General features: G+C 35.6%; 15 protein-coding genes and 1 long non-coding RNA gene across 21 annotated transcripts in view; 9 read left to right on the forward strand and 7 right to left on the reverse strand.

The window, feature by feature from the left end:
- The first annotated feature begins 16564 nt into the window (after positions 1–16564).
- Positions 16565–18365, forward strand: LOC110693876. Its single transcript, XR_002505696.1, has 2 exons — positions 16565–17838; positions 17954–18365. It is a non-coding gene; the product is annotated as an uncharacterized LOC110693876 (long non-coding RNA).
- A 1277-nt stretch (positions 18366–19642) lies between these two features.
- On the reverse strand, positions 19643–20710 carry LOC110693971 (heavy metal-associated isoprenylated plant protein 39-like). The gene is made up of 3 exons (XM_021871147.1): positions 20430–20710; positions 20144–20222; positions 19643–20000 (listed from the first exon to the last, which is right to left on the reverse strand). Exons 1-3 carry the CDS (start codon positions 20433–20435, stop codon positions 19672–19674), a joined length of 414 nt encoding a protein of 137 aa, XP_021726839.1. The 5' UTR covers positions 20436–20710; the 3' UTR covers positions 19643–19671.
- A 3647-nt stretch (positions 20711–24357) lies between these two features.
- LOC110693972 (heavy metal-associated isoprenylated plant protein 39-like) lies at positions 24358–26323 on the reverse strand. Its single transcript, XM_021871148.1, has 3 exons — positions 25508–26323; positions 25052–25127; positions 24358–24852 (listed from the first exon to the last, which is right to left on the reverse strand). Exons 1-3 carry the CDS (start codon positions 25511–25513, stop codon positions 24521–24523), a joined length of 414 nt encoding a protein of 137 aa, XP_021726840.1. The 5' UTR covers positions 25514–26323; the 3' UTR covers positions 24358–24520.
- A 3092-nt stretch (positions 26324–29415) lies between these two features.
- On the forward strand, positions 29416–43300 carry LOC110693878 (protein REVEILLE 6-like). Of its 3 annotated transcripts, none has more exons than XM_021871051.1 (8): positions 29416–29897; positions 37556–37613; positions 37904–38027; positions 38282–38440; positions 38558–38680; positions 39335–39444; positions 41650–41709; positions 42704–43300. In XM_021871051.1, the coding sequence occupies exons 1-8, from the start codon at positions 29650–29652 to the stop codon at positions 42725–42727; spliced, it is 906 nt and encodes a 301-aa protein (XP_021726743.1). In that variant the 5' UTR covers positions 29416–29649; the 3' UTR covers positions 42728–43300. The 3 variants fall into 3 exon arrangements, with proteins under 3 accessions (XP_021726743.1, XP_021726744.1, XP_021726742.1); XM_021871052.1 differs by lacking the exon at positions 42704–43300 and adding an exon at positions 41908–42668 and having other exon boundaries at positions 29417–29897; XM_021871050.1 differs by having other exon boundaries at positions 29420–29897; positions 42699–43300.
- Positions 43301–43446: 146 nt separating this feature from the next.
- LOC110693879 (uncharacterized protein PAM68-like) lies at positions 43447–44231 on the reverse strand. Its single transcript, XM_021871053.1, has one exon. It carries the CDS (start codon positions 44109–44111, stop codon positions 43560–43562), a length of 552 nt encoding a protein of 183 aa, XP_021726745.1. The 5' UTR covers positions 44112–44231; the 3' UTR covers positions 43447–43559.
- Positions 44232–44776: 545 nt separating this feature from the next.
- LOC110693877 (DUF21 domain-containing protein At5g52790-like) lies at positions 44777–53038 on the reverse strand. Of its 3 annotated transcripts, XM_021871049.1 has the most exons (14): positions 52907–53038; positions 50852–51093; positions 49513–49623; positions 49324–49400; positions 49165–49248; positions 48914–49027; positions 48206–48292; positions 47909–48048; positions 47743–47830; positions 46907–46980; positions 46486–46664; positions 46140–46384; positions 45625–45671; positions 44777–45322 (listed from the first exon to the last, which is right to left on the reverse strand). In XM_021871049.1, the coding sequence occupies exons 3-14, from the start codon at positions 49604–49606 to the stop codon at positions 45028–45030; spliced, it is 1524 nt and encodes a 507-aa protein (XP_021726741.1). In that variant the 5' UTR covers positions 49607–49623; positions 50852–51093; positions 52907–53038; the 3' UTR covers positions 44777–45027. The 3 variants fall into 3 exon arrangements, with proteins under 3 accessions (XP_021726741.1, XP_021726739.1, XP_021726740.1); XM_021871047.1 differs by having other exon boundaries at positions 49513–51093; XM_021871048.1 differs by lacking the exon at positions 52907–53038 and adding an exon at positions 51324–51683 and having other exon boundaries at positions 49513–51093.
- A 5138-nt stretch (positions 53039–58176) lies between these two features.
- Positions 58177–68058, forward strand: LOC110693880 (DUF21 domain-containing protein At4g14240-like). The gene is made up of 13 exons (XM_021871054.1): positions 58177–58679; positions 58951–59027; positions 59757–59840; positions 59947–60060; positions 60689–60772; positions 60906–60977; positions 61498–61565; positions 63374–63461; positions 63816–63889; positions 63971–64340; positions 66110–66156; positions 66255–66336; positions 67498–68058. Exons 1-13 carry the CDS (start codon positions 58442–58444, stop codon positions 67570–67572), a joined length of 1473 nt encoding a protein of 490 aa, XP_021726746.1. The 5' UTR covers positions 58177–58441; the 3' UTR covers positions 67573–68058.
- Positions 68059–69053: 995 nt separating this feature from the next.
- LOC110693881 (DNA-directed primase/polymerase protein-like) lies at positions 69054–75580 on the forward strand. The gene is made up of 14 exons (XM_021871055.1): positions 69054–69196; positions 69951–70087; positions 70431–70600; positions 70732–70878; positions 70984–71035; positions 71784–71958; positions 72283–72365; positions 72641–72853; positions 73049–73165; positions 73419–73575; positions 74268–74375; positions 74477–74542; positions 74618–74841; positions 74936–75580. Exons 1-14 carry the CDS (start codon positions 69142–69144, stop codon positions 75017–75019), a joined length of 1788 nt encoding a protein of 595 aa, XP_021726747.1. The 5' UTR covers positions 69054–69141; the 3' UTR covers positions 75020–75580.
- A 101-nt stretch (positions 75581–75681) lies between these two features.
- Positions 75682–77133, reverse strand: LOC110693882 (delta(1)-pyrroline-2-carboxylate reductase-like). Its single transcript, XM_021871056.1, has one exon. It carries the CDS (start codon positions 76948–76950, stop codon positions 75931–75933), a length of 1020 nt encoding a protein of 339 aa, XP_021726748.1. The 5' UTR covers positions 76951–77133; the 3' UTR covers positions 75682–75930.
- Positions 77134–79430: 2297 nt separating this feature from the next.
- LOC110693884 (protein RTF2 homolog) lies at positions 79431–82853 on the forward strand. The gene has a single exon (XM_021871058.1). It carries the CDS (start codon positions 79618–79620, stop codon positions 80788–80790), a length of 1173 nt encoding a protein of 390 aa, XP_021726750.1. The 5' UTR covers positions 79431–79617; the 3' UTR covers positions 80791–82853.
- Positions 82854–83391: 538 nt separating this feature from the next.
- LOC110693883 (uncharacterized protein At3g49140-like) lies at positions 83392–94556 on the reverse strand. Its single transcript, XM_021871057.1, has 11 exons — positions 94211–94556; positions 94038–94095; positions 93643–93874; positions 91423–91525; positions 91254–91321; positions 89390–89551; positions 89153–89278; positions 88577–88918; positions 84900–85052; positions 84200–84295; positions 83392–84114 (listed from the first exon to the last, which is right to left on the reverse strand). The coding sequence occupies exons 1-11, from the start codon at positions 94266–94268 to the stop codon at positions 84010–84012; spliced, it is 1503 nt and encodes a 500-aa protein (XP_021726749.1). The 5' UTR covers positions 94269–94556; the 3' UTR covers positions 83392–84009.
- Positions 94557–95521: 965 nt separating this feature from the next.
- Positions 95522–98932, forward strand: LOC110693886 (pentatricopeptide repeat-containing protein At4g21190-like). Its single transcript, XM_021871060.1, has 5 exons — positions 95522–95996; positions 96095–96193; positions 97165–97308; positions 97398–97610; positions 98417–98932. Exons 1-5 carry the CDS (start codon positions 95820–95822, stop codon positions 98726–98728), a joined length of 945 nt encoding a protein of 314 aa, XP_021726752.1. The 5' UTR covers positions 95522–95819; the 3' UTR covers positions 98729–98932.
- Positions 98933–99240: 308 nt separating this feature from the next.
- Positions 99241–108364, reverse strand: LOC110693885 (dnaJ protein ERDJ2A-like). Its single transcript, XM_021871059.1, has 11 exons — positions 108205–108364; positions 107722–107947; positions 107529–107624; positions 107209–107329; positions 107002–107108; positions 106653–106870; positions 105161–105338; positions 104951–105070; positions 102258–102344; positions 101124–101234; positions 99241–100240 (listed from the first exon to the last, which is right to left on the reverse strand). Exons 2-11 carry the CDS (start codon positions 107905–107907, stop codon positions 99386–99388), a joined length of 2079 nt encoding a protein of 692 aa, XP_021726751.1. The 5' UTR covers positions 107908–107947; positions 108205–108364; the 3' UTR covers positions 99241–99385.
- An 876-nt stretch (positions 108365–109240) lies between these two features.
- On the forward strand, positions 109241–116270 carry LOC110693887. 2 transcript variants are annotated; one of them, XM_021871062.1, is made up of 9 exons: positions 109241–109845; positions 111356–111444; positions 111742–111821; positions 112107–112148; positions 112241–112365; positions 113065–113245; positions 113772–113944; positions 115176–115406; positions 115723–116270. In XM_021871062.1, exons 1-9 carry the CDS (start codon positions 109409–109411, stop codon positions 116027–116029), a joined length of 1665 nt encoding a protein of 554 aa, XP_021726754.1. In that variant the 5' UTR covers positions 109241–109408; the 3' UTR covers positions 116030–116270. The 2 variants fall into 2 exon arrangements, with proteins under 2 accessions (XP_021726754.1, XP_021726753.1); XM_021871061.1 differs by having other exon boundaries at positions 109242–109845; positions 113766–113944.
- A 16034-nt stretch (positions 116271–132304) lies between these two features.
- On the forward strand, positions 132305–134583 carry LOC110693888 (disease resistance protein RRS1-like). The gene is made up of 3 exons (XM_021871063.1): positions 132305–133180; positions 133274–133387; positions 133517–134583. The coding sequence occupies exons 1-3, from the start codon at positions 132648–132650 to the stop codon at positions 134190–134192; spliced, it is 1323 nt and encodes a 440-aa protein (XP_021726755.1). The 5' UTR covers positions 132305–132647; the 3' UTR covers positions 134193–134583.
- Positions 134584–142257: 7674 nt separating this feature from the next.
- LOC110693889 (alpha-glucosidase-like) overlaps positions 142258–142779 on the forward strand; it is a 6815-nt gene continuing 6293 nt past the window's right edge. Inside the window, exon 1 of the mRNA XM_021871064.1 lies at positions 142258–142409. The gene's annotated coding sequence lies outside the window, so the exon portion shown is untranslated. The remainder of the gene's footprint in view (positions 142410–142779) is intronic.

A 142779-nucleotide genomic window follows, 5' to 3' on the forward strand; every position in this document is an offset into this window, starting at 1 on the left:
TTGATTCCTCGACGGGTTTGGTGTAATATTATTGAACTTCATGTATGTACTTTAGTTTAGGAATTTGAGTTACAAATCATAACGGTTTTTCTTTGTAATGTGCAGGTTCTTTAGATACCGTATGGGCTCGAGTTCATAGCCACATTGGTAATCAAATCATCGCAATTCGTAATGGTTTGGAGGCTTCTATGTCGAAGATAGGTCAAAAGTACTGACAGTTGCCACTGTCACGTATAAACGGGAAGGTGTCTCAGCATTGTTTGAAGGTTCTCGATGAGGAGACAAGGAGGATGAGGGAGCTGAGTTATCAAGTGCACGAACGATGTGGATGTGCAATGCGTGTGACCCACGGGTTGCCCTGTGCATGCTAGATACATGATTCGCTAGCTGCTGGGACAGGATTGTACATAAGGCAAATTCACCCATTTTGGAGGACCTTGGTTATTGGCTCTGGAGATGTTGGGACGGTGCCTGGCAATGACTCGACCGAGGATGCCGCACATTTTCGTTCTCTAATGGAGGAGGTAATCGATAGTGATCCTGCTGTTCTTCGAAACGTGTCTCGCATCATTGAAGAGGAGCTGCATCCGGATCATTCTGATCTCAGAGAGCCTGCTGTAAACCACCGGGTTTGTGGTCGACCAAGAAACAATGATACAAGACGTGATCGTTCTTATTTTGAACATGTAAACCGCCAACACACTGAACGCGACGCACGACAAACAGGTACGATTGAGTGTTGTGTTTTTCACATAAATCAGCGTTCACTAAACTATTAACTGAAACCTACATTCGTGCAGGAGATGTAAACGACATTAGCCAAAGCTGTTATCGACACTCGCTTCCAGGGCCGATGTTGCCTTACATCACAGGATAGAAGGATGTCATTGGCGATGGGAACTGTGGGTTTTGTTGTGTGGCCGAGTTCTTCTTCGGTGATCAAGGCCGATGGTATGACGCTCGAGAGACAATAGCGAATGAGGTCCTCGGTTATCGAGCCCTATATGAGAGGATTTATGGGCTTGGAAGACTTGAGATCAATGTGCAGCGTATTCGATGGGACGGTTGGGCGGTTGATTCCCGTCATTGGATGGTTGCAATACAAGATTTATTTCCTATTGCGAGTTGGTTCAACGCAGCGGTTATTATTCTTGGTGTAGGCCAAACACCAACTTGCTACTACCCATGCCTCACGATATTGCCGTTGCGGGCAAGAAGGGGGGTCACAGCACCGGAGCGAGAGTTTGTCATCGCTACAGTTGGGGGCTCACATTTTATTTGTATTGAACTTGCACCAGATTCGCCACTTCCCCCGATTGCAGGTTGGTGGACCGAGCACCACGACCCAAGTGTTGACGGTTGGGATCAGCGTTACGAAGCTAGAAGGAACATGTGGGATGCCTTAATTAGATAGTGAACATGTTGTTGTACTTTCATTTATGTTAAACAGTTGTCGTTATGTAATTTGCAACGAATTGAACTTAATTAAACAAAATTTCTACAAAACCACCAAAACAGTTGTTCAATACTTAAAGTACATGACGAATAATAGTACATAAACGAAATGCGTACAAGGGAAATAAAAATAAAAAACAGCAAGTTCACAACCCCATCATCGCCCTCCAATCAGCTCGTAGCGCCTCAGCCATTGCTCTTGTATCACGCGATAGGCTCGGATACTCCTCCAGGGTCCTGTTGATGACCTCCATAGACCGACCCATCTACTTCAATTAAAAAAACAACATATTAAATAAATCACAAGTTTTTTTTAAAAAAAACAACATATTAAAAACAACATATTAAAAAAACAACATATTAAAAAAACAACATATTAAAAACAACATATTAAAATAACAACATATTAAAAACAACATATTAAAATAACAACATATTAAATTATACCAAAAAATACAACTACTTACGTAATCCGTGTTAGTTCTCTCTGGCAGTGTGCGACTCTCATGTGATGACGCAACTGGAGAAACACGTGGATGAGAAAATCGGTACAGCCACTGCATGTAACCAGGACCGACCGTAGGAGCACCACCACCAAGTCTGCTGAGGGCACCTACCACGACACTGAAAGACATACCAGGGACAAACCGAGTCCACATCACAGATGTCATCTCTGGTGGAAAGTCAACTCGATACATCTTCAAGTTCGTCGGTCTCTTAGCCTTCTCAGGCCTGATAATGGCTGGTGGAATGCCCTGAACGTATCCAAGTTGTCGAACCACTCGATCAGGCATGTATGGCTCAATGATGCTACGATACTGGATGCAGCCAATGAAAAGAGTAGCAGGCACGCGTCGTGCTGGATCAACTCTGTACGGTAGCCAGTTAAATTCATTGTCAGTCAAATGATCCAACCTAGCCCGAAAAGCGAGAAGGCGCTCCATGCTCTTGTTAGGGCACCCCGATCCAACATCCCAGGCGGACGCATGAGGAATAGCAAGCTCCCTGGTCAAGGTCCCCTGCTGAGGCCGGAAACACGGAAAGTACTCATAGATCCACGCCTGCAGAAGCGTAAGACAACCAGCGATAGAATCAGCATCTCTTCGTGATGCTGTACCCAACTGCCGGTACATGTATGCTAGAACAGCAGAACCCCATGAGTAGTCACTAATCTGAACATCCTCAACAAACAGCTCGTTGAGGAAGGAAGGATGAGCACGGTTTCCACTCTTGTCCAAAAACAAACAACCGCCGAGTACTAACCACAGGTACGCCCTGTAATGGAAACTGAAGGTCTCTGCGCCTCCAAGGTCGACTCCACTATCCTCTCAGTCAGGACCCCACTACCCTGCCATACGGTTTTGGTACCGCACTTCTCATTCAGCTCTTCCTCAGTCATATCCAAGGTAACCGAGCACGCGTCCCGTAAAACGTCTGTGCTAGGAGTAGTGGAAACCATGGAACCGTCGACACGAAGCCCTAGAATATGATACACATCATGCAGCATGATCGTGATCTCCCCAAAAGGCATGTGAAACGTGTTCGTGTCTGACTGCCATCTCTCAACAAAAGCAGAAATTAAGGGCCAGTCAAATCGCCGGAACATGATCCCGGGTAAGTGAGATAGACCACTGCCATCAATCGGTTCCAGGTGCTCCTGCGGAAGACGAGCGCGCCAGTTAACCAATTCAGAACACAACTGTGTCCTGCTCAAAGACCGCAGCACGTTTCGCTCCTGCCCACCCCATATGCAGGCAGACACGTGACCCCCAAAACTAGGAATAACGGTACCATCCTCAGGCCCACCTGACATCGGCTCCTGCACCACCCATGACTCTGACGAGCTGGTAGAAGCTTGACCTGGTTCACTACTACTAACATATCTCCCATGGTCACCCCTATACACAGTATGGTAATCCTGAGGGTCGTACTGTGCATCTCTAGCAGATTGACTTCCTCGATCTTCATCCTCATCTGATGAAGGCACTCCAGTAGACGAATACATGGGGGCGCTCCCCTGTGACTGGTGCTCCCCCGACCAAGCACCAGCAGTCCCATACTGCTGCTCATGCTGAAACGATGCATGTGAAGGTCCTACACCACCTAACTCCCTCCTAACAAACGCATTCAAACGTCTTGATCTTGCATGACGTGGACCAGAACCCTCAATCTGCATTAAATAAATAAGTACAGAATCATATTTCAATAATAATTCATAGTCAAAAAAATCAAATCAAAACTATAATAAATCAAATCAAATAAACAATAATAACAACATTACTAATAATAACAATAATATTATTCTTACAATACTAATACACTACTAACAATAACAACACACTAACACACTACAAATAATTTCAACACAACAACAGACCAAATCAAAACTATAATTAACCACAAAATTGCCAAAATTAAAACGCAACAACGACAACCCAATAAAAAAAACAATTACAATAACAATAACAACAATTTAAGTAAACAACCATAATACATAACAACAACAGCAGCAAAAACCAATACAAACCAAACAAAATTTACATAACAATAACAATACATAGCAACAACAAACTTATTAAAATAAAATCAAGAATTATTGCTAAACTATAATTATTGCAAAACTAAATCAACAAAAATTACATAACAATAACTATTGCAAAACTAAATCAAGAGAAAAATTATTTTAATGCCACAAATGAAGGACACAAACATTTTCAAATTAAAACATGCACCAAATCAACAAAATCGACGACAAAAAAAAAAGAAAAACATAAATTAAAAAACAAAGGAAAAACAGAAAAAAAAAAAATAGGGGCAAAAACAGAAAAACAAAAAAAAAAAAAAAAAAAAAAAAAAAGAGAAAACCTGGAAACACCACTTCCGCCTGAAATTTCCGGATGTTTCCCTCGACTTCCGGAATTTCTGGGCGGAAGTCCCCTTGTCCAGAATTTTTTTTTTTTTTCAAAATTCAAAAATTTAAAAAATAAAAAAAAAACTCACCGGCTCGCCGCCGCTAACGCCGCCACCACGACCACCAAACGTCAACCTAATTCTCCGTCGGTCTGCCATTGTCGGATTCAACGTTTGATTGCTAGATTTTCTTGAGTTTGAGTAACCTTCAACTATTTTGGTTTTTTTTTAAAAAAAAATTCTGATTTTTTTTTTTTTAAAATTTCAGATTTTTTGGAAGGTTTTAGAGAGAGAAAGTGTCAAAGAGTGATTTTGTGAGATGGGAAATGTCTCGTAAAGCCCTAACTTAGTTTATCGAGTATTTATATACGGAGGGCAATTTAGGAAATTCATGTAAAAATTGTGAGCGTCACCTAGTAAAATGCGAACGACGTTTAACAACACCCTCCTTAGTTTTTTCATCACATCTACTGGATCCATCTCCCCTGTAACAGTCAATTTCTTTTCCTTCATGTCCATTGAGATTGAATCAATCCCTACAAAAATTAAAACCCAATTTGAACTTAATTTCGAGAGAAAAAAAAAACACACACACGAAAAACACATTGTTATGAAAAGCTAGTTATCATGAACATGGAATTACCAAGAATAGAGGAGACTAGATTTATAGCCTTTTGCTTGCAATTAAAATCATTGTGGACATCCAATTGTAGCACCAATTTCTGAAGTATAACAACCAAAGAAAAAGAAAATCATAAATATAGAAAAAAAAAAGGAAAAAAAAAACTACTTTATTAGAATTATTACAATAATATTAAACAAATAGGAAAAGAGGTGAATGGTAATTACTCCTTATAATGCTAGTTACATACAATCTGTTTGAAGAGAGAAAAAAAAAGTTTTTGTTTCGGGTAAAAATAATGGGACTTTCGGCAAGGTCCTTTTCTGTGGGCTGAAGACTGATCTCGGTCCAAGTGATGATTGGGCCGAGGGTTTCCTACACAGCAGACACACGTAAACTGGCCTCGAGGATGTTACCGAAGAAGGCCCCTCCGATGCCGAAGTCAATATAGTGTTTAGAGAGAGAAAATTGTGCAAGAGTATTAATTGCTTGATACTTAATGTGTATGAATCTAGAGAGAGAGGATTGAAGGCTTTTATTCCTTTTCTCAATAGATAAGTGGGCCGTGAATCAAGTGGGCTTGGCACATTGACCGGGCCTTAACTGAGTTGACATGATTTGGAGAGTTGAACCTTATCCTTGGGTTTTGTAATTGAATCATTTATGGACCGGCCCAATTAAAGTAAATTGAACCCAAACAATTTTTATTTTAGACAAAAGACAAGGAAACAGTGTTGAAAGGTAAGAGACTTAACCTGCATTTTTGCTAAATGTTTCTGATTTTCCTAATTGGTGGATTGTGCAATTTAGAGAGAGTGATAGATGAAGGTTGTGTAGTAGGAAGTGTTGCATTGCATTTTCATGTGCATTTATTTATAGAAGAAGAGGCATAAGCCGCCGCACAACGAGGCCGCCATGTCATTTTTTATTTATTAATAAAAACTTTACGGAGTATTATATTGTTCTTTTGTCCTTACTCGTCGGGTTGTTCCCACGTCATTCACATGTCATGTGTCAATGTCCCATTGGCAGTTTCCAATGTCTCTACTCTTTTTTTTTTAGTATATGGCCATTGGGGATTGTTGTGCCTGTAACCGGGTTACGGAGTACGAACGTGATCACCAGAATCTAGAATCTAGATGAGTTTGTCAAGATAGATAGCAAAAAAGGTAATAGCGTAATTCCTATCTTTATACTTCCTCCGCTCTAGTATTATTGCAATAATTGGACTTTTTAATTATTCATCATGCTCTATTTTTTTTTGAAACACAACTGTTCATCATGCTTGTTTGACCACAAATTATGATTTATATGTAAAATAAAATTAGTCATGTGGGGTCTTGTTAGATTCGTCTCGTAAAACACTTTCACAAGATCAACTTTTTATAATTTTAACACTCATATAATTATAGATATTTAACATATAAAATGTGCTTTGAGATGCGTAATTTCATCATGTTGCAATATTTGTAGAGCAAAAGAAAAATGAATTTTAAATTCTTTTTCCCAGGTGGGATTGTCCGTGTCAATGCTAGCCAAGTATGGACTATGGAGTAGTCATGTCGTGAGTAATTCCTTTGATTCGTCATAATTGCAACACTAATACGGAATAATTACAACACTTTTGATAAGGGTCCTCTATTATTTTATTAATTCTTTCTTTCATCAACTTTACTTATATTACTTTTTTTTTTTATTATTATAAAAAATACTTTTTTGGTCCTCGCTCTCTGATTTTCCTAAATTTCTAAAACTTAGTCCATGCTCAATATTAAAATTACTACAAAACAGAGGAAGTGCTTTGCTACAATACAACGACCACGACATACTCGATCAAGAATACAAGACTCTTATAGTCTTATCCCTTTCTCTTTGTCCACTCGCCTATATTTTTGTTTCTCTTTCTAATTTTTTTTATTTATTAATATTCAAGAAAAGGTACTATGTGCAAACGAACTTACCGTAAGTCCCGTTTATAATAACCTCAGATTTTTTTTATTTTTTGTTTTCATATCAGATTTTGACTATTTTACAATAAATTTAAATATTTTTATATCATATTTTGATATTCTAATATTAAATTTTGACTTTTTTAAAATAAAAATCCTAATACGAACTATATGTTTACTTTCACAATTTTCATATGTGGCTGGCCACACGGTGTGGCTGGGGTTACTCGGTCGGTCGATCAGGAGTTACCCAATTAGATTTTATTTGCAACTTTGGAGGATTGTACAAACTTCTAAACAAAATTTGTTTATGAATTTTTAATAAAGACAGAAAAATAGAGACGCAATTGATGAGGAGAATTATATATAAAAAAAAATGACAATTTAATAGGGAAAGAAAATATTTGATGTAAGTAATTTATATGAAATACGAGTATCATTTTTGACAAATATTATAAATAATATGAAACAAATATAGTATTATTTTCTTAAATGTATTTATTGACCGTTAAATAACATAAAATTATCTCAGGTCCTCTTACTTCTGAAACAATCTATGCACCTAGAATAATTCTTAAAAATTGCATCCTCTTGTAGAATCTTCGGAAACTTTTTATTACTCGTAGAGTCGTAGCAGGGAATTAGGTATATACAGTACTTACATGCATTTGCTGACTCATTGTTGACGCTAGTTCACTTAAAAACAAACCTATAATTCTTAAAATACCAGGCTACCAGCTAAACTCATGTTGTTCCTCAGTCAATTCAAGTAAACTACTGTTATAAACACTCGTATCAATGTGACGTGATACATGACTCAATTACTCCGCACTCCCGTAGTGCCCTTTTTTTTTACTCCTTAGTTTCTTTTAAATGTCCCATTGGGATGTGTAAGTAAAAGAGTAAAATGATACTTTCTCTGTTTCTATTTAGTTAACGCGTTTAATTTTGGCACACATATTTAGGAGAGTAGACAGAATGATAAAGCATGTGGGATAGACTAGTAAATACAAAGTGTAAAACTTACCCAAAAACAAAATGTGTCAACAAAAAATAAATTGCTTAAAAGGAATACATGTCCACTAAAAAAAAAACGAAGGTAGTACTATGTACTTCCTCTATTTTTAAATACTTGCAACAATTTGACTTTTACACTATTCATTAGCTTCACTTTAACTAACATTGGTGATTTATAGCTAAGAAAGAATATAGTCATGTGGGATCTTGTTTGATTCATCTTGATTTTTACTATTTTAATATTAAATGTTTATAACATTTACATATTGGTAATTATAAATATTAGTGATTGAAATAATACATCGGTATGCGTGAAAAGAGAAGTGATGCAGGTATAAAAAAAACAAAGAAAGTATATAAGTGGATATGGTTAGGAATAAAAAATTTGGAAAAGTAAAAGAGAAAAATATAAATGGGGATAGGGTCGTCTTGAATCTTTTGGGAGTCCTGCGCTATTTAAAAATCATAATGTCGTACATTTTTTTTTCTTCATTTTATAATAGTTGTCACGTTTAAACTTAACACGCACATGTCAATATGTGAGTTTGACCATTATATATATAATTAAGCATTAATTAAAAATATTTATAAGTTTTTTAGCTTCAAAAAAAAATTATGTAGAAAATATTATTAAACTTCACATTAAAATCTATTTGAAAACATTTTAAATAATAATACTAATTGCATTTTATACATTACTCGAAATCTATAGTCAAAGTTAGTATATAAATAGACAAAGTATATCAATTATTAAGGAACGGAGGGATCGAGGGAGTATTATATACCTCGTTTTCTTTAGTCAATAATAAAAATAGATATTCGTTAGGAAGGATTTACTGTTAAATTTAAAGACATAGAAACTGTGATGAGTATGTTTGTCTTAGTCCGTTCTCGCAAAGTATATTGACTTTGGCGGAACTTGATTTATCTTAATAACATCCCCGGCGTTCAAAAAAAAAATAGAGATTAAAAAGGTGGAAATTATAGAAAGTATAAAATACGAAACTATTAATTTTACTATGTCTATAAAAATTTGGAATTTCAATAATAGTTTTTTTTAGAGAAAACTATGGTATATAATGCATCAACTTCCCCCAAAATCCTCAACCAAATTCCCCATTAGTAACCAACTCGGAACTAAGTATATCTCACCCAAAACAAACCTTAACCCAAAATAACCCACAAAATTATCAAAAATCCATAAGATTACCAACCAAAAACAAACAATGAAACCCAAATTAAGGAAAATCAATCTAAAATTAACGAAAATCAAACCCAGAATCAACAAAATTATGGAAATTAAACTGGAAGAAAAAATAAAATAAAAAAATCAAACAAAAACCCAACCCAAAATCAACAAAATTCGAAAATCAAATAAAATTTGTTTGAATATAATTAACATGTAAATTCGAACAAAAAACGAAATAAAACCACAAAAATAAAAAATAAGTAAAAACAAACAAGGTTTTCAGAAAAACCAACATACCTTTCCAAATACTTCTTCCCTTTGTGTTTATATGGTCAAATTCAACCATGAAAACTCCAGATGTGAAATTTTTATAGTCGAATTTGACCAAGAATATTTCGGGGTTTTCTGTGTCCCTCGGGAGAGTTACAATTCCTAAACTGGATTCCGGGTGCATGTACCTACAAAACAACGGAGACTCCGGTTGGGTGGAGTTCCGCCTCCGACGATCAAGTTAGAACGCGTTCGGATGATGTAAAAAGTGCAGAAAGTAAAGTATCTTCTCGGATTAAGAGATCAGGAGTATTCTCTCAGTGGAGAATTAAATACTTGCAATTAATGATTGCTCTGTTTTTCTGTGAATATTTTTCCCCTTTGGTGGGAATATCTCCCTATTTATAGGGTCTTGGGATTCGCGCCTCCTTCCTAGGTTACGGAAACCTAGGAATGGTGGGTTGTATAGGGAATTGGGCCTTGAAGGCCGTCTTTTTCCCAATGATTGGAGATGCCACGTGTCAGCTGAGAATTGGTTCATTTTGAACCTCTCATAGGGTGACACGTGTCACCGGTTGTCCCTTTTTCAGTTTCTGATGGCCCATAGGAAATGAGGTAATTCATCTGCCTATAGACCGCCAGCCCTTTCAATTTTCTTCTTAATGCCGCCTGATGAGCTTGTTAAAGGCTTCAACCTGGCCGTTTGATTGGGGACGACCGACTGATGCGAAGCAATGTGAGATCCCTTGATCTTTTAACTAGTTCTTGAGGGTAGGCGTCTCAAACTCAGGGCCATTGTCAAAGACTATAGACATAGGTACCCAAAATCGGGTGATAATATTCCTCCGAATGAAGGAGATGACATCCTTTGTCTTTATGCCCTTGACCGCCTCTACTTCTACCCATTTGGTGAAGTAGTCAAAAGCAACTAGAACATATCGCCGTTCGCTTGTAGCAGGCGTATATGGACCTTGAATGTCCATGCCCCATTTGGCGAATGGTACCGGGCTGTAAATAGTCGTCAGATTAGTAGCCGGACAGTGTATGAGTTTGCCAAATCTTTGACACTTGTCACATTTTTTCACCATTTCCATGGCGTCTACCTCAAGAATGGGCCAAAAGTAGCCTTACCGCCTGGCCCTTTTTTGCTAGGGACCTGCCGCCTATGTGTGATGCACAAAAACCCGAATGCAGATCCTCTAGTACCTCCTATCCCCCTTTCCGGGGTGACGCATTTCAATAACGGCTGCAGATAACCCTTCTTGAAAAGTTCCCATTATGAATCTCAATGTTTGTAGCACGCTTTTTCATTGCAACCGCTTTTGAGTGTGCATCCGGCAAAGACCCGTCTGCTAGATAAGCCCGGATGCCATCCATCCAGGTTGAGCTTCGGTCCAGAATTCCAATGGGATCTTGTTCAATACTTCTTTTTTCCATAACATCCCAAAAGACTGACCTAGGTGTATCGCATGAGGCGGATGATGCCAACTTAGAGAGAGCATCCACCTGGTTGTTTTCTGACCTGGGCACTTGACTTAGATGAAATTCATCAAGTGTTCGGGCCTCTTCTTTGACTGCCTGCAAATATTTTATCATAGTCGAATGGGTGGCCTCATAGTCACCATGGTATTGGTTAACGATCAATTGTGAATCAGAGCAGGCGTCAACTTTTTTTGCCCCTGCCGCCATACACATGTGGATACCGGCTAGTAGGGCTTCATATTCTGCCTCGTTATTCGAGGCTTGGAACTTAAACCGTAGTGCATATTCGTACTTGTCCTCTTCAGGGGACTGACATATAACGCCTGCACCACAGCCGTTCATTGTAGAGCTCCCGTCTAAATACACTTTCCAAACCTGGTAAAAATTCTCCGGCTCAGCCGGCCTTGTCATTTCAACAATGAAGTCGGCAAACGCCTGACCCTTCACTGCCTTCCTTGATTCGAAAGAGATTTCAAGACTTTGCATTTTAATAGCCCATTTGAGCATCCTGCCGGATGACTCCAGAGTTGTCATTGGCCGCTTGAGGGGTTGATCTGTGGAGATCACAACCGTATGTGCCAAGAAGTAAGGCTTCAACTTCTTGACTGCCATGAAAAGAGCAAGGCCAAAATTTTCAACCATGGGGTACCGTAGTCCAGCATTTCGAAGAACATGGGGATGAAATAAACCGGGAGGTGAATGTCGTCTCTCTCAGCAAGGAGAACAGCAATGAGGGCGTGGTCTAAGACGGCTAAGTACATGTAAAGCACCACCTGCGGCAAAGGGCTAACAAGCCTTGGCAACGAGTGCAAGTGTTTTTTTAATTTCAGAAAAGCCGTCTCAACATCCTCTCCCCATTCAAATCTAGTCTTCTTTTTTATTGCTTGGAAGAAATAGAGGCACTTGTCACCTGATCGGCTGAGGAATTTCCTCAAAGCCGCTAGAGAACCAGTTAATTTTTGTACTTCTTTGACAGTGCGGGGTGACTTCATGTCAATAACCGCCTGTATCTTCTCTGGGTTAGCCTTTATCCCCCTTTGATCAATCAGAAATCCGAGAAACTTCCCAGACTCAACACCAAAGACACACTTCTTGGGATTAAGCATGACCTTGTGCCGCCTGAGGGTGGTGAAGGTTTCTCGGAGGTCAACAAGGTGATCCGTCTATAGCTTGGATTTGACTATCATATCATCAATGTACGCCTCTACAATCCTCTCAATCTGATTAACGAAGACTGTATTAATCATTCGTTAGAAGGTAGCAGGCGCATTTTTCAACCCAAACGGCATCACCGTATAACGGAATAACCCCTGATTTCTCTTGATCTTTTTTCCACAAGGGTATCTGATGGAAGCCTGAGTAGGCATGACCGGCTGTAGAGTAGACCAGACTGTCGATCTTTGGAAGGTGATTACTATCCTTCAGACATACCTTGTTCAGATCTGTGTAGTTAACACACATCCGCCAGGTGTCATTCGGCTTTTTTACAAGAACAACATTTGCAACCCATTCCGGGAAGTCATCCAACAGCTTCTTTACTTCGGCGGCTGCCGCCTGACTTCTTTCCTCACCGTGGTTCCTTTTCTTTGCCTAAACGGCTTCTTCTTGGGATCCACGGCAAGTTTATGAACAGCTTAATCCGGGCTGACGCCTGCCATCTCTTCTACTTCAAAGGCAAAGATTTCTTTGAATTCTTTCAGCAGGTTGTGCAAGTCTGCACCCAACTTCGCAAAAGCAACCGTCCCAACCTTAATAGTTAGATCCGGACGTGTGTCGTCTAGAACGATATCAATGTGTTCACCAGTCAGCTGGGGACGGAGTTCGTCTGACCGTTCCCCAATCAGTGATTGCTATAGCTTCTCCTTTTTTACGGCCACCAACCGGTCGGCCTTTCTCTTTTTGCCGGCTGCTATTAGAGCAGGCGCGGCTTCTTGACCTCATCAAGGTTTATAGGATCTTCACCTTGGCCGAATGCGGCCACAGTAGGCTTGACGTCTGAGATGTAACACTCTCTTGCCGTCTTATGATCCCCATTCAAGGAACCTATTGATCCGTTATCCTTTTCAAACTTCAGAAGCATAAGGGATGGAATGATGACGGCCTTGGATTCATTCAGAGTTGGACGACCCAATATCAGATTATAGGCGGTCAACTCCTCAACGACCAAGAACTGGACTACCATGTGGCGTCCTTCTCCCTTAATCAGATGGGTAGGTCAAGCCTCCCCACCGGATGCACTACTCCACCCCCAAAACCAACTAAGGGGTGAGATACTTTGTGCATACTGCTGAGCTTGTACTTCATCTTTGCCAAGCACTTATGGCTGATCAGGTCAGACGAGCTTTCGGTGTAAATAAGGATCCGACCTACCTTCTAGTCGACCACTTTACATTCAATGACTATGGGGTCATCATGCGGCCGCCTGACCTTGCCCCTGTCCTTCTCAGTTATGATGACCTCATGAAAGGTGTCTTTTGACGCCTAGCCCTCATCAACTGAGTTGACATCCAACCGCCTGATATAGTCTTTGGTGTCTCGGATGGTTGGACCTCCTCCGACAAAGTCGCCTGCTATTGTATAGATCGGCTCTTCATCAGTGTCTGAACTATTAGCAGGTTGGGCCGCCTTTTTGGACGACTGTCCATTATTTGTCCTCGGGGTCACCTTGGACTTCAGAATGTAAGACTTCTGCACCCCTTTATCAGTCAGACGGTCCAACAACCGTTTGAGGCTATAACAGTCCTTGGTGTCATGACCTATGTCCTCATAGAATTGACAGTATTTGTTCTTGTTCCGATTTTTGACGGAACCTTTCATTGCAGCCGGTTTCTAATAGTCACCCGTTCTTTGATCTCCATGAGGATGGAGTAGTAGTCCTTGTTAAACTCTACTTAGGAACGTACAGTTTAAACTCTTTTTCCTTCTTTTTTTTTCTAGGACGGCTATTCAGAGTCATCTGCCACCCAGACTTCTTTTCTCTTCTTGCTCTCTTCTTTTTTAGCCAGCTGAGTAGGCCGACTCTCTTTTTTGTCAAACTTCTTAGGGTCCGTCTGTTTACTAATGACGCAATGTTCAATCGTCTGTATATAGGCTTCTGCCTCCATCAGAGCTTCTTGGAGGGTAACAACCCTCTTTCTGACGAGGTTGAACTTAAAGGTCGACCCGTCCTTCAGACCTTTAAAGAAGTCTGTGTAAGCCACTTCGTCAGACAACCCTTGAATCTGAATTCTCATCAGATTGAACCGCCTAACATAAGACCTAAGCCCTTCTCTATCTCCATGATGTATGGTACAAGTCAAGACTGGTTTTCTTAGTAGGGATGTTCATAGAGAAGTTAGAAGCAAACAAGTACGCAAGCGTCTTGAAGCTATTGATGTAGCCGACTGGCAGGTTGCCAAACCATCGTTGGCCAATGCCCTTCAATGTAGCCTGATGGAAGCAGCGGCACCAGGTAACATAAGACCTAAGCCCTTCTCTATCTCCATGATGGAAGCAGCGGCACCAGGTAGCACCATCCAACCCCTGTAAGTACATAAGGTTGGTGTAGGCCATCAGGTGATCTTCAGGGTTGGTGGTACTATCATAAGTACCCACCACACATTCTTAACCTTAGCCGGCTGTGCCGCCTCGGTTATCTCCTTGGAGAACGCAAAAGGTTGTTCCCCAAGTTTGAGCAGACGAAGCTGCCAGTCCAAAAGTTGGACATTCTGCGCCACCTGACCCCCAAAAAGAGCCAACTGCATATATGGTTGCCCATACGGCATGTATGGCTGCAAAGGCACATATAGAGCCGAATGGATTATTTGAGTGCTAGTGTGAACGGACATGCCGCCTGACTAACTATCTCGATTTGATTGCGAATAACTCATTAAGTTATTCTGAAAGCTGTCTGGGTAAGTCGACGTTGAAGCCGACTTAGACATTTGTTGACATTTCTTCTGCTGGATTAACATCTGGGCATCAGAATAAGTCTTCTTCGATCCATTTGGCTGAACATGCCGGATGACCTTCCTTTTTCCTATTTCAGGGAATCAGATCTTAGACAAATCAATCACGAGCCGATTCCCCTCCTTTGGTTTAGGATGCGGAGTAGGCACACGGTCCTTGATCGGTTATTTCTTTTCTAAAGGAGAAGGTTCTTGGCTGACTGATCCCTGCTGGAGCCAACCGTCTTCTTATTGATCAAGTCCTTGATTTCCCCTTTAACACTTGTCATGAATTTCATGAGTTTGTCTCTAGTAACTGGGGCTGCGCCTTCTGCCGCCTGGGGTTGTCCAAACGGCTGTCCGGCTGCCTCACTTGGACCTACTTGCTCTTTTCCCCGTTCCCTTGTTTCCATGAGACGGGTGCGCCTGGCTCTGAGTGACTCGTTTGGGGCCACAAAGGTTTCAACATCAAAGTCGTCACCACTGTCTTGGGTGGAGTTCCGCCTTCGACGATCAAGTTTGAACGCGTTCAAATGATGTAAAAAGTGCGGAAAGTAAAGTATCTTCTGGGATTCTGAGATCAGGAGTATTCTCTCAGTGGAGAATTGAATATCTGCAATTAATGATTACTCTGTTTTTCTGTGAATATTTTTCCCCTTTGGTGGGAATATCTCCCTATTTATAGGGTCTTGAATTCGCGCCTCCTTACTAGGTTACGGAAACCTAGGAATGGTGGGCTATCTAGGGAATTGGGCCTTGAAGGCCGTCTTTTTCCCAATGATTGGAGATGCCACGTGTTAGCTGAGAATTAGTTCATTTTGAACCTCTCATAAGGTGACACGTGTCACCATTGTATTGGGCCACGTTAGCCAAGTTCATCCGAGCTGAAGCACACAGTAGCATCATACCAGAAGCAGTGAAGCAGAGCTAAGCAGCAAAGAAGCTAAGCAGTGGAGGCAGCGGTAGAGGCGAATCAGCTACCTGGGAACCAAAACATGATTGAATAGAACATTTTTGTCAGAAGATTGAATGCATTTACTAAGGTTCAAGCTTGGGGGAAGAGTTGGCAGACTAGCTATATAGTCCGCACTCTAAAGACATTCAACATCATCCGGTGAGCTCGTTTCCTTGTTTCTTTCTATTTTTTTCCCTTTATTTTTCTTTATTTTTTTTTTACAGTTACACATTGAGGGTGATGTGTGAATTAAGCTTGGGGGGAATGCATTATATTCGGTCTCCTTGGTATGTCTGCTTTGCATATGAGTCAACATTAACTCTACAATGCTTAACCTCTGGCTATAGACTTGTATATATGCCAAAAAAAAAAATGAAAAATTGATTCTTTGAACAATTGCTAGCCTAGTAAAAGTCAGTCTTGTGGTGGGGTAAAAAGAAAGAAATGAGTTAGGCATCAAAATTTTTGTAACACCCCAATAATTCTCTCTTTGAAAACCTGAAAATACCTTTAACAACCTGCAAGAGAATTACTGACGTGCTACCGTCACGTGTTCAAACGTTAAGGCTAGTTTAGGAAAAACTAACTTAGTTATCAATAAGTTTCAAAACCAAAAATAAAAACCAAATTTAGTCTTACAAGTTGGAACCATTAAGACCCTTCACTAGTAGAAAAAATGAATTAGGCACCACACTTTTCGCACCGGTTCTTGAAAACCGATGGTAAAAGAAATGGGCGGGATTGGGGAAAAGACTTTTCGCACCGGTTCCTATTAAACCGGTGCGAAATCATCTTTTTCGCACCGGTTCAAATCGGTGCGAATTACAAAAGAGAAAAAAAAATAAAAAAAAAAAAGGAGAAAGGGATTTCGCACCGATCCAGTCCAAACCGGAGCGAAATTAAAAAAAAAAAAAAAAACCGGGCTATTATATCTTCTTCTTTCTTTCTTTCTTACCCCCTGCTTTTCCATCTTCTGTTTTCCCTCAGCTCGTTTTCGCCTTCTTTTCCACCACCTCCGAATTTTCACCTTCTCCATTGAAGCGGTTTATCAGCTTTCTCACTCCATTGAAGTAGCTGCACCTCCTTTTCTCTCCATATCTCTCCTCCATTGAACTCGTGTTCTTTATTCTCCATTGAAGCGGATTCTGAGCTTTCTCACCTCCATTGAAGCAGCTTCGAGGTAAGGTTTTTCTTGTGGCATTCTTAATCTATCGAATTCCTTCGCAATCTAGGGTTTGTCGTTGATTTGCTTTTCAATTTAGTAATTTTAGGGTTGTAATAATATAGGGTTTGTCTGAATTTACAAATCTTGATTCAACCCCATATTCTGACAAACCTGCAACGCTTCCGACCAACACACTGTCACCTTTAACGGCTTCCGGTACCGGCGCTTGAAAGGCTTTTTTTTTTTTTTTTTTTTTTTTTTTTTTTTTTGTTAAAGCTTACAAAACCCTAATATAAATCTCTCTTTCGCTCAATTTTTTCCCCAATTACAAGTAAGTTTCTTCTCTTTTTCGCTTAATTCATCTTTATATTCTTTTATGCTGTATTTTTTGTTGATTCTGTTATAGATTTAGTTGAAATTTGTAATATTACGTTGTTTTTTTTTTTTTTTTTAATCTGCGTTTTTTTGCTCAATTTTTTCCCCAATTTCAAGCAATGTTTTTGCTAACCTTGGCTGTGTAGAATCTGTAGATTGTGTATTGTGGGTTCTTTGATTTTGGAACTTGACTCGTTATTTTGGGTTCACTGTTTTTTTTTTAATTCCATAACTTTGCTATGAATCTAAGTTTGTTTTGATAAATAATTAGTTTAATTCATTATAATTGGCCTATGAACAAGTTGAGTTTCACTATATTCATACTGATTAAAATTTGTATGCATTAGTCAATTTTTTCAAGCATTGGATTTGAGTGTCAATTTTTGTTTGCTTCAATGTGTTTATGATGGATATTTTGTAGGGCTTCAATTTGAGAACAATTGTGAAGTGGGTGTGTTCTCTAAGTTGACTAATGCATATTGTTTATTTGGTCAGCAATCGGCAGGTCTGAGAACTTTTACAGGTTTGCTTGCTTAAGCTGCTGAGATTATTAGTGGCTTAGTGTTCCTTTGGTTTGGGTTATTTTGTGATAAGGCTAATTTTTTATAGTCACACTGTGAATTGTTGTGTGTTTTCAGTACATTAAGCGAATTGTCGTGTGAGATATCTGGAGATCTTGCTGGGCAGCGAAGTTCAGAACAGAACCAGAAGAAAAGCAGCAGCATTAAACTCGGGAGAGCATAACAGCAAGACGAAGGAACCCAGGTGGTTGTAGCTCTCGGTTTGCTATGAAACAGGCTGAAATTTCGTTAAGTTGAAAGCTGTACTTTGGGGGAAAGTTTCTGGGCTGGTTGTTCGTGGTTGTTTCGCCAATTTTCACTCAAGAAAAATTGGTATTCATTACTCTAGATTCCTTTGTTAATTTATGATTTTTGCATGCAGTATTTCAATAGTTGGTGATTTGGTACTAAGTTAATTTTGTTTTCATCATTTCAGTATTATCAGATTAAGGAGTTGTTTCAAGTATTATTAGATTCATTTACTTGTTTATATTTATTTCCTTATTTTCTTTAAGTAATATGATTTATATAGCTTCCATTGTTAAACTTTCACTTTTCAGTATGTCAGGCTAGATTAGTCGTGGATACGGAGATATAGTATACATTTGATTATTGTATTATGAGAATAAGAATGCTATGATTTGAGCTTATTATGTTTATATCTTGATTGGATTGATAATCTGTTGTATTGGTATGAATTAGTTGAGTTATATTTTAGACCGGTCATCTTTAGTATAGTTTGCTAGTTTATTTGCTAGAATATTGATTTGTGACACGTAATTGTTCGGATTAATACTTTTTAGTAGCACTTAGGTGTTTGATGGGTGACTAAAGCTTGTCCGATGCCTATGGTTATCAGCCCTTTAAGTTGCACGAATCCGAGCTCTTGAGATTTGTGGCTTAAGCTAGCTACTTCCTAGTTATTAATGCTGCTAAATTAATCGAGTCTAGAGAGCTTGTTCTAGATTGTTAGTTAGTTAGACAATATTCCAAGAGCTTGTTTGGTTTAGTTGCAATTAAGGGAAGTGTTGAATGTTTGTTTATGTTCATCGACTAACATTAAGATAAAAACATGATTTATATAATTCGATGATCAATCGATATTCCAATGCTATATTGTATCTCCCGATCCCTATTTTGTCATTCTTGATTTTTAATATTTTTTATTACTGTTAGTTTTATATCTCCGTACTAAGCTCATCTTCAAGTCCGTAGTTTTATATATTAGATTGTAATAGTCATTCTTCAAATCAGGGGTTTTTAACATATACAAGTAATAATTTGATAATCTAATTCTCTGTGGGATTGACCTTAGCTTGCCCTACTACATTTTAGGAGGTTTTAGTTAGGTTTATTTTTTGTAGACACGCGACAATCGTATCACTAACATTTTACGGTTCAATTTATCCATTGATGTAGTAAGTTGGTTGTGGACGAGGTTGGTGATTCTATCGAAATAAAAGATATGGTAAAACAATGAATAATGATTTAGGATTTAAATTATTAAAAATTTATCGTTTCACATTAAAGATTTTATATAACGGAAAAAATATCACATTTACAATTTATTTATATTTAATAAATTTATTATAAATTATAGTAAAAAAAAATGTTAAACTTTTGTAATTTTGTCTGAAATTATTAAATACAATAAATCAAATAATTAAAAATTTTAGATGAAAAAGCCGTGCATTGTACGGACTTCCATCTAGTAATGAATATATCTAACTTAGTAAAAATAGGACAAACCTGAAAAGAAAAAAAAAATATTACAAAACCGAGAGAGTACTTCACATTCAACAAATAACACATCCAACCGGATCCTCTTCTACACTTCTTACATAATAACCATTGTATCTAGAATAGTATGGATCAATGTAGTAGGTATTACTCCCGAAGTTATGGGCTTGCATTGGATGAACATATTGAATCACCGGTACTCCAGCTTTGGGCTCATCAGGTTTTTTGGGCGCTTCTTTGGGCTTTTCAGGCTCTTTTGCAGGCCCAACTGATATAATTTGAGATGAATATCTTTTCCTTAGTTTTTTCACCACAATTACTGGATCCATGTCTCCTATTATTGTCAATTTCTTTGCCTTCACGTCCATTGAGATTGAATCAATCCCTAGAAAATAAATACCCAATTTAAAAAAAATTTGTATAAAAAAAATATTTGAAAATTTGAAATTAAAAAATTAAAAAAAAAAAAAAAAAACCAAATGCCACGTTATTATGAAAAGCTAATTATTTTGGGACATATAGAATTACCATGAATAGAAGAGACTAATTTTATAGCCTTTTGTTTGCAATTCAAATCATCATGGACGTCCAATTGTAGCACCAATTTCTGAAGAAAAAAACAACATTAATATACGAAAAAATAAAAATTATTTTATTATATTGACAAAAAACATATAGGAAAAGAGGTAAGTGGTAATTATTAGTCGCATTTAATCTATTTGACAGGAAACAAAAAAATATCACCAATAGATAATCATACGCTGTCTTTAGACGACAGATAAAGCATCAAAAATTAAAAGGTAAGAGATCTAACCTGCATTTTTGCTATGTTTTTGGTTTTCTTGATCGGAGAATGTTGCACTTTAGAGAAAAAATGATGAATTGTAAGAGAGAGTAGAAAGTGTTAACAGATGAAAGTGGTGAAGTATGAAGTGTTACAAATTAAGTGGCCATGTGCAATATTTATATGAACAGGGGAAAGTGGATATAAATCAAGACTACTTACCAAGTCAACTGTCTATGAAAAAGCCAAGTCTTCTTAATTTATTGTAAGCCTTATTTTAATCTTCCTTTGTACTGTCATGGTGTAAATGCCGCGTGTCAAGTCAATCAGGTGAGCCCAATGGCAGCTTCCAATTTCTTCAATTTGTCATTTTTTTTTTTAAAAAAAAAATAGTTGTATTTTGGTGATTTAGTGATAACTAGATCATGAGTGAGATCATGTGAACTTAGACGTATACAGGTAGCTTTCTTCACCTACCTGTTTTTTTTTTTTTGTTTAAAATACAAACTTTAGAATTAATTTATAACTTATTGAGTTTGTTTACCTGCTATAAGTTGGTTTAGTTAAACAGGATCAGGCTTTAGGTTTTGATTTTTATGTGAGATTTGAGTTTTTTTAATGTCCGTAATCACTTGATTTGATATGTTAGGGGATCGATTTAAGTTACCTACTTACTTGGTTTAACATTAAGCAGTTATGCATGTTCTAATTAATAGCATACTCATCAAAAATGAATTACTTGAAGAAATAATAATCAAAGTAGGTGTTAGAGGCATAATACAAATTTGTACTTAAAAAAAAAACCTGCTTATAATGTGCTTACAAAATTGCAAATACAAATTATAAGTAATAATCAAAGTGGGTCCCACAAAAATATAGGTGATAGAGGCGTGGAAATGTGTAATGCAGAACCTAATGAAGAAAGGATGACTACAAGATTGTCAACGTCATTCGTCAACGAAATTATATGGTTAAAAGTTATCTCATTTTCTCTTTGAAGTTTCTTGCCTCTTGCTTACGTTCTAGTCGTTCCTTTTGATCAGCCATCAATATTGACCTTTTTTCTCACTCAATGATACACCATACAACTATACAAGTAATAATACAATACTTTAATAACTAAACTTTTTTGTACTTCTTTTTGGTGCAAATGAAGGACTAAAATATAGTGGTATTAAGCAAAACGTGTAAATATATATAATAATATATGTACTAGTAGTATACATACTATGATGTTCTATTGTAGAATGTTCTACGTATATCTTTTTTTTTTACAGTGACATCACTATGGCACTATGCTATCTACTTATATTCATGAATTGACTTATAATACCGATGATTCAAGCTAGTTTCCATAAGGGAAAAAAAATAGAACTAAAATTCTTTTTATCATGATGCTTCCACCAGCTGAACACCGTATTTCTCCTAAGGTAATAAGCATATATTAAAATGACCATGTATGCATAGAAAATTGAAAATCCAACATATCTTTGTTTGTATATTGTTTATACATGAACATTTACATGTGTTAATAATTAATTTAATCGGTTGTGATGAAGAAGTATGTAACTCCATATAAATGAAAGATAATATAAGGGGATTGAAAAAGATTGTACTTGATGTTACTTGTCCAATTCTCCCTCTATTTCATAACTATGGGTATTATTAAACATACATCATGTATCAAATTAGTTAATGTCATCAGACTCTTATTGACACACAGTTTAAACTTAGCTTGAATATGAATATTTTATAGTTTGGTTGTGCATCATTAAAGATAATAGTCAAAAGTCTTAAAACATGTCTTAATTAGATATAAATTTCATGCAAATTCACATATTAAGTTGATTGCGATTTGCGAAACAGAAAGATGGAATTTACTAAATAGACTAAAATCGATCATTGGCATATTTAACGGAGTACAGTAGTAAATTGTCACAATTTGTATAACAGGTGTGAACTCGGGAAAGTGAGTGGAGCATTATTTGGTAAACGTTTTGGTTGGGTTAGTTGTATACATTTACTCCAAATGCATATGCAGCCGCAGGAAGTGGTCAAGACTCAAAAAGAAACTATTTTTTTACCCTTTTTTTTTAAGAAGAGAAAGAGTACAAGAGTAAGATTAATCAACCTTGATTTTTCGCGATAATACAACCTAATTTACCAAAAAACCTGATTAGAAAATTCAATTCCAATAAAAAATTTTATTTCTAGCTTGATGGGCATTCTTCTAGCATCCAAGCGAGAAAGCATACTAACGATATAAAATTAATAAATTATGAAGTCAATAAGGTGAAATAATCGCAATGTTTGAAATTTTACACAATCCACACAATTTCTTAATGGAATATGTGGCAAATGAGCCCCAAGACTTAAGTACTATGTGCAAATTAGTCTCCTTACTATTATTTGCAGCAAATTAAACCCCCTACTTTGAAAATTATGCAATTTATTTACTAGTAACAGTTATCTAATCTAAATGAACAAATTCCACCAGAAAACAACCATCATTTTAATTAGCAATAAATACATAATACACAAATAGATTATTATGTCTCTACATATCAAAGTAGACTTGTTTTTTTAGGGGAAATAACCATCATTTTAACTAGCAATAAATTCGCTCTACTCTGCTCTGCTAATCTCTGTCCTGCTCTGCTCTGGCCAGAAGCTCAAAAGAACAGGGCCTAACTCTACTCTCTTTTTTTTTTTTTTTTTTTAAAGATTTTTGTAGAAGTATTAATCTGCCTAAGAACTTTATCATTTAATTATTTATTGTTAAAATGGATTTTTGAATTACATTTTTTAGATACTATATTTAAACTTCAATTACCATTAATTTTAAAAACTGAGCAAGGCTCGGGATCTATCTAATAGTATTGTATGCTACTAGAAATAATCCATCTACTTCTTTAGATAAAATATTCCATCAACCTTATGGCCTGGTCTTCTCAATCTCCCACCATTTTTTTCTCTCATCTCACCATCTCTGTCTCAATTCATAATAAAAATTACTTCTCCATCTTCCACCATTAAAACAAGCTCAAATTAATGTTTAATAGAAGAATAAATAAAGTAGTAGACGGAGAGATTAAAGAAGAGGGGAAGAAACCCAATTGTGTTATTGTAATTATGAGGTATTCATCTTACACAAATTAAGAGGATGAAAATCTTAGACTATAACGGTATTGCGACTGCTGCGTGGCTACTCTTGCAAAATTTTATTTTATGTCAGTATAAATTGATTTGTATTCAATGATGTTCTATATATAATGAAGTTTTACATGTATGTACTAAGTATATAAATTCTTCGTAGTTCAAATGTATAAGAGTTGTATTGTATAGTGGTAAATATGTAGTTGTATTCCGATAAAGTTGAAAACATATAATTGTAATCCGGTTGAATTAAAAAATTACAGGTTAGATGTGGCTGGAAAAATGTCTATAGGTGTTGATTGCACATATTACAAAAGATATAGGTTTAATTTGTAACAATTAATAGTAAGGATGTTAATTTGCACATGAGACTTAAGTTTTGGGGCTTATTCGCCACAAATACCTTAATAGTCTTTATTTTGTAATTTTAAACGTTTGGAAAAATACAATAATCATATGGGATCATAGCTTGCTTACTAGATTCATCTTGTTGGTAACTTTCAAATTATTAGCATTTTATAACTTTCACTGATAGATAATTAAATATATTATTATTATACATAAAAGATATGTAAATTGACAAACGTAAAACTCCACACATTACATGCGTAGCCTATATATTTTTAATCCAAAACGTATTAAATGGTATGCTGATATATACTTGTAATTCTTGGGGATGTACATGTGATTATGATATTAATCATTCTCAAATCACAACAACAATGATTCCATGTCTTTTACGTGGAATAGCTTACCTTAAATAATGGGATGTTTTTATAGTGATCATGACCCTTCGTTAACTAAAATAATTATATTTTATACAACAATTAACAAACTCTTCAATTCTTACATTATTGCTGATAACTATACATTAAGCATCTCTACTACATTCCATTTAAAATACAAGGCAAAACTCATAAAATGACTAAACATTATTAATTGTTAAGCTTTGAAAATTAAACTATTTAACAAATAACACAAGAGTTTGGATTTTCTTCCACACTGTGGTTGCTTACAGGATGATAGTGGACATAATAGGGAGGTGTGTAAAAGCCCGTTACAAACTCACCAACTTGGGCCTGGAATTTGGGCTCTTGTTTCTTGGGCTGATCTTTCTTCTTATTGTCCTCTTGGTTCTTGGGCTCATCTTTTTTCTTCTCGGGCTCTTTTGCAGGCCCAACTGAGACAATTTCTGTATGATACACTTTTCTGAGTTTCCTCACTAATGCCACCGGATCTATGTCGCCTGTTAGTGTCAATTTTTTCTCTTTCATGTCCATTGAAATTGAATCAAGCCCTACAAATTCAGTAATAGTTTGTCAACATACACTTTTCACCATTCATTTAATTAGATTATTCGGATCAAGTCCATTTAATTATATTTGGATTATAAGTCATTCAGATTGAGTCTAGTCAAATTAAGACACTTATTACTGTTACGAATGTGATATTAATTATAAAAATTAGAATTGAGGAAATAAATTAACTATTCATACCAGAAACAGAAGAGGCCATCTTCATTGCCTTTTGCTTGCACTTCTCGTCATGAACATCCAATTTCAACACCACTTTCTAAGAAAAAAAAAAAGAAAAAAAACAGCCTTAAAATGGCATACTTGCATATAGCAAAAATTGCACTAGTAATTAAGTTAAAAAACAACAATTAAAAGGTACATTAATTATTATATTGAGATTTATGAAAGGGAAATCAAAATAATGTGTTCATCATTCAATCATCACAATTCACAAAGTACTATTACCTACATTATTAATAGTCATGTTAATAGCGTAACTAGATACTATAACATGAATCTAACGATTAAATCGGGATAGAGGAAGTAATCGAGTAACAATAATACATAATACATGATGAATTGACGATGAATCGCCAAAAAAGGAAAGAAATTAAAAAAAAAAAAAAAAAAAGGAAAGGCATTTTACTTTTTACATACCTTCATTATTCTGGATTTTATAAGGAGAGTAATCCGAGATCTTCGTTGAAGTGTTGTTCAATTTGATCCTATATTAAGAGAGAAAGATGAAGACTTTGAGAAGAGAAAGAGTTACTACTATATGTGATAAATAAAAGATGGAAGTGTATTTATATTGAGATATACTCGTAGACTCGTAGTCAACCAAATGAAGGAATTTAAAGCAATGGGCTCGAGTAGTGTACTCGTACTATGCACCGTCAACACCAATAAAGTGATAACCCTTTTTCCGTGTGAATTGGAGTTTGGATGTTGTTCTTCCTTTACTTGCCTTCTTTGGGAAGTTTTGTTGGCTTCTTTCACAACTTTAAGGTCATGTTATTTTGAGTTTTTAGGCAGATGGGAGCAGATTTCAGCAAAGCAGAACATGTATCAGCAGAGCAGATTGAGTCAGCCAAGCATAGCAGTTCTAAAGGACATAGCCTAGTATTTTTTTTTTTATTTTTTTTTTTAATTTTTTTTTTGAAGATGAGGAGATTTTTAGATTTTACTCGTATTGGGTTATTCTTGAGAACTTGAGATAAGGGATCTTTAGACTCACGTACCTTTCTTAAAAAAATATGTACTAGTAGATGCAATATACAACTTGTATAGGATCATGGTACAAACATTTGACCGCATCGTTTCAATTTGGTTGTATTGTGAAGGATGATTTTCAATTGAATGGAGTGAAATCGTCCAACTTAATTAGGGGTGTTTTACAAGTTGTGTGTGATCTTGTCTGAAGCAAATAGTGTAACCTCATATTATCTGTGTTGGACTGTACTTTTGTGATTCACTAAAAATTACTCACCCCTTTGTGTATTTACTCATATTTATTACTTGTATAGTCTTGTATCGAGTAGTGTACGGTTACAACGAACTTTTGTATCGTGGCAACTGCAAGTCTGCAATCAACACATCATTTTTGTTCCCGAAACATTGTGACAACTTCGGCGATAGTGAGTAAGTGACCAATACCATACTTTCAAAACCGGAATATATCCGAGTTTATGCTAGGCTGTTGATAGAATTATAAATCTTAATCAACATTTTTACCTCACAAAATAAGTTTGCATCAATCAAAAACATTTTCAATTATTTTTTTCCCCAGTTGAATAATTTTAATCGAATTTTCACTTGTTGTGTGCTGTACTGCCGGTAGTTGCGCTCAAAATTTGTCCAGTTATGCTGGTAAGATCATGTATCACAATTATCATTCATTTACTCACTACTCAATACTCATGTGCTAAGCTTACCCTATATACAATTAAGCCTACCACGACTTTTCTGGTCGATGTTTGATCTAGTTTTAATTATTTATTTTGTAAATTTCCCAAGTTTTGGAACTTCCCCAAGAGTAATTTGTAATTTTAACCACTAATTAATGCGTGAAATACTTGGTACGGAGTAGATGTAAATAAGATTATGAAAACTAAGGAATTACGGAGTACTTCGTAAATACTAAGAATTGAACAGGCGTTGATTTTCACTAGTGTTTTGGCATAGGCAATGTTGTGAGCTAAAAATTTTCATTGCTAGAACTCGTAGCCTTATGTCATTCGTTGTAGCTTGAGTATATGCACTACGACTCTACGAGTAATGTAACAAAACTATTTAAATTGAGTTCAGCTTCTTAGAAGACTACACTTTTCTCATGGGTTAATTCTTAATACGTGGACAATAATTGTGGCATTGTGTCCTCGTCACCTCGTGTTTAATGCAAGTGTGTGAATATTATGTATTGCATTGATAAAAGCAGACAGGTTACAACAATTATCAATTGGTTTTAAGATGAAACCTCATTTTGAGCTTTATTAGTGAGTCTTTGAAAGGAGAGATCAACTTCTCTTCGATGGCATGCCTACTATCGACCACATCACCCACATGTGCATAAGTGTGTATTACTCCCTCCCTCCCATAATACTTGGGACGTTGGGTGGACATGTAGTTTAAGAAAACTACAAATGGGTCCACTTAAAACATTTGTTTATTGTATAAAAGATTCTCTTTTGTATTTCTATATTGCAAGATTACAAAAAGTGGGATGGGAGTGGGGTAGGTGAGGAGAGAGAAATGTGGGAAAATATTTTTTTTATTAGTGATGCCATTCTATATTTAGTAATGTGTCAAGTATTATGAGACGGATAAAAATAAAAACTGTGTCAAATATTATAGGACGGAAGGAGTATAAACTTACACATCCTAAGAAATGGTTACAGGAACTCCCATAATATATTAGCAGTATCAATAATTCAATATCATTCCCACGCATGGAGTCATGGATTTGGGATTGTTTCTGGGTTTATTTTTCCCTTGTAGGCTCAAGGATAAAGATTGGGCTCGAGGAGAAAGGTATCCTTTAGATCAAGTTGGGCTCAAAAAAAAAGTAAGTAAAAATTTTGTGGGCCCACAGTGGATCTACTATTCGGCCCATTAGACATCAATAAATCAGTGAGGTGAATATATTGTAACTGTGGAAGGAGTAGTTGCTCAATGCACATCATACTCTCTTCGTCCCTAAATATAATTCTCGTATTCGTTTTAAGGCGTTATGCAAAAACACATTGCTATATAACTATTTTACTTTGAATTTTAACACTAATTACGAAGCTCATTTTGATCATTTTTTAATTATTATAGAAAATAAATATAAGTGCTAAAGATTTTTGGATTTTTTACATGAATTAATATAATATTTTTATAATTTATATACTTAAAAATAATTAAATGTACGGAATATATATTAATGGTCAGAGTCGTGCGTTGTCAAACAACATGCAAACTAAAATGAAACAGCTAAACAATAAAGATAAATATGCATGGTAGGATTGTAGGAATACTACGTAATAGACTAGTAGAGCAGTAGTACTGTAGTAGTAGTAGTAATAATAATTGGTAAGAAGAAGAACGGGCAAAGAAACTTAGCTGCCTACAATGGTGGAATTAGGTAATACAACTTTACAAATACTAAATTTTCTATGAAGAGGAAAAAGAAAATCTATTGATAACTTGTAGTCTTTACTATGTAGGGGAAGATAATGGAACCTCAACCCAAAAAACCTTAAAATTCCATAGAAGAAAAAAAAAAAAAAAATTGAGATTTTAATTGGAAAACTAAAAGACCTCACAACAATACACAACTATAAAGATGGAGTTGATGAGGATTAAACTCTCGCTGTTGGAGGAGGTATATCCATCATACAAATCGTTTGAGCTAATAAGAATTAGTAATAATTATGCACATATTTCCTTTATTTTTTTTTTAATATTTAACATTACGTTGATTATACACTCAAGTATACTTGAAGGAATTTATTGAAGATGATGTGTACACAACACTTACCCTAACTTGTGTGATGTATCACATCTATATCCGTACAAAACGAACATACGACATTAAATGCTGATTACGCTCCACTTGATTAATTGTATAAACGCATAAAATATTAGTAGAATTGATGTCCACCATACATGATAAAAGAGGATAAGATATCATGTGAAAAGTGTAGGCAATTAGGCAAACTAATGTGAAGTAGACCTTACTCAATAACTCATCTTTCAATCAATGTTTAAGTGGCTTCTAATTGTATCGAGCTCAAAAAGTAGCCAAACACAAGCATACGATGGACAATGCTCCACCTTCAAGAGACCACCTAGGAAGAGAGGATATCAAAGCATAAGATATTTTTCACCCATATGTGTCACAATCTTATTAGTCAATTTTTTGCCATAAAGTATTCTCCTACCAAAAAAATTCCTAAAATTTTGTCATCTCCCAACCTTAGGCTAATATGAAATGACACATTAGATATTACTTAACAAAAAAATTAACAACAGTTTCACATTATTTTATACTAATCGATATCGTGTCGACTTTGCATTGGCTAATTAAGTAATTATACTCCCACTTAAAAACTCAAGTCATAACACCATATAAAATCATAAATAAGTATTTTTTTTAAAAAATAAAATAAATTATAAATAAGTATCCTACACTACTTTTTCAGCTGCTCATCATTTTTATTTTCTTTCAACCCTAAAAAAACACAAAAAAAAAAAAAAAAGACTTCTATCATCTTCTTCTGTTATCTTCTTGCAAATTTTCTCTCTCCTTCCCTTTAATGGTGTCGATGAACCCTAGTTCGGCGGAAGAATTCTACTTGGACGCTAATGGCGTCGCTTTGCCAGGATTGAATCCGTTCTCGGCGCCGCCACCGGAGGAATCTCCGGCGTCGGCGGCTACTGCGACGGTGTCTTCTCCGACGGACGATTCGAGTAGTAAGAAGATTAGGAAGCCGTATACGATTACGAAGTCTCGAGAGAGTTGGACTGAACCTGAGCATGATAAATTTCTTGAAGCTCTTCAGCTGTATGTTGAATTTCATGCTTTTTTGTTTACTTTTTTTTGGTAATTTTAAAATTGATTGTTATTTTTTAGGGTTTGTTAGTGATAATTACTTTATTAGTTGTTGATTATGTTGAATTGACTTAGATTGTGCTAGGAAACTCAGGAATTAGAATTAAGCCTTTTGAGTCAATTTTCTGCTATTTTTTCCAGAATTATGAGGAATTTGTGAAATTTCTGTTTAATTATTGTATGATAGTAATGATTAATGTTATTGCGCAAATTTTACTATTTGAGGAATCTCTGGTTGGATGTTTGCTTGGTTTCCCGCTCTAATTTGTGCATCTTGGGGGGGGGGGGGGCGGTGCTCTTGATTCTGGGTGGTGAGTTATCTGATCGATTAGAGTTTATTTTTCGCTTTGAGAATTCGTGAAGATGCGATTCTAACTGGGCAATCAATATTGGGGTTACTTATAAAAACATGTTTCCAGATTGATTGTGTTGGATTTGAGTGTGCACCATACTACCATTGATTGTGTTGGATTTGAGTGTGTACCATACTACCATTGATCAAGATATATAGAGTTTTACTAGGCTCGTAACCTAGTACGATAAGGATACAAAAATATATACAAATATTATCCTAATCTGCGACAAATATTATCATAACTATAATATCTATCACACCCTCGCAGTTATAGCGGGAGGAGGTCGTACGCTAAGACTGGATTTAAAATCCAAAAATAAGTCTCGTGGTAGGCCTTTTGTGAAAATGTCCGCAAACTGATATTTAGAAGGAACATGTAGAACCCATACTTGCCCCAAAACAACCTTTTCTCAAACAAAATGAATATACATCTCCACATGCTTGGTGCGTTGGTGTTATACCAGGTTGCGAGAGTGAGGTATATGCACTGACATTATCACAATAAACAATAGTAGCCCGTCGAAAAGGACAACGTAACTGAAGTAAAAGATTACAAAGCCAACACGCCTCAGAGACAACATTTGCGACGCCTCTGCTTCTGCGCTCGATTTAGATAATGTATGTTTACGCTAAGATGACCAAGAAACGAGGTTGTCCCCAAGAAAGCAACAATAACCCGTATCGGGACAACCTCCACGGTCAGCGTCCGTGTAAGTAATCAAATGATTAACGATGAGAAACAAACGGATATAAATGTAAACCAATATAACGCTGAATGCGTTTCATTGCATCATAATGAGATTCCCGGGGATCATGCATAAATAGACACACCTTTTGTACCGCATAGGCAATATCTGGCCGGTGAAAGTGAGATACTGAAGAGCACTTGATAAACTGCGATACAATGCAGGATCCCGAAAAGGTAGTCCTACATCTACACTAAGTTTGGACTTAGTGTCAACTGGAGTAGCTATAGGTTTACAAGAGCCCGTACATGCACGCTCTAAAATCTCCTCTGCAGACTTTTGCTGAGAAAGTAGCAAATAAGGAGTACGAGTTACCGCAATCCCTAAAAAATAACTTAGAGGGCCCAAATCAGACATAGAAAACTCAGTTTGCAACTGAGATATGATCCCCTCACGCAACCTGTCAGGAGAGGTAGCTAATATAAAATCATCAACATAAAGGAACAAATATGCCATGTCATCACCCTGTTGAAATGTTAAAAGGAGTTGTCACTCTTAGCAATGACAAAGCCCATTCTAATCAAGAAATTCGCAAAGCGCTGGTACCAAGCTCGAGGAGCTTGCTTTAACCCATATAAAGCCTTGCGAAGCCAACATACATAGGTGGGTGTTCTCCGATCAACAAAGCCCATAGGTTGATGCATGTAAACAGTTCCCTTCAAGTCACCATGTAAAAAGGCATTTTTGACATTTAGTTGACGAATCAACCACTTTTTAGCCAAAGCTAGACTAGAACAGTACGAATAGTGACCGATTTAACTACAAAGTTTCATCACAATCCACACCAACTTCGCGCGACCTGTCATTACATACAAGACGAGCTTTGTGTCTTTCAAGGTCACCATTAGACTTGTATTTGAGTTTAAATAGCCACATACAATTAACAATATTCACCCCCTAAGGCTTAGGTACCAAATCTCATGTCCTTGTTTTAATCAAAGCACTAAATTCATCATTCATCACCGCATTCCAATTAGTTTATATGATTTTGGAAAGGGTGATTTATGAAGAGGTGGACCCGAGGATATAAGTGTGAGACATACTTCGGCTTATAGGTTCCCCGTTGGCTACGGGTGACTCGGGGTGAGGGAGGTGGCAGTCTAGTAGGCTGAATTGAGGGGATGCCACGCTGTGGTGGAGGGGAGTATGGTGCTGGCGGGCTGGACGAAGGGGTGGGGGGTAGTAGGCTTTGCGTGCTGGTTGTGGCTGGGGTGTGTGTGCCGCGAGGGGGATGCCACGCTGTGGTGGAGGGGAGTATGGTGCTGGCGGGCTGGACGAAGGGGTGGGGGGTAGTAGGCTTTGCGTGCTGGTTGTGGCTGGGGTGTGTGTGCCGCGAGGGGGTTGCGGTGTATACTGTCTAGCCATTGGGGATTGGGGAGAGTGAAGCACAGGGATTAGGCATGTGTTTTGGGCCGAATGAGATGAGGTATGGGATTGGGTTTGTGATGTGGGCTGAGTGTAGCGCATAAGATAGTGGGTTAGAAGTGGTGAGTTATTGTCAGTCCCTAAAAAGTTGTAATCCTTTAATTGAAAATTTGCCAAGTTTTTATATGGGAAAGTTACTCATCAAAGGTTACATGACATCACAAAATATTTTGTTTGAGGAAAGATCAAGACACCTATACCCACGGTGATTTGGCGGATAACCTAAGAAGACACATGGAGAAGAACGAGGAGCTAGTTTATGTGGAGCGGTAGAAGACAAGTTAGGGAAACATAGACATCCAAACACCCTTAAATGGTTATATGATGGTTGCTTTCGAAATAAAGCATGGGTAGGGGTAATGTTCTCGAGAGCTTTTGTAGGTAAAATATTTAGAAGATATGTTGCGGTCTCAAGAGCATAGTGCCAAAAATTGGGTGGTAGGGAGGCATGGAAAAGAAGGGTGCGTTCGACATTATTTATGGTGCGGATCATGCGCTCCGCCTTTCCATTTTGTGAGGATGTGTGCGGGCAAGAGAACCTAAAAACCATTCCAATATCTAAGTATTGCTTTTTGTAAGGGTCATTATCAAATTCATGGCCATGATCACTTTGAAAGGCCTTAATGGGTCTTTCAATTTGAGTTTGCACATACTTGGAGAAGTTAACTAAAGTAGAAAAGGCTTGAGATTTATATGCAAGAGGGATGGTCCACACGAAGTGAGTAAAATCATCAATAAGAACTAAACAATATTTATGACCATTGGAACTCCAAATAGGAGATGTCCATCAATCCGCATGAATAATATCACAAGCACAATAAGTATGAGTAGTAGAAGCATAAAATGGTTGTCTAACATGTTTCCCTAATCGACAAGAATTACAAAAAGTGGAGTCAAACTCCTTATTGTAAGAAATAAAATTATTGCTCCTAAGAAAACCTAAGGAACTAGCTGCGAGGTGTCCCAAGCGACTATGCCAAGTGGTTGGAGAAGTGACCATGAGTGTTGACGCAAGACATGATGATGGTGTAGGGGTGGTGACTGGGTAAAGGTCTCCTGAACTATTGCATCTCGTTATTATCCTCCCCGTTCGTAGGTCCTTCATAGAAAAGCCATATGGGTCAAGTTCAATAGAAACTGAGTTGTCCGAAGTAAATTTACGAACTAAAATTAAGTTTTTAATGGTTCGAGGGGCTAAAAGAACATCACGAAGGGCCAATTTGTTATTAGGAGAAAGGTGTGACCATAACCCATTATTGGAATGCGATGTCCGTTACCAACTAAAATATTATTATTAGTGCTTAAATTGAACAAGGGCATGAGAATACCTAAATTATGTGTCATATGAGATGTTGCACTCGGCCACGTACCATCCGTTGTCTGTATTTGTCAAACTCATGGTTTAGAACGCCGATCCAAGCTCGGTTGGAGTGTACAATTGACCATATTGGGCCTGTTGAGGCGGGCCGGGGGACGGACTGACCACTTGGTGCAGGTTGCCACATGGGATGCCCAATTGGCCTGTTGTAGTGGGATATGGGCAGGGAGCATAGGCCCAGTTCTCGGGCCAATATTGGGCCGGCCATGGTGAGCCTTGATAAGATGGCCAAAAGTTTTGGGGAGCCCGGTGAGATTGTTGTTGTGGTTGATTCTGCTGTTGCCGGTAATTAGGGGGCTTATTGCCGTTGCTATTCCCACGACCCCGACCTTGACCTTTACCTTTTCCTCCGCCGCTTTTAACACCACCTTTACGACCCCCACGCCCACCGCCGCCTCTGAGTTACGGCTGGATTGAGATGAAGGTTGCGATTGGAAGGGTCCGAATCTTGTTGTGTGACGAAGGATGCCTGCTGCGATTGACCTTGGTCATTGGCTCGGCGTGATTCTTCTAGAAGAAGACGAGACCAGGCAGTTTTAAAGGAGGGTAATGGGTCGGTTTGCTGAATCATTGTCGCCACCGTATCAAAATCGGTGTTTGTGAAACCAAACACAAGACGAATCACCATCTTTTGCTCCGAGACGGGTTCATCAATGTTTGCTAATTGATCGGATAAGGGTTTAAGCTGTTGACAATATGTGGTGATGTTAATGAAATTACTAAGGTGAAGCATATTGAATTGATTTTCAAGATACATGGCCCTAGTGTTCTTGTTATCTTGAAAGATTTCTTTGATACGATCCCAAGTTTCTTGAGCGGTCGACTTTGGAGTCAAAATAGTTTGGAGATGGTCGGTTGAGATTATGCCTTATATCCACTGCTTTACGATTGCATCAAGGCCCTTCCACAAAGCGTTTGAAACCTGTGCCGGATGAGTAGCAGTAGAATCAATGTGATCTAACATATTGTAAGCACAAGCATGATTCTCAAAGAGCTCCACCCAATTGGTGTATTGAACTTTCTGATAACCAAGAACAAGGGGAATCACGTTTTTAATGTTGTTGACGATCCGGGTGAAAATCTGACGACGGTGGGGGCGGTGGTGGAGGTGAGGGATTCTCGTCGTCTTTGGCCATGATAAAACGTCAATAGAGTGCACTAGTGGTGCGGAAAGGTAGTGCATGGGTAGATGCAAAAAGAAGAAAAATAAAAATTTGTGCAAGCAAAACCTAGGCTGTGATACCATGTTGGATTTCGGGAAACTCCTCAATCAGTGTGTGTACCATTGATCAATATATATAGAGTTTTACAAGACTCGTAACCTAGTACGATAAGGATACAAAAATATATACAAATATTATCCTAATCTGCGACAAATATTATCATAACTATAATATCTATCAATTGGTAAGGGTGTTAGGTTATGCTTTAATAATGGTTTAATGTGCATTTTTGTGATATGGTCAATTAGTTACACAAGTAGGTTAATTAGTTGTTTTTGTTGGGAAAGGCAGTCTTTTTTGTCTTTATGCTATGAAGATGAAGCTAGCATGGTCAATTAGGAAACTTTCACGTTTCTGATTATATTGGCCCTCTTCATATCCGCTAAATAGGAGAGGTACCTACTCACCTGGGAAAAATGGCAGATGGAAAATTGTTTTTTTTTTTTTTTTTGGGGCTGATTATGCCCCAAAACACTTTCCAGTCCCCATTTGGTTTCCCAGTTGTCATTTTGCTTTGTGCTTGTTTGATGAGTGACCGTGATCCATTAAAGCTGCTTCATGGAGCAGTCTTGCAACACAAAAAATGATATATATTTAACTCCTTTCACTGGTTTTCTTGTTTGCCTGTCTTGCTTCTATATTTTCCTTTTAGGATTTTGATATATGACTTGCATAGAGCTCAAATTGTCTGATGATGGATACAGAGGGGAGGAGCTTGAGCTTTATACTTTAAGGGCTTTTTGGTTGAGGGTAATTGAGAATAGAAAAGCGAATTATGAACCTAAAATCTCTTTTTAAGTGTTTGGTGGACATTTTCATATATTCCCCTTTCCTTACTTCTCAATATATTTCTTCCCTAACCCCTCTTCATGTTTCCCCACACCCCCATGGGATTTGAATTCTTCAAGTTAGGCATTTTGTGATCTCAACCCTTTCACCATCTTTCATCTAACACCATTAGCCTTAAAATAAGTGCCATCGACAACCTTAACCTATTCACATCACCCATTACATGACCACCGCCCACCGGAAACACTTCAACATCACATCATTGCCACTAAGCCTCTTTCCCAATGCCACTACTTTTCCAAACCACTGTGAATTGTCGGCGCTATTATCAACATACCTACCACCGTGGTCACTTTGCCAAGTAGTGTTTTCGCCAAATTATAAATCCAAAGGTCTCGAGTGTTACACGACACTTCAAATTCTCTACTCTATTATGCTTGAATTTGCCCAAAAAGTAGAGTTGAAAGTCAACCATAAGAAGGCTACTTTGTGGTCTCATTGGTAGTTTTTGCGGAGAGTGGGAGGGAAGATGGTGGTGATGAAGCGTGGGTCATGGATATTGGAGGTTAGTGATAGCTTGGTGATGTTGGGTTTGTGGTAGTGCTAAGATGTCTGTGGTGGAAAAGGGACTATTAAGATACGTTGGGCTTGATGGGTGCTGGTTGTGGTTACTTTTCCTTTTTATTCTTTTTTTCCGCAAGCACTTGAAAATGGAATTCAAGCTCTTTCCCCTCTCCACCCAGACAAGATGGATGATTAAAGGAGTTTTATACTATTCCTTTCGTTTCTCTTTGTTATTTCCTTTCCTCATCTTCAAATCAAACTGCCCCTTATTGTTATTAAATTGTGATGTAAGGAGGGTCTGGCAAACGGAAAGACCAGGAAAGTGAGAAGACTGAGAACTTGGTGTGGCTGCTCATATATCAATTAATGAAGGAGGTGTATGTATCCTTGAGGCGTGTCATAGTAGAAGATATGAACAGTTTATAAGCTTGAAAAGCAGCATACTGAGCATTGCATTTCCCTCATATTTTTCTACTTAGAAGTAAAGTGTCATAAAAATTACCGAACTGAGAGATGAACTGACGAGTAACAGGTAATTGGTAATTCTAACTTTGTAATGCCATGGAAAAGGAGTAGAAGATTACTAACTGTTGTATTTATTAAAAAGGATCTGTAAGACAATAATATAAATGAAGAGATTCAGTGTAAAAGTGGTCTTTGAGGGCTCTGAGATTGATGAGATCAACTACTTGTTGGACTTGTAGTGGGACTTTTGATCATAGATAAGTATTGGTCCACCACCTGGTTACCTTTAAAGAACAGAAATTTCTTTCTTTTTTCGGTTGTTAACCTGGTGTTAAGTTGAAAGCATTGAAATCTGTGGGTTTACATTTCAGCCCAAATATAGTGGGATGAAATTTTTTCCTGGAATTGTTATGGGATTCTGAAACTAGTGAAGCTGGGTGATAACCTTACAAACTACCATAAGTGGTATGACAGGCAGTTTGTTAATTTTTTCTTTCGGTGACCTTTTATATTAGCTATCTGCCCCAAGCCCCCGAATAACATTACACTTATACTTTTTAGCTAAGCTTAAATTTCTATAATATGCGATTCTTCCATATTCACTAAAATCTCTGTTTGATGTATTAAAGTAGGTGTACTAATTCTTTTTCCTTTACTTTCTGTAGTTTTGACCGTGATTGGAAAAAGATTGAAGCTTTTATTGGGTCAAAAACTGTTATTCAGGTAAATTTATTGCAACTCTTCTGGATAATTGAAGCAATAAACGTTTTTCCCAGCAGTGATAAACGTTCATGCTGTATAACAAAAAGCTTTTGCGAAATTCATACTTCGTGTGTATGATTTGCCTTCTTCCAGTTTCTGTGTTAGGTACCTTAGAAGCTAATGGCTACTGTTTAACGCCAAACCTGTTGTCCTTTTCATGAAACACTAGTTTTTTTAAAACGGTGTCTTAGTTTTATCTAACTATGAGAATTCCATATGAGCAAGGACAATAATGATTTAAGCTTCTGCAGATACGCAGTCATGCTCAGAAGTATTTTCTGAAGGTTCAAAAGAGTGGTAGCAATGAGCATCTACCGCCTCCTAGGCCAAAACGAAAAGCTGCGCATCCATATCCACAGAAAGCTCCTAAAATAGGTTAGCATCTGTCACTTCTGAAATTCTGACAGGCAATATGGAACACCCCCCCCCCCACCCCCTGCAGCTATGTGTTTTTGAGCATCTTCCCATGTATTTCTCAAAACAACCTTTCTTTTCTGGTTCCCTTACTGGGGAGGATTTTCATGATGGAATTGCCTGGTTGATCCCTAATTTTGCATTTTGTTATCTTTGTTGCACATTTTGTTTGAAAACACTGTGTGAGCCAGCTCTTGTCTTAATCTTTGTAACAGGTCCATCAGTTTCTCAACCAACAGGTTCTTTGCAATCATCTTCTCTTTTGCTTGAACCTGGGCTTCAAAGGCCAGATTCTACTACAATACCCCAATATCCTAATAACACCACAGCTGTCTCTTCATGGGTCAATAATTCTCAGTCTAATGTGGCAAAAGGTTTCTTTCCTCTTTTTTTTTTTTTTTTTTTTTTTTTTTTTTTTTTGATATTTTACAGATCTACAAGCTGACTTTTCTGCTTTTAGTTCTTAACCTGTTTGAGTTTTGTTTGATCAGGTGAATTAAAACCCCCAGTGCCACCAATTGCAAATAACTGTTCAAGCAGTACTGAGAGCACAGCAATGGCACGCAATACCGGTGGACTGAATGAAGCAGTAAAGCATGCTCCACCATTAAGAGGTGGTTGATAAATTCTCTACTTTTTTTTTGTTTAAGAAACTGAAATTTAGTTCATAGAAAATTTCTAACTATGTCTGATTAGTTTCATCATCATCCGTATAAGTATGTGTATATTTATACCATGCATGAACCATGAGCCAAAGGAATAGCTATGTTTGGTTGTTCATGGTCCCTTGATGCAACGTTCTTCCTCTTTGTGGGTTTTAGCCGGTGGGGCTGATGCAATCACTGTCTTAAATGCAGTTGTTGTAGGGGATATGGTGCTTTAACTTATGAATTGTATACAACAAGGAATGCATGATTTTAACCCTGCTGCTATGTAATGGAATTTTGAATGTATGGCTTTATTCTTTTAATAGGACAAGCTATAGTGTCATTCATGTGTTCCATATAGATACATAACGATATTTTGTTTACTGTTTCTATTTGTGCTAGTCTGTATTATTTGGAAAAAGGTGAGTGATCTACTTACTATAAAGTCATGCCTATATCTGTTGTGAGTTAATTTTGAAAGGCTCTTCAGAGTAGTTCTGTTCTGTTTGATTTTGTTTTGTTGTTGCAAAATGATATATGGTGTTTTTTTTTTACTATGTCCTTGGCTGTTTCCTATATGCTCATTATACTTGTTCTAAGTCTGTGTTGCATTTTCTGCAGTTCTGCCTGACTTTGCTCAAGTATACGGCTTTATTGGCAGTGTCTTTGACCCAGAAGTTAGTGGTCATATGCAGAGGCTTAAGAAGATGGATCCAATTGATGTTGAAACGGTGTGTTCTCATTCAGTTATCTGTCATTGACATGTTGTTGATATGCTTTTTTCTTCTCCTTATTCACTGTAGTTAATTTTATTAACCTTTTGCTTGGTCTTTTCCAAATAATGAGTTGATTAGGTTTATCATTTTCACCCCCCCCCCCAAAAAAAAGAAAAAAAAAAAAAACACTACTTCCCCGGTCAAATCAACTTCATTTAGCTCGTAGATATTAGGATTGGGTCTATGCCTCATCGTCAAGGTATATATAACATTCCTAGTATCTATATGGACTATATCCAAAAGTCATTGATAAGCTGGGTCATCATCTAATCTCTAGACATGGCATAACCCCATCCAAACCTTAAATCAGCTATGTTTCACCCCTATTATAGGCTATGCATTGAGTACTTATGCATCTTTCCAAGGAGGTGCATGCTCCATTTGTAATGATAAGGCATGGTTGAGGCATGGGCACATGTAACATAGAGGCCCGTACCACTGTATTAGTAGACCAAGAATTTGACAAAAACCTCATTCACAGACTAAGATGTATCAAAGATTAAGGTAAGGCCAAGCAAAAGGCTCAGGGAAAGGACTGGGCCAAAGCTAGGATTACCAAGTTCACCTATCGTGCCATCCCTTTTCTTAGTGTGATCTATATCACCCTTTCACATTTGTGGCTTGCTTGAATATTTTATCTGCTACTCTGAAAGTGTAATTTAAAGCTGAAAATTTGCAAGCATGAAATGTCAGTTTTTTGGGCCCTGTTTCTGGTACATTTTTCCATTTTAGATGTCAAAATAATTATAGAAACATTCAGATTAAGCAGAAGACTTTTTATTCTGTATTTATAAAAAGAGGATTGTTTATACAGGGTATAGTAATTTGCTAGCTGGAATTTTTGCCTCAAGGTTATAGATCATACTAGATTTTAGATTGATTTCTTCTAAGTTCTTACAGGAGCCATTACACTATGTTTGGATAGAGAGAAATAGAAGGAAAGGAAGAGAAGAGAAAAGGAGAGATGCATCATCCTTTGTTTGGATATCTAATGTAAGGAGGGAAGAGGAGGGAATTGGAATGATCCATTTTCCTTCCCCTTTTTATAAACCAACTCCCTTCATTGTTGGAGAGATTTGGAAGGAGATTTGAGATTCACCATCTCCCTCCCTTCACCTCCTTCTCCCTTCCCTCTTTTTCCTTCCCCTCCCTTTCCCTTCACTATTGTTATCCAAACATAGTGTTTTTGAATCTGATGTAAGATCTTTTCAGAAATTAGAAGCAAGTCCTGCATATTTAATCTGAACCATAAATGAAAATCACTCTGTAATTCACTATTTTTTTGAAGTTACAAACACTCGTGAGATATCTGGTGTACTGACACAAAAAATTGATGAATATTGGAGTATTAATGTTCAAATTCTAATGTCTTTTAATTCATAAATGTCGCTAGATCTAAATTTAATTTCATTGGGATTTAAGTTTTCTACTTGAGTCAACATGTCTATTGGCCACCATGACTGTAGGTGATGCTTAATTCCAGGTTTTCTTGAGTTTGTTGAAGGTTATACTGAACACATATGAGTCTATGAGACCTTTCACTGGGCAAAAAAGAATTTTGTTGTGACTTGGAGCGTTAGTTGTATTGGGATTTGGGATGGCAAAATATATTAAAAGACAGTAGAAGCAATTGATAGTTTCAAGTCCCTATTAAATCATCTTTGAGCCTTGAGGCCCATGGAACTTCACTGTAATTTGGGAGAGTTTTTTGAACATTAAGCAGCCTCTGGGTCCCCATTAGGCATCAAGACCATAGATGATGCTGGAGCAGACATCAATATGCAAAGCCTATTTTATAAACCATATCTCACATCCTTTAGAAGTAATTTTTAAGTTCTGACAGGAAATCCTTGTGCAAGCTCACTGGGAACCTCCTCAACTTCAAGTCGATACTCATAGAAACTCTATAATTATCTCTTTTTTTTTTCTTTTTTTTTTCTCTGTTTTTTTACCCTTGTTCAATTTCTTTGAAATCTAACTCGTGCTTGATAGCATCTAGCATGTAAAGATGTGCGTGTCATACATTTGCTTTCACAGTTCTCATTGGGAAAATAATTGTATTTTCATAGTATCTTTCTAGTTTCTTGTCTTGATTTAGAGAATGTGGTATGTTGGACTTTTGGTATTGTGGCTTAACTTTATTTGTTTGAACTTGTCCAGGTATTATTGTTGATGAGGAATCTCTCAATCAATTTGAGGAGTCCTGATTTTGAGGATCATGTAAGTAAAAAAAATTGTGTTACAATTGAATTTCTTTGCCTAAATCACCGTTGTTGCTTTCTCTCCCTGTCTTTTGGATTGTTCTTCTTTCTGTCCCATATATGTTGCAAAACATCTGCCTTAGATTTCATATGTGGTTATGGTGTTTTATTTGTTTGTATCTGACCTAAAAACCAGCATATCATGTTCTTTCCCCAGGAAATTTATTAAGAAATACAAACCTCCTTTGACTTGGTAATTGGCCTGCCCTGAGTGAGAGTGTTAAGAGCAGTGGAAGACATCATCCTGGAACCTCAAAGCATCATTCTGGAACTTCTTTCATGCTAATCAAAACCCTTGGGATTGAGTAGGCTAGAATATAGTGGGAAGTGCAATAGGAGTTCACGAATGTTTCCACGTGTGTAAACCAAGTGGTCAAGTGGTGCAGAATGAATTTTCCTTGGAACAGAGAAGTGAGGGAACACACTCACAAGTGAGGGAAAAGAAAGCCTCTATGGGTTGAGCATGAGAACTTTTATCTTGCAGTCCTTCCTTACTGGCCTAACTCTTTTATCTGAAGCAACATGTGACTGAAACTGTATTGTTATACTGTTATACTCTTGCTGATCTAATATGAGTGCAATCGAAGATTTATTCCAGTGTTATTGCATCATGTCTAATGTCAGTGCTTTTTTAGGCTTCTTTGGGCTTAATTATTCTGGCTTTATGAACCGATACCAACTGTCTTATTTCCCTTCTCTACGAGTAAACTGCAGACTGGGATTACTGATGTTACAATGCACCAAGCCTTGTATTCCTGTATTTATATGGGTTCCTGTAAATGTTCTTTGATTTATAACAAAAAACATTCTTTTTGTTAGTTTAGTCCGACCAACTCTTATTTATTTTAAGGATTCTATTGGTTGTGGTATATCCGTATATGTATATTTGATTACTGGTATTTTTGGTATCATAAATGTTTATTTTTTTTTCCTTCTGTTTGTTGACAGAGAAGACTGCTCTCATCCTACGACATTGAATCTGACAAGGGCATTCCTGGTGGCATGAGAGATGTCGTATGTGGCAAGTGATGAGACAAGTATAGTGCTGCGGTGCTGCCATGTCCTACGCAAAAAGGGCAGAACCATGAACGACCACTTTCCCTGACCTTTTTCAGTTGATAATTGGATGTAGGATTAGCCTAGTTTTCTCAGTTTTTCTTCAGTATCCTTTCGTGTATATAGGAGAAATTCGTAGAAGTAGCTGAAATGTCGTTCTACTGGTTGTAAAGCTCTCAGTTTGCTATTGATGGTTTTCATGTATAGGAGGGAGGCTCTGTATATTTGAGGGTTTTTGGGGTCTCAGACATAAAATTCTGTAACTTCTGTGCAGTAAGTTATCTTCTGCTTCTAGATAAACTTTAGTTAAATGTAAGTTGGCTTGTAAATTTCAAAGGCTAATAAGATACCAGACAACTGATCTCCAGCATTGTACATGTTGATTGTCTTCGAGGTTGTAGTATCTTATTAACTACAGTATTAATTCATGCTAAATGTTTATAATTATGTTTATCAATGCCATAATTTTCTGTTGAATGAGGCAAATTCAAGGAGACAGGAATTTTATTTTGTAATTAAATTTCATTTTGGCTAATTTTATGTGTGTGTGTGTTTTTTTTCTTTTGGCCTGGGAGTAGTATTATTTCTATTGCAATGGGGTTGTTGATTTTCCCCAGAACTTATGACAAGACGATGTAAATTTACGTAAACCAGTAGGATGGATTTTGAACACCCTCTTATTTCGAAATACTATCATATACTTCGTGGTAAATTAAAAAAATAACATAAGAACTTCCTAACATATTATCATCATCAACTCTTATTCTCTTCCTCTTTCCACATCTCATCCCAATTCTGTTTGGCTTCTTCAAAACCAAGCAGGGAGCCTTTCTTCTCAGCATCCCAACTAGTTGATAAAGATCCATATGGAACACCAAGAACTGAGCTTCCAAAGAACACAAATGTTGTTAAAAATGATACCCAAATAGGCACATCCCACAACTGTTTTTCTTTCAATATGTCAAAGAGTTTTAGCAACAGCACCCCCATTACCATGGGCGCGCCCACTGAGGTCAAGATCCTTCTTACCATCCTATCGAAAACAACCGATGGGATTTTATCATCGTCATCTTCTTCTTCTTTGTCTTCTTGACTCAAGCCTTTTTTTGGTGCATTTGCCTTCTTCTGTATCGAGTCATTTGCACCCCCAAATCCTTTGGATTGAGCATGCAACTTCCAAGAGCTTGTGGAATGTGAATGATGGTTATTTATTGTTGTAGAGTAGAATGGTTGGCTTTTTTGATCCCATAAAGATGGTTTTGTAATGCAGACGGGTTGTTGATGAAAGGTAACCAAGGTGTTCATGCTTTCTTCTTGGTAAGCACTCTAAGTTTAGTGCTTACCATACAATGCAAGATAATGCAACATACTTGTATGTTTGGAATATTGTCAAGGTTTATCCGAAAACAAATGGGTGGTGGTGACCTCATATGGTATGTATCAAGTCGAGCTTTTAAGATATTTTCAAAGAACCTTTTTGTCTCATTGTTCTATCATCCTTTATTCAAAATTTTAAGGAATCAATTATCAATCAACCAAACAAAATAAACCAAGACAAAATTCACAAAATGTGGCTTAAGTAATTACTACTTGTATTATTTGTGCTTGGCTTTTTATCTAAATTCTCCCCAGTGCAAATTAGATGGTGCACCTAGATAAATTAAATTCTTTATACCACTCACCCCTTCTTAAATTACTAATAAGGAACCAAGAATTAAAATTTATCCAAGATACAAACCCTTAAACAGAGGGTTATATACTTATAGTCTTATATAATTATATTGTACATAAACGTAATTACATTGATACAAACATACAATGATACAATAAAAGTAAGTATTATATTTTACAAAAAATATTATTATATTATTTTAAAACATTTTTATTTCGTTACCCCCTAGCAATTTCCCAAACTTTTATTGTTTGACTAAGGTTTTTTTTTTCTTCTAATGCAAGTATAATTCATTTTGAGACTAAAAGCTTTGTTGTAAATAATTATAATCTGCAGGCATGGGGTTTCATAGTTATTCTGCTTGTAACTACATCTTCTCCTTTGACAGTCAGATTATATTCATATATCAAGTTCAGAAAGGCATCCCAAAAATACTACCATACATTGACAATATGTGGGAGTCCTTGGTTCTGTACTATACAGATACAATCAGTACATAAAAATGACGAATGATACGTGTGGGCCAGCATGTTCTCTAAAAATACATGATCAACGCCGCAGCTTCTCATATGAATTAGTTGCTACCTGCCTCAGTGGAGAAGTACGCATAGGACTACCTGAGTTTGTAGAGGGAGAAGGTAATCTAGATCTCATCGGAGAGCTTAATAGAGATGGTCTAATCAAGGGAGATGGAATAAATGCTTGAGTAGGAGACTGCAGGATTGGAGTATTATGATATGAGGAATGAGGCGATGCAACTGGACTGTGACTAAGATGAGAAACTGGTGTGGCTCCTGCAGATCTTGGGGATGATCTTATGACAGGCAACATATTGATTCGTATCCTGTAGTAGCAGCAAATTATGTTCAGAAAAGGAATAGTGACTATTCTTTCCATACTAACATAGTTTGCATCATTCACTAGATGTAAGTAGTGAAGAGTACTAAAACTTAGGTTTGTAAGAAAATCAAGATAGATTTATCGACCATCCTTGCACTATAAATCATCATTAATTACAACAAATTACTGGTCACAGTGCATAAAGTTTAGCCTCAGAAAGTTAAAAAAAATGGTACATGGGATGATATGGATGAAGAGAATGCTTCAAGTTAACAAAATAATGATACATATTAAGTAGCCTCTTACCTGTTGTGTACATCGACATAATCGTCAGTCTCGTCAAAAATTTCCTCCTGTAACACAATGTGCACAGCATTATTGAGCACATATTAGCAACGATGAAAAAAAAAAAATCAAGCAAAGAAGATGACAGCTAATGCCAAGATTGTAGGTGAGACTACTTCAGCTTCGTGCCATAAAAATGCTAAACAATACAATATTCGTTGCTATACCGGTGATACAGACATGATGAAATGCATTATTTTCTTCAGTTGGAGCCATAAAAGTGTGTTTAAAAAATGCAAGAGCTCTCAGGCTTTACAAACATATATGAAGTATATAGAATACGTGATATTTCGATGTTCATGGGAGTCTTATCATAAACTTCAAAAAGTACTTAAACCACCCAGCCACCCCCCCCCCCCCAAAAAAAAAAAAAAAAAAAAAGGTGATTTTCTGACTATGCAAAATATCATCAGCTATCTCTGCACTAGGAAGCAGTAAGAGAAGGAAAGTAAACAATACGGAGTATTTAGATTTACCTGCAGCAATTCCTCCAAAACGTCTTCCATTGTGATGATACCAATAACTTCTTCACTGGGATCTGGACAAGAATCTAGATCAGGTACCTGCAGAATAGCATCTTCATGATGCAGAATTATATTTTTTCCTAGCTCCATTGCATCAAGCATTGGAAGACTATGCGGTCCGGTTTTAGTTGAATGCACAATGGATGTGTTCCTCGATGTTTTCTTTTGTTCTTTTCTACAGTTTTGATGATTTGCCCCTGTGGAAATGTGTATAGCTTTAATGTCAAACATCTCTGCAAAATCTACTACTGCATCAGCAGGAAAGTTCGCAGATTTATGTCACCTATTCTAACCATACCTTTTCTTCCTGATTGTTCAGGTCTTGGGATTGCATTCGCCTTCTTCACAGTTATTGCAGAATTGGATGTAGCATCTGACATATCTTTCACGCCTTGTTTCCTCACAACTATACCCATATGACTATGACCCATTTGAAATAGGTTCAGTATATCGTACAGTGGCAAGTGATCATAGAATCTGTAACAGTTGGAATGCTCATTAGATAGCTAAAGAAAAAGATGACAGCATGCACATGGCTACAGAGTGAAGACAGCCACACAAGATATGCATATGGCTATAAATTAAGATAACCATTGTTGGCTTTTTGCCCCCCAAAAATGGATTCACTAGTTTACACCGATGCAGAAAGGTAGTCAAAATAATGCATATGAAATGAGCATCAAATTCAGGAACTTCTGAGCGACGTAGAAAGGTCAAACCTGGAGATCTTTCTAATAGTGAGATTTCTTATTGGAGTTTCATCTTCAGGTCGGCAAACAACCAAATTTTTTACCTGCAATTGAAAAAAAATTATTGTCAAGTGCCATGAAAATGCATGCATGAAACTACATAGTCACGTACTACATACTAATGTAAATAAGAAACGAAATGTTTTTTGAGTTGTGAATAATGATTAGGAGGAAAGTTATATAAGAGGAATCAGATAATCAATACCAAGGTACTGATTCAAGGGACAATCTTTCCCAAGCTAAGTTTGGTAAGCCGACAGAAGTAATTTTGTTTGTGTTTGGAAATGAAGGTAATTTATCAATCAACTAAGTTTCATAAGAAGTGATGATTTCTAGGGAGCTAAAATTTCCAAATGAAGTCTCCATCAAATCAAGAGGAAAATATTTCTTGAAAAAGAGAAGCTATCATTTGCAAACAGAACAGATTTAAATGGAAAAAAAAAATCTAAGAAAACTTGTAAATGTGCCACCGTGGAAGGAAGAGGGAGTATGAGAGAAAACAGAGGAGAGAAGTGAAATGTGATGATGAGTTATTGACAAGAGGAGAGAGAGTTGCTCAAATAGCTACCATAGGGTGGGCAGAGTAATGTAATACCCTTATTCAGTGGGTAAAAATTACAAGTCCAATACTTTAGCCTCAATCTAGGCATACAATTATTTTTCACCCATCCCATACTCCCCACCCCCCAAAAAAAAAAGAAAAAGAAAAAAAAAAAGAAGAAAGAAACCACCACCAATTACACCCAATCCAGGAGACTCCATAGGAAAAATTACCGAGTAATATTTTATAATCCCTACTCCCTTACCAAAATAAGGCCTATGATATTTGAAGGGCAGCCAGAGTAAATAGGCACTCGACTATGCCCCTCCCTCATTATCAGCTCCATTGTATCCCTGAAAACAACCAGTGAAGAAAATTTGAGAATGGAAAATGTGAAAAAATACAACACCAAGGCTAATGAGAAAGCTCACTTGTCAAGTTTAGCATCTATATCAAGGGAAAATACTTTAGACATGTCAGTCATAGCATCTTTAGCAGTCTTTGTTGTTAAATCCAAAGCTCCACCAATGATAGTAGTTTCATCTTGAGTCAATTCCCCACCTTTGCCTGCCTGATGTAATAAAAATATCTCTGTGTCATGACACTTGTATCAATTATTAGCATGTAGTAAATTTACAACAAAACCCCTTTCTTCTAGAACACTATACCAATCAGACCTTTACAGCAAGGAATATAATTGTATAAGAAGTAGAGGATTCACTGCATACCTCATTAGCATGCAGGTCCACAAAAGTTTTCAGCTCTGAGCGTCTTAGCAAAGCAGAATGGCCTCTGCCTAGCAACCAGTCCAACAGCTGCCATGGCATATATTTGGTACATAGGAATTTGGCATATAGGATTAAACAGGGAGACAGAAATACCCTCCACATTTTAATTACTATTCTACTATGTACTGAGTATCAAGAAGAGAGACAAAATAAATAATTCCTCCATTTCTAAATAGATGCATCATGTTGACAAGACATATTTGTCAATGAATTACTTTGACCATTAATATCTTTAATATGCTTCGATAAAATTCATAAGATAAATTATATTTTGAAACTACACAATGAGATTAACTCAACAACGATTAAAATAAATAAATTTATTTATATATATTATTAGTAATAAAAGGTGGTCAAAGTTAGTATAGGAATAGTGTCAAAACTCAAAAGTCAATAAGATGTTAATATGATGCATCTATTAAAAAATTGAGGAAGTATATATTAATAAAAAATAATAATAATCATTCTTTTCCTCTAGAGGTCATAATTATCTCAGACTATAGTATTTACCCTCCACAATTGATACTTCCTTATTTTAAGTATCTTCAACTGGTTAAGAGATTAAGTAAAGTGTTTCTCGCTTATGTTTTCCGCCCCTCCACAGTTTTCAACACACTTTCTGGTGGCTTATGAGGCAAAAATACTTACCTTGCTGATAGGATAAGAAATGGGCAGCAGTAGAATGACAAGTACACGGACCAGAACAGAAAGTTTTGCACCCACACTTAGTCCATACTGAGAGCAAATGGATTGGGGAATTATCTGAAATTTAATCATAGTGTCACTATTAAACTTTTATTACTGCAAAAGAATCCAAAACTTGGGGCAGGGGCAACAAACAACGAGAAAAGGAAACGACTTCTGAAAATTTTGCAATGATGCATATTGTTCCCAATTACCTCTCCAAACGCAAGTATAAGAGTGACTGATATCAATATGGAAGCCCACGCAGGGAGAAGCGCATCAAGGAAAATTGGCAAAGCCTGGAAGAGAAAAAAATGGTGAAGGAAGAAAATGGCAGGTAAGACAACCATCGATACATTCAGTTGCAAACATACCTCCATTGCCATGGCATTATATATGAGGAGGGTGCAGAGTAACAAGTGCTGATTTTTAACAAGAGGCAAAATCTTCTCTGTAATGATCAGGAAATGCAAAAGAAATGAGAAATTTGTTATGTTTTCAATGTTAACTGTCAAGGACTATTCTAAATAATAACCTAAGAGAAGAAATTGTTATACAGAGACCTGCATTTCTCCTGTCCTTGGGCTGGCCAGACTTTGAAAGAACCTCAAGATCAACTAGGCTGAGAGACATGAGCCCTAGGGTAAGACCTGACATAAGACCAGCAAAGCACACTAGAGCCACACATATGATCAGATAAACCCAAAACATGGTTTCACAGCAAGGCACATCATTTGCAGCCATCTTCTCTCGGAAACAAATGCAGGAAACTTCACTAGAGATGCCTTAATAAGGGAAGTTCCTCAACGAGAAAACATAAAATGAACAAGAAGCAAAAACCACTGAAGGTTCATATAGAAACGGAAAAAAAGGTTATTGGGAATATAAAAGGAATAAAAGTGAAGCACAACTTGAAGAAGATAGCATTAAAACAACTAGAGAGAATAAGGCGCAGAGTTCAACAATCTCAAAAGAAAGGGCGACAAAACAGACAAACCAAAAGAAACAAACCCACAAATTTTAAACCCTAACTGCCAAAAGTTAATAAAACAGTAACTATCACGCACTTTATACTACTTAAATTTATAAACAATAACAATCACCCTATGCAGGATATGTCAACTCTAAGGAAGTCAAATAACATAACCTAGCCTCTAACTAGTACTAACTTCATTTCACAACGATTTTAACATTTGCCATTTGGGTCCGTTTTAAAAAACTCTTAACATGGTGCTTTATTCTGTTTTTGGTAGACCTCATTCACTATCTTACCGCACAGCATTTACACCTTTTCACTCGCTCTCTATTTCTTTATCTACCTTTTTTCTTACACTCACGCACCTTTTCACTCACTCTTTTTTTTTACTAAATCCATCTTTTTCTTATACAATCAACTTTTTACACACACTCTTTCCTTTGTTTAATATTTGTGCAAATAGTATATCTTAAGATCATTGTGAAACGGAGGTAGACTAATTTTAAAAAGCAACTGTATGCAATTGGCAATTACCATGCCAATTTATACTCATAATCATTTCCCTCATCCCTCATATTAAAATGATTGGTAAACCAATCAAAAGTACGCATTCTAACTCACTGCAAAAATATGTAATAAATAATTTGTACCAGTTAGACCCTTTAATGATACACGTTTATTAAAAAAAAATTAAAAAAAAAAAAATTAATTCTTTACAAGGTTACAATTTCATAGGAAATACGGAGTACAAGAAGTTTATTGGGCTTCTTAAATCTAGTCCCCATAACCCAAAGCTATAATGTTATTAATAACTTTTGCAACTCCATATAAAATTGACAAGTATACCACAAAACTAAGGAGGCTTAATAGAAAATACAATTAACAACTACAGCGGAATTATTACAAATAAAATAGTGAACCATTACCTTAGTGGAGGTACATCAGCAATTGGTCTCAATATGCAAATCGAGTGGTCCTTCCATATCAATGATAATTATCAGTCCGAGAATAACACATCTTTCTGATGGCAGAAGCTTATAATATGTAATTATGTAAAGCTTTTCCATCTCATCATCAACTCCAAAGAGCCATGGATAATCATGAGCATATTCATCCTGCCCGGGATTAATAGCTCAAGATTTATATTAGAATGCGAACTGGTTTAAACCTGGAGGAAAGTGAATTACGTCAACACATCATTGGGAACCTGATGATGAATTGTTCAATTATTCTGGTTTCTTTGACAGAAAAATAACATAATAATCTTTGTTTATTTTCCATACATTAGAATCTACAGGTATTAATTGAAAAGTAACAGAAGTAGACTGAAAGTGAACAACTAATATGTAGCTAAGATCAACGAGTCACCAATGCAACCTGTACGGATGTACCATATACCTTCATAGTTTCGTCAGCATAGTTGTGACTTGTATACAACCACAAAATCATGAAAGGATCTAATGACAGATACAAGTTACTTGGATTGACCCCCAGAAAATGTAACTGTGAAAGTATAAACTATAAAGTATCTTTGTTTGTTACTACATGTAATCACGAACTACCCTAAATGGTGATATATGAATTTCTCCATGCCACCTAATGACTGACAAGAAGATCCATCCAAAAATGAATGTAGTGGGTTGATTAATGCCTAAAGATAATTCCAGAATGTCAATAACAAGCTATTTATAATTGCCGAAAGGCAAAAGCATCATAAAGACGCACACTTTCCTATCCATGTTGCAATCCCTCGTTAACCTACAACATACAATCAAAATGAACATAAGGTTAGGTACAATTAGCGATTAAACTATCTAGAATAGTAGTTTCCATGATATTTCCCAAGCTTGAAAAAAATGGCACGTACATGCAAAAAGGGATTGATCTTTCCATAACAGCCATTGGCATCATTTTCAACTCCCACTGTCCAAGAAAAATAATTTACCACTACCAATTTGATAAGCAATTCTTATAATAAGTCATGCCACAATAGTATTCTCTGTTTTTATATTTGTAAGTAAAGGGTACGTGTCAAACTTTTAAGACTTCTCAAGCACCTTTCAGGCTTTCACAACTAAAAACAATCTTACAAATTCACACAATATAATAGATTTGTATTTATATATGAATATGTCACATAATCACAGGTATCCAAAACCAGTACAATGTAAGCTCAGCCACTTTCATTAATTTGCAAATAATTGGAAAAAATTAAAGCATCCATTTAAATATAATCATGTTGAAGTGCCTAAGTACCCAACCTATTAATCATACAGATGAACTATCAACAATATCATCCTAAATGTCACATTAAAAAACCCATCAGGAACAACTTCTACACTAGTCTTGACTAATAATGGGTAATATCGATAAGATTAAACCTAACAGCAACAATGTCAAAGCCTTAATCCCAAAATCAAATCAATTCCAACCTTCCACTTGCAATTCCAAATTAAAAACCTTGTCAAGGCTACCACCGGTGTACCACCCTAACATCATCATAACTCGGATATCTCAAATAAAGCACAAATCTTTAAATCAAATGGTTTTGGTTTTTTTTCCATTATGGTTTCTTTAATTTTAGCAATTGAAAAAAAAAATTAAAAAATCAACCCATAAACAGCATACCAATTACAAAAATATAAATAAAAATTAAGTAACTAGTTAACTGAAAATCTAAAGAGCTAATATTATAATCTTGGATATACAAGGAGTGGGACTTGGCTCATCAAGCACCACAAAGATAAACACATTTAACTAAAGAAACCAAACTCAATTAAAATAATTAGGTTCTGAATCCAACTATACAAAGCCATAATTAACCAATAATTTATTTCTAAAGCACATAAAAACCCAAAAAAATGTAGCACCAAAAAGTTGTAATTTCTAATTAAAAATAGAGTGGAAATATAATTATGGCATACAATACATCAATGGAATTGAAAACATTAAACCAAATTAACAAGAACACTGAAGCTCACCTGTTTTTGGTGCCCTTTGGTTTAATTAAGGGTTAGGGTTGGAATCGCCAACTCTTCCACGCCAATTTAACATCAAACGACGCCATGCCAATATGGCATGCCCTCTTCATGCTTCCTTTTCTTATTGACATTTTCAGGAGTTTAAAAGGATGCAAAGGTTAATTATTTTATTTACTCCAACCTTAACCCTCAAGATTTTTTTTTTTTTTTTATCCAATATTTGCAGGTCAGACACTTGAGAGTGGGGGAGGCTAACATATCTTCACCCCCAAGTACGGCAATTAGGAAATTTTGACCACCTACGTCAAGTCTGGCATTATACTTATCAAATGCGGCCGTGTTTTAATAAGTGTTACACTTCTTTTTAAACAAAAAAAAATATTACTCCGTACATTTTAATATTTTATCTTTCTCTCACGGTCCCCATTCAAACCTCCTACTACCTTTTTTTTTTTATTATTTTCTCTCACATTCATTACTATCTTTCTTTTACAATTTTTAAATACTCCAATTACCCCTACTTACCTCTTATTTTATGTCGATTAAAGTGTAACACTTATTAAAAGACGAGGGAGTATAACACTTATCAAAACACGGAGGGAGTAGTTACTCCAACCTTTTAATTTGTCCCATTTCGGATCTTTTGTTTGAGAAGTACTTCGTTTGGTTGCATAGACGTAGCGATTAAATACGAGTGCAATCTATGGAAAGTTATACGAAGTACAGACTTAGAATGTACAAGTATTATAATCTTGTTTGTTTGACGTAAAAAAATTGTATGTAATATGACAATTTTTATTGTTTTAAGTTGGAGTGACCAAGAGGTAAGTAAATTAATTTCCATATTTTGTAGAAATTTCTCAAAGAATATCAAATTCACACATTTTTACTTTTTTATATAAACTAAACAACTATATCTATTAATGAATTTTACATTTAATTTTTTTTACGGGAATTTTACATGAATTTAATACCCCTATAATTTTAGTGCAACCTAAAAAGACATTAATTTTTTTTCCCTTGATTGACAAGACCTTAATTTTATTATATTATTGCATCATTCAATACGGTCTCTAATCATTTATAAAGTATTCCGTAATAAAGAATAATATAATAATAAAAATGGTATTTTAAAATTATCACCTAAACCGTTTTAAGGATCAAATGGTAATTGTATTAATATGTCAGAAATTAATGGAATGGAATATTTATAAACGATTGGAATTAGTATTTGACCCTAACTATTGCAATAGAAAATGGTTTTCAATGCTTTAGGTGAAGGTGAACAATACTTATTAAAGGGTTTTGTAAAATTATGATTTTATTAGTACATGCAATGGGCCCCATTACCCAGGCCCATTAAAATCTTTACTTCAACACACGACAGGTTTATATGTTGTTGGTAACACACTAACACACCGCCCTTGATTGCTGTACTTTAATACAAGTAGTTTAATGTAAAGTGCAATAATTCAATGGTTTTTCTAAAAAGATCTATAAAAATAGTACATTATTAATCAAACATCATCCTGCATACATTTTGCTCAGCTCAGATCAGAGTGTATACCAAGTAGATATTATCATTTATCATATTACCTTAAATGCAAGTACTCAACGCAAGCACAATATTTAGAAAAACGGATGGTAAAACTTAAACTTAAAACTAAATCGAAATAGAGGAAGTACGTAGTACCACTAGAACGTACTGCGTAGAATAATATATAGAGCGCTCATTAACTTTAAACTTTTATCGAGTAATAAGTGGTAAAAAATTTGAACTATAATAATAGATTCGAAATCTTATTACCATTGGGCTCAAACTTTCATACAAATCGAACTTGATTCCAAATTGCATGGGTTGGGCCCAAGGGAGTGTTTGGACGTGACTGTAATTGAGTACCAGTCTATTGTTTTTGGGCTAAATCAGGGTCATGATGCTAGCTAATTAACAACGGCCAAGTTCATATTTTTCCAAAGGGTTGGCCTGATGTCCAATGCACAAAGCATATACTTGTAATTTTATTTTTACGCGTTGCTGACTCACTGTAATAAATTTACGTAGTACTGTATTAAATAAATAAGAAAAAATAATCTCTTTAGATTGAATTATTTAATCAAAATTAAATAATAAATAAAAGGTCATGATTAATCCCCCCTTCCCCGTTGTCCTCAAATGCTCATCACACATCATCATGGTTTTTAGGGACACAAAAACTTCATGGTTTTTAGGCTATGGTTAAAAGTGTTGTACTCCATATCTCTTTTTTTTTAAGCATGTTAATTTTGTTCATGTTTTCAGAGAAGCTAATCTTATACGTCACGTGCTAACCTTAACAGGCTTAACCTCTTTGGAGTACTCTACTAGAGTGTGGGTAGGGGCTCGTCCAAGTGTGATTGAGGGGGTTGTTTCTTTTGAGACTACTATCTAAACTTTTATACAAGAACTCCGTAATAATTAGTGGCATGCGGCTGATAATTGTATACGGAGTATGTATGTATATTGAGCTAATTCAACTTTAAGACGATGTCATTGGGATGAAGATATTTGAATATTGTGACGATGATGTAGATCAGTAGATGAGCATTTGGGGATAAAGGGGAAGGGGTGATTAATCATGACCTTTTATTTATTTTTTAATTTTGGTTAAATAATTCATTTTAAAGAGATTTTTTTTCTTTATTTCATACTACGTAGATTGATTACAGTGAGTAAGCAACGCGTGAAATAAAAGTACAAGTGTATCATGGCTCTGAAGAAGGGTGAAACTGACCCCATTTCGTCTCGTTTACCTTCCTTCCTTTTCGACTGGTGGGACGTGCATAACTTATCGATTATTTATATTTTTTAATAGTTGAGAATAATTCTAAATAAACGTGTTAGCTTAATAGTTGAGATTAAAGCAGAAACGTAACAACTAACACACGCACCAAACTTCAACATTATTAATCAAACAAAAATCCCGCAAAAAGCTAGTCATCATCCTCATCGTCGTCCTGATATTCTTCCACCTTCTCTGCAGCCTCCTCAACAATATGATTAGTCCACCCAAAACTCCTGCAGCCTTCAGAAAAAAAAAAATTAATAATAATAATAAAATTGTGACCTTTATATCTTCTACAATCTCCTTACCTTTTGATCATAATTTTTTTAAAAAATCCGTGTTTTAGATTATCATAATACACGCTACTAATGCTATTTTTGTCCTTAAAACTAACAAACAACTTGATTTTTACATAAATTAATATTATCGAACCCTAAGGACGAAAATTGTATACATATTATGGAAGTAGATTCGAAAACCCAATAAAAATCCGATCTTTGGACGACTTGTTGGTCGGAATTTTGGTTTGAGTTCCGACTAGATTATACAAGATTTTGGGGGTAGCTAATTAAGATCATAAATGAAAAACAATGATGAATATTTAAAACATAAAAAAAGATTTTCAAATACAATAGTTATGTATTCTTTAACAAACACATATATTTATAATTATACATACATTATAGCACATTTTGACCTTTTAAAAGTAAAAGGAGGTCTTTTTTGGAGGAATGACACAGTGGGTAAAACATTTTTTACTCTTTTTTAAAAAGTACTTCTTCCATCCTTAGCGTTCTTTAACTTAATAACAAGAAAATTAGAATAAATAGATTAAATATAAAAAAAGTTAATTAAGGAGGTGAGGTTCATTTAGATAGTAAGCTAATAGTTAGCCATGGAGGCTCAAAGTAGTTAAAATGACAATCAACCTAATGTCATATAAAATCTTATATGACATATCAACCTAATTTGACAATTAGCTTGCTATTATAGTTGCTCTAAATCAAAGTAGAACATGTTTTTTTTATTTTTTTTTTAAGTTACTTTACAATCAACAAAACGAGAAAGCATATGTTACTTCCTAGTCCTTAAACTCCTTATTAATGTATTCTGATGGTTTTTTGCTTTGTTTGGTAATGTTCAATAATTTTGAATATCGACATCAAAAGTTATCCATAACAGTTTCAAAGTCAAATTATAGATGCCAGTCATGCCATCTGGCATATGCCTCCAGTTACCCACTACAAGTTGGACCTACAAGATCACAACGGCTCAACTTGCAATGCAGATTGTAGAATTTATCGAACCACTTTTAGCTAGACATATCAAAATTTTAATTGATTCGAAATCGTTAGTTTTGGAACATGAAACTTACATAAATGGGCCTAATTCAACACAACATGACTCCATATCAACCCAACTATTTAAGTAAATATATTTATTATTGTAAAAAAAATATTGTACTAAAATGGATAGGAGTATTACCATATAGGTTGAAATCCAATCAAATCTAAATTGAATTAGTAACTCAAATTAGCTCGAATTGTAATTTTTTGAAAATTTGGATTTTTGAATCCGAATGATTATTTATTTATTTATTTATTAAAAAAAGTTTGAATCCAAATAAATTGAACAAAACGAAATATTTTAGAAGTTTAATATTGAGTACTTTTTTTTTTGGTTTAAAAATACGTCCTTTTATTTTTTGCACTATTGAATGCAGAGTCTTGTTTCGGGGTTTTTTGTATCCCTTGGAAGAATTACATCACTAAGTCTGGATTCTGGGCGCCTGTATTTTCAAGATAACGGAGACTTCGGGTGGTAGGAGCTCCGCCTCCGACGATCAAGTTAGAACCGATCGAAGAATGTAAAAAGGTGCGAAAAAGGTAAAGTGAGATCTTCTCGGATTCCGAGATCAGGTGTTTTCTCTGATGTGAGAGAATTCAGTGTTTGCAATGAATGAACGTGCCCCTGAAATGGGGGAAATCTCCCTATTTATAGGATCATTGGAAAATGTGCCCTCTCTTAGGTCATCTTGACCTAGATTTGGTGGGCTGCGCCGTTTTACGGTTTTGTCGAAAATTGGACCCTGAAGGCCGCCTTTTTCCTTTGCTGATTGGGGGTGCCACGTGTCTGCTGGTGAGTGACCCTTATTGGACCCGTCTTGTTGGGGTGACACGTGTCCCCTTCTGATTGGGCCACGTAGCATGGGTATTTTTACCCAAATCAGGTCTAATAACACTTACTAAGGCCCTGTTTAGTTCACCTTAAAAAATAATATTTAGTAAAATAATTTCAGTTTAGCAGAATAAGTTTAGTTCAGTAAAATTAATTTCAGTTCAGTAAAAATAATTTCAGTTTAGCAAAAATCAGTAACTCTTAAAAGAAAATATATAATAGAGAATCAGTTAAATAATTTTAGTTCAGAAAAATAATGCAAATTTAGTAAAATTTATTTCAATTCAGCAAAAATAAGGTAAAGTAAATCGGGCCTAGGAATTATTAATACGGGCTACGAATAATATATACTCGTAAATCGGAATTAAAAAAAAAAACCTAAAAAATTGTACTCCTAAGAGCAATCGAGCATAATCAACATAAAAGATCAGAGAAAGTTGACTCCTACCACCATATGCGCAATTACGATCACTCCTGACCGCATTCACTGCGCCACGAACATTTCAGTGACACAGCCAACGAAACCGAGAGAGAGATGCATGCGCTAAACTCTCTAGCAATGGCGTGGTTCGCCAACACAACTGAGAGTTATTCATTAGCCTCTGAAATTGATTTCGGGACGATTTCGTGGTTCGTCTATGCCGGCTTATGTGTAGTATTGGTTCTATTTGCTGGTCTTATGTCTGGTTTAACTCTTGGTTTGATGTCTTTTAATCTTGTTGATTTGGAAATTCTTGCTCGTAGTGGTACTCCCAATGAACAACAACAGGCAGGTTAGATGATTCCTTTTGATTTATTATTAAAAGCGAATTCTAATGATTTTAATCAGAGTTTTGGCAATTTTAATATCTGGGGTTTGTGCGCGGATGTTAACTAGCTTAGTTGGTTAAGGTCGCCGGGATGGATGGTGAGTGGGTATGATTGATTTAAATGGTGTGAAATGGGGGTTGGTGTTCAATAATTTGTTCAGGTGTTTATATGATTTTACTTGAAATGGGTAATTTGTTGTAGTTGGTACTGATTAACTTGTGTTTTTTTATCCAGCTTGTATTCTTCCTGTTGTTAAAAAGCAGCACCAACTTTTAGTGACATTGCTTCTATGCAATGCAGCTGCCATGGAGGTACTTATTTGGATACTGATTTTTTGTACGCATAATTGAGCATTTAGATCACTACTTCTGTCTTACTATTTTTTTTTTCCGCCTGAATCTCGGGTTTGCTGTTGTTTCCGATCATCCTCAGTATTATTAATTATTGTTCTTGAGGTGGTTGTTGTTGTCATTGTCTTCGTCTTGTACTCTTGTTCAATTGTGAACTTAAGCAAAATATAATTTGTTGCTTAACCTCAAGGTTATAAAAAAAGTGTGAAGGAATAATGGCAACTGAACAGTATATGAATACAATAGTTTGTATGGAAGAAATGTAGACATATACTACTTTGGTCTTCCCACAAGAAAATGATTTGTACTAGGATGGCTGGATGGACATGTATATAATGGAAAATCTTCAAAAATTTTGTTCTAGTATTTTTTCATACCCCTTTGTTTGTACCTCTTCCCCATGATGTTTGGATGCTTGTTGCATACTTGCATATTTGGGCTAGTAAAAAAAGGATGTCGTGCTAGGGGATCATGTCACCAAGTTAGGGGCGGAGGGAAGATGTGTTGCTTGGATGTCTTTTATTGACTCTGCTATGTTGATCTCATTGGCATATTGCTGTACCATTATGCTATACTGTCTATACAATTTCTAGTAACTAAGAGCTTTACCTGGCTTTAAAGTATTCCGAACTGATTATGTTATCATCTTTCCCCTGAATGACTCTCTTTTGTTCTGATTTTTACCTGCAGACACTTCCTTTATACCTGGACAAGCTTTTTAATCAGTATGTAGCTATCATTTTATCTGTAACATTGGTCTTATCTTTTGGGGAGGTATGTAGCTTTGGACTCTGTTATCCTTCTGTTGTTTCTATTTTCATTCATCAACACCTTCTCAGTTCTCTCAGTAAAGGAAAGTTTGACTTCTCTGAATTTTTAGGTTATACCCCAAGCTATATGCACAAGATACGGCCTTGCTGTTGGTGCAAATTTTATATGGATTGTACGCATATTGATGATTGTAACCTATCCAATTTCTTATCCAATTGGAAAGGTGATTTTCTTGTCCAATAATGAAAGCATAAAATAAGGTTACTGTATTTGATTCAACAGGAAATGCATCAGCGGTCTGCTTCTAGGCTGGGCTGTATGAGTCGGGGAAGGAAAACCACTCATCTTAAAACTTTGAACCAGCATTGTTTGGATCAAAGAGTTGATTTTCTGGTGATCTATTCTAACTTTCTCTAGGCTGTAGGATGAGGCGTCAAATTGGGTTTTTAGCCTTGGTCATGGAACTTGAGCTCCCTCATATCTTTCCTCCCCAAGAATATGCACATATATATTTCTATGTTCCTATAGTATGTTGATGAGCAAAAACAAGAGGTCAATAAGCTATATTCATGATCATAAATGGCTGGATGGTTATTTTGTCAAGTTGAGTGAAAGCTGAAAGTCATGTGTACTTAAGCTTCTGGATATGACATTAGCATGCAGTCAAATATGTAAATAATCATTGGTGTGGGGGCTAGGAATGAGGTTCTATTGCTGCTTGTTAGACAGCATTATACCACATCCTGTCATATCTAAATTGGCAAATTACATTATACTGTAAATTTAATTTACTATGGACTCTTTGTGCTGCGTGGAACTCATTTGTCAATAAAAATATTCTGCAATTGAAGGTATTGGACTGCTTACTAGGACATAATGAAGCACTCTTCAGGAGAGCACAATTGAAAGCACTTGTCTCCATTCATGGTGAAGCGGTAACTGACTTTCTATGGAAATGCTTTTCTATATAACGAAATGCAAGAACTGATATTTTCCATGTTCTTTAGGAATTCTGAAACTGTTTAGTGGGTGCTTATGCATTATCTGACTACAAATTATATTCTTTAGGCTGGAAAGGGAGGTGAACTTACTCATGATGAGACAACAATTATTAATGGTGCATTAGATTTGACAGAGAAGGTAGCTGCTGAAATATCCTTTTAATATTTATGTTCTGTCAACTGTTTTGAGTTTTGTAATGTCTGGTTTAAGTTATGATCCACAAAAGTACCGAGAAGATTAGAAAAAGCTGCTCTCTTCTGAATACTAAAATATCCAAACTGCCTGGATACAGGATGGAATGCCAAATTTTTGGCCATGCTATTGAATTTAACATCTCTTTTTGAGCGTAAAAGAATTTGGGCATTCGACAAGAGCCTCGTTTTCTTGATTTCTGATTCTACTTGTGTTTCCGGTGGAGATATCCAGTGTTTGCAAGAGCTACTTAATCTGCTCTCCAGTATAATGCCTTATTGACACCAAACAGGGCAAACACTGATACTTTTTCAAGGCTTGCAATTTTGAGCAATCTTTCTTGTCCTCTAATCTATTTACACTTAATATGTTATGAAGATATATAATTTTCTGCAAGCCTGATATATACCTGGTTACATAAAATATTATCTAAAGCTGGTCCCTGCTTTTTTAACTTGCTGAACAGACTGCTGAGGAGGCAATGACACCGATTGAGTCAACTTTCGCCTTGGATGCCAACTCAAAACTAGATTGGTAATGATGTTTATTTATATAAAATATTTCGTATATATTACCCACCCCTGAAAAAGAGTAGGCAAGTTCAATTCATTACTGGTGTTGTTAAGCATGTTTAAGCCGTGGGATCATCGAAGAAATGTAACTGTTGAGTACTGCTGTTCTGTTATTATCGTTTCATGTCTGATTCTGTACTACTTTTTATTATGCCCAATCACATAGCTGATGAGAGCATGACCTGAGAAATGCCTATTATTGGTTAGCTGAAAATTGAAAGTACGAACGTTTACATACTGCTTGTAGATGGAACATTGGTTTGATGTTATCTAAACATACTTGTTTGAATATTTTGAATGGAGTTTTGGGATGCTTTAGTAGCCAAGATATTCTTAGTCATAAATTGTACTCACCTTGCCCATAGTTATCTGTCACCTTAGGGAAAAACCAACATTTCTTTTAGGCAAAATTACAACCATTAACACCAACTTTGAGGGGTGTTACAATCATTGACACCAACTTGTACCACTAGTTAGATTGACACCAACTTTGATTAAAAAAACATAAATAACATTAATGATGCTTGAGTGGGGTCTATTTGCCAGAAATTTATCATTTACAGTATTAAAATCTTTTTTAGTAATTCGAAATAGATTATTAAATCAGTAACTAAGTTTAATGTGTTAATTATTGTTTAAAACAAAAGGCCCAAATTAAAATAACAATACCCCGATTTTTTTTTCTCTCCTCCTTTCTTCGGCCATTTTCTTTGCTTGTGTTGCTCCTATCCCTATTTCAACCTACGAAGGCATAATTCAACACAAAATTGAAACAAAATCAAACCTAACAACACATAATAATCATTCAAACAAAACATAATTCTTAAATTAAAAAAAAAAAAAAAGAAGTAAATGGCTGTAAACTTAGTATGCTAGATTCACAATTCCACTTAAAATAACCAAACTTTCATCAATGTTTAATGGATTAAAAAATGTAAACTAAAAAGACGAAACTCAATCCTTAAAGCTTACTAGCAGAGCCTAATTATCAGCTTAAAAAAAAATTGTTTGTCTTCCAAATTTGGTAAAAATAGCAATGAAGAGGAAACAGAAGAAGAATCAACAAAGAAGATGACTGGCTGAAGAAAGGAGGAGAAAGAAAAAATTGGGGCTTTGTTATTTTAATTTGAGGCCCTTTTTTTTTTTTTTTTTAAAACAATAATTAACTCATGAAACTTTACTGTTTTTAATAATCCGTTTTAAAATACTAACAATGATTTTAATACTTTAAATGATAAATTTCTAGCAAGTGACCCCCACTCAGGTATCATTAATGTTATTTAAGTTTTTTTTTTTTTTTAATCAAAGTTGGTGTCAATCTAATTAGTGATACAAGTTGGTATCAATAATTGTAACACCCCCCAAAAGTTGGTGTCAATGATTATAATTTTGCCTTTTTTTTTATGATGTATCTCACTTCTTTTACTCAACCAAAGCATCTTAAGTACTCAGCTACGTGTCCAACAAAGGAACACAAATTATAGTGGATAATAGTTTGTTGTTGGAGTGTGTGACCAGGGAACCCTTTTTTTTTGTTTTTTGGGGGAGGGGGGCGGGGTGGAAAGCTTGTGGCAGTTCCGCCTTTGTTTCTTGTTTGAGGTGGGAATGTGGGATCTGCCCCAGTATCTCCACTTTATGGAATTTATAGGTAGATGAATATTCTGCAGTCTGCTAGTTGCCCCTTTAAGAAAAATTGTTGAGATGTTGCTCTCTCTTTCCTTTTTTTTTTTTTTTTTTGTTTTTTGATTTGGCCACGATTTCATTTTGTAGGGAAACAATGGGAAAAATACAAGCTCGTGGGCATAGTCGAGTTCCTGTTTATTCTGGAAATCCAAAAAACTTCATAGGAATGCTTTTGGTGGGTGTCAAAAAGTCCTAGTCGGCTAGTCTTGAGCTTTTGAATTATTTCCTTTTTCCCAAAATGAACCACACTTACTGTTGGCATAGACATTAAGAATGTTGTTGAATGTATAAAAATGGGGATCAGTGTAAAAAGGAAATGTGACCTTTTGGGGACATATTCATTTGGAAAGTGTGAAGTTCAAGTTATGATGGAGGGGCATCTTAAAATGGAAAGTATTTTATATGCTAGGCGTATCAAGTCTCTGAAGTTGTTTTATTTATTTATTTATTTATTTTTTTACGTAATGCTTCTTATGCTCTATAATCGGCCTTTGAAGGGAATTTGATTAAACTCTTCTTCAATCCTCAGACTAAAAGTCTTCTAACAGTACGACCCGAAACAGATACTCCTGTAAGTGCAGTTTCCATACGAAATATTCCAAGGTATGGTCTAGAATCTATATATATTGCACTCCTAGTCCATGAATCATTAGTGAGGGAGTAATATTCCTACATGTTTTCCAGGGTTCCAGCAGACATGCCTTTGTATGATATATTGAATGAATTTCAGAAAGGTCAGAGTCATATGGCAGCTGTGGTGAAGGGAAGGGCAAAGAGTATTCATAATTTGTGTATCATTGATGAAAAACCTAAGCGATCAAATGTCACTAATTTCAAGTGCGATTTAGCTACTCCTTTATTGTCCAAGCAAAGTGACAATTCTGAGAGTATTGTGGACATTGAAATAATCCCTAAAACAAGAAACAAGAACGAGCATAATTCACAACAGGATTATGCATTACCAAACTCTTCTCGAAATCCAGTAGAACATACGAGGGAGGGAGAAGTTATTGGCATTATTACCCTTGAAGATGTTTTTGAAGAGATTTTGCAGGTAGGTATTTACGAAGTATAATATAATTTTATATTGTTCTTTTGGGGCATTTTAAATATTTTAATTAATGTTAAGGAGGACCCTTACTAAACCTCAGCAATCATGGTTTCTTAGTCTGGTCTTTGTGAACCAAGAAGGTAAGCAGCCTAAGCACTTGCAGCTGGGGGGGGGCAAGGGAAGGATTCAATCTCATGACCTCTAGGTTGCGAGGTGAATCCCCAACCAAACTGCACCTAGCCTTGCTTGGTAATGAGGAAGTTAGGTCACATGAAAGTATATTAGAAACAGGAAGTGCTCTAATTCATACTTTGTGGAAGCATCTTGTCCAAGGGTGGGGCTCCTTGATGGAAGACCAGCCAAACCTAGGTGCTGAGGATATACCGTTAGGCCAAAGTACATGAAACAAGCATTTAGGACTTTGCCGATAGTAGAATCTGTGAACCAAGCTTTACGACTTTTAGTTGCTTAGAAAGGTTTCCTAGTCCAAGTTTCATGGTCAAATTTTCATACAAAGTATATGATACTCCCTCCATCCCTTGTAATTTGTCATAATTGAATTGGCATGGAGATTAAAAATATTGGAGTAGGAGAGAATAAGTTACAGAATGTGGAGGTTTGGAGAGAGGAAAAGTTAAGAGTAATCGTGTATTGGAGAGAAAAAAAAAAAACAAGAGAAACTTGCTCCAAGTATGCAAAATAATATGGGACATGGAGGTCCTTGGCTTATTATTATTATTATTATTATTATTATTATTATTATTATTATTATTATTATTATTATTATTATTTTTATTTTTTTTCCTTTCCGTGAATCAATTTCTGTTCTTATTGAAAAGAGTTCCTCAAGTGCTAGTTCCTCAAGGCAACCGAAATGGGAAACATTGTCTCCTTGCCTTAAATCTTCAACCACGTGCGGCAAAGTTCAAGTGATTTAGCTTTATGATACGCTTAAGGAATGGATGATTGATTGCCTTGAATCATAATTTCATACGGTAGTCAAGAGTCATCATTATGGATCCCAATTGTGAATTAATGGGACTAAGGCTTTGTTTTTATCACTTGAAACCCCCTTTTACCTCTCTGAACTTCTTTGAATGTATAGATCTTAACTGAGGATTGAATTTGCTAGTGCTTGCTAGAAATCGTTTGAAATTACCTAAAGTTTTGTTTCTAAAACTTTTTATTTAAGGTGAAATGGACAGTGCCCTTGCCCCTAGCCTTTAATTTCAGATTTCCTATGCTTCACTAACAAGCTGATGAAGGAATGTTTATTCTTATGTGGCAATCAATCTTGGTGTGGATCCTGGTTCCTCTCTTTCTTATGGTTCTCAATACATTTTGTGTAGCAGTATGAAGCCAATTTTGGAGTAATTGAAATTGTATGACCTGCAGCGAAGCCCCCTAGAGCTAAGAGTCAGCTGATTATTTTCGTCCCCAAATGTACACATGGTGTAACCATTTGTCTAAAATGGGTATTGGATTTTAAGACTTGGAGGCAAATATATACTGATTTACCTGAAGTAACCCAGACCTCTGTCTTTTTCTTAGATAAACAGACTTTAGCTCATGCCATAGAGGGCGTTAACTATACTGTTTAACATACTCCATTTTTGCCACTTTAAATTGAATTTCTGCTTTATGCAAAGATTCTTTGATCTTATCCCCCCCCCCCTCCTTTTTTTTAATTATTTATTTTTTCTCTTAAAATTCCATCTTTCCATACTGAAGCTATCATATTCACTCTCTTCATGTGGTCTTTGGAAATACAGGAGGAGATTGTAGATGAAACAGATGAATATGTTGATGTTCATAAGAGGTATCAGCCATTGTTTCATTGACAATACCAAGCTCAGTTGCAGGTGACTGATTTGGCTATAAAAGACTGGCACTGACAATTTTACTCGCTTCATGCAGAATACGTGTTGCTGCAGTTACAGCTGCTTCTTTGGTTGCACGTGCTCCATCTCTTCGGAGGTTAACTAGCCAAAAGAATGTTGTAAGTATATTGTTTCCCTTCCTCCTCCCCGTTCTTTCTTGTTAGCTTAGCTTTGTGTTTATTTGTGAATCATCTCTGTAACTTCAACTGTATTTATAATGTCATTGATCTGATTTCAAGAAAAGGTTTTGATGCTCTGCTTCCTGTCAAGGATATGCGGTTTTAGAACCTCTAGGATTCCTATCTCAAAGTTGATCAAAGCCATTTAAACATCCAAAAAAAAAAAAATGTCCCTTCCTAATAGATATGTTTTAACTTTTAAGTGTTGGGGTGCACCACCTAGAATTTTCCCAATTTAGGTAAAATGTATCTCAAGTCATAGGCCAAGGGTTCAGCAGAACCTTCATCATTACTCTCATGAACTGATGGAAGGTTTCTCCTATCCTGGTTGGTGTAAATGGAGGGTTAGATGTACACAGTCAAACTCTCTTTTGATATGTGGATATAGAGACAGTTTTTCATTGCAACTGCTTGAATAGATTCACTCAACATTAAGTACAATGTGATACTATTGGAACTTTGGAACCATAGTAATTTATATAAGATTGGATGTAGACAAATAAAATCAGAACAAAATAGAAAGTACTAGTACACAAAACTAGAAGAGGAAAAACTCTTGGCAAAGATATTACGGATCATACATGAGTTCATTTTCACAAGCATAATTGCACGTTTTACATTGATTTTGAAGTACTAGGACACTTTTATCGAGGGTTCTTTGACAAATTAGTCCTTGAAATGTAAAACCTCTAACAAGGTGTTTGTTTAGAGGGATAAGAGATGTAGGTAGGGATTAGTAATCCCAATGACAACTTATCCCTTGTTTGTTTAGGCTTTAGGGGTCATGTGATTACGTATTTATGTTTGGGGATTGGGATTGGGATTGGGATAGGGATCAAAACTCACTCAGTCCCAGCAATTAATACCGCGGGAGCAAGTATTAGGGTGGAATTTTCTTGCTACTCTACCCTGCTCCCCTGGGTAATACAGCTCTCAATGAAATGGGGCCACTAGTATGTTTTTTCTACATATTGTGTTTGCTGCAATAGGAAGACTAATCGATGTGCATCAGTGGTATTTGACCTATGCATGCAGACGCTACGAGTTGTAAAATTGTAAATTTAGCATAGAGGTTTAATTTCCTTGTGTGGTGTTGCTCAGGGTCAGGGAAGCCACAACAGGCTTGGAAAAGGTGCAAAGAAGCCTGGTGACGAGAGTCATGCTTCAACAAAGTGATTACTGATTATCCCTGCGCCCTTCTCAATTGAGTCAGTTTGTGAGAAGAGGCGAAATATTCTACTTTGCAGCTTTCATTTATGATTCCTATACTTGTGAATTAGATATTGAACTATGCTATGCGTGAGCATCTTGAGGAGAAGTGGTGTTGTTCACCTTTGGTTTGGTATCAATTTATGTACAAGACATGAACAATGTACACTCATGTCAGAAACACAGAATGCCAATTATTCACCCAAAACTATTATTTTTTTCCATCGTAAGTATTACAGTATATCAAAAGGGATTTTTAGTTTACAATATGCAAGCCAAGAGAAATTTAGCCTGCAAATAGGGTGATATGTTTGGTATGTTTGATATCTTTAATTATTGCATATAAATTTTGTTTTGAGATGCTGGAGTGATGGAATTTAGTTGAGATAATCGAAATTTATTCCACTTATGGGATTAAGGCTTTTATTGATTGATTGAATCGAAATTTATTGACTGATGGAGCTATGGATCTTTATAATTTGGCAATTGCATTCATTTTAAAGGGAAATTTAGCAATTTTTATTATACAATTGGTTGTACCTTGCAATGTACTAGTTAACGCTCTTGATGGTTGTTTGATTGTAATTAATAGCTTGTTAATGCTCTTGATGGTTTGATTGTAATTAATAGGTCTATGTTTGTTAGTACTCGTATGTGATATGTCTCCAACTCTCCAAGTTATTTGACATTGTTACTCATATTGAAGTTAAAAAAAGATTATACTCCCTTCGTTTTTTTTTTTAAATGCATCACTTTTCTTATATGGGTGTTTTATTTTTTTAAATGCATCACTTCTTTATTTGGTAACTTTATACTATATTTTATTATTTCTCTCTCTTACTTTAAACTCCACTTAAATTATTTTATCATTTCTCTCTCCTTCATGATCCCTACTTATATAATAAAAATATTTACTCTCCCTCACATTCCTTCTCTTTTATGATCCCATCTAACTTTAACTATAATAAATTATTCATCCGCTCACAATATTATATTACTCTCCTAAAACTCCACGCATCATCAAGTGATGCAAATAAAAAAAACGAAGGGAGTACTTACACTTTTCTTTTATCAAACTTGCCAATGCAAAACTTCAAAGATCATAACTTTAATTCTTCATAAGTAAAAATTGTAAAAGTTATACACTATGATAATACTTATTGAAAAAAATTCAAAAAGATACCATATAAATACGGGTCAGATAAAAAAGAATGGAGGAAGTACGTTGTTATCCTAATTCGACTTTAGGAATGATTTTTGTGGATGTATATTCATTTATTCCGTATACAATTTAAATCATAAGTTTTGTGTATGTAACTAACAACCATAGTCCTCGTAACAAAAATCAAAGGCACCAATTGACGAAGACGGTGTAGAAAAAATGTTGCATTTGAAAATGAGTGGTTTCCCGCCAAGAAAGAAAACACACATTCCATTTGCACTTTATTATGAAGGCCATCAGAATCCCGCGGAATTGAAAAGAGTAGCGAAAATTGCCGAGGAAGACAGCTTCTTGAAAAATAGCAGAAAATTGCCATGGACGATGTCGATCGTCTGTTTGAATGCTTCAAATGTGGCGTTACTCCTCCTGGTAATTCTTCCCCCTCTCTCTCTTGACTGCGAATCGTCATTAGTAAGCTCAATTTGATCTTCATTTTTATTTAATCATAAATTGGATTATGTTTTACGCCTGATTATCACCATTTAGCTGTAATTGATCTTCAATTCTACCAAATTATAGTATTAGTTAGTTTATCATCACTGCTAATTGCTCTTCTAGGGTTCGGATTGTTTGGAGATTGCTATGTTAGGGTTTGAAATTGATCCAAAAGTTTGATTACGAAATTTCTTGTGCAATACAGTTAGGTATTAATCTTGAGTAATTACCTATTTTTTTCCAGGATATCAAGGTGAAATTTTTTTGTTTGTCTTGCTCTTAACACAAGCTTGGGTTTTTGTGATGCCGTTGTGAGTTGAAATATTGGCAAATTTAGTCATGAATTTGCCAAAGCTTTTTTTAATTTTAGCTTTTACTAGTTCACTTAATTAATGGCAATCTCAAAATTTTGTGCCTATTTTAGTAAGCATGTCTGTGAAGTTAATTTATCTTTTCAAGTATAGGTCTCGTCCTAATTAGTAACTACGAAGGAGTTTAATGATTGATTGTGGGCTCGTTTGGTTCCTTCTGAAAATGTTCAGTCATTTGAAGTAGTTTAGAATGAAATTAGATGCCCAATTTACCATTTTAGTTGGGATATTGGGCATAACATTTCCATACATGTTACTGTCTGGTTAATGGTTATGGCTCCTTTTTTTTTCATCAAAATAACAAATGTTGTGTACAGAATCTGCAATTAGAGAGAGAAAAACAAGTGTGAGTAGACTGAAGCCAGAGAATTCAAGTTTGAAGAACAACGAGTCACCAAGTTCAGCAAGACAAGGCGAGAAGAAAACTGTGGATGAATGTGGGAAATCAGAAAGTGTATGTCGTGTGCTCTTAGTAACTCATTCTTTTAAGTGGGCTTATTACCCCCATTGCTGAAGTTTGATTATGAAACTTTCATGCTCGTTTTTGTCCCAACATCTTGTTAATTGGTGAACCATCACAAGTATAAAAATTATCAGATATGCAATTTTCAGTATCCTCTACCTATTATATATCTATGTTACTGGCTTATTTCTTCTGAAATATTGGAAAAGAAAAAAGTGCATCCATATTTTCTTCCTTTCCCTTATATTCCAACGCATATATTCATATATTTTTTTTTAGTTTATTTGTATTTTATGATGCATTGCAGCTTAGTTTTCTGATATTAATATCTCAGGGTGTGTCAGTGACAAATAAAACAAACAAACTCATTGCTGGCAGGCAGCTTTCTCCGGGTGTGTTCTATGGATCACCACATGGAGTGCCTCCAAAGAGGCCATCCAGTTTACTCCGAGTATTGCGTGAAATACACCTTGATTTTTCTGGAAGACGTAAATCCAACTTAAGGTATAATGTTTTGACTTTTTATTATCGTTTACATTCATATGAGGTGTCGATCATTTTTCAGGTAGCTGTTTACATACACTCTACTGTATCTGTCTTGTGTCTCTTGCAATCATTGTTAAATGTTTGGTCAGGAAGCAAATATGGGCTACATTTCCGAAGCAGGATGATGCTATAAAATTTGCAAAAGAAGAAACCAATGTTCGCATATTCAGCTACCAAGATCATTTCAGTGGTCAAAGAAGATTCCTTGTTTCTACCTATCAAGAGTTTTGGAGAAGGTTACTTGTCACCACTCATTATCTTCAACATTTTAGTTGTCTTTTTGCTGGCTTGTGTGTCTTGCTTACTGAAAGTTAATCCTGCAAGGCTGCAACATTATATAGGTACAAGAATATGGACTCGAAGTCACGTCATCATTATGAGGTGATTCAAGAGGTGAGTATCTGCTGTTTAATATCCTGTGCAAGGACTGTTCAATTGTTTCTTTCATGGTTTTATACTATGATTCGAATCATTCAAGATTATTTGTTGGGTTTCTACATATTATTGAGCTAAATTTGTACTGCTTGTAATTCATTTACCCTTTGTGCTAATTCCTAAAAAGTACTTACTGATCATCCGTGTATACTTACTTGTATGCCATCAGGAAGAGGCCTTTGTGTTTTGAGTAGATAAACTTCTTTTCTTTTTGCACCTGACTTACTATTATTTGTGCTTTTGCTCCTTAACCTTGCTTTTGTACAAAGTGAGCTGTTTGATAAAATTAAACTTTGGACAACATGCCATCACCTTGTGCTGGCCTAAGTCCTTAGTTGATTTGAAAAGGGCATTTATGCAACACTATATCTTCAGATTATCAAATCTTGATCTCAAATTTCAAAGTAAATATTTTTTCAAGAAAGTGGGAAGATCAAAACAGGATCATAAAAAATGTGGTACTATTTTAGGACGAATGAGGAAGAGAGTGCGGTAAGTACGAAACTATTAGAAAGGTTATTATTCAAAATCATGTTAAATCTTGTAACGATGAGTTGGATATTGGAACAAAGCAACAACTTTCCGAAGGGGGGAGCATATGAAGAATAATACGTAGTATAACTTTGCATTTTCTGTCCTTTTTTAAACTTGTTACTTGTTCAAATGAGACAAAATCTAATCTTGTTGGGTTATTCCCTATTTCCAGGGCTTCCCTTGTCATCTATACTTTGATCTAGAGTTCAATAGATTGGAGAATACAGATAGAGATGGTAATCAAATGGTCGATCTTCTTTTGCTGGTCATATTTGAGGCATTAGATGAGAAATATCATATACAAGGAGAAGAAGATTGGGTTGTAGAACTCGATTCCTCCACTGAAGGTAGGGCTGTGATTTAGGTGAGTGATTTGAATATTTGAATACATGGACTTGATATTCATAACCGATTTTTCTAAAGTTTCATCTTTGGCCTTTGTACCTTTTTATTACTGCTGCTAAGATAGTATATTATCATATATGTTTGGGCAAAGATGGATTTTGTTTCTTTATATCTCCCATTTCCAAAAGTCTTCATAAACAGCAGAGTGTGGCCTGTTCAATCCAATACATCATTGGTTCATGCAGTGATGCAGTTTGATCTATGATTTGTTTTATAATTCAGGGTTTAAAAGTCTTATCTATATGTTTATTGGTTACATATGGCAGAAAAATTCTCTCGCCATTTGGTGCTGCGTATTCCGAAAGCTGCGTTCAAGGATAATTCTCATGCTGGTGCTTTTGTTTCTGAGGTATGGCTGGTTGTTACTTGATGGATATTTCTGTTATGATTCCTATTTAAACATAAAATAGAAAGGGACAAAATATACATGGAAGCATTAGAAATATGTCAGAGCAGTTGAACATAGTATAATCCATCTTACATCTATATGTTACATCTTTACTTTAAGATTTGATTGTGTGAAACTTGTAATGACTTTTGTGCAATTGTAATATCTGCACACCATGTCCTCTCTTGTATTGTGTATCTATCTAAACATCATCCACCCTTTTCTGTCAATATCAGTTGTTCTCAAGAATTCATAAAGCGAAGGAGAAGGATGAGAGATTTCACCAACTCTTTATTTCGAAAGATTCTAGCTCTGCAGGACCTTCAATGCAACTGTTTGTGGATAATGCTGTATATTCAAGAAATCGTTGTTTCCGCTTAGCTCTATCATCAAAAGCTGGGAAGACGTCTGTGCTTCTGCCTACTGGACGTTTCAAGTGTAAGGGCATGGTATGAAACCTTTCTGTATCTTTGTCCTTATTAGAAGTTTTTTGTTTAGCCTAAGCAATTACTGCTATTTACATTTATTGATGAGCTGGAAAAATTGATACATGTTGCTTATGTGCCCATTCATATATTCATTTCCATTAGTTGTATTATTCTGAGAATGAGAAGGCTTTATCTAAACATGATGAGTGTTTACAGTATGAAGAAGACGTTTTCATGGCATCTTTGATCTGCAATATAGATAATGACTGTGAAAAGCTTTTAGTGTGCAAAATGGAGTTGGACTGTATCAAAACTCTGCAGTTTGATACCGAGGTAATATTTAGCTTAGTATTAATGGTTTACTCTCTCTCTCTTACCAACCATATTGAAGCTATCAAGAAAACTCCTTTTTTTTTTTTTTTTTTTTTTTTGTCCTTTGAGGGATCTTGAGGATTCTTTCATAGCCTTAAAGTCATGACATCATGTTGCTCTGTGTCATTCTAACTTTCATTGTTTAATTTTTTGATGCTTCAAAATATTTGTTTTCTTCTTTGATTGCAAAATTATTATTGCTTGACTTATGCAGGTTAATATTACTAGTAGGAGACCTTTGAGTGCGCTTCAAGAATTCACATCTAATGCTTTTAGAAATGATGTTTCGAGAACTTACCTAATGGGAGCTTCTCCATTTCCTGCCCTGGATGCATTCATAGAATCTGTTGCTTCTTTTGGAGCAGTGACTGGTATGTATAGAATTTAAGAGCTGTTTTTTCAGGATTGACTAGGTGAAGTGCAATCTCAGATTTTTATATTGATTTCTTGCCAGATTTACTACATTTAATCAGCATTTGAAAGGGCATCTCGTGATTTTTCTTCTGTACATTTGCAATCTATAGTCCTTCAAGACTTCAAGTTAGCTCAACTAGTCCTTTTTGCGAACTTTCTTTCATCCAATAGTGTAGTATAGTTCACATTTTGAGGTCAAAAAAACCAATCTCCAAGCTTGTAACCTGTAATTGCCTGGTTTTGTCAGTAAGTTTTTTTCTTCACAAAAATTTGTTCAATAGTTGTAATCCTGGGGAACTTTAAGAAGTATCTTTCTACTAGTATCTTCCAAAACAGCTCATACTCATTTAGTAATTTTACCCCCTCTTCAAGAATTCTTATAATACAAGAGAAAAGACAGCTGAAGAAAACATTATGTTTAGGTAGCTCTTGATGCCTATTGATTGGAGCATTTTATTTTGGTGTACACGTCTTCATAAAAACAGTTGATACCATAAGTTTGAGCTTACATAAGCTAATTAGTTCCACTTGCAGCCCCTTCAGCCATTGTAACGGTTTCATAGATTTCTAAAGGTTTCCTTCATCCATTTTACTGGTTGATTGATTAAAATTTTGACTGTTGACTATGATGACTCCCTCCAAATTCCAGGAAAGATCCGAAGCTGGTATTGGTTTTCTGAGTACGGTTTGTTGGTCTACAGTATGTCAAAGAGCAGATACTGTGGACGGATTGGTCGAGAACACAAAAGTAATCATGGTATGTTGCATTGTCCTATCTCAAATTTTACACTCGAAAATATGATTCACAAATCCTGCTTATTATCCAAGTCCACATAATGTACTAACTTTGTCCTCTAGTTATGTATGTGGCAGACCTACAGTGGGCTCTTTACTATCAGAAATGTTATGATCCTGACTGCCAAGGTTTGTCCCATTGCATGTGAGAACTTATGAGTTAAACCCTGCAGTCACTTCTCGCTAAATTTCTGTTTTGACCAGGCTATCGATCTCCCTCCCGTCCCATTCCACATGATTTAATCCCTGAAATTCCCAGTCTAGAAAACACAGGAGTTATTGATGGCTCTGATAATAATAAGGAACATATGTTACTCGGTGGTCATGAAAGCATGATAGACGGAGATAATGATGAAAGTTGGTGGCTTGAAGCAGTGAAAGCTGCTGACAATGTTGAAACTATGGGAGATTTATTTATCAGTACCACGGTTAGTTTATCTGTGCCTTCGTAACATGTGGTTGCTCCTGCAAACTTTCTTTCTCTGGTTGGTTCAAAATCTCTCCTCTTTGTATATATTGAAGGATAATGATAATAAAGATGATGGCGAATGGTGGATGGAAGTTGAGAGGACTGCATCTCAGGCTGAATTAAACTGCCACTGCTAAAGACATGATATCGTTGCATTTCTAGGTGTTCCCATGCCTGTCCTCTTGCAAAGACTACTAGTGCTCCATGCTCATCATTGGTGTGTGTTCCTGTGGATTCCTCAGAAAATAAGGTAATTATTACTCCTTTGATCCTAAATTCATTTTCAATCTCAGGATTGTCATGAAGTTTAGAAATTAATAGTTAAAAGTAGAACAAAAACAGAAAGAGAACGAAAGATTATTGGGATGGAGAGAGAAATGGGAAAATTAACTAACTTGGAACTTGAGGTGGATTGAGTAACCAAGTTCTCACATTGTAGTGTCTGGAGAGGAGTTATCCGGCACAGTTCCTCTAGAAAATAACCTGAATTCCCCTATCTTCTACAACTAATTAAGAGGGTATTCTGCAACTCTGAAGGAAATGTGTGACTAACTGCAGCTGTGGCTTCATAGTGTAACAAAAGAGCTGCAGAGTCGAAATGTCCTCGTATATTTGAAGTTGAAGCTTTTGCAGATTGTAGATGTCCTTTATTCCTGTATAGTTAGCATCTAGGAGACCTTAACTAACAGAACATTAGTCTAATGGTATATCCTCTGGTATGCGATGTATTGCAGTAAGTTTTCCCTGATCTGTAATCAAACGCTGTGATTTACTCCTGTTTGATGTATATAAATAAATCTGTAAGAAGATTATGCATTTTTCATTTAATAGATTTTCGAGTACAAAAAACTACAGAAACTTGTACTGCTAGTTTCATATACTACGTATTACATACAGTGTCAACCTTTATTCTTCCATCATTTTTACAAGGTTTTGTATTTGATACATGACAGTCATACTGCTAGTCTCAATTAACTGCATAAAACCAGGTACATTATTTTTCTCTAAGATTCATTAGTACAATATAGATAGCATCATCATAAACCAATTATTGCTGGGCAATTTGATCTGTTTTGACAGTTTCATAAACCAGTTGAGCAGTCAGAACATCAACCACACCAGAACCAACAGATTTAAACACAGTAATCTCCTTGTCATTTTTTCTCCCAAGCTTATCACCTTTAATCAATTCCACCAAAGTCCCACAAATATCATCCCTAGTTATCACCCCTCTCTCAAAAGCACCCACCAATTCCCCAGCTTCCTCTAATGCAACCTCATTGTCAACAAACACTCTCCCCCTCCTTATTGCCTCGTCGTCGCACTCCTTCATTGTTGGCTTAAACGACCCAACAAGATCAAGATGGGCTCCTTCCTTCAACTCTAACCCTCTCACCAACTCTCTCTCCGAATTCGTGGCGCAACTCACAATATCACCCAACCCAACCACCTCCTCCAAGCACCCATTACTCTCAAAACTCACCCCATCAAACCCATTCTCCCCCCTCAACCTATCCGCCAATGCGGCCGCCTTTTCGGGTGTTCGATTCCAAATGATCACCCTCTTGATGCTAGGCCTAACACCCAAATGGGCAGTGATCAAATGGGGTGATAAATTACCGGAACCAATTATAACAAGAACATGGGCATCATTTCTTGACAAATAAGAAGAGGCTAAGGCTGAAATTGAGGAAGTTCTGAAAAGGGTCAGCTCAGTAGCATCAAATAGAGCTAGGGTTTGGCCAGTGATGGAGCTGAAAAGGGTGTAGCAAGCATGAATTCCGGGTAAATTGAGGGAAGAGTTTTGAGGGTGTGAAGTTACAAGTTTGACCCCAATGTAAGGGAGAGAAGAAGAGGTTGAGAAAGAGGGCATGAGGAGAAGAGTGGAATTTGGGGAGGTAGAGAGAGAATGGCGAGGTGGGGTAGAGAGAGAAAGAGAGGCGTTTGGGAGGGTGGTTTGGAAGTGGCTGACTAATGTTTTGTGGGTCAGGATTGAGCGGAGGGTGGTGGTTGAGATGAATATTGGGGCGGTTGTGGCGGCAGCAGCGACGGCGGCAGGTGTTGCCATGGCGTAGAGACTACAGAGAGAGAGAGAGAGAGGGAGGACGAAATTGTTGACTGTAAATGTGTTTAAGCATTTGGTGTTAGGGGTTGGAGCAGTATTTTAAGGTTGCCTAGGCCCAAGCCCCAAGGACAAGACATAATGGAGAATATTGCATTTGAAACTTCAGAGAAATTGGTTCTAAGTTGAAAATTTTACTAATTATACTAGTAAAAAGTTTAGGAAATTATTAGTATCTTTTCGTTGTAGTTTCTATCACGAGTGTCAAAGACTTAGATTTGTTTGAATCCAAATTCTTGAGTACTTGTGGATTTAAAAAAAAATGCTATTAAGAGTATGTTCGGCAAAATTAGTTGTTGTAGTAGCTGTTAATCTTTTGGACATAGATGTTATTGTTGACTACGAGACTACGAGAATACTAATAATGAAAATTAAGAGGTGATTTTCAATATAATTGTGTATGATATAAGTGTTTGACACAAAATAACTATTGCAGATTTTTAGTAAAATAATTTTAGGAAATTATATGTTTTAGAGCTAAATTGATAGCTTTTGTTCTGTCAAGTTTAATCTAAAATTTAGTTTAGTGAAGCACCATTTCTAAAGCTCAAAGTTAGCATTGAATGTAATATCCTACTTTGACATGTGATTTCAAGTACTCTTTCGCTCATTTTGCTATAGGTTTTCATCATAATCTTCCATCCTAAAGAGTTGAGGATATTTTTCAAACCATGAGACAAAGTTGTTGGTATAGTTCTCAACAAATTTATATCAAAATAAAGTTCTATGTTATCAACAAATGTAATACTCGTAATTGATACTTGCTCATTTAATTTTGAAATCATAACACTTTCTATACGAAATCATTTACATTAACAAGGTAAAAATAGCTAATTTCTATGGTTTTCAACAATTTGCTTGGTTACTTGGTTAGAGGTTTCTGATGTGGTATGTCACTGCATGTCCGCATGTGACTCAGAGCTTCCAACTTCGAAGTAGTATTCTCTATTCGACTACTTTTACAGTTATGCAATGAAAAATAAAACGTAACAATATAAAAAAGAGGCTGAGATATTAATTGATTTTGATTTTTTTTTTGTAAATGGCAAGGAGGATTCCAACCTACGAAATAATCAATTTTGGTTTGGTAAGGAAGACTCCAACTGAGATACGGAGTATTAATATAAACAGCTATTTCACAAAATGCCACTGAATACTTAAAAAATTCACCAAATACCATCGCGTTTTTTGAATTCACCAAATGCCACGAGGTTTAGTATAATATCACCAAATGCCATTTTCGTTAGTTGACTCCACCACTTGTCACATGTCACCTTCTAATTGGTCCGTTTTTTAAAAAAAATATACAAAAATTTAAAAAAAAAACCAAAAAAATTTTAAAAATATACAAAAATTAAAAAAAAAACCAAAAAAATTTTAAATTTTTTTTTTAAAAAAATAATAATTAAAAAAAAAACCCAAACCCCAGCCATCCCTTGCCGCCGAAGCCAGCATCAGAAGGCGCGCCGGCAGCCAGCGGATCCCCACCCCTCCCCTTCCCCTCCCCTTTCCCCGTCGCGCCACCCACCTTAGCCTAACCCGCTAAACCCCACCCCCCTTCCTCCACCACCCGAAACCCCACCTCCTTCCTCTCCCTTTTCGATTTCCGGCCACCCCACCCAAAATACCCTTCCCCTCCCCTTTTCGTTTCCGGCCACCCACCCACACAACCCGAAACCCCTTTTCGATTTGTGGGTGCTCATTTTTTGGCTCGAATTCCGCTGTTTTCTTTGCAATCTGTGTGTAATTTCTTCTTCTCATTGCAATGTAAGTATTTCCATGTATAATCCTTGCTTCATTGTCGAATTTTATGCAAATTTGTGAAAAATTCAAAAACCCCCTTTGAAAAATCGATTTGAGGCTTTCTCGTGTGATGCTTGTTTGATGAAATTGTTTGTCCCATGTTATTGCATTCTTGATTGTGAGCATTTTGATAGTAATTTTGTAGAAAATGGTGAAGAAATGAGCATGTTGTGTTGTTGCCTTCGAGCTTGAACGTGGGTTTTAATGGTGGTGGAAAGATAACGGAAAGGGGATGAGGAAGGGGCGAGGTCACCGGCACGCTTGCTGGTGAGGGTCGCCGGCGGCAAGGACTTTGGTCTTCGGCGGCAGGGTGGGGTGGGCGGCCTGCCGATGAGGGTGGTAGGGGTGGTGGCTAGAGTTTGTTTTTTTTTTTTTTGTAAATTTTTGTATAATTATTTTATTTTTAAAAAACGGACCACTCAGAAAATGACACGTGACGAGTGGTGAGATCAACTCACGGTCAACTAACTGACAGTGACAGTCAACTAACGAAAATGACATTTTGTGATATTATACTAAACCTTAGTGGCATTTGGTGAAATTCTGAAAAACGCAATATCATTTGGTGAATTTTTTAAGTGATATTTTGTAAAATAGCCGTAATATAAACCGCCTCTTTCCTTCGGTCCTTCCACAACACAATAAAACCGAAAATATCAAAACTGGAGTAAAAAAGTAACCATCTCATCGTCTTTGTAACTCAAAACTTTCTGGGTCGCTTCAATTCTCTCTCATCTCTATCTATCCAATTAAGGTTTTTTCATCTTCATTGGAGTTGAAATTTCCCAATTTCGGCAATCAAATTATCAAATGGAATGCAGCAAACTCCAACAATTGCAGGTTTTTATCCGATCACCCGATCTTCAATTTCCAATTCGTGCCCTAACCCTAAATCCCAATCAAACATGGGCTGATCTCAAAAAATCTCTTCCATTCTCCAATTCATCATCATCATCTTCCTCTGAGCTAGGTTTCTTGTCTTTCAATGGCAAAAAGCTCGACAAATCCTCCACCATCGGTTCTTCCGGCATCGCTGCAAACTCCACCATTAATCTCCACTTTAAGCTCCTTGGCGGCGGCGGAGATGGCGGCTCAACTTGCGCGGAGTCGAGAGATTGCTACTTGAAGATGTACGCCGAGAAGAAGCCGGAAAAAGTGGACCCTAACGAGAAGCGGCTTTCGAAGTGGACAACTTGCGCGCTTTCCTTCGAGCCATTGAAGCCGCCGTGTGTTATCGACCGCCTCGGTAACGTATTCAACAAGGAAGCTCTTGTTAAGGGTTTGCTAGCTAAGAGTTTGCCGAAACCGTTTTCGTTATATATTAAGGGTTTGAAGGATTTGATTCCAATTCAATTATCTTCTGTTGAAGGTGATAAAGTAGAAGGATCACGTTTTCAGTGCCCAATTTCTGGGTTTGAATTCAATGGGAATTACAGATTTTATGCTTTGAGTAAGTGTGGTCATGTTATTAGCGCAAAGGCACTCAAAGAGATTAAATCTTCTGCTTGTATTGTATGTCACGAGGAATTCGAGGAAGACGATAAGATTGTTATTAATGGGACTGATGAGGAGGTTGATGTTCTTAGGAATAAGATGATTGAGATGAAGGATAAGGAGAGGGAGAAGAAGGCGGCGACTAAGGTTAAGAAGTCGAAATCGAAACAATTAAACTCGGGTGATGTTTCCGGGGGAGGTGATGAGAGTGTTAGTGTTGTAACCAGTGATGATGTTCGGTTGAGTGGGAAGAAGCATGGGATTGATGTTGTTAATTCGAAGGCCGAGGTCAATGCCAAGCTTCCTAATGCTGTTGCTGGTGCTGCTGCTGCTACTGCTAAAAATGGTTCAACTAAGAGATTCAAAGCTGTTGATATTGCACCGCCTAATGCTGATAAGAAAGTTTATGCTTCTCTTTTTACTTCTTCTAGGAAGTCTGATTTTAAGGAAACCTATTCTTGCAGATCGCTTCCTTTAGGTCGAAACTGATTGTTTGCTTATCAATGTGAGTTTTGTTATCTTGTTTTTACATGGCTGTCAATTAGTTTGTTCGTTTCCATGTTGGTTATGTTGAAGCATTGGCATCTTTGTGTTTTGAAACCATATACATTGTTGTATGTATCATCTATGTATACAAGTATTAACTTTCTTGTACTATTTGTTTTCTTGTGTTCCTGATCCTCCCCGCTTTAAGTAGATTTTTGAAGTAGTATACGTACTTGTACGAGGTAAGATGGTGGTTATTATTCTGGCTTTAATATTTAGTAGCATGAGCTGAATTAACTCACCAAAGTCCAAAGGATTGTTCTTTTGGATGTAAATCTCACTGTATAGAGCTTAAGAACAAGCATTTCTGTAATGAGAAAGGTGGGAAGCAAGTAGTAACGACAGTAGGTATAGTCGTATAGTTAAAGGAGCACGTGGATGGCACAAAGCAGAAGGAATAAAGAGAAAGTTGGGTGTATCTTTTATTGGTAGGGTAAGTTAATGCTTTGACATAAGCTTGTTTTAGGGTTTTGTTGATTTATTCTCGTCATCTTTAGATTGAAGTACTTGCTTATATTGTTGTGTGGTTGATCAAAGTGAGTGGATTCTTTGTTGATTGGACAAAGTGTTGAGGTTCTGCCTTGTTGCTGGGTATGCAGAGTATTTTGAAGTTTCCGCTTTTATGTCACCACAATCCTTGCTGGTTTGGTAGGAGGCCAAGGCTAAGTAGCTTCTTATAAGTTGAACTATATGTCTTCTATTGCAAGCGGCTTTCTTGCTAATCTGCTATGATTCCTGTGAAAGGATGGCTTTTTGTTCTGCACATATCAAGCCTATAATTCTCCAGTTTCCTTCTGATCCATATTTTAACTGCCGTTCTTTTAAAGTTAATGTCTTCACATTTGCCACATTTAAGCTTGCTCATACTATGTTATTGCTGGGGCTTTTTATTCTTTTTACTTTGTCCAATCTATTTTGTTTGATTGCACATAATTGCATCTCAAGTCCCCAACTTTGGTGTATCCAATGTTCCATCTGCAGTACTAATGTCATCTCAACTCCATTTTTGTCAGGTTCCCTACATGGATTTTCTTGCATTGTATGATCTGTTTATTTGTGTGAATTGTGATTAAGCTATCTGTCTTAGACATTGATTTACCATGTGTTGTACTTCTCCTGACAGTCATATATTGCTATTGGAAGGCATGTTCACCAAAGTCAGCTGATAAATGTGAATTGCGTATGCCAACAATACATGTTAGAAGTGAATTTATTTCTTGAGAGCATACTTGTAGAAGATTTGTAGATTTCACAATGCTGTGATAGAAGATTATGTTTTGCAGGGGGCTGGTGCTATGTCACTGGATGAGGTGATGCAGCTGCCAATTTAATTTTGTCGTAATTGGCATTGTCGCTTCAGTAATTATTTGTGTATGCCTCGAAAATCCTGCTTAGGGCTGTAACCAGCTGCGGTTAGTAATACAGATGGACCAAACACAGCTGCCAACTCTAAAAGTACATACTCTGTACTCTGTTGGACCTGTGTCAGACTAGTACAATCTTGGTTCATATAGACGAATTTTATAGTTCTCATTGTTTAAGTTACCATTTATGAGCTACAAGTGATATTCTGAGTTCCGAAATCTGCAGTATCGTATGCATAGACAAGTATCCCAACAGACAAAAATAATAGGCTCTTATGCTTGATATTTGTGAGATTCATTCATGGATTACCCCCATGGGGAGTGTTGTGACCAAATCCGCCTTTCATTGCTTTTGATGTGTATAGCAAGAACAAGGGTGTTGTTGTGAGCAAATACGTGTTTAAGCTCTAAATGTATAGCAAGAACATTTCTTTACACTTTGATTTTACTTCATAGTTGTAGAGAATGCAAATATTGTCAACAAAAAATAGGGAAATATGCATACTGAATTAGTAAAAGTTGATTATGTAATGGCCTTGCTGTAAACTCTGATACGAAAGTAACTATCAGATTGAGAGATTAGTAGTCAGCCCAAAATATGTAAGTAGTCTAAATTTAGTCTCATTCGACTTTTGACTCGGACATTATTTCAGTAAACTATGTTAATTGTTGTATGACAATTTGGGTTTCACTTATTCTTGTCCATTGATATCATGTAGAAGTCCACAAACAATTTGATCTTTAACTTTTGTAGCAATCAACTTAAGGTTTGGAGGATACTCATCCAATTAGGGATAAGAGAAATACATCCTATTGGACTTGTAAACGGTTAGAAATCTTTACTTTCATGAGCTTGAGCTCCAAAGTGAAACAAAATACTATCACATTGGAGGATGCTTTACATGCCTTAAATTGTGTTCAAACATAATCTAGTTTATGCTTTAGTGTTATAATTAACTAATTTAACCTGTACGACTACTGCAACAACAAAGCCTTAATCCCAAAATAAAGTGGGGTTGGGGAACCAATTCAGCCTATATCCTCCTATACATAAAGGGGAAAAAAATATAGATTTCAAGCGTTCAACTAAGATTTGCATCTTGGGCTTACTCAGCTAATCCTTTTAAGCCGCATATAATTGCAATCAACATTGAAAGCTTCTCTATTTCAGCCATAGACATTTTAAAAGTATTATTTTCATTGAAAATCAAAATTCTAAAATACATGAAGTAATACGTATAAAGCTACCAAACTCCATTACTAAAACCTGTAATTTCAGTTGTACACTACAAAAAACAATCTCAAAACTTTCTAATGCACAGACAGAAACTACTGTCGGTAATCAACATTACATGCAACAAGCTTTCCAGAACCATATGTTGTGCCGTGAACCTACTTAAATCTAGATGATAATGTACACACATCCCCTGACTCTTTAATCAGATGAGGGATAGGGAAAAAAAAAAAAAACAACTTGTGACCTCGTACAAGAGGAGATAACTTTCTCCTCTCTCATCCTCTCTATCAGTCTACAACTGATGACAAATTTGAACAATGTTAGCATAAAAACATCAACTCTACCTTGCTGGAAAACTGTTACTTTTGCAAGCATATGTTGAAGAAAAATGGGCTGTACATAGCTCGAGCTATAGAGCAAATTATATTACTTTTGCAACATGAAGATCTTCTCAGTTAAGGTACATGAGAGCTCGATCTTAAAACAGAAATATACCAGCGGCATCCAGCATCTATCTGAAGATTCAAAGGTAAATTTTGAATAATTACTAATCATTCAACTTCAGATTTCTTTTCTACGGGTTTGTTTTACTTTTTGAACCTTCTGATTGCTTCTAGGGAATAATAAATCGTTAAGCTGTCTTTCAGCACTATATTCTGAAGTGGCCTGCAAGCATATTATGATGGCAGTGAGAACAGCATATCAGAAATATTACTTAAGATTATTCTTGAGAAAATTAAAGGGTAAGGACCTGAGAAGTGAAAGCAAAACGCAATGTTTGTACTTGCGTTCCTGAGCAAACTCTCAAGTCGAAACCACGAGAATCCACACCAATAAGCGATGCCTCCTGCAACAACAATGAAAAGGAAAAAATAAAACTCCCCAACTTATTACAAAAATAAGGGTAGAATCCAAGTCAATCAATCAATCAATCAAAGCCTTAATCCCATAAGGATAGAATCCAAGTAAAGCGAGAAAAACAACTTCAACAGCTTTAGCTATATCCCCTAATCAAATCCAAGTACACATTTAAATCCTTGCATTAAGAAATTTTCAATCCAAAACAAAATCAGCACAATCTCAAGGATGTATATTATTTCTCAGAGACTAAAGCTGAGCAAAAACAAGGCTGCATGATGCATGTTTCTACAATTTGAATTCAAGAACATCAACTACTAAAATCACTTTTGGTTCATATAGCCGACCCCACTTATGGGATTAAGGCTTTGATTGATTGAACCTCACAGAGAATAAGGACAATTTATCATGGAGCTGTAAATGATTAAAGCAAAAGACAGCTCAGCTGTTCTATCAGCTTTTTGTCACAAAATTTTAGGCATTCTTACATGCAAGTTTCTGATGTAAGCTTAATGTAGCTAGCAAACTTAGATTACAAGGCAGAACGGTTTGTCAGTATGTGCAACAAATCATAGGTGAGCAAAAAATGTCACCTCTACTTGAAGACCCTTGCTTCTCCAGCACAGGGATTTGAGAGCATTGGTGGTCTTTTCTCCTGCAGCACTTACACGAGATATAATTTTGGAAGCTGAATGAGCAATTGCATCAGAGTGTGCCTTCCTGTAATCTTCAACCTCAACTTCAGTCTGTTACAAAGTGTAATTCCAGGATCTCATTTTAGCAAATACTTCAAAAAATGGAGAAAATAATCCCTCACAGCGATAAAGGTAACCAGCAAACTATTCTAATTTTAAAGGCTGGGTTGAGAGGGAATTTTTAAAATTGAAAATTACAAAAAAAAAAAAAAAAAAAAAAAAAAAAAAAAAAAAAAATTAACACACACACACAAACATAGATCCATCTTTACTTCGGCACTTCCATCTGCTTTGGCTATATTTAGGCTAACACATTCTCAACACTTAAGGAATTCATAAAATTATTTCTCTCTTGTTAAGCAAATGTCCTAACTAAATTAGTTCATATGAACACATAGGCACGGCTGACATATGAAATGAAGGAACTATAAAAAGGCCTCATATTTGCTTCATAGCTTGTTACCTATACTCCTGTATTCTCACAAGTCATAACTGTCAAAAGTTGGGGAGCCTTTTATTGCACATTCACAGTAGATAGTAGTACAAAGAAAATTTTATTTAAAGGGGGGTATGAAACCTTAACCCTAAGTTCACTAGTCAATAAGTATTTTTTTATTGGAAAAATTGGCCGCAACAACACCAACTATGATAAAGGTGCGTATAACATCACAACCTTTTAAGGGTGCAGTCCACGGCACAAACTATGTAATTGGCTGCATATATTAGCATAAATGACACTAATGAACTAAGGTTCCATGGAATAAGTGGAATCTTTATTATTTTATAATTGTTTAAACATTTTTTAAATTTACATGATTTTCCATCAGGTGACTAAATTAGCTTTCCCTTCTAAATTTTTTTTTCTTTTTTTTTTTCTCTCTTTTCATTTAAGCATTTTCTTAACCTCCACCATTTAAGCAGATTCCATCAAAAAAATTGTGCTATTATTTTCCTTAGTTCGCTTCTTCAATTACTTTTTTTCTAATATCGATCTCACATGATTGACTTAGTTTCCTTTCCCTCTCCACTTAGTCAAATACTAAATGGATAAATAAATAAAAATCATTCAAAAACCTTTATTCTACCAGATTTCAGGATACATAAGTAACTTTCTAAGATTCAAAATACTTAATTCAAACAACAATTTTAGAATTGGATTTTAGGATATGCCAAATTGATTTTCTGGTTTTTGATATACAACACTTTAATTGTGGAGATTGAGAGAGAATAATTTAAAGGGAAAAAATTAATTATAATGGAAGAGGAAACTAAGTCAATCACATGAGATGTACAAAAAAGTAATTAAAGAAACAAATGATAGAAAATAATGGCGAAAACTTTTTGAAATAATTCAATTTAATGGTGGAAATTGAATAGTGTTTAAAGTAAAACAATTAATGGAAGAGAAGACTACTTAGTTACGTGAGATGGAAAATTAAGTAGAATAGAATTATATATATATATAAAGCATTAAAAATATTTAAGATTCCAATTTATGAAGAAATCTAAGTTTTGCCAATGTCATTTATGTTGTTATGTGCACCCAAGTGCATAGTTTGTGATATTGAGTGCACCCTCAAAAGGTTGTGCTGCTACACGCACCTTCGTCATAGTTGGTGTTGTTGCGGCCAATTTGTCCTTTTTATTCTCTTTAAAATAAATTATGAAGATTTGTTCCTCTAATAGAATCATAGATTCACTATTCTTGACATTTAAATTGTAGTGAGCAAATAACCAGGGCCATTAAACTGTGAACAATTCACATATTATTATAAAGTAGCACAAAGTCGTTTTGCGCAGAAACTCGAATTAAGTCAATAGCATTGCCTTTATCACAGCAACCTCCATAAAGAGTCATAGGGGCAATGTTGATGATGTACATTTGCTAGGTCCCCAAATATTTTTAGGCTTTCCTGCTTATGATTCCCAACAATAACCATTACACTTCTACTTAAAGTAAACCATTTTCTTTTCAATTCCTCACATAAATCATTATATGTCTCTATCTAAACATATTTGACACATCATCCATATATACTGAAATAGCCTTATAATAACAAAACTCATTCTTGGAACTTTATAAACTTATTGCTAGACCTGCTATGGTCCCAAAACAACTTTATAACGTTGGCGGCACCCCACATTCACTTCAATGTTGGAAAAAGTTACAAAAATTTGGTTTAAAACTGTGGATATAACCAACAATTTTTGACATTTTCACGTCCTAAAAGGAAAGAGGACAAGGTGCTTCCATGGACCCCAAGATACCCCAAGAAGTCATTTGGATGGTTGGAACCATCTATCTTGCCTTTAAACGATCAATTCATCCAGTTACATACACATCTCCCTTCATAAACCCAAGGCAATCATGGGCCTTTTTGTGACCAACTAGTGGTTTGTTATGGTTTTAAACCAACTTTTGTGAACCTGAATTTGAAACCATGGATGCCTACGGATAATTTTGGAAAGAGTTCAAAAACTGGGTTTGAAACCATGGATGCCTACGGATAATTTTGGACTTTTTCGAGGCCAAAAAAGAAAGAGAACGAGGTGCTTCCCTACCGTCATTTGGGTGGTTGGAACCATCTATTTTGTCTTTAAACTATTAGCTAGTCACATATATGTCTCCCCTTCATTAACTCAAGGCCACCATTTCTATGACCAACTACTGGTCCATGGCATCACTTTGCCTTTAAACTATCAAATTGACTGGCTACATAAACGCCTCCCTTCATTAACTCACAGCCACCACTATGACCGACTACTAGCCATTTACGGTCATCACTTTAGTTTTCGACACCGGGTTTCGAAATCTACAAAAATAAACCCCAATTTTGTTTATCATAACTTTCAAATTAGCTTTCAAAGAACACCAGATTCGACAAGGTTAGACATCGAGGCTTTCTGGGTTCATGGGCCCCCAAGAGGCTTATTGGTGCAAAAAATTGTTTCATTTATGCCTTGGCCCACACTTCGTTATCGTGTCTTAATATGCCTTGGCTTAGCGTTGCATTGTCTTGGTCCTAAGGCAAGCCAAGAAGCTACATTGTGATGAAAGGTAAGGAATAACATAATTACTCGGCCTCATATTTTTCTAAATTTGTGAAGGTAATAGCTGAGAAAGGTGTTATTTACATTGTCAGAAAAGATAACGGGGTAAGGGGGTTTATATCAGCAGATCTGAGCTAGTTAGGGGTAAGGCTACCAGCTTACAATCTAGAATTCTAGACATCCTAACAAGAAACAATTGTTATTAATGAGCCATTTTCAAGCAAGACAAAATGATGGCATATTAAGAAATTGTTATTTAACAATAAAACCGGAAGGGTAAAGTGATGAGTATTATTGAGCCATTTTCAAGCAAGACAATTAATGGCATTCCTTAAGGGGGAAGGAGGAATAACACTTAATCTAGGTGGCTTCTCTAGTGATAACAAAAAGAATCACTAAAACATACTGCTGTCAAGAACTAGCCAGAATTTCTGATCCCAGATTTTTACTAAGGATCGTGCATGCGTGCAACAAGTTGATGACCCATTAACCATTCAGACAATCTTAGGGACATGAAACAATACCTGATTTCCATAAGCTGATATAAGCTGAATCTTAATCATCTCCAGCTTATAGAATGCAGTCCCATTAGACAACCCATTATCCTTATCCAAATCCTCAGTCCACTCAGAATTATCTTCAGGAGAAACCGATGGATGTGCATGGCCATTAACCAAACCAACATTTTCAACATTGGTATCTGCAGCTTTTTCATCCATGTTGATGTCAGCATCTTTATCTGGCTGAATCAACTTGTGCTTCTTGATGACAGATCGTTCTTCAATAAAAGCAGGTCTCAGAAGGCCTTGTATAGCCAGACCTGCAGGAGGCTGAACCATAAAATCTATAGGATTATCAGATGTGACCTGCGCATAAATAGGGCTTGGTAAGACAATATTCACAATGTACCAAGTTTTGCTTTCAACTCAAAGTAATCATCAGCATTAGTCTTATTGGTAACACCCAATAGGATTTTGCCTAACTTCAATAAACAATTTTGAACATCTTGAGAACATCAGCAAAGTCTACTCCACAATACTGCAAGGCATCACAGTGAAAATATAAAAATCATGCATAACGTGATAAAGACTGAGAAGAACCTCAGAAATCTTTTTTGCGAAATACATAGGATGGGAAGCACGCATCGTTTCTAGTTTTGCCCAGTCTCCCAAAGACTCATCTGAATCAACATGATCCTCTTCAACTTCAAGAATATCAACCCAATCCTTCAAAAGACAGATCGAATGAAAGAAGGATGTCATACCACCAGATACAGATTGCTGTTATAGAATTAGTACTCGAAGCACATATGAAGCCAAATAGCCAATAATTCTCACCCCGTCAAAGTCATCGTCGTCGTCATCTTCACCCTCGTCTTCATCTTCATCAAAATCACTATCTTCCTCATCAATTTCCTCGATACCAAAATCAATTGTAGCTGGACCTGTCAACTCCATCTCACTCAATATTTCTTTGGTATCCAGACCAATGATGACATGCTGCAAATAAGAAACCACAAGTCTGACAAGCCAAAAACACGGAAAATGGAATGGGACAATATGAAGTGTCAGGCTTTCTGCAAAAACTGATATGAAACACCTGATATAATTCCTGCATCTTAGATTGAGCATAATAAAAATGGCCTCCAAAATGGGCATCACAGTTGGCAGGCTTTGGGAAGGTCATAATGTAAGCAGTCTCAACCCTAAACAGAAAACAAGACTAATAATTTTAAAATTACAGCAATGTATTCAAATAGTTATTGATTAGAGATGACGGTGAGGGGAGAATAACATTGTATAAAAGGCAGCTCCAGAGTGATTCCAAAGAGCTAAAATGGTTATCAGGGAGGATATGCATTAAGCTTTTTAGGAAAGTGCTAATTTTGAATAGCTTTAGCTTAATACACTTAAAAAAAGATTGTTATCAAGATAAGAGATGGATAAAACAGCTGTAAATAAGAACAGACTGAATGAAACTTGCATGGATGGTTTGGAGGAAAAGTATCAGGGAACAATAGAACTTAATTTTTGTCTGAATTATCAACAAACTAACACACTCAGAAACCCAATTAAAGAAAGGAGTACAAGAACCAATATAGATGTAGCGTTTTGCAAATTTGATGCTTTCAGAATAAGCTTGATCCAAGTCATGCATCATAGAATTATTTATTCTTTGCCTGCAGGCATCATAGTATTTCACTCAATAAGAAATATAATATGCACAAAAAAATAAAAGTGATTAGGACATGCATAACTTGTATCTCACCAAGAGAAATAAGCTTGCCTCTGCAAATGTGACAGAGCATAAAGGTCACAAGGAAATGGGAGATCACAGGGAATCAGGCATTCTAAATATTGATCAATCACAAGTATCATACAGATTTAATTTCAAATTAAGATGTATGGAGGCAAGAAGATGAATCTATATGATACTTGGGGTGATAGATCAAAAATTGGTCCATAGATCAAAATTTAAAATTAAGGCTGTATGTTACTTGTGGTGATAGATCAACTTTAAGGGGTAAGAAGAAGAAAGCTTTTAAGTTCTAACAGGTATCATTTTTGAAGGGACATCAAACAAAAGTAACCAACTTAGCACTAATGATGACGTCCATGAAAAATTATCAGGCTCTTCTCCAGGACTCTGAAAGGGTAATGGAAGTGGCAAGTATCCAGTAAAAGCTTTACAAATAAAACATTAATGTTTTCACCCAGTCTATTATCCATGAAAGTTCAAGGTAGGGCTCACTCATATAGCAGTTTAACCTGTTGAGGTTAATGTAGCTTTTGTTAAAAGTTAGCTCATGTAACATTTTAGACTCCACTGCTACTACTTAAAAATCTCAGTATCTCACGTGCTGCTACCTCAAAAATCTAAACCAACACTTAGCCACATCAAAACATTTAACTATAGACAAATTGACACCTAACCACAGGTAAAATAGACAAACTGACACCTAACCACAGGTAACTTAGCTACTTGCCACTCTAATTGCTAGTTATATCTAATATGTCAATTAGATACAAACGGCAGTATAGGTAACCTTAGATCTGATAAGCTCAGGATATATACATTTCCTAAACATTGCTTCAAAATCCACATGAATTTCAAGAAGCATTCGCAATAAATGTATATATAGAAATGCCCCTCTTATTGACACCACCACATTACTATGCATCTCTAGGTCAATATTCTTACCACATAGTTGTTGTCCGAGGTCAGGGACTGCATAATGTCTTCATCATTATTCACCTGGAAGTATACATCTGGGAACAAGCCAAATATGAGACACTTTGGAGATAAAAAGGAGATAGAAGCTAATTTCAAACTATTAAACAAGATTGCTGTAAAACCAATACCAACTCACTTCCATGTTCGTCAGTCAGGTAAGGCAGATCTGGCCAGAAAATGTTCTCATGAACTTCATCATTAATCATACCAGAAAACATTAGAGTTGCTTTGCTGTTTACCTAACAACATATAGGCCAGACAATCAGTATAAAAGATAACAAAAGGACCCATCAACCAAAAGTATTGCAAATTCTGTAATTAATTGAGATAATATACACATAATCAGATAAAATGACCAAGACATAGTACTTTATAATTAACCTCCTCATTATATATCAGATAGCTGATTGGTCCCTCCTCTACTTTTTGGAGTAGCTGCATCCTGGTGCAGAACCAGAGGAAGTAAAATTAGCTACTTCTAGCCCCCAACCCAATCACTGAAGGAGGAATAATATTGTCAGGACTGTTGTATTGAGCCATTTCTTGAACTTATAAGCAACTACAACTAACTTTTATATTGGAGTTTAAGGAACAATTATCTATTACTCCCTCGTTCATTTTTTTTTAAGTTCACACAGTTTGACTTTTATGCTTCCCAACACATAATCTTGACCAATAGTATTATGGAAGTACATGTCTAGACGAATCTAACAAGATCCCACATGATTGTTTTTCCTTGCGTATAAATTCAAAAGAGGGGGGGGGGTATGTAGATAGTGTAAGAGTACAAAGTGGGCTAAAGGAGTACTTTTTATTTGACAGAATGAATAGTGTCATTGGTGATACACTGATAGATCGTGATATGAGAAGTTCAACAGTAACATGATCGTAACAAGGAACTGGAGAAAGAGGATGCATTGTACTGTTGTAGTAAGCAAGACTAGACCACTTCACGATAAATAATAAACCTACAAAAGAACTGAGATAATTTAAGTGCACTCATTGACTCAAATATTGCTGTTTGGCCCACTAACATGATGTAAAGGCATAGTTTTCAATCACTTCACTTGTCCAGACACATCCACAAAATATCAAGTATTTCCAGGTATGTTGAGTCAAATAATTCTTCGTGCTCAAAGGACTCTAGGATTTTAATTATCCAACATAATGATATAGCCAAGTGGCACCCTAAGACTTCTTATGAATAAAGGAGATCTTTCACCATTTTCCTTTGCAAGATTTTGAGATGCAACACGCACCAAATGATCTCAGAGGACTTTTGGTCATTGGCTCAGGAAAAGTATTGATCCCCCTGCAAATCTGCAAACTGTCTTCCTTTGTTCTAATTTCTTCAAGGCTATACTCGGGCTAGAGAGTTCCTTCCAAAGGTCAAAGGAAAATCTAACAAAATTAGGAGGAAAGCTAACTAGGATTACAATGCCACTCTGACCCAACATTTCTCATCCATGACAAGGTCCATAAGCCAAGACTAGGACTCCCATAGAAAACCTTGAGATCTTGAAATAAAATCATATAGAATATAATCCTGCACCTAGACAAACTCCTTAATTCTCAGGTCTCTTGTGATCAATATCAACAATAAGGACCACATGTGGCACTAAACCCATATATACTTGTCGAAGCTTATTAGAATGCCATGAGTCATCTATTCACCCTTATGAGACCTTTTATGGGGGCAATGAAATAACTCAAATAAAAGAGGGACGCTTCATGAGGCGGCATAATGGCGCTTATAATTTATACAAGTAATATAATTGACATTCGAACCAAGATAGGTTGTCTCCAACAAAGGTCATAAGTCATGTGCTCTCCTCAAAACAAGCCAAATTTCAAAATATACAGTAGGAAGCCCATATAGGCCATGAATGTTTAGAGTAGGATGTAAATAGAAAATAACAAGGTCAAGTAAAGTATATCAACATCTACATTAAAGGAGCACAATTTATTACACAAAATTAACCAAGGATGGTCAACTATGGAAGACATAATAGTCAGGTACTTGGGTCTAAAGTCTAATGGCATTGGAAAACTTAGTCATTACTCTAGCATTCCTTAAACACAAGCTAAAAGACTTCATCTTCCTTCGAAGTCCCAATTGTCATATGTAAACTCCATCCGTCCCAATTTACTGGCCCAATCTCCTAAAAAATAAAAAATCTCTACTCTCTTGAGTTGGGTTCAACACTCAATCACCCATTTTTTATAGTAATATAATTTTTAAATTGCATAAAAATCATTTGCAAAACCCTACAGGGCAAGTAAATTGGGACAGAGAAAATAATTTAGATATAAAATCTCAAAATCAAATAAAGAATCAAAACAATATTCTTTATACCTCAATGATAGTTCTACAAGTTTCAGAAGCAGCAAGTTGACCCTTTTCAGCTTCGGCTGCTTCGGAATCCGAAATATCCTCAAATGGATGATACTTAGACTTGCCATTTTCTCCTAAATGATCTGACCCTGACCCTAAATACTTCCCAGTTGCTTGAATTCTGCTCTTCCTTGACTCATTCCTTTTATTCAAAAAACTACCAAAGTTTTCCCTCAATTTCTTGACTTTATTCCTGAAAACCCAAATTAAAGTCATGACCTTTTTTTTTATATATATATAAAAAAATAAAATGATTACAAATCAAAATAGTATTGTGTTAATTTACTCAATAAAAATACCAATAAGCTCAAATCAAATAATAACTTCTATAATTAATGGGTTTTAGTAAAAATTACCAGGGAACAGCAACTTTGACCCCCATAACATCATCAGAGCTCCAAATTGAACGGCAATCTGAAACAATTAAAATTGGGCTCCCAATTAATAAATATCATGTAAAAATGCATGTAATTATCAGAAAAGCTCTAAGAAAAAAAGAACTTTTCCCCAGATAAAATTAAGAAATTACAAGATAGAGTGGAAGATGAATGTAAATGAATAGTCATAGTTGAATCTATTAACATCATTTGCAAATGGAAGATGAACTTAAATGTTGAAGAGAGAGAAAGAAGTGTGAGGAGAGAGAATGTGGATTGCAGAGTTCTTGGCCTTTGCCGTTTTTTGGAGGATGATGAAATGAAAGATGCTTTTTTTTCTTTTCGTTTTTTTTTTTAGAAATATCTAATTAAGTATTTTTCTTTCGATTTTACACGTAGATAATTCTTTTGTCCAATTGAATTGCACCCACGTGGCATATGAGCACACTCTAATTGGCTAAGCAATTGTACAATCATGATAGGGCTCTTTGTCATCCTTGCCATTAATTTTAATTTTATTTTTTTGGCAATGAGTAATTTGTTTTTATAGAAAGGATTTTTGTTCGAATATTCTATCTTCTTGCATAATAATATCTCCAAAAAAAAAAATTATACTAAATCACTCATATTTGAAATATCTATTATACACTCGGATGTATCATGCATGATATAACGATCACTCTCAACTTTTTCATATTTAGTTCTCTACTAAATAATTCAAATGAAAAAAAAAATAATAACATTGAAAATTGTGCCAATTAGTCAACTACATACTCTCAATTTGAAACTGATTTCATATGCTAGTGTGAATATGTGATCATCTAATCTTTATATGATACAAACATACAATCTTGCATCATGCTATAAGCCTCATAAAAATACATGTATTATGCACTAACAAAAGTATTAGTTACTCACTACTTTGAATCTCTCATATGGAACTTTTCTCTTAGTGTGTAGCAATTGTTTTATAAGTACCATTAATACTTCTTCAAATTTAAAGGAAAAATCCATTATAAAAATGAAAATGGTGTCCAACCATCGAATTATGAGAATACGGTAGAGGTACACTAATACATGGAGTTATATTGGTAGAGGTACAATAAGAATATGGCATAGTATGACAAAGAGGTTGAGTTTTCAACAAATTGATTAAACGCATGATGTCTTGATTTTAGTTAAGGTTGTTCACTTCAATAATTATTGTAGAATTAATCTTCACATGATTGTTAAAGATATATGTTATATCTATTGGTTACAATTTTAAGGTGTTTGCATGTTGTCATCTTAAAAAAAATGGTAAATGTATAACTCATTCAATTGTTAGATTAGTCTCTCTTTCGTTGTTATGTAATGCAACAATTTTTTACAAAATAGTTCTTACATTAAGTTATAACCTACGAAATCTAACATTGGGCCACTATAGGTTTAAATATCATTTTTTGAGGAATAAATATTGTTAATTATGTTTAGCTTTTAACAATTTTAAAAAATACTGTATAATTTGTCTTAAAAAAATGAAAAAAAAAAAACTGTAGAATTTCACTTTCCAATTTGTAATCCCAAAACAAATGCACAATTCTATTGCACGTAGCTATCCAGATTTCTTAAACCCCCTCTTCAGTCTCATCTTTTACTGCAAACTTCTATATCTGTAATTATTAGTTTGCAAAGCAGGAAAATTTCTTTCTTCCTTTTCTTCAAAACTCCCATAAATGGGCGAAAAATCTGCTTACTAAATAGTGCGAATTTTGAGTATAAATGTCGTTGAAACTCACACCCTTCAATAAGCCATACGTTGTAATACCATCAATTTCCAGAAATTCCAGCAATAATTTATGTTCAAATATGCTTAGTTTGAGATACCCTCCTCAAATAATTACCCCTAATTTAGAATCCATTCGTCTTTCCAGAAATTGCAGCTCAAGATATGTGGTTGTAAGTTTACTAGCTAATATATCTCATTAAAGCTATAATTTTTCTGTAATTTTTTGGTGGAAGTTTGATGATTTTTGTTGGATTTCTTGAATTGTTAGGTTTGTGGGTTAAAAGGTCCAAGACCCAGGTACCCTCGGGTATGGAAGACCCAGAAGAAAATTGGGACAATATCCAAGTCTGCTAAGCTTGTTGATTGTGTAAGGTTACCTTCCTCTTGTTGTTTCATTGAATTATATAATTGCCTTAATATACCTGGAACAAACCAAAAAATTTATTTTTGGGATTGCCCATATTGTAGGAAGAAGCTATTTTTCAGATTATGATTTAAGGGTCTATAGCCTATAGGGAGCTACAAAGGGCTTTGATGTAGTCGGGATTTGATATGCGTATTGGTTAATTGGTACCACCCTCTATACTTTATCCGACTAAGCTAGTAGGCATCCATACGTGGAAGCTATGATTGATTGTTTATTGATTATCTGAGTTGGTGTTGTTTTGGACATTCTGGATTTTATTGTGGCTGATATTTTGCTTCTGAAGATGGTGAATTTATTCCTGTCTTTCGAATTTTTGGAGGTTTAAATATTGTAGTAACATTCTTGCAATGTCACTTATTATTCAAATTTTGTAAAGGAGGGGTGAAGGGGGTAAGCAATTGGGATAATAGAGAAGGTTTAAGTTGGGAAGGATGCAGGCAACAAGTAAGAATAGAGGAAGTATATGTGGGGTTTTAATACACCTTTGAGTTAATTATGCCTTCCTGTGCATGATTTGAGGTATTGATATTAGGAATGATGTTAATTATCTGGATGTCTAGGAATAGTTGGATACTGCTCCTTACTTCCTTGTTGTGAAGTACTCACTGCACGTCTGCATGGCATTTGATGCCGAGGATGTGGATACATGTATCTGAAATCTGATCATAGTAAAGTTAGTTTGAAGACTCTTTGAGTTTCTGATTTGATGTTTGTTTCACATGATGAAAAAACATCATGTCTTTTAAATACTTTCGATGAATGAAAGCTGTCTGTATTATAACATTGCTAATGAAGAAAGATAGCTTTTTTGGAAGACATGAGAGGGGCTCTTCAGCTGTATCTTCTCTTTGTTTTTTCCATTTTCTATTTTTGCTACTTTTAAACAATGGTATTAATGTTGATTATTACAGATTAAGGGTTTGTCAAATGTTAAAGAGGAAGTATATGGCGCTCTTGATGCGTTCATTGCGTGGGACTTGGAATTTCCTCTCATCACAGTAAAGAAAGCATTGAAGACCTTAGAGTATGAAAAGGAATGGAAGAGAATAATTCAGGTAGCAATCAGTTCCAAAGATCATTTGAAAGTTAACATGACTACATGAGGAGTTTATCACTTCAACAAGCTGATTACCCGTAAATGTAGGTGACAAAATGGATGTTAAGCAAAGGTCAAGGAAGGACAATGGGAAGCTATTTCACATTAATGAATGCATTAGGGGAGGAGGATAGACTTGACGAGGTTGAAGAGCTCTGGACAAAACTATTTTCAGAGAATCTGGAAAGCACACCTCGCATGTTCTTTGACAAGATGATTAGCATATACTACAGCAGAGAGATGTATGACAAAATGTTTGATGTATGTCCTATCCTGCCTTCTATATCATTTCCTTTTCACTTTTTTTGCACTGTTCCTTTAAGATGTGTAGCTGACATAAGCTGCCTCCCAAGACCACGATTTCCCTAATTTTCCTTAGTAATACTTTAGGTGTAAACATTAAGGAACTTTAAAGCTATTAAGTTTTAAAAAAGTTTATCTTTGCTCCATGGTAATCATGTGTTATTGCTTGTTTAGTGTGGTACCGTTCATTGTAACAAAAATATGTTAGTGTCATCACATATATGTACCAATTACTCTGTACACTATTGGACTTAATTTTGACACAGACTGAGTATGCTCTGAGATGAAGGTAAACAATTAGAACACCACAAACTATCTAGACTATGTGTAATTGTAGCTATTGTTTATGGAAATGCTCATGTAATTGAGGTTATTTCCAAAAATAGTTGTGATTCCTACGTTTGACTCACTACGTAATTCAGGATTAGAATAGCAGACCCAACTGAGTGACTGATATATACTACTCGGTATCGGTGTGTATTCGGATGAATTATTTCTGCCCGCCAGTGATTCTTGTGTCGGAGAGTGTGAACTCTTTGATTGTATAGTTAAGGTGCATGTAGAGTATGTAAGAAAAATCCAAATTTTGATCTTTGTTTTGGCTCGTAATTCTCTTAAGACGAGCCTGTTTTATGTAATCCACATGCGTGTTAGTGGTCACAAAAGATACCTAGTCAGACTCTTGCTTAAAGTGTGCATTGCCATGGTTCCAGTTTTGTTTACACTCCGTGTATCTGTATTGAGTGTATGACTGTTCTTTGTAGGTTTTTGCTGATATGGAAGAATTGGGTCTTCGGCCAAACACTTCAATTGTTTCAAAGATTGGAGCTGTTTTTCAGAAGCTTGGGAAGATGGACAAATACAAAAAGTTGAACCAAAAATATCCACCGCCTAAGTGGGAATATCGGTACGTCAAGGGCAAGCGTGTCAAAGTCCGAACTAAGCTACCTGATGAATCCTCTGATGAAAATGTTGTTATGGAGTTGAATGAGCAAGCAGAGTCTTCTGATACTGGTATAGTTGCTAGTGATAGTGACAAGGAACATGACGAGCAACCAGATGAGACTGCAGGATGATGAGGATGATGTTCTACCAAAGCTAGGGAGTAAATGTAGTTAGCTGATGTCTGTAATATAGCACAGATAGCATGTTATACTATGCAATATGGTTAAGCTACTTATGAACGAGTAATAGGATATGTAGCCTCATAGTGTAAAAATAACTTAACTTTCAGAAATGAATGCAGTTCCTTGTGAGTAAACTCGTATTCCTCTTTCCTGGTAAATCTTTCTTTATTTAATTTTTTTTTTTTTTTTTAGGGTAATGCTATATATAGCCCTTAATAAGGATATGAATAAACATTTAATAACTCTTCTTATTTGGAATTAATTTAGAAATGCATAACAAAATCACGTGCAAACCAGTGTAATTAATGTCATATTTTCATTTGTTTCTTCCATTTTTAGATTCTTATATAATGATAGCTTTTTCCTTTTTTTTAAATGCTCAAATGCAATAATGAATTTCGTAGCTTGCCGAAAAAGATGCGTGTAACTGCCAGCCTATCTGGAATAAAAAGAATTATGGAGACCTGCCAAACATGACTTGCAATCCAATATAAACTATATAATTGGTCACTATCAAAAATGTATAATTGATCAAGCATCTCAAATTTTGTAATTTTCGCATTGCACTAATAAAGGAAAACCCCTGTTTGAGAGAAGTTTATTATTCTAATTAAATCTGTGTTTGTATTCATCCTCGGACTCTGAACCTTCAGAACTTGACTGCTTATTCTTCCGATGAGCATCACCATTTGCAGTGGTGCCATTCTTCGTGTCTTGTTCATCTTGTTCGTCCTCACTATACTCACTCTCATAATCGTCATCATATTCTTCATCCTCAACCTCTTCTTCTTCTTCAGCCCCATCCTCCAATAAAGGCCCCTCTTCTGTGATGACACCACCCCTAGTGCCAGCCCTAGTTCTCTTGAGAATCTTCACCTTCAAACCTGTCTTAGTGTCGCATCCAATCCAAGAATCACATAAGCAGAAACATGTCATACTATAGTTACCCTCTGCTGGGGCCTGGAACTTCCCCATCACGAGGCGGGACCCTCCCTTTAATTTCTCAACAGCTTCCCTAACCGCTGCGCTGGTTTCTCTTGCACTGGCACCTGAGACTTCCATCATTTCCTCGATTGCCTTGGAAGCGGTAGTTAAAGCTGTAGCTTCATCCATGAAGTTGACCTTTTGGGAAAACCAAACATTATTAGAGTTCTGGTCTGCAAGGAGGAACCAAAAGTTTTCATCCTTGTGATTCGGATAATAAGGGGCATGGGGAAGAGCACCAATCAAACCATTAGGGCGTTGAAGTTTAATCCAAGCTTGAACTGTCACAATGTCACCCTCCTGTATACCCTCTTCACCTTCTGTTTCACACTTGACCTCCATAGATAGGGAAGGCATTATTTCAAGTACCCGCTCCACATCCTCTACTTCAGTGGCAGAAAAACCAGCTACTTGGGAAAGCAGGTCTGTGCGCTCTTGTTGAGTCATTTCTCGAAGCTCCTCAAAGGTCCGCACCTTCTGCAAATATATCACGTAAAAGCCTAGATCAGATCTACATCTAACAGCAGCAAGTTAAAAGGGTTAACCCTTAGCGCATAGCTAACTATATGTTATAAAACATATAGGATGGCAATTTGGTTAATATGTAGAACTTGGCAAACAAATAGAATGGAAAAAAGTACCACTACATGCATAATAGGTGACAGGTGGTAGGTATTTTGGGGGAAAATATTCAACGACATAGGATGGCAAAAAGTACCACTACATGCATAATAGTACACAAAAAGTACTATTAAGACAACTTATACATTAATGGTACATTATACATGCATAATGATACATTATAATGTACCACTGTAGTGTCAGTTTTGTTCATTTTTAATTCTGAAGCTTGCCAAATTCACATTTCTGCCATCCTATATGCGTAAATGCATAGCAACTATGCGCTGAGATGCACTCAATTAAAAGAGGTAAGTTAACAAGATATGTCTTACCTACAGTAGCTCACTATTGACAAAATACATGCAAAAAGTTTCACTAATTTAACATGTTGAGAGACTATTGTGATCCACCCAGTCCTCCCACTCCCATGCATATCATACAACTCTTGCTACTACTATGAAAATGTTTAATAGGGCCAAGCCTCGGCAATCCATTAAGGTGGATTCTCTGCTCTAGTCAGGTTAAAAATGGTATCCAGGTAACAATTGCTCACTACTGCTTAGGCTAGATCTATCATTTCTACAACTTCACGCGTAACAACCTTGGAGTTGGTTATTGCAATTAAATTCCTTTTTTTTTTTTTTTTTTTTTTTTTGGGGGGGGGGGGGGGGGGGAGGGATGATAGAGTTGAATAATGATACAAACATGATAAAGATCTGAACTCGAATTTCCCACAAACCTTGCGTGCAATCTTTTTGGTAACAGCCTCACTAAAATGTGGCAGCTGCAAAAAAGGTGCAATGCCTTCAGTTGACCCTCCTCCAGCTTTTTTAGCGCTCAAAGGAACAGCCTGCACAAAAGGTTCACCATAGATAGATAAGAATCTGCACAGCATGAAGGATATAGAACAAAAAGTAACAATCGCACAGCAGTTAGCAAATATAAAACCTACATAAATCAGAAACTACGAAAGAACCTACAGTAAGTCAGTAATATGATGCTGATTGGTCATGGGTACTGGCTGATGCATATTGCAAACACATTCTCCATCCAGAATCTCTTCACTGATCCTTCTTTTTATGTATATGAAATTATTTCGCGTCCAAATAGTTAATATTCTCAATGATCCCATTTTCCAAACTACAGTAGCTAAATTTGGATACCGTGAACTAAACATTGCAATCTAATTTAGAGACTCATATAGCAGCTTGTGTTAAAAACTTCAACAAAAGCACCAAAAAGATTTGCATATTGTATGAGCATATACTGAATAACTGGAATTTTGTGACAAAAATCAATTATGTTGAGGAGAAGTGTGTATCTTCTACCATCAAGAGTCATGACCATGATTAAGAAGTTGGTGAACATATCACTGTTGAGGCACTGTGTGTGGTGGGCAAACAACTGAAACAAGGGCATTTTTTATATCTAGCTGTAACCCTTGCCAGGGCGTGTATACAGCAGGGTAAAAAAACTCCAAATTTTGGCATAGCATTCAATCTACAAATAATTCAAATTTGATTAAAGAGAATGGAACGTGAGGAAGTGTTAATCCTATGTCCTTGAAGCTTTATTCAGCTCCTGAATTTCGTCTCTCTGTGTCCAAGTATATTTTAAACCTAGAAATGCAGACCAGGACTAGCTTATAAAAAGAAAGCCATTCAGAATCAAACATGATTATGACATACACCTAAATATAGAAGCATCCATTAGATGTGGCTGTTCGATACAATCAGATTACCATGTATAGCACTTCCTAAACAGAATCTCTCACTCGCGCAAGATTGGAACTATGACAAGTTAGGTGTGGGGAGAATAATACAACATGACAATGAAACATCATAAAGTTCAGGATATCAAGGAATTGCAGTACCTGAATAACACACTGAGAAAGCTCGACAACCCCTATTGCAGGCCTAAGCCACCCATGACCTTGAGCTGTGCGTGGTATTAGAGCCATCTGCATCACAAAGTAAAATATTAATGAAACAAGAGAACATCTGCAAATAAGTGTAAGATAATAACCCAAAAAAGGACTGGAAAAGACAACCATGGCAGAAATGATATAAGTCAGAATTGTAGACTTGACACCTAAGCCAACAATATATGATTGAAATGAGTTTAATGTGGAAAGTGGAAGCTAAGCTGAACAAGTATAGTCAATCTACTACTACTTAAAAACTTTGTCCAATTATATATACTAGATTTAAACCCGTGCGATGCACGGGTTTTATTCATAGTTAAACTTAACATTTAATATTTAATCGAAATAACAAAATATTAACACATAATATTACTAATTTTTTTTAATCTTATACAATTAAGGTTCACACATATACAAACAAATTTTAAATCTTCCAGGTTTCCATCATCCTTTGTAACTCAGTCGTTGATCGTGCCAGTTGATAAGTTGCGTAATTAACACTTATGATCATGTTCATCGCATTCAAGAATCTCATGGTGTTCGAATTCTAAAATATATGCTTCGTTACCTGCAAAAGTTTACGTATATTTGTGTGTAACATTAGATGAGTTTATATAGGATTGAAAAAATCCTGGATTTAAAGTGGTGATAAAGTTTATTAGATATGATAATGTAGAACTTAAACTTTTAGACGAATAAATGATAAATAATGATTTTTTTTTTATTTTTTTTTTTTTGCTAGAAAAAAATAAAGGATATATTTTTAGTTTCAATGATTTTTTCTTATTTTTTGTATCTAATTCAAAACTGATATTTTGTATAATTGAATGTGATTTCATATTTTTATTATTAGCATTTTTTAAAAAAAAGTATTTTATTATAATCACTTCTCAAATTTCTTTATTTTTTTTTTATTTAATCCAATTTTTTAACATGAATTTCATTTTTTAAGTTTAATAGTATTTTTGTATATATACGAAAATAAATTTAAACCTTTAATTTTAATCCTACATGGCATAATCCTATACATAAGGCTCTAAAAATACTAATCCTACATGGCGCTCTAATAATTTTTAAAAAATTAAAATCCTACGTGGCTCTCTAAAAGTTTGGAAAAAAACTCCCCTTTATATATACACTAGTTTTGTGCCCGGGCGATGCCCAGATTGTTGACAAAATTTCAGTATAATCTTTGTTGCCTGAATGTTATATATGGTTCTACAATCTCTTTTAATAATGTAGGATATTTAGACATACGATATCATATGGCTTATATTTATATAATAGTGTACTTAATCTATGTTATTATTGACTTGAAATTATTTTTATTGAACTTAAATTATTTTTACTAAACTTACCAAAATAAAATTAATTTTACTGATTAAAACTTATTTTATTGATTCTCTAATATTTTTTTCTAAAATAAATTAAATAACAATGCAATTTTTATGCGGCTAGCCACACCGGCCGAACAAAGTAACCCCCATAAAACTGACCGAGTAACCTCTAACACTGACTAATTAATCCTTATTTATATCACTGATTGAGTAACCACTATAACACTGAGTAAGTAACCCCTATAGCACTAACGAACTAACTCTTGGTGACACGGCTTGGCAGCTACGTATAAAAGTTTTTAATTAAATATATTATAAATGGATCTTATTTTAAAGAAATTTTTAAAACAAATTTGATGACAAAAATAGAATTGAGTTATAAGATATTTATTAAAAGTTATGATTAATTTTGTATATTATAAATGGATCTTATTTTACAGAAATTTTTAAAAAGTTATCGATAACAAAACTCTATAAAACAATTTTATCTTAAAAAATGTATCCAAAAAGTCGCTTACTTAGCATCATATGTGTCACAATTACATCTATTTATCTCCTACGTGGCGCGACACTTGGCGAAAAACGGAATGCCAAGTATCGCTGTCTCGTGGTCTGGTTGCGAGACCGGCTTTATTTATTAGTGATATATGATATTAGATTGAGTTCATGAATCACGATAAGATAATACTTGGTTATCTTCACGAATCACGATTTTCCCTTGATAAATATTGAGTTCATGTATGATAGAAACTTTGTAAGCACTAACTTGATTGAGCACTTGTATTAATAAGGATATATTTGATTCTAATAGACAAATAATTAATTGGAATACTTAAAACTTTGGTTTTGACTTAAAATAAACCAACCTCTGGAGTGCCCCTTTCCCAAACGCTTTGGAGAGTTTGGACCATTTATTATCATATCATATCTTTGGACCATTTATGGAAAGGGCATCTCAAAGTTGAGACAATACTAAGTTAACTGGAGTTGGGATAATTGAAGAGAAGGATAAATATCCCAACTATTAAATGTCTAGAACAAAGTAGGCTTATCAAATGCAGGAATTGCTAGTTTAATTCCAAAGTTCTAAGTTATTATCAGCATATATTGAAAAACCTTATAAGACAACAGGAAACCATAAAAAGGAATAGGAGCACTCATCAGCATCATCAATAGATCAGAAGTGTGTAGAATAACAATACACTAATCCTCAGGTGTCACACTCTTAAAAAATATCAAGGGTTCATGCCATGCAGTGGTATTATCATTTGCTAAGTGCCAGAACACGGGAAAGCTTTGAATTACCTTCATCAACTCCTCAAGAAGACGAGGTGCAAGTTCCAGGACACGTTTCAGATCACCATTTAGTGTTGGAGGTAGGTCTGTTGTTTCCCTTGTTAAATGGGCTTGAATTAACAATTGTGTCTAGCAGAAAAGAAATATGTTATGTAAGAAGTCAACTTGTAATTTTATAATTCACACCTAATTAATTCGAAAATAAGCTCCCAAAAGTACCTTAACTAGTGGAGGATGCTGCTTCAAAAATTTAGCTTGCTCTTGTTTGATGTTTTTGCTGTCTAAATTCAATTCACTCCTTACTAACAGCAACAGTTTGTGAAGTGGTTCATCATCAACTCTTCGGACTGGAATTTCCATGTATTCAGCCGCTTTGATGAATACATCCAAAACTTTGCTGAATAACATAACATACACAAAAAAATCAAACATAGCAATGCAAGTTCAGAGGTGTACCATGATGTCAAGACATAATAATTAAATGGTGTGACATCTAATGAAGAGAAAGTAGGAGGCAAAATTTTAGTTCAAGGATTCAGGAATGTTGAAAGGTGGCATCCAAATGATCCAATCAGGAGATGGTAAAGATCATTCTAAGGGAGAGTAAACAAAGAAGAGGTAGACCTATTAAGAATGACAGTGAACTGTTGAAGTGATTAGACAAGATTTTACCCACCAACAGTTTACTCAAGTCTTGATCCTTGTGGTAAGTAGGGAGCTTTCTCAAATTCTAAGTCTATAGTTAAGGAGGTTATGACTTTTCCTATTAGTTTCCCTCCATTTCCCTTCCAATCCATAAGCAGTGGATAACTGGCTAATATCCTAGTACTAAAGTTAGGGAGATCCAGATGTCCCTTGCAACTAATTCTATGTAAATTTTGCAACTTAACACCCACCCTTTTCCTCAGTTTAATTGCTTCTCACTGACTACTACTAGTCTACTATCACCAAACTCACAACCACTGTTTTTGTAATGATTTTTTCTCATAAAAAAGAAACTGTGTTGCCACCCAAAAAATTAAAACTCCAAAACTGATAAAACCCACGAGCCCACGACCCATTCATGAAAAAACTGTTAAAACAAAAGGAACACTTTTTCCTTCATGTAAATAGATTCAAAAATGTAGATATGAGTTATTTCAAATTTTTTTCCCAATACTCTGGACTTAACATGTTGAAGCAAATTGCATTTGAAAAGTATGCAAACACTTTGGGACATCCTTAAAAGGGATACAAAGGCAAACATAACAGAGCAGAGAGAATATGTTACTTAAGAAAACAACTTTGTCGCACGTCAATCATAAACAGTGTTCCTATCAGTTCAGATTAGCAAGGATAAGACTGCGCACGTCTGGACCTTCCAAACCTCACTCTACAGAGCAGAGAGAATATGATACTTAAGAAAACAACTTTGTTGCAAGTCAATCATAAACAGTATTCCTATTAGTTCAGATTGGCAACTTAGCAAGGTTAAGACTGCACACATCTGGACCTTCCAAACCTCAGTCTATGGTATAATAAACATTTGGTTGTGTTGCCATTGACCCATTGCATTAACTCACTAAGTAAGCCATGGTGTGCAAATGATACTAGGAAAGCACTGATAATAAAAGATAAAGTGTAAAAATATAAAAATAAACTTAAAATAAAAATAGATACGTATCAGTTAAAAAATATTGATGATAGTAAAAGCTATAAGTATGAAAAGTACCTCGGGGCTAGTGATGGTTTCATCAAGTGATAATAAGCCAAAAGTGTCTGATGCATGACATAATTCCCTGAGTACTTGGCTGACTTTGAGAGATAGATAACAGCTATGACCAACGGCAACAAGATACAGATTCCAACAATCCAAATTAACAGTATCCCGCCAGATGCACCTTCAATATTTAATAGGAACTGAGGGAGAGCTATTCCCATTTGGAATCCCTGCAGACATCCAAGACAATAATTGCAATGAAATGTTCAGTATATACCTGGCTGACTGGCGGAGAAAGACATGGACTAAAAAAACTAATGAAAGCAGACAATATATTTTTAAACAGTATAAGATAACGTACCTGTCTCCCATCTGGATGACCATATTTTTCATAATTCTCACGAGAAATGGGATCAGTCAAGGCCTGGTAAGCTTTTGAAATATACTCCACAAAATACTTGTTAGCCTCTGCAAAGAATACAAAAAGATACCAGGGCATTATGAATAGGTAGGCAAACTAATCAACGAGAAAAAGTAACATAGCATCCACACAAACAGCTATATATACCAGGATCTGGATTTTTATCAGGATGGTATTGAATAGAAAGCCTCCTATAAGCCTTTTTGATTTCTGAATCAGAAGCTCCAGGTTCCAAACCAAGAATATTGAATGGCTCAAACACTTGAGCCTGAATACCACCAAGCAAGAGAAAATAAAGTAAAGGTCAAATCTATTGACAGCAAAATTTGCTTAGATGCTTAATAAAAAATTTAGCACTAATCACAACATGTGGAGCGTTCTAGAGTTAACGGAGCAAATGACATCAACCAAGGGACCATTTTATTAGCTAAAAACATCAATGATTCCCTCTTGCTAAATATACATACCTCCGCGCTCATATTTTTTATATAGTAAACCAAGAAGGCCATGATAACCCACAGCAACACAAGAGTCATGTTACTCCAAGTGGAAAAGTTTGAAATCTGCACATTCAGGAACAAAATTTGGCAAATGAAAATTACATTGAAAGATCAATAAAAATGTAAAATGGATGAGCACAATGATCACGAGGACACAAACCCTTTTGAATAGTGATTTATGATATTTTCCAGACCGGGTGCATACAGCGCATTCGCAATGTAAGCTTTTCGCCTTCTTCTTAGCAGCACGACACAGTTTTATAATTGTGTAAGGCACTAAAGGCAATGCCATCATAGTCAATATAAAGATAGGAAACAGTGAACTATTTTCTTCCGAAGCAGCCATTTCTACTTGATTCAAGAAAACTTATAAGAAGCCCTAATCCCTGCAAAAATGATTACAAATAAAAATCTTTCAATATCATAAATCAAAGCCTGCGACACATTAGCAACCAAAGTTGATTCCATTATCAAACTAGGCTCCAACAATTACATTTAATTCTTCGAGTACATATAACCAATTATTCAATAATTCAAAATCACCTTAAAGAACCCTAAATTGACTGTACTGACAATTAAATGAACGATTAAAATTAGATTGTGAAATTGAAATTCGATGATTAAAGAAGTATAATCATTTTACCTCAGAAGCTGATTCAATGAAGGAGAGAAAGCTCAGAAGCCGCTTCAATGGAGAATTCAGAGAACGCTTCAATGGCGGAGAGGGAGAGGGGGAGGAGTGCAGCGAGGCTGCGCAATCGTGAAAATGTGAAATAGATCTAAAGTGGAAAGGAGAAATTAAAGATCTAGTCTAATTGGATTATTAATGATACGTCTGAACGACTTCAATGGTGTTAAAAAATTAACTGATCATCTTTTACGTTATTCACATAGGTAAATCGTTTTTACCTGTAATAACGACTTTCACGATGTTAAAAAATAATCCGATCACCTTTTACATTCCTCACATACTCAAACTATTTTAAAATATGAGTAATTTAAAAACTTCCCTTTCTATTTCAACCTATCTTAAAAGTCGTTTACTTTGTGTATTTCATGAAATTAAAATAGATTGGTATGAAATTTTATACTAAAGTGGAATTTCACCTATCTTAAGAGCCGTTTGGTTCGTTATTTCGTTAAATTAAAATAGATTAGTATGAGTCCTTAAAAAGATAGATTGGTATGAAATTTTATCCTCCTACTAAGGAGGAATTTCACTATCTTAAGAGTCGTTTAGTTCGTCATTTCGTTAGATTGAAATAGATTGGTATGAAATCTTATACTAAGGAGAAATGATTTTAAATCTCATACTAATTTGGTTTATTTGTTGGAATGGTTTCTATAATTTACTATAGGAAGCTATGCACGCATGAGAATTTAGGAGGATAGCTAGTCAACAACTATTTCAATAAGTCTTGTATAATGCAAGCTTACGTGAATTATATTTGTAAGACGGTCAATTTAACGGTAACTTTAATAATTTTTATGATAATTTAAATTACTTTAGGAATAACTTTTACTTTGCAATAAATTTGATTGTAATTTCTAATTCCATAATTAACAACTACTCCCACACAATCACAAGCTACCCCCATAGTTAACAAGTACGAGTACTCTCACAAAGCCAAAAGCCACGACTACATTTTGCCGAGCATGATCGTTTTTGACTTTGTATACTTCAAGGCAATCCCTAAACCTTTTGATATGCTCGTATCTTTCACTCTTTCCTCACCTCCTCAAGTTTTTTCTACACACCTCCTCCACTTTCTTCCACTTTCTTACAAACGAATGAACATTACCTCCTCATCTTCATGTAAACCCTTCTCTTTCTCTCTCCTATCTTCATGGCACCACCACCATCATCAACAACAACAACAGAATCCCAAAATTTCAATCATCTCATCTTCAACCTCATCCAATCAACAGCAACCAAAATCTCTTCTCTAATTCCCCACAAACCCAAAACGACGCACTCCATTCCCATCATTTCTACACCCTCTACTTCTAAAGTTTTTCTCCCTCTTCCTCTTCCCTTTTCCGAGTCAACCCACCATGACTCGCCCTCTTCCTCGGGCTCTACTCACCGGGTTGCCCCGCCTGAACCCGGGTCGGGTTTCCCGTCAATGGTTCGAATTGGTGGGTTGAAGTCCGCCGGAAGTGGCGGCGGTAGTGGTGGTAATGGGCCTGCTTTTGTGGGGCAAGTGTTCAGTATGTGTGATATTACTGGAACTGGTCTTATGGCTGTTTCTACTCATTTTGATATACCCTTCATTTCTAAGAGGTAATCTAATTACTCCCTGATTATTAGCTTTGATTTTGATACTAAAGTTTTAAACTTTAAGTGGGTGTGTAAAGTTTTTTGAATTTCTGTTTTACAATTACTCAGTCGAATTGTTGAAATTTCTGTTTTGTGTAGTTTACATTGATGTTTGATAGCAATTGTTGTGTTCATGTTGGTTAATTGGGAAATTTGTTGTTCTGGTGAGTGATTGTTGGATGCGCTGATAATTGAGGTGTCTTTTCGGAGATAGATTAATGTAGTACACTACGCGTCTTGAAATGATAGTGGCTTATATTATTTGGCGTGCTATGCTATTGTAATATATGAATAGATCATGCACTCCGATGTGAAATGAAATGAGCGAGGGAGAAGCAGTGGGCAGGAAGCAACCATTACCAATGGGTTGTGATTGAGTGCATTTTTAATTGTTAAGTGTCAATGGGTTGGGATGAATTGACCATTAATTTCGGATGAGAGGGGGGAGAAGGGGGGGGGGGGGGGGGCAGTATGAACTAGTCAAATCGTGACTTTGAGGTTGTCTACTTGCTTACCAAAATGTTCTCAATTTATATCAGGTATGGTTACGCTGTTACTTAGTAATGGTTAGTTGTTACTTGTTAGTATAGAAGATGACTTCTTTTGTGCTAATATGTAAGCAAATTGTGCTAAGGTGCGGAGCAAGGACTAAGGAAAGTTATTTGGGAAGGTTGGTAGGGATGTTCTGTAGTAATGGTGTCTAAAGATTTGTGTCATGTTGGAAAGTTCTTTAAACTACCTCCGTTTCTTATTATTTGTTGCATATAATAAGAAACAGAGGTAGTATTAGGAAATGGTTATTATGATATTGGGGATGTAACCCAAATGTTTGAGGGAATTCATAGTGCCTCAAGGGCCTTCTTGCATCATAAACTCTGTAATTGTATGCTCATGTGAACTTAGAGCAGGATGTTGTCTCATTGAATTAATGTCAGTTTGTTCTGAAATAGAAGATTTTAGAATGAACAAGTGATTATATACTCCTATCGTTGCAGAATCATGTTAGTGTTCATGTATGAGATTGCAGTATTGCACGATTATGAAATATTGACAATATCTATTCAAAGGTGCACTGGTCCATCCCGTCCATGTTTTAATATACTGTCTGTTGCTTAGTCATTTAAAGGCATTTCTCACTCTTAGGCACAAGGATGATATGCATCAGTACAGTTGGTGTGAATTGTTGTTCCATGAACCAAAAATTTAAGTTACTCTGTCTTGTATGGGGGGTTGCAGTTTGGAAAGACTTCTGTGTTTGAATGGGGGAGGGGTAACGGAGAGACAATCAGTCAAATCAAAGAGCATTTATGTGAGTTGTTGACTTGTGAGAGTAGATTTTGGGGATGATGTGAATGTCTAGTATCTGTTATTTGCTATCACGTACAGCACTTGTCATAGCTTTAAACTTTCCCCCTTTGTTTTGTGCTTCATTTTGTGATAATTGATAACCTGCTTTTGCTCTATGGATCCGTAGAACACCAGAGTGGATCAAGATGTTTTCGGCTATTTTAAAGAATGACTCAGGCCCTGTCTTCCGTTTTTTCATGGATCTCGGTGATGCTGGTATGCTATTTAATATTTACCTATCTGTTCATATGGTTCTATTTTATCATGTTTGTTTTGCATGCTTCTTTGTAGCAGTAGATTATACCTTCATTGCAAAATCTTCTCTTTTTTCTTTATTTTAGTAGCGTACTCTTGTTTTTAACTTTTGTTTTTTTTTTTGTACTCAAAGATGAATTCTTAACTGATGTTTAAGTTGCAAAGTGTGTTACGGTCAGATTTTTTTTTTCTTTTTTCTATGGTTATTTTGTAGTGGCCAAAAAATGTACATCCTGCTAATAATTTTCATTTTCTTAGTTTCCTATGTTAAAAGGCTGAACGTTCCTAGTGGCGTTGTGGGTGCTTGCCGACTTGATTTAGCATATGAGCATTTCAAGGTATGTTGATCACCTACCATCAGTTCATTATTAGCTTTTTCCAATAAGGTGAGTTAGGTTGTAGAATGTGATGCATATGTTTAATCTATCATGGGGGAGAGTTGATTGGTAGTTACATTCTCATCTATCCAAGAATATTTATGGCTGTATTATTCTGCTTCAGCTGGTTCATGTTTCATGTGTGTACGTGCTGTGTGCACACTATTTTTTTTTTTTTTTTTTTGGTTGTTGTTTTTAGGTCTCTCTTCTTGCTCTAAAGTACTGCTGAACTTCTTATATGCGCAGGAAAAACCTCATAATTTCCAGTTCGTTCCAAATTCAAAGCAGGTGAAAAAGCATTGTTGGACTTAGTATAGTTGGACTTGTCAACTCAGGAGAAGTTCTGTGAAGACTGTCCTTGATAATCTTTCTTCTTGTAGGTGAAAGCAGCTAGCAAGCTTCTAAAGGGAAGTAAAATAACTGGCAGTGGACATATTGACGGCGTTCCTGTTTTCTCAGCTCAGAATTTAGATATTGCAATAGCAACTCCTGAGGGAGTTAAGTGGTAAGCTCTCCTATTATTTAGGACATTACCTTTTAAGAGTTGCAACTGTTATTTCCATTGTAGTGCTGATTCCCTTGAGCCTGAGTCATGGAAAAAAGATGGGACCTGATTCATATCTAATGTTAACCAAAAAAAAAAAAAAAGAGTTTTATATCTAATTGTCCATAACGTTTAAAAACATAGTATCGTTCTGAAATAGTTACCAGGTACCTATCTGTATATATGGGGCTTTTATTAAATTGCAGTTAGCTCTATATATGGTGCAGAATAAGTAGAGACTAACTCTTAAAAAAAAAATCACAGTTTATTGTTGGATTCCAGGGCTTTTATTTAATTGGCGTAATTATTGTACTACCATGAAATGGATTAAAAAACTATTAAATAATATTACTTTGTAATTTTGGAGTGGGGGACCAGGGATATTATACTGCTAAGATGAGATCATAGGATGTGATGATGTATAGCTTGGAAAGAAGTGTAGTTAAATGGTGTAGAAATAGCTATTATGAAATATGTGAACGCAGCAAGTTGAACTCTGTAACTTATGTGGTTCCCCCCCCCCCCCCCCTCTTCCCTTGAGATGGTATATTGGCAGGGAGGTAAGTGGTTATGTTTTAGAGTTCTGGAATTTGATATCATTTCCTTGCGTTAAAGCTTATTGGAATTTGTTAATGTAAAAGCACAATCTTTTGCTACCAGGTACACTCCTTATTTTTTTGATAAAAACATTCTGGATAACATTTTAGAGGAATCTGTTGATCAGCATTTCCATTCTTTGATTCAAAGCCGTCATGTTCAACGGCGGGGCGATGTTAGTGATGATAACTTTGCAGCAGAAATAATAGAAGAGAGTGCAGAGAGCATATGGGAGCCTGGAGAGGTGAGCATATTTGTCTTTCCTTTTGATCTGTAAGTACAACATAAACACTGTAGTAGTAAAGTTCAGAAAAAGTAGAACAAACTTTAGCTTCTCCAAAAAACAAATGTCTATGCTAAGGTCATGCAGTAATATACATATTCTTTCAATTTCATCCTGTCATCCATATGTTTTTTCTCTGGACTTCTTTCTCTCCCTCTCTTTCCTGTTCTACGAAGTTTATATCTGTCATTGTGTACTTGTGAAAATTCCACATTATTACCTATAGGATATACATAATCTTGGATTAGTGTATTGAGATTTAATTATGTGAAGCAAGTGAAAAGTAAGAACCACCCAGCTGCTTTTACAGTATGGTCTAAAATTAGCTCAAGCTAATTGGGTGATTACAAATTTACACTTGATTCAAGGGCAAATGAAAATCCAACTCCCTATCCCTAATGCAGACACCTTTTTGTGATCTTACTTTCTGTATATTCTTCGAATTTTAATTTCTTTTGAGTTTAAAAAAATTTATTAATAGATGCAGGATTTGATGGATGAGATGGGCCAGCCTGGAATACCCTTAAGTGTCATATCAAAGGCTGCCGAAATGCAGCTTTCATATGCTGTTGACAAAGTTCTCCTGGGGAATCGGTGGTTGAGGAAAGCCACTGGGATCCAGCCAAAATTTCCATACATGGTTGACTCCTTTGAGAGGAGGTATAATTCATAATGCTTCTGATGTCCTTCAATTTCCCTTTTGTGGGAGCCTGTTTTCTATGTGGGAGTTGGAATGATTAAGTACGTGCTTCATTACCAACATTATGCATGTTTGATTGGAAGTTAAGGGAATTAAAAGAGAGGTGAGAGAAGAAATAAAATGATACTTTGTAAAATTTAGCCAAAAGTACCCATCATGTTGTGATTCACCATCTTTGTTAATTACCACCACAGAAGCATCATCTCTCCATCTTGTGAACCCTACCACCAATTGATGGAGCATTGACGAACAATGAAATTTGCTCACATCTTATCAATTCTTATACAGGGAGCAAATAGATTTGTTCTTTAAAAAAAAATTTCCCTGTTACTATTATGATATTCCCTTGATGCCTATCTCTTGGTTATCACTCATGAATTGGTGCCACTGTATTCATTTGCTCTGTCGATCAAAGTTTACGCAAGTATAATACAGTCTAAATCAGCTCTGAAGAAGTGATTTAGGTTGAACATAGATTAGCCCAAACACCTGTACCATTTTAAGCATAAATTATTTATCTTGCTTGTGTTCCTTCTTTCTTTATCAAGGTATACAGCAACTTACTTAGTATTTGAACAATCACGGCTATTCACTTTTCGACCTTGTAATAATTTATGCATAATCCATATAATTACTATTTTGGTTCAGATAAGAGAATCAATGAGATGGTGGCTATACTGAATTACCGAGAACTCAGTTAAAACCTTTGCTCTGTTTGGATTTTGAGTCTGTGGGTGTCATCTGTGGGTAAATAGTCTATATGCTGACACCACCGCCATTTCCCCACATAATGAGGAGATTTTCTTTGTATGAATCTGGAGATATGTATCTTCAGATTTAACTTGAAATGGATTACATGATTTGTAGTTGTGTAAGACAACTTTTGAGTGTATACAAGTGATTGTAAATCTAAACAGGTTTTCTAGGTGGAGGATCGTGGGAAGATAAGAGACCAATCACATGGTATCTGCTAGGAAGCTTTGATGTATTCAATGATCCAGTATCTAGAAAGCTCAAACTAAGATGTGTGTGTGTGTACATCAAATCTGCTATTTAACAAAACTCTTTAGTCTGATGGAAATGGACTGTAGGAAGAAAGGGGAGAATGTGACAAACAGGCATAGAGGGGCTCCTGCATTTTTTATTTTTTTGTAATTATAATAATGTATGTACGTCTGCTTATTCATGCAGGAGTGCTGTTTCACGGTCAAGAGCACTTAAGATAGCCACCTGTTCTGCAAATTCTGATAGGGAAAGCCTAAATGAACTGCCAGAGCAATCAGCTTCTGCAAAGCTAGGACCAGAAAATAACGATCAAACTACTGTTCTGGAGCAACCTGATCTCCATTCTCCAAGGAGAGACTGGCTAAGATTACCTTGGCTGAAACCTCAATGTGAAGCCAAGAAAGAGGCTGATTCAAGGTTTTAACATTTAACTCTTTACTCTGCTGTTGCAAAACTTTCTGTGAGCAACAGACTCTTATAGATTTGATTTTTATTCTGTTCATCTGACAAGATGCTTTGTCCAGAAACTTTGGCACTAGTTATAACCTTTTGAGGAATCAACATTGACTCCCAAGGACGATGAAATTACTCATCTATTATGCTCAGATTTAAAATACAAGAAACCACCCAAAACAAAAGAGTTGGGGTTGGGGGGGTGGGGGGGGGGGTGGAGAGAGAAGAAAAGGGTTGCTTTTGTTGGAGTTTTCCTCTGATAATCTCTTCTTTTTGTCAGGTTTGTAGATTCACCTGGTGGCCATGTGAAGGAAGAACTTCAAAGTAGTCCACTTCTCCCAAGGATTACGATGGTTGGTATTGCGACAACTGAGCCTGGTCAAATGAGCAAAGCCTCAATAAAGAAGACCATGGAGGATTTAAGCAAGGAATTAGAAGAGGAAGGCCATGGAAATTCTTCCTCTAAGAGCTCAGGAAAGTGTTGCCTTGAGGATAGAGATCCCCTTTTTGTTGCAAATGTAGGGGATTATTATTCAAGCATGAGTAAGGCAAGCTCGCCCCGGTGGCTACGTGGTGTTCACAGATGATTCTCTTTATAGGTATATGGGGTATTTTAAGCTGTACATCATGTAGTCTGGTTGATATGAAGCACAACGTGAAAGCAAGCAATGGAACTTTTGATTGATTGATTAATGGAGTTCCTTAGCTGCTTATAGACCATTGCTGTACAAGTTTAGGTTCTTGTACTGTATTGTATAATAAGATGATCATTCCGAAGTTGTCCATTCTTGGTTTTCAAGCTGAAATAAAACTTTGAGTTTATCTTTACCCAAGGTTCCAAACCAAAGTTGAGATTTTTGTAAACAAACATTCCTTCCTATTTGCGCGTGTACCCCAACACCCACCGCAACTGCATCCATGATACTACCTAAAACTGTCATACGCCTACCCTTCACCATCACTGTCAAAGCCACTCTTATCTCACTGTTCCAACTTACCGAAACTGCCAATCCTAAACCCCAAGGTCGAGCAAGAGATCGGAGAGCTTTGTTTGGCTTTACCCACCCACCCACCCACCCTCCCACCGTCCACGAATTGGTTGTATCTATCAACCTTCATTCAAAGAAGACAATTCTCAAAAAGCCTTGGTTATTTTGTATTGAGCCTCAGCCGCCCTACTTATGATGTAGCACTTTTTTGGCACTAATTTACCAAACTCAAAAATAAAGTGTTAGGGGATAATGTTGAATCATTTGATAGCTCCTCTTGCTAAATCCTACTCCAGTAAAAAGAGTTGATTGGGTGCTTTCTGGTAGTAGTTCCCACATTTGCTTTTATTTATCTGTGCTACTGGTTTTTTAAACATGTTTTCTTGCCAAACTCGTCACAGGTCCCTCATTGTGTTACATTTGTCAACTTTATACTATGCACCCGAAAACACTGAAAATGGGGTGAAACTGTACTATAATGAGGTGTGTGAATGGGAGCGCAAGGTGCATAATCTTCATGCTTGTGCACGCGTCCTATGCACGTGATGGGATTGAGGAACAGCAATTTTGGCAGTCAACGCCTCTTAGGTATGTCTTATAAATAATTTCACATGGACTTATAAAGGATGGGAAGAGTGACCCTTCTCCCACATAAAATGAAGCTATAACATGGTCTACTTCTAATGGTTGTATAGCTTGTTGATTTCATTTAAAAGCACATCTCGTGGTTAATAAGATAATAATAATACGAATTAAGAGACGTTTCAATGGTTACAAACCTTTTATATTTGAACTTTGGGTTATCTACCAAACACCCTACAAAAATAATTACTTGTATAACAAATTAACAATAATCAGGAGAATAAAGCCCTCATGTCCAGTCTTGTAAAATGGTTGTCACACATACATCTGAAAGTATATGGTGTGCACCCAACAATTTACTGTTAATAAGACTTGAAAGAATTGGGGGCCCACAGGCCCAGTTAGTATCAATCTTGTCATCCTATACTATCTTAAAATGGGGCCAATAAAGCTCTTCATTTGCGGAGTTTTAGCTCATAAGTCATAAAGCAATGAGTCAAATCCATTAAGTACCAAGCTTATCTTGTGTACTAATGATAGTGACACAAAAGAGCGACGTTCTATGTTCTTTTTAATCAAGGACCACCAATGTGAGATAAAGGTGATTTGAGTGAGATTGACAAAACATGTAACTAAACATTCTCATCCACTCATACAACAAATTATTATGGTACGTCAAGATATCTTGTCTGAACTTATCTAAATTTCATACTCTGAAGTACATACGTATATATACTCAGTAGTTGTGTGAGTGTGTTGTTATGATTCATACTCGATACCTCTTATATGAGCTTATAAACCTGATTCTTGAAACATCGGAGTATGTTGAGGTAATTGAAGGAACGAACTAGAAGTATATATAGTTACACTCACTTAGTAGTACAGGAGTTGACTTTTATGAGGTATGTTAAGCAATGAGCTAATGGAAGTGAGCGTTTACTTATGCTGAAAAGTTACTAAAAGAAGTGTTGGGAGTCCTTGGAACTTTTGTGAGTTGCAAAGAAGAGGAAAAAAAAGCTTATTTGTAGCATCTTACCTATGAATCCTATGATAGTTAGGCACTTAGGCATAATCGATCACAAATGGTGTAGTTTAACAATCTATTACTCAATCATCAGGGCCTTTGTTATAGTGGCACATAGTGCGTTATCTTCTATCATTGAATACATAAGGTCAGGATTATAAATTTATAATGGCCACAATTGTTTATCATGTTAACATTCCTCTATTTTTACTACCATTTTGACCTTAGCTTTGCGCTATTTAGACGACTTAAACTATATTTTTTTACTGTTCCATAATATATGAAAATAATGTTATTATTGTGTAAAGTATAAGCATGTATTTGATTTGTTTATATCTACAAAATATGCATGTATTGTAATTGGGTTTAAAGTTGTGTATTGGTATATGAGATTGAAATTTCAAATGGTACAACTAAATATACAAAACAAAGGAAGCACGAGAGAGGAGGCTCATATGGAAGATCCACAAAACTTGAGCCTTCTAGGTCGTGACTTGTTGTTGACTCTTGGTCTTCTTGTTGTTGTTGACATGCTTATTACACTTTGCTCTTAAAAAAATCATTAGATAAAAATAAAATAATAACAATGGATATGTAAATGTATTGGGATATATTTTGGGAGTAAATATTGTGAAAAGATAGCAAAGAATATATTGTGAATTATCCTAGGAATACTTGGCCTTGCCCTCCAAATATACCTAGCTATAAATACAGATGTATGTGGCCGATTGATTGGATGAGAATTACTCCGTGAATTATTCTAACCTTGAGGATTGTTTAGTAGGGGTGTCCATAATTCGGATAAAAACCGAAATCCAATCCAATCCAAACCGAATTATCAATTCGGATCGGATCCGAACTTTAAGGATCGGATTGAGATTTTTTGGAAATTCGGATTTTCGGATTGGATCGGATTGACCCTAATTGGATCCAATCCAAACCAAAAACCGAATTGTAAAATTAAGCTTGTATATTTTGTATATTTTGAAGTTTAGCTCAAATACATAATACTACATAAAATAAATTAGAGAGACTTTGTATTAATTAATTAATGACTTAACGTTTAACTGTGTATTTTAATCATGATTTTGAAGACTTTTATTTATAGTAAAGCTTTATTTTTATAATTGTATTAGGCGCTAAAAAAATAATGTATTATAATTCGGATTTTCGGATCGGATCCAAATAACCGAATTTTAATTCGGATTGGATCGGATTGGATCAAGAGAGAAATTCGGATCGGATCGGATTGGAAAATTGAAAATCGAATTATATTTCGGATTGGATCGGATTTGGACTAAATCCAAACCGAAAACCGAACGAACACCCCTATTGTTTAGCATGGTATCAAGAGCCTTAATTATGATCCAAAATTAATTTTTTAGAGAGATTCAAGTGTGCGTGAGATTCATTCTTCAGGTATCACATTGTGAGGTTGTGAGAGTTCAGATCTGTTAATTTTTTTCTCAACCAGTTTTTTTTTTTTTTTTTTTTTTTGTGGTGTGTGTGATGGCTGGTGGTGATGATGGAAACAAGGATGGTTCAGGGAAGCCAAAGGTTAATTTGGCTTATCACCTAGGTTCGAGTGATGGACCTGGAAACGTCATAACACCAATTCAACTTCGTGGTGATAATTATGACGAGTGGGCAAGGGCAGTGAGGACTGCTTTGAAGGCAAAGCGAAAATTTGGTTTTATCGATAGTACTCTCAAAAATCCAAAAGATTTAGAGAAGCTTGATGATTGGCCGGGTTGCCGTCCATTCAATGTTGGTTTCATGGTTATCAAAGACCCTTGGATCCTATGGAGCGGTCTACTATAGGCGGCTATGATCATGTGAGACTTTTATGGACCAATCTCAAAAATCGGTATTGTGTAGTAAGCGATACTCGTGTGTGTCAATTGAAGAAGGCCCTTGGTGACTGCAAGTAGGGGTCGAATGAGGTTGTAGCTTTATATTTTGGTCGCTTGGCCAAAGTGTGGGATGAATTAAACGCATATGTGACGGTTCCTAATTGCTCTTGTGGTAATTGCCCGTGCAATATCGTGGCTCAAGTATAGAAGATTCGTGAAGATGATTATGTTCATCATTTTCTTATTGGTCTTGATGATGCTTATGGTTTAATTCGAGATCAACTTCTAGCTTAAGAGCCGCTGCCGGGGGTTGATCGAGCATACCAACAGGTGATTCAAGCCGAGAGATTACGTGGGTTGGCCCCATCTCCTCCACGTGATAATGCAGTAGCTTTTAAGCTATAATATGATGGCATCAGAACTAATGAGAATGCCGATAAATTTTGCAACCATTACAACCGTGAAGGCCACGAAGAGTCCAACTGCTCTCAAATTCATGGGTATCTGGAGTGGTGGGGCGACAGACCTCAAGGAGGCCATGGACCAGGTCGTGGTGGTTCGGCATCAGGCCGTGGTAGAGGGCGCACAGGGGGTCGAGGCAGGGGCTCCAATTCCACCCCTGTGGGTGCGAACAAGACTGGCGGGTAAGCTGCCTCACAGCCTAGCAGCAGCACCGCGCCTACTACAACTGATAGAGCAGCCCTTGCGGGGGTTTCAACAGCTCCTTGTTCATTTGAACTCTCTCAAACCCAAACTCCACGGTAAGCAAGACTTGGGATGGATCATTGACACCGGAGCCTCAAATCATGTGACTTGTGACCTTTCTTATTTGACGAATGTGACGAATGTGACTCACTGTCCGGTGGGATTGCCGGATGGGAAATATGCCAATGCTTCTAAAATTGGTTCGATGATATTGGAAGGAGGCTTGATGATTAAAAATGTTTTTATGTGCCTCAATTGAATTGCAATTTAATCTTGGCATCTCAATTGAGTGATGAATCAAATTGTGTTATGAAATTTACTAACAAACTTTATGTTGTACAGGACCTAACGATGAGGAAGGTGATTGGAGCGGGTGAACGAGTAGATGGACTTTATTATTTCCACGGTGTTCCGACAGTGAAGACTTTGAAGATAGATGGGGATCATTCTACAAAGTTGTGGCATCAACGTATGGGGCGTCCGTCAGGAAAAGTTGTTGAACAACTTCCGTTTGTGAGTCGTAGTAGTAGCAAATTTAAATTTTGTGATGTATTCCCTAGGGAAAAACAACATAGGAGTAGTTTTCCTTTGAGTCAAAATATAGCTAGTCGGGTTTTTGAACTAGTGCATCTAGATTTGTGGGGGCCTTACATGACATCATCGTCTTGTGGAGCTTATTATTTTTTAACTATTGTTGATGATTACTCTGATCTAGGGGTGTGTGAACTTATTTATTAATGAATAAAACGGAAGTTGAGTACATGTTTTATAATTTTGTTGCTATTGTGAAACGTCAATTTTCTCAAGAAATTAAAGTTGTTCGTAGTGATAATGGCACGGAGTTGAATTCCTTGAAGGAGTTTTTTTTACACAATGGGATACATTTTGAGACCTCATGTGTTGGTACACCTCAACAAAATGGGCGGGTTGAGCGAAAACATCAACACATCTTAAATGTAGCTAGAGCTTTGAGATTTCAAGCTAATTTACCTCTCAAATAATTTTGGGGGGAGTGTATGGAAGCGGCTTGTCATTTGATAAACAGAACTCCTTCTCGTTTGCTTGACTATAAAACTCCTTTTGATATTTTATTCAACAAACAACCTTCATATGAGCATATTAGGGTATTTATGTTATACATACAATCAACGGAATAAAGGAGATAAATTAGCAAGTCGAAATCCAAAATGTGTGTTCATTGGTTTCCCTTTCGGTAAAAAGGGGTTGAGAGTTTATGATTTAGAAACTAAGGAAACATTTGTTTCGAGATATGTGAAATTTTTTGAACAAGAATTCCCATTTTTGACACCCAATATTTCTCCAAACTTGCTGCCTAAACACTTCCCTAGTGAGAATGAGGGGGAGAGTGATGATGAGTTGAGCGTGGAGGATGAAGTAAGAAGTATGGGAGAAGAAGAAGGGGATGCGGAGTAGTTGACAGCAGGCGTGGCGCACGGGGCAGAGGGCTCTGCAGCCAGGCTCCGGAGGGGACTGCCAGTGCTTTTGATCAGCGTGTTGGGTCCCCTGCAGGTGCTGGTGTGCGTGGCTCGAGAGATGAGCCTGATCATATACATGACGACGAGGCCTTGGGTAAAGGCATGAGAACGAAGATTCCTTCGGTTAAACTTTGCGACTATGTGACATACACTATCAGAAATAAAAGTCCATCTACACCACCTCAGAGTTCACCTGTGACATCACTTCCCTCAGGTACCGCTTACCCTATAACACATTTTGTTGATTATCACCGATTTTCTGTGAAACATAGAAGATATATTGCAGCTATTACAGGAGGAAATGAACCCAAAAGTTTCAAGGAGGCCATGAAACATGAGGGTTGGAGAAAAGCTATGGCCGATGAGATAAGGGCACTTGAAGACAGGACATTTGGGTGCTAGAAAAATTACCACCTGGTAAAAAGGCACTCAGGCAAGTGGGTGTACAAAGAAAAATATGATGAGCATGGAAACTTGTAGAGATTGAAAGCCAGACTAGTCATCTTTGGCCATCATCAGGTTGAAAGACTAGACTACAATGAAACATTTGCTCCAGTAGCAAAAATGGTGACAGTTCGGACCTTTCTTGCAGTTGCGGCAGTGAAAAATTGGGAAGTTCATCAGATGGATGTTCATAATGCATTTCTTCATGGCGATTTGGAGGAAGAGGTATGTATGAAAATTCCCCCTGGTTTTGAGAAAAATAACTCTGACAAAGTTTGCAAGATGAAAAAATATTGTACGGCCTCAAACAAGTTCCCCGGTGTTGGTTTGCAAAGCTAGCTACAAGTTTTAAAACTTATGGCTTTAAGTAGTCATATTATGATTACTCATTATTTACTCTGACAAAGGGAAAAATACAGCTTGATGTCTTGGTGTATGTAGATGATTTAATTATTGCAGGCAACGATAAATCTGCTATGCTTAATTTTAAATCATATTTGGGGAATTGCTTGAAGATAAAAGACTTAGGAGTGTTGAAATATTTTTTAGGCCTAGAGGTAGCCCGAAATACATAGGGAATTTTTATTTGTCAGAGGAAATATGCGATGGACATTATCACTGAGGCCAGATTACTTGATGCTAAACCTGTAGAGTTCCCTATGGAACAAAATCACAGGCTAGCTCTGGCGGACAGTGATCATTTACATGATGTGGAGAAGTATAGACGTCTTATAGAACGTTTAATTTGTTTGTCAGTCACTAGGCTGGACTTGGCCTATTTTGTGCACATTTATCCCAATTTATGCAGAGTCCGAGAGTTGAGCATTGGGATGCTGCCTTGTGGGTTGTGAGATATTTGAATAAGAATCCTAGTCAAGGCATCTTGTTGAGATCTGATAGAGCTCTGCAGTTGGAAGATTGGTGTGATTCGGATTGGGGAAGTTGTTTGTTAACTCGACGATCCTTGACTGGTTGGTTTATGTTACTTGGTCTATCTCCCGTGTCGTGGAAGACCAAAAAGCAACACACGGTGTCTAAAAGCTCGGCAAAAGCCGAATATCGATCTATTGCAGCTGTCACTTGTGTGTTAAAGTGGTTGAAGCGATTTCTTGGTGACTTAGGTGTACGACATGAGAATGGGATGCACCTTTTTTGTGATAGTCAGTCGACTTTGTATATTGCTCAGAATCCAGTGTTCCATGAACGAACGAAACACATTGAAGTTGATTGTCATTTCGTTAGAGATGCGATTACTAATGGAACATTACACCTTCGTATGTCTCTACGACGGTTCAGTTGGCTGACATTTTTACCAAGGCTTTAGGAAAAGTCAAGTTCGAGTTCCTCCGCAAGTTGGGTGTTCGAAATCCGTACGCTCGAACTTGAGGGGGGTATTGGGATATAAATATTGTGAAAAGGTAGCAAAGAATATATTGTGAATTATCCTAGGAATATTTGGCCTTTCCCTCTAAGTATACCTAGCTATAAATACATATGTATGTGGCCGATTGATTGGATGAGAATTACTCTGTGAATTATTCTGACCTTGAGGATTGTTTAGCAAAATGTGATATACAAGTGTAGTGACTCCAAATCATATAAAAATCAACTTTGTAAAAGGGTAATTTTTTACAGATATTTTGAAGTGATTAAGCCTATAATGTTATGTATGATACTTATATTATTTGTATACAAGCAGACAAAGTGATTCTAAAAAAATCTATTCCAAGCCTAATCCTAATATTGGTATAAAATAGGTTTGACCAATGTCTTTTTTACCAACCTGTTATAAGAAAAGAAGAAAATTGGACACGAGATGATCAAATTGACTACCAATAAATTAAAATTCTGATTCTCCCCAACTTTATACTATTATATAGTTTTTATGTGATTAATTTTCCTTAGCAAATGCCAAATGGGCAGGAAAGGAAGTTAACATCAGAGAAAGCTAGCTAGCTTAGCTTAGCTAGTGGTGGTCCCTTGGCTTAAATTTATTTTTGAAGCATATTTGATATATTCTCAATTTATTGAAGCATAACATTATTTACTTTAATTGAATGTTGTTGTAAGTCTCTGTATCATGCCTTTTTCTATCACTTTCTTCGAATGATTTTTATCAATTTTTTGTTTTTCTTTGCTTTTTTAAAGATAAAAGGTCAATATGGCTCATTTCATGCTTCAAATTAATTCTCTCGTACTTATCATGCTTGCCTTCTTCGGCAATCAATTTGCATGGTATGGTATGAGTTAGAGGTTTTTTTTTAAATTAGAGAAGAGCCGTTCTTTCAATCGTGAAATTAGAGTTGATCATATTTTGTCTAACTTGATATCGGGACGTATGTTTTAGACATTTATTTTTAGGGCGACAATGAGTTTGTAGAGCGAATTTGGCTCAATTCAATACTTTGTGATACGCTTAGTTCAAATAAGAGGTGGTTGGCTCAAAGATTGTTAATTAAGAGCAAAATTTATTAGAGGAGACATGAAACCCACTATATATATATTTATAATATGCTTCTTTTTTTAAATAGAATTATCATTTCCCTAATAAAAGCATTATTATTCATAAATGTATAATTTGAGGATAAATATATAGCCCAAGGGGATGGACCACACCCCTTTGTTTGCCCCTGTCCCTTAGGGCCTTAGTTAGGCTCTAATGTCTAAGTGATCCTAAAAGGGGTGAAGTAATTTTGACTAATTCTCCACAACAAAGTCTAGATTATATACACTTTTGTGATCTAGTATGAAAATGACAATTGCACATTATCACTTCTTTTCCAAATCAGTAACCATTTAGTCAAATTTCAGCTTAATAAATAGAATTATATTGCTTCTATACACTTCCTAGACGCTTTTTTTTTTTTTTTTTTAAACCTAATTTGGCAAAGAAAAGCATTAGATCAATGTCTAACATTAATCATTAGACGACAAAGTTTTGCAGATGAGATAGTAGTACATAACTATTGAGATAAATTACAAAAAGATATAGATAAAGTTTTGTATGAGACAATCTCACAATAACTTATCGTGATATTAGAAAGACTTTATCCATAGTTTTATACTATATATGCGACTTTTTTGACAAATATTGAAATATGCTATGAAGTATATGACTATATCCTTTTATCTCAAAAAACAAATAGTTAAGTTAGCTTTACGCAAGCTTATCCTTCTACAATATGCGCAACGGGGAAAAAAGGACGAAGTTTGACCTTTCTCAAGATATGAAGTACCATAATCAGCACTATTAATCATAAGCAATAACCTTTTTAAATTGTTCTTTTTTTGGGTGGTTATAATATGAGTCGTAAACTTGTGGAAGCCTATGAATAATCATGAGAATGCGAACTTTGGTCCAATAATTATAGTTTTATTTTTGTACATGTGTCCTAAACCTATATAAAAGCTTATTATAATGCTAGTTTAGCTAGTTTTTCTACTAAGATCCTGTTTAGTTCACCTTAATTTTACTTATCTGAACTTATCTGATCTGGTCTGATCTGATCTTATTGTCTGATTTGACCAAACTTTGACCTTAAGTGTACGTAATCTGTAAGGAAAAAATATATTAAGTGAGATCTTGTTAGATTCGTAATAATGTGTATTTTATTAATATGTAATTTTCATAATTTTTTCATTACGAAATTAAAGATATTTAGCGATAAAAAATTGCACATAAAACGATGATCTGATTTGAATTTATTTTTTCTGATCTGATCTGATTTGAACTTATTTTTTTCTGAAATAAGTAAAAATAAGTTGAACTAAATAAGTGTTGTTAGCTAGCTTAGCTATAAGTTGAACTAAATAAGTGTTGTTAGCTAGCTTAGCTTAGCCTAATATAAAGTTGTTCCTTTTTAATTCGTTTTTCGTATGTCAATTTGATGTCTTTTCTTTGCATTTAATCAATTAGTGCTGAAATAAAGAGAATGTATTGAATAGAAGTATATACTTGTATATAATGTACTAGTGCTGATCGACTTATATACTTCCTCGATCAACGGATCAAACAGTAATTATGTATTACTGAGTAGTTCATCGTTTGTTAATTACCTAGCTTCAATTCTCTTAAAAAAAATATATTGAGCCTTCTATACTAGTGTTTTTCATTCTTTTATTTATTTATTTTTTATTATTATAGATGTTTAATGTATTCTATGATTTCATCGAAAAAGATACTAGTATATATAAAATATTATGAAAGAGTCGTTTAAAAAAGAGTCAAGATAGTATCAATACTATTATAAAAAAGCATTTAATTAATTTAATTGTATGTGTCACATGGCACCCCTAATGCGACAAATGGAGTATTTACTGATAAATGGGCCTAGGCGGCACTCGCCACTAGTGAGAGAGACTACTTTACAAGTCTAAAAATGTTTTACCTTAAAACTATATAACAGCAAGAAGAGTACGTAGTTTTTTTCCTTATAAAGTAGGTACAATTTTTTACTTTCTTCATGTGGGATACACATTTCGATACTTTTTCCACTCTACTTATACACTTATTCAATGTGGAACAACACTTGTTGTTGATGTGAGTTTGTTACATACAACTACGACCCAAGCTGGCCATTAGCAAATTCAAATGATCGAAATACTTGAGGAGAGTGAAAATTAAAGAAAAATCACGAGATTTGAACTAGCTTTGCTTGGCTAATCAGTTATTTGAATCCAAGAAAGTTATTACAAAAAGGCAGTATAATTGAACAACTTTATCCCTGAAGGATCTTTACCAAACTTGTATCAAAATATGCATGCTTTAATTTGATCAACCATTTATATAGAATTTTAAAATTAAAGATTGTTTGTTATAAATAATGTTATAATTTGGCATCTTGCTTAGCTTCACGCTATGTGCCCTTCATGCAAAACCATTTCATGCCATAACTTCATTGCTGATTAACGGCTCTACTTATTGCCTTACTGGTTTTCAGGATGATCTTTACCTTCCTTCCATTTTTGCGGACGTTTTTTTTAAAAAAAATAAAATTATTTATTGAATATTTTATGTATTTCTAATTTTCTATGTTACATAGTACAATGTACTGTCAGATGGAACATGTGTTTTCCTGTTTCTTTATATACGTAACACTTTGTCTTTTTATACATTCAATTTATTAACACATTGTATTACTAGTATGTGAGTCAATATTTCATCAATTGTTATGCTCAATGTATAGTCTCATGATATCAATTTTTTTCAATTTTTTTTTTCATAATATACATGTAAAGATATTAATAGTCAAAGTTGAATTTTGACAAACATAAAAGTCAAAATTTTACACGTATTAAGAAATAAGAAAATTACTGTAAAAGTCAAGTAGAAAGCATTTCAAAATCACTCTCTCAGTCCCTATTTATTTGCCTCGGTCCATGCACTATTTCGAAGGTTTGTTCATCGATCAACTTCAACCTAAAATTTTCATCAATAATTAATATACAAGTAATACTAATTAATATCATGTCTGATCTTTTGTCAAAAATTGAAGGGAAACAAATCAAACAAGGGTTGTAAAACGATCTTTTTGACTAATATTTTTACGTTACAGGCGTATCTTGTTAAGGAAAACTATACTCTTTTCAACGACTAAACCCCCGCAATAATTCTAAATTAGGGCAAATAACCACAATTTGGCAAGAATAATCTGACCATGCAATAAGTTGTTTGTTCTATATATACATTTGTACACATATTAGATTTTAGGTTTATGAGCTGATTGGTTGCCAACACTGCTAAAAATGGGTCTTTGGTATCAGAAATTAATTGATACTAAAGAGTGACTTTCCGATACCAAAAATCATTAGTATCGGATATATATTGCAATACTAAACTGATACTAGTACCTCCGTGGCTAATATGTTGTTATCAGTTCTATAATCTGATACTAAAAAAGGTTGCCTATAGTATCAGAAATAGCAATAGTATCAGTTAATTAGTAACAGAAAATCCGATACAATTATTATATCCAATGGTATCAATGTTCTTCTGTTACTTTACATATACTATGGTGTCGGAAATAACCGATACAAAAGTGTTGGATCATTAGTATCGACTTGGTTTCTGATACTAAACAACCCTATAGTGTCCGAAATTATTGTTACCATAATACTTTCCTATTTTTGACAATTGCTTTAGTAACAGAATTTTCCGATACTAAAGAGAGAAATTTGTAGTGAAAAAATGCATTATTATCATAAAAAATTGATACTTTAGTATCAAATTCTTTAGCATCACTATTAACTCACAGCCCTGTTAAGCTAATATATATGATTATTTAAAATTTAATACACAATACAAATACTTGAACAAAAGGAATATTTTTACTATTTATCCATAAGTTATCATAATAGTGTTTTAGTACAAAAAGCTGGTGCATGCATACTAATATAAACAAAGTGTTTTTACATCATCACCACCACCATTTAAGATATAAGAAGTACAATAATAGCATAAAGTTTTCTCAACAAAAGTACAATGCAACTACTTGATTTCCAAAAAAGATCTATGCACCTGCATCAACAATCTTCAAGCTTGGATATTCTAATTCATCACTGGGTTTTAGCTGTAAATACACACACACACACACAAAAAAAAAAAAAAAAAAAAAAAAAAAAAAAAGAAGCTAAGAAGCAATACATGTAAGAGAGCAGCAAAAGAGAGTAAACATAAGTCGCACGACAAATAGCTCATAAGTAGCACCACAAAACTACCTCAAATCAACCCACAAAACTACATCAATGTGACAACCAAATATGACCCAAAAACCTCAATACATTGACAATTCAAGCTATTTAACAACTTGAAATAACACACTCAATTACATTTGAAACAACAACAGTGTAATCAAAATAGTAGCAAGAGAGCGGAAAAAGAGAGTAGTAACATCATTATATATATATATATATATATATATATATATATTTGTTTTGAATAATGGAGTAAAAATGGTAAAACATACCTTGATTAGATTGCATGTGGAGTGTGCCACTTTGTTACATAATCTAGGACAAAAAGAGAAGCAAACAAAATCAAAACAACGAGCAAAATTCAGAATATTTGTTACAACCAATTGAGTAGGAGAATTCTCATGCTTAAAATCATTCAGCAATTCAATCAAATGGAGGCAATCAGAAGAGACCTCCAACTTCCTGAAACCTGCATCAAAAGTTGCTTTTATGCCTAATAGAGCATAACCCATCGCACAAACAAACACCATCGCACAATCTTTCGAATTTTTTTACTATATCATTTCAGACCAACTAGATTCTTAACAATTTTGACAATATCCTTTGAAATTTTGATACCAAATTAATTTTGACCATTTAAATACTCACTAATTTATGACCAAACAAGTTCAGACAAAATCCTTAATTTTTTTTACATTTAAATCAACATTTTTTGACAAATTAAGCTCAAAATAAATGAAATTCAAAGATTAGTACTATGAACTTACAAAATAATCACCGCTAGAGAATTTCAATGGCAAAACCCAGCAGATCCCACTTGATGCGCAACCATTAGAGAACAATAGGAGGTTCAATTTTGTATTATTTTATAAATGAGCAACAACTTCGAGCATAATGTGTGATTTTTTTTTGTAAATTTGAGTAGATGAGTGATAATTTTTGTAAATTTGAGCAGATTTTTTTAGAACCCTAACTTCGTGAAATAGAATGAGGAGAGATAATAAGAGGGTTCTTTGTTGTTTTTACTGATGAAATGAGAAAAGGAAGGACTTTTCTTTTGGGTTTGGTTTTGGTTACATTACCCAGGTGAAATTTTAGAAATGAAAATGGTTTCAAATTTCTCTAATATTTTAATGTGGCGCCAGCGCCATATTTTAAATTTCTTTTTTGTGAAAGCGCCAATTTTTTCTGAGATATTCATAATGTGATTTATTATCGGAAATTTTTGTTACTATAAGTATCTAATTGTATCAAAATTAATTTTGATGGTAAAAAGCTTATTAGTGTCGGAACTTTTTGTTACTATAACTATTTTATTGTATCAAATTAATTTTGATAATAAAAATCCTATATTGTTGGAACATTTCTGATACTATGTTATCATTTGTATTAGATCAATATTTTTTCGACACTATAATTAAGTCTAATACTAGCCATCGTCCAAACCATAGAAGTAGTGTTAGAAAAAAAAAAATTACTGATACTATTGACATTTTTAGTATCAATAATAATCACTGATACTAAAATTTCTGATACTAAAAACCCGTTTTCTAGTAGTGCAAGTAAACACAAATATATATAATAAGTATTGCAACTAATGAATTTTCGACCTTTAATCATTGTCTTTACTCGAATCTAGCTAGCTTATGATTTGTCATTACTCGGTCTTTTTTACCATCGCATGAAAAGTAATCTACGTGTCACTTAGCTTATTCAGTTATGACGATTTTTGTTTTCATCAAAATCTTTTGTCAAAAGTTGCATGGAAGGGAACAAGGAACGCCAACATAACGTTTTCTAATTTTTTTTACGTTACATATCTTGATAATAATAACTAATTCCTTTTTGACTAAACTTCAATTCTAAATTAGGGCGAACAAGAACCATTTGGTAAGAATCCATGCAATAATTTTGTTCGTTGTTCCGTACATTTGTACTGTACACTTATTATATATCGATCTTAGGTTTTTGATAAATCGTTGCCAATTTTAAATCTTAATGCTGGTAGCCTAATTAATTATAAAACAATAAATAACACCTACCATCGAAAATAAAAATTATAGAAACATTTGAGTTATAATATATGTAGATCAAAAGGTAATTGTGTGGATTACCACAACAATCACCTCATCACACGTACACCATATAACTCAAATATAATCTTATATACTTTTACTATAGTTACATCCATATAAATGATCTAATTACATGAGGGATATGTCCATGTAGGGTTAAAGCAATTCAAACAAGCTAAGGCCGTGGAAGGGGAGCTTGTCAAAACAATGGTCCATTCTCCTACATGCTCAATACACCGAGCGCACGGGGTGCGCGTTGCCTAAGAATATCTTGTCTAACAAAAGTTAAGGATCAAAACTTTATCTTTACCCCTGTCTCTTTCTAGCCAATTTACTCTACATACTCTCTGTAACTCATAATGATATATTCATACATATGTAGGTTATACAATAAGAATTATTATTATTTTTTTTTATTTTTTTTTAAAAAAACAATAAGAATAACACAAAGATTTACATATATACTATTTTACGATGTTATTTTTTGTAAAAGAAGTACTACTGTACGATGTATATCATATAACTTGTCACATATATTATTATATTGGGTGGTATTCACGTACAAATTATTATTACCATAGATATATAATTATATATCTTTAAAATGTGAAAATTATTATAAGAAATTAAGATATAGATCCCCATTCTTATTATTACAGCTGAACTACTGGCCAAAGTGCTAAATACTAGTATTTAAAATTACAGGTTAATACATAAAAATATACTCCTTATTTCAACACGTACTGACAATCAATTTAAGTATCATAAGTACTTTTTAATCTTTAATGGAGAAATTATTCAGTCATTAATTTTATTTGCTAATTCATTCCAAGAGGGCTCGCTCTCTTCTAACAACACTACTCTCCCTCCCTTAAATCCTCACTCGAGCCTCCGATGATCTCATTGTATTATGAAGTACATGCATAGAGCAAAATAAATGTGGGAGCAACAGTGCAAGCGTTAGTACAAGAAATGCGTGAGTAGGCAAAGAAATAGACAAAATTAGAGAAAAAGCAACCCGAAAAAGCAGTATATTTTGTTACAAAACCACTGGTTTCCCTCTCCAAACAGAGGCTATTCCTTAAATCTTACATTTTTTTCTTCACTATAAATATTTGTACATTTTTCACTACCTTTGTCATATCCTACCTAGTCTCCTTCTAGTCTTTCTGCTTTCATCATCCCTTAGTCCCCCACCAAACCTTCTTCTAAATATATTTTTTTTCTTCTCAAAAGTCAGCGCCTTTTAAAAAAATAAAATTATTTTTGGATTGTCACCCTTAAAAAAAAAAAGGTGTCAATCTTTTTTTTTTGGCTAAAAACATTTTAATTTTGAAGTTTTCTATGGTTGTGATGGGAGAAGGAGAGATCAATGATAGTTGGTCTCTATTAGCCGTTGTAAAGGAAAGTTCTAGAAAAGCTAAACTTAGAGCAGCGCAAGTTGCGGCGGATGATAATAATCTAATGACAACGATAACCACCACCACCACCACTCCAGCACTCGATTATATTGAGTTGGATCATAATGATTCTCAAAAGTCAATTTTTTATTATGACCAATATGTGTTGATGAATAACTCGAGAGGTTTTTTGTTACCATCAGCAGCAGGAGCAGTCGTTGCTGCTCCTGTTGCGGATGAAGTCAGCGCTTTAGAGGACGAACTAAAAAAATTGTGCAGGCCTTTTTTGGTCCCTCAACCTCCTGTTGTAAGTAGTGTCAAGGCTGAACCCGAGGCTGGAGCTGGTCAGATGTCAAGTAATCTGTTCGTTGAGCAAACATCGCGACAACATCTTAATCCAAGGAGATTTCATATCATTCCGAATCAGAGTACTTCTACTGTTGTTTGTGGTGGTCGTCCATGTAACTATAAAAAAAAGTAACACCATTTAACTCTTTTCTTTCTTTTTTTTTTTTTGGCAAGAAAAAAAATAAATAAATGATTTAACACTTTACTTTATTTTTTTTGCAGGAAATTTGAGGATAGAAGGATGGTGAGGCTAACTATGGAGGAGTTGTCAAGTAGCGATAAATGGGAATGGCGTAAGTACGGACAGAAGCCCATCAAAGGTTCTCCTTATCCTAGGTAAAATTAAAGTTACTTTTTGTCTGATTTTAATTTTGCGAATCATTAATAATGTGACAACTAAATTTGAATAAAATAAAGTGAAATTATTTTACAGAGTAACTTAATGGGGTTGTTATTATCCTGCAGGAACTATTACAGGTGTAGCAGCGTCAAAGGATGTAGTGCAAGAAAGCAAGTAGAGCGGAGCCCCATAGACCCGAATTTCTACATCGTTACATACACTAACCGCCATCATCATCCGTGTCCATCCATCCATAACACCGCTAGGCCCCGGGTCAGGATCGCAGCCAGGTCTGAACCGACCCCACCACCCGGGTTAGAAGAGTCTCCCACCAATACCGTGCTCGAATCGGGATACGGGCCTGGGCTGGTTGGTAATGAGGTGATAGAGATCGAGCATGTTGCTGGTGATGATAGCTTTAGTAGTGGTGAAATGAATGAAGTTTCTTACAATTACAACGATCATGACATTCTGACGATGCCAATGAATTCGATGACGTATTCGGATCTTTTATCGGGTATGGATGAGGTAAATAAGGGAGGAAATTGTACCGGTAGTACTAATACTACTAATAATTATTACTCATACTACAATGAGAATAATGTTGGGTATAATCCGGGATGTGACCCGAATGTGAAAATGGGGGTCCGAATGGAGGTTAATGGGTCGGGGCATGGTGTTGGGATTAGAGAGATGTATGCTCCTGCTCCAGCAACATTGGCTGGGGCGCATCAGCCGCCGAGTAATATGGGACAGAACTCACATAACAACATTTGGGATAATGGGATGATTAGGCCTTAAGGTTTCTTTTCTTAGTTATATGCTATAATTGGTTAATTAGTAATAGTCTCTAAAGAGTGAGTGACATGTGGGGAAGACCGGAAAAGTAACTAAAGGAAATAGTCGGGTATTTTTTTAAGATGAAAGTGTCTATCTTATAATCTTTTATCAAGGCTTCTTATTTTTTAGGTTTATAAGATGACGTAAAAAGTAATTTTAAAATTACAAAACATCTAATAGTGGTAGGTTTTAACTTCTTTTTTTAATTAATGTTCTTGTAATCTTGTTTTATATGGGGATTCAGGTTGTTAGCCTTTAGTTTCCTTTCATGTTTTGTGATTGTAAATTTTTCGTATAAGTAATTTGTTTGCATCCGACAGAGTTTAAAAAGAGGATTAAATGATGAGTTAAATTTCAAGTGCCTAACCTTTTTTCCCTTTTTATATCTCTAAACCCACATAACAACTATAATTATTTTTTTTATTTAAGATGATTCATCATTTCCGCAATAGCACCATCATGTAATCTTGTTACAATTTAACCTGTCATTATTGATATAATCTAATTTGATGTACTAGTACACACTCTAAGTTTGTCGTAAATTACAACAACAAATGTTTTCTTTCATAGATCACTGTGAATTTTTTCATTAAATATGATGATTGTATCACGTAAACTATGCAACTCTTTCACAACTTGTAAAATGAACATATAACGCAATTAAGAACCAATCAATATACGGAGTAATTAGTATAGATTAGTCTCATATAATTCATAGTTGTGAAGTTTATTGTGTCAATGCAGCTGTGCAAGACCCAACAAAATAAATTAAAGACCAATGCTTCCAAAATATATACTATGAATTAATTTTTGCCATTTGCATTGTTGTTCACTTAAATTCTTTAGGTTCTATTATTATTATACAGACAACTGAACATAAATGAACATAAATAACAACAATATGACATAGGTTATTATACTAGTTGTATTATATTAAGAACATTATTGTGAATTACTAATATATGAAATCAGATTATATTGACACTATATGAATAAATGATTGTCATAGGTTATGGTACGATTTACATTCATTATGATTTATGAGGCAAACTAGTTAGTGACTTGGTCGTGCTGCCGTGTCTTATGTCATCTACCACCAACTGGATTAAATCTAATCTAATTTTTTTTATTTAATCTTTATCATGCATTAGTCATATAATTTTTTTTTTTTTTTTTTTGGTTCAATTAGATATTGTAAAATAATCCGTTAAGTATTACTGCATTTTTTAGTATAAAGGTTGTTCCTCTCATATTACATGTCTATATATAATATATATATAGTCTACAGTATAAATAAGTTCACGACGTTATTCAAAGTACGTAATATATATGGATCAGAGCAACTGTCATTTTAATTAAATATATAAATGCTACCTATGACGATTTTTATTGTTACTTATTAGCTTTGTATACTCGATCTTAAAAATTCAATTTGACTCGTCTAGATCATACTCAATTCATGAGTTTTTAATGACATAAAGGTATGTACTACACATTATATATAAATTTCACACATCTATTCACACAAAATATGCGCATAATAATCTAGCATTGGGTTGGTTTATACTAATAACCTATGCAATGTTTCTATTCATGCTAGCTTATCAAAAGATTAAATGAACAAATTTCCCATGTCATAAATTGAAGGCTCACGAGCACACATTATATGAAATGATTAATTAATTACCAAACCAAATTTTACTCCAATTGGAATCTAAGTTACATGGTTGCGTAATACCTTGTTCAATCCATTTTCCTATCCCAATTTGGTTACAGCAATAAATAAGTTTAATTGAAATCACTATCAAATATTCCTATCTCCTATAGCTTAAAATTAATTAAAATTGATCAATATCGATCAACTACACTTTTAGACATGATATATATTCTCATCTGCAAAAAATTTCTGACCATGATCGAGTCCATCAAAATGTAAAATCATCTGGATATAATAATTAGATCGAACTAGAAAGATAGATAGTATGAATCTAGTAATGAATGACAGTATGTAGTTCACATATTTATGGTTCTAGATAAAGGGCAAGGGCATATTATATGCACTTATGGGAAGTGGAAAGAGGCTTTTACGTAGTACTATTCTTGGAACATTATGCAAATTGACCTTTGCATTGAAAAGAATATCGAAGATGGTGATATTGTTGTTGGCAGATAATTAAGAAACATAAAGAAAAAAATAAATGGTTATTAAATAACCATGTATTACCATTGAAAATTAAAGGTGTTTCCAAATATAGGGAAAAATAACTAATGGTAATAAATATTGCAGGCTAAATTTTAAATGGCTTAGGTTGTTTTAGGAAAACTATAAATTGAGCATTTCCTTCATTTGTATGTAATAATTTCAAGAGAAAATATGAGAGATGAAAAATAACTCAGAGAAAAGAGGGATTGTGTTTTTTGCACTTCGGTATAAATAGACATTTTGTTTATGTAATTTATTTCTCCCTCAAATTTGATTAAATAGAAAATTTGCATTATTTTCTTAACAATTGGTATCAAGAGCTTGGTTGACAATTAGTCCACATTACGATAAAAATAAAAACGATCCTAAAAAAAAAAAGTCAAATTTGAGTGGGAGAAATGGCTGCAGACAAAGGAGAAGTTAAACTTGAAAAATTCGATGGTAAAGATTTTGGATTTTGGAAAATGCAGATTGAAGATTATTTATACCAGAAAAAACTCTATCAACCTCTGGAAGAGAAAAAGCCAGATGGCATGCAAGAAGCAGAATGGAAGCTTTTAGATAGACAAGCACTCGGAGTTATTCGATTGACGTTATCACGCAATGTGGCGTTTAACATTGCAAAGGAAACCACAACGGCAGGTCTCATGAAAGCTCTCTCTAATATGTATGAGAAGCCATCAGCCTCCAATAAAGTTCATTTGATGAGGCGGTTGTTTAGTTTGAGGATGTCGGAAGGTGGATCGGTAGCTCAACACCTTAATGAACTCAATTCTGTCACAACCCAATTGAGTTCTGTTGAAATCAAATTTGATGATGAAGTATTAGCGTTAATACTTTTATCTTCCCTGCCAGATAGTTGGAATGCTACAGTCACAGCTGTGAGTAGCTCATCGGGAAATAACAAGTTGAAGTTTGATGACGTTCGTGATCTGGTTCTTAGTGAGGAGATTCGACGAAGAGAATCAGGTGAATCTTCATCCTCTTCAGTATTACATACAGAGTCAAGAGGAAGAAATTTAATCAAAAGGAATGAACGCGAAAGATCAAACTATCGAGGACAATCCAGAGATAGGAGGTCAAAATCCAGGAATCCAAATAATTTCCAAAACTCAAAGACTGTGGAGTGTTGGAATTGTGGAAAGATTGGGCACTATAAAAATCAGTGCAAGGGAACACCAAAAGGCAAAGAAGTGAAGGCAGAGGCAAATGTCACTTCTACCGGAGAAGGTGATGATGCGTTGATATGCTCATTGGAGAGAAAAGAAGAGTCTTGGGTATTAGACTCTGGAGCATCGTTCCATGCTACTTCTAATAAAAACTTTTTTGAGAAGTATGTCCATAGAAACCTTGGACAGGTATACCTTGGTGATGACCAACCTTGTGATATTGTTGGTCAAGGTAATGTCAAAATTAAGTTAAATGGGTCAGCTTGGGAGCTGAAGGATGTCAAACATGTTCCCGACCTAAGAAAGAAATTGATCTCAGTTGGGCAGTTGGCTCGTGAAGGTTACACTATAATCTTTCAAGGTGATAATTGGAAGATTTCAAAGGGAGCAATGATAGTTGCTCATGGTAAAAAGAATGGTACTCTCTATTTGACAGCTGGAGCGTGTTATTCGATTGCAGTTGCAACAGAGAATGAAAATTCCAAGTTATGGCACCAAAGACTTGGTCACATGAGTGAGAAAGGAATGAAGATCATGCATTCAATTGGAAAACTCCCTAGTCTAAAATCTGTGAATATAGACATGTGTGAAGAATGCATACTTGGAAAACAGAAGAGGGTAAGCTTTCAGACATATGGAAGAACTCCAATGAAAGAAAAATTGGAGCTTGTTCATTCTGATGTGTGGGGACCAACAACCACCCAATCTATAGGTGGAAAACAGTACTTTGTGACTTTTATTGATGATCACTCTAGGAAAGTATGGGTTTACTTTCTAAAATACAAGTCCGAAGTGTTTGAAATTTTCAGGATATGGAAAGCTAGGGTTGAAAATGAAACAGGTCTGAAGATCAAAAGATTCAGGTCCGACAATGGCGGAGAATATGAGGACACCAAATTCAAGAAGTTTTGCTACGAGCATGGTATTAAGATGGAAAGAATTGTGCCAGGTAAGCCTCAGCATAATGGCATAGCTGAGCGGATGAACCGAACATTGACAGAAAGAGCCATAAGCATTCGTATACAGTCAGGTCTACCAAAACAATTCTGGGCAGAAGCAGTCAATACAGCAGCTTACTTGATCAATCGAGGACCATCAACCCCATTGGAGTACAAATTACCAGAGGAGGTATGGAGCGGCAAAGAGATCAAATTGTCGCACTTAAAGGTATTTGGTTGTGTAGCTTATGTGCACATTAGTGATCAAGGCAGAAATAAGCTTGATCCTAAATCAAAAGTTTGCACTTTTATTGGTTATGGCGAAGATGAGTTTGGATACCGCATTTGGGATGATGAAAGCAAAAAGATTATTCGTTCAAGAGATGTAATTTTCAATGAGAGAGTCATGTACAAAGATAGGCATAAAATTGAGAGTTATGAAACAAATAAAAAAGAATCTACATTCATTGATGAAGATTATGTCCCAGACAGTACGATGCAAGAGTACACTATCATAAGTACTCCGCAACAAGAAGAACAGACTGTACAGGGCAGTACATCGCAATCAAATGACATACAACAACCTTCTTGTCCAACTCCTACACTAAGAAGGAGTACTCGACCACATGTGCCTAATAGAAAATATATGAATTATTTGTTATTAACTGATGATGGGGAACCAGAAGATTATTATGAAGCATCCCAGACCAGAGATGCTAGCAAGTGGGGGCTTGCAATGAAAGATGAAATGCAATCCCTGATTTCAAACCAGACATGGGAACTAACTGAGTTACCCATAGGTAAGAAGGCCCTTCATAACAAATGGATATATCGAGCAAAAAAGGAGCATGATGATTCCAAGAGGTATAAGGCTCGACTAGTTGTCAAAGGTTTTCAACAGAAAGAGGGAGTTGATTATAATGAGATATTCGCTCCTGTTGTGAAACTCAATACCATTAGAACAGTGTTGAGTATTGTTGCAATTGAAGATCTTTATCTCGAGCAGTTAGATGTGAAGACTGCATTTCTTCATGGAGATCTTGATGAAGAAATATACATGCACCAGCTAGAAGGTTTTATAAAAAGTGGGAAAGAGCAGATGGTATGCAAACTTAAGAAAAGTTTATACGGGCTAAAACAAGCCCCAAGACATGGTACAAAAAGTTTGATAACTTCATGCACAAGGAAGATTTCCAGAAGTGCAAAGCTGACCACTGTTGCTACTTCAAGAGATATCAATCCAGTTATATCATCCTATTACTTTATGTTGATGATATGTTAATAGCAGGTTCTGATATGAATGATATTATAAAGTTGAAGCATCAATTGTCAAAGGAATTTGACATGAAGGACTTGGGTCCAGCAAAGAAGATTTTAGGAATGCAAATCACAAGAGATAAGCAGAGAGGCACTTTGCAGTTATCACAATCAGAGTACATCAAACGTGTTCTTCAGAGATTTAATATGGGTGATGCTAAACCTGTTAGTACACCGTTGGCGAGTCATTTTCGTCTATCAAAGGATCAGTCCCCTCAGACAGATGAAGATAAAGAATATATGGCCAAGGTTCCTTATGCCTCGGCTATTGGAAGTTTGATGTATGCAATGGTTTGTACAAGACCAGATATTGGACATGCAGTGGGAGTTGTAAGCAGGTTTATGTCCAATCCAGGAAAAGTCCATTGGGAAGCTGTTAAATGGATTTTGAGGTATTTACGAGGTACAATTAATAAGTGTTTGTACTTTGGTAAAGGTGAATTGAAAATACAAGGTTACGTTGATGCAGACTTTGGCGGTGAAGTCAATAATAGAAAGAGCACAACGGGTTATGTATTTACAGTTGGAAATACAGCCGTAAGTTGGATGTCCCAACTACAAAAGATTGTTGCTTTATCCACTACAGAAGCTGAGTATGTGGCAGTGACCGAAGCTAGTAAAGAAATGATATGGCTTCAAGGTTTGTTAGATGAGCTGGGGTTCAAACAAGTGAATAATATTTTGTATAGCGATAGTCAGAGTGCTATACATTTAGCAAAGAATTCGGCGTTTCACTCAAGAACAAAGCACATCGGTATTCGTTATCACTTTATCAGGTCTCTTCTAGAAGATGAAGTGTTAACTCTTAAAAAGATTCTTGGCAGTAAGAATCCAGCAGACATGTTAACGAAAACAGTGACGATTGACAAGTTGAAATTGTGCTCAACATCAATTGGTCTTAAAATGACAGAAGACTAGTTGAGGTTCTACTCCTTGGTGTGAAGACATATTGAAATCAGTCTTCAAGTGGGAGATTGTTGGCAGATAATTAAGAAACATAAAGAAAAAAAATAAATGGTTATTAAATAACCATGCATTACCATTGAAAATTAAAGGTGTTTCCAAATATAGGGAAAAATAACTAATGGTAATAAATATTGCAGGCTAAATTTTAAATGGCTTAGGTTGTTTTAGGAAAACTATAAATTGAGCATTTCCTTCATTTGTATGTAATAATTTCAAGAGAAAATCTGAGAGAAGAAAAATAACTCAGAGAAAAGAGGGGTTGTGTTTTTTGCACTTTGGTATAAATAGACATTTTGTTTATGTAATTTATTTCTCCCTCAAATTTGATTAAATAGAAAATTTGCATTATTTTCTTAACAATTGCCCCATGCACGGGGATTCCTTTTTTGTACAATGCTACTTATGGAATATATATGTAAGTGTATTGAGTATTTTTGTTCGAGTCACGACAAAAACTCTAGACTCGTAGTCTATGCATATGGTATGGACTATATTGTACTCTCTCCATTCCTTATTTTTACACAATGATAAGATCGATGATTGTGCATTACGGAGTATGTAAACTAGTTGGGTAGCTATGTAGCTGTCAATTAGCTTATACGCCGCAGTACTCCATACAATGGGGTGGACTATGGAGTACTTAACAATTATGATATACTTCGTATTTTTTTTCCTTTGGATTTATAAGCCATTTAATTATACTCCGTATATACTTTGTAAGGAGTATTTTGCTGTATCTTGCTCTAAGGCGCTGTAGGCAATAGGCATGTTGTGCTTAAGTCCTAAACTCCTAATCAACAAGTGAAGCAACTGGGCTACTGTAATAACATAAAGGGCTGGGCTTTCTTTCAGAATCTTTCCTATTTATCCAATGGGCTGTGGGCCTGTTCTAACTGGCAAGGAACAAGCAAATTAAAATCTGTAAAATGAATCACAAACTACAAAACTTGCCTTTATACAAGTAACAAACCTAACCTTATGATGTGTAATTGTGACTATTGTGTACATGTAAGATTATAAGTTGCTAATATTTTTCTCATTGTGAATCGGTTTTGAGATTGATCTAATCTCTTCAGTCATCTTAGACGATCTATACCCGTTTTCAATAATCTCTAAAACAATTAACATTATCCAGTGGGTAACGCAGGAAAATGCTAACCTAACGTACAATCTATCAACATAATACCAAGTTAAGCAGAATGAAGAACATACTTCTTCACGTATCTAACTTCGGAACAAAATGTCTATATTTTATTTAATTCAACATTTCCACGTTAAATCCAGCTGCTGGAATGTATAGTAAGTCCAAGAGTAGCCTAAGATTTTCACTATATTTCCTCTTTTTTGTCATGCCTTTCACATATTGTAAGCAATTTAATTAATTAGTGCCTTCCACCTTAAAAGAGATCTGATCGGATACCATATATAGCTCTCCATACACACCAATAAATACGTAAGTAGTATTATATGGTTTCGATCTTAAGTCTATATTGTTAATTCCTAGTTACGTACTGTTTTCTTGTTAATTCTCCGAAAAATCATCTGGAGGTTTAATGTGGCATTTGCTTACTGCAAAATTAATTTGGTATGATCATCTCTTCTATGTATTAATTTAGTACTTGCATGAATTTCAATTTACAAGCTTTCGATTTTGTTTATGGCATCCATATGGAAGTAAATAAGATCAAATATTGATCATTGTAAGACATCATTACAAAGGATATAGGAGTACCATTTTGGCTATCCTTGAGTAAAATTGGTCTTTTTTCCACTATTTTTTCTTGTTTCTTTTATGTCATTTCTTTTACTAGTTAGTAAGTGAAGTAACTCATCAATTACCTATTTAAAACACAAATTATGTTAATTGAAGCCTTACATAAACAACAAACCAATTTTCATTTCCACCATATTTGTATGAATAACCACATAATATCATGGAAAAGGACTAATAAAAA

This window comes from Chenopodium quinoa, unplaced genomic scaffold, assembly GCF_001683475.1.
Source record: "Chenopodium quinoa cultivar QQ74 unplaced genomic scaffold, ASM168347v1, whole genome shotgun sequence".
Classification (NCBI taxonomy): Eukaryota; Viridiplantae; Streptophyta; class Magnoliopsida; order Caryophyllales; family Amaranthaceae; genus Chenopodium; species Chenopodium quinoa.

Coding starts and splice junctions, on each gene's coding strand:
- LOC110693971 (XM_021871147.1), bottom strand. Junction 20,001..20,143: donor ATTAGTCTCTTCTATTCATG/GTAATTCTATAT, acceptor TTTATTTTCTAG/GGATTGATTCAATCTCAATG.
- LOC110693972 (XM_021871148.1), bottom strand. Junction 24,853..25,051: donor GATGGCCTCTTCTGTTTCTG/GTATGAATAGTT, acceptor CTGAATTTGTAG/GGCTTGATTCAATTTCAATG.
- LOC110693878 (XM_021871050.1), top strand. CDS start 29,650: ATGGTGTCGATGAACCCTAGTTCGGCGGAAGAATTCTACTTGGACGCT. Junction 37,614..37,903: donor GGTCAAAAACTGTTATTCAG/GTAAATTTATTG, acceptor AAGCTTCTGCAG/ATACGCAGTCATGCTCAGAA. Junction 39,445..41,649: donor ATCCAATTGATGTTGAAACG/GTGTGTTCTCAT, acceptor GAACTTGTCCAG/GTATTATTGTTGATGAGGAA.
- LOC110693879 (XM_021871053.1), bottom strand. CDS start 44,111: ATGAACACCTTGGTTACCTTTCATCAACAACCCGTCTGCATTACAAAA.
- LOC110693877 (XM_021871047.1), bottom strand. CDS start 49,693: ATGGCTGCAAATGATGTGCCTTGCTGTGAAACCATGTTTTGGGTTTAT. Junction 47,831..47,908: donor ATAGATGCTAAACTTGACAA/GTGAGCTTTCTC, acceptor GGTTGTTTTCAG/GGATACAATGGAGCTGATAA. Junction 46,385..46,485: donor TGAACAATCAGGAAGAAAAG/GTATGGTTAGAA, acceptor ACATTTCCACAG/GGGCAAATCATCAAAACTGT.
- LOC110693880 (XM_021871054.1), top strand. CDS start 58,442: ATGCATGCGCTAAACTCTCTAGCAATGGCGTGGTTCGCCAACACAACT. Junction 58,680..58,950: donor CAATGAACAACAACAGGCAG/GTTAGATGATTC, acceptor TTTTTTATCCAG/CTTGTATTCTTCCTGTTGTT. Junction 59,028..59,756: donor GCAATGCAGCTGCCATGGAG/GTACTTATTTGG, acceptor TTTTACCTGCAG/ACACTTCCTTTATACCTGGA.
- LOC110693881 (XM_021871055.1), top strand. CDS start 69,142: ATGGACGATGTCGATCGTCTGTTTGAATGCTTCAAATGTGGCGTTACT. Junction 70,879..70,983: donor TATCAAGAGTTTTGGAGAAG/GTTACTTGTCAC, acceptor AACATTATATAG/GTACAAGAATATGGACTCGA. Junction 74,842..74,935: donor ATTTATTTATCAGTACCACG/GTTAGTTTATCT, acceptor TATATATTGAAG/GATAATGATAATAAAGATGA.
- LOC110693882 (XM_021871056.1), bottom strand. CDS start 76,950: ATGGCAACACCTGCCGCCGTCGCTGCTGCCGCCACAACCGCCCCAATA.
- LOC110693884 (XM_021871058.1), top strand. CDS start 79,618: ATGGAATGCAGCAAACTCCAACAATTGCAGGTTTTTATCCGATCACCC.
- LOC110693883 (XM_021871057.1), bottom strand. CDS start 94,268: ATGATGTTAATAGATTCAACTATGACTATTCATTTACATTCATCTTCC. Junction 91,322..91,422: donor CCTGACTGACGAACATGGAA/GTGAGTTGGTAT, acceptor GCTTGTTCCCAG/ATGTATACTTCCAGGTGAAT. Junction 89,279..89,389: donor ACGACGATGACTTTGACGGG/GTGAGAATTATT, acceptor TGTCTTTTGAAG/GATTGGGTTGATATTCTTGA.
- LOC110693886 (XM_021871060.1), top strand. CDS start 95,820: ATGTCGTTGAAACTCACACCCTTCAATAAGCCATACGTTGTAATACCA. Junction 97,309..97,397: donor AATGGAAGAGAATAATTCAG/GTAGCAATCAGT, acceptor CCGTAAATGTAG/GTGACAAAATGGATGTTAAG. Junction 97,611..98,416: donor TGTATGACAAAATGTTTGAT/GTATGTCCTATC, acceptor TGTTCTTTGTAG/GTTTTTGCTGATATGGAAGA.
- LOC110693885 (XM_021871059.1), bottom strand. CDS start 107,907: ATGGCTGCTTCGGAAGAAAATAGTTCACTGTTTCCTATCTTTATATTG. Junction 106,871..107,001: donor GTCATCCAGATGGGAGACAG/GTACGTTATCTT, acceptor GGATGTCTGCAG/GGATTCCAAATGGGAATAGC. Junction 105,071..105,160: donor AGCATCCTCCACTAGTTAAG/GTACTTTTGGGA, acceptor CTTTTCTGCTAG/ACACAATTGTTAATTCAAGC.
- LOC110693887 (XM_021871061.1), top strand. CDS start 109,409: ATGGCACCACCACCATCATCAACAACAACAACAGAATCCCAAAATTTC. Junction 113,246..113,765: donor GCATATGGGAGCCTGGAGAG/GTGAGCATATTT, acceptor ATTTATTAATAG/ATGCAGGATTTGATGGATGA. Junction 113,945..115,175: donor GTTGACTCCTTTGAGAGGAG/GTATAATTCATA, acceptor TTATTCATGCAG/GAGTGCTGTTTCACGGTCAA.
- LOC110693888 (XM_021871063.1), top strand. CDS start 132,648: ATGGTTGTGATGGGAGAAGGAGAGATCAATGATAGTTGGTCTCTATTA. Junction 133,181..133,273: donor CCATGTAACTATAAAAAAAA/GTAACACCATTT, acceptor TTTTTTTTGCAG/GAAATTTGAGGATAGAAGGA. Junction 133,388..133,516: donor AAAGGTTCTCCTTATCCTAG/GTAAAATTAAAG, acceptor ATTATCCTGCAG/GAACTATTACAGGTGTAGCA.